This window comes from Myodes glareolus, chromosome 12 (genome assembly GCF_982192425.1).
Source record: "Myodes glareolus chromosome 12, mMyoGla1.1, whole genome shotgun sequence".
Lineage (NCBI taxonomy): Eukaryota > Metazoa > Chordata > Mammalia > Rodentia > Cricetidae > Myodes > Myodes glareolus.
Genome location: NC_142037.1, coordinates 40,720,616 through 40,860,218, shown reverse-complemented (window position 1 = coordinate 40,860,218; position 139,603 = coordinate 40,720,616). Strand labels below are relative to the sequence as shown.

Sequence of the window (139,603 nt, the reverse complement as noted above, 5' to 3'; positions counted from 1 at the left end):
GTATCCCCTTGAACTCCTTTTATTGCATTATTGCTTAAGCTAGAACTTCAAGTACTATGTTGAACAGATATGGAGAGAGTGGACAGCCTTGTCTTGTTCCTGATTTCAATGGGATCTCTTTGAGTTTCTTTCCATTTAGTTTGATGTTGGTTGTTGGCTTGCTGTACATTGCCTTTATTATGTTTAGGTATGTTCCTTGTATCCCTGCTCTTTTCAAGACCTCTATAATGAAGAGGTATTGGATTTTGTTGAAAAATACGCTTTCTTCTCAGCACTTCATGGATCCTTCTCTAAAATTGACCACATACTCAGTAACAAAGCAAATTTCAACAGATACAGAAAAAATTGGAATAACTCCATGTCTTATCAAATCATCATGACTTGAAATTAGAATTCAACAGCAGCACTAATTACAGAAAATCCACAAACTCATGGAAACTGAACAATGCTCAACTGAATCATCACTAGGTCGAGGAAGAAAGAGATTAAAGACTTCCTAAAATTCAATGAAAATGACTGCACAACATACCCAAACCTATGGGACACAATGAAAACATTGCTAAGTGGAAAGTTCATAGCACTAAATGCCTCCATAAAGAAGCTGGAAAAATCCTACACTAGCAAGTTAACAGAATACCTTCGTCCCCCATATAGGCACTTGAGACTGGTAGACAGGCTGCTGCAGAGATGACTGGGCTGTCAGATCTCCAGTGTGACAAGACCTGGGACCAGGGCTTCATGTATCTATGACGCTATAAGTCCCTTTTTGAAAAGCCCTGATGAGGGCTCAGTTTGCTTCTCCACACTGCGAAGGCAAGAAGACTCCTGTGTGGTTGCAGAAAGGCTCCTTACAAATGTATTAGTGTCCCAGGGCCACTGTAACTGATTATCACAGACTCAGTGACTTAAATCAATAGCACTTTATTCTCACAGCTCTGGGGCCAGAAGTCTGAAATTAAGCTGCCCACAAAGCTGGCTCCCCCTCCAGACTCAATTTGTGTGTTGGAGGTGAGGAGGCTTCCTTACATTGTTTGGGCAGCTGCAAGCGTGCCTTGGCTTATAATTCCATCACCTCACTCTTCATCTTTCCGTAGTCTCTTGGGCTGCGTCTTCTCCTCAGTTTAAGGACCTTTGCCTTTTGGGTTAGGGCCCACCTGTTTAAATGAGGATGAACCCATCCTGAGAGCCCAAGTGAATTATAACCACAAAGACCTGTTTTCAAATAAGGTGGCTTCCACGGTCCCCAAGAGTTCGAACTTGGGCGCATCCTTATAGGAGCCACTGTTGTACCTGCTTTTGTGGCCATCTCATCCCCAGCTTTCTCTCTTGGCATGAAATTGTAATCAATTAGAAGCACATTGAAATCTATGTGCTGACTTTCTAGGGAGTCCCTGTGAAGGAGTACAGTATCTTCGAGAAAGTTCACTTGAACATCTAGTGCTCACTAGCATAAGACGGGGTGGAGAATCTTGGGGGAAAGGGGAGAAACAAGTCCAGTGTTAGTAATGCATCAAGATTCAGCTCTGGTCTGGGGTGGGGCATTAGGAGTAAACACTACAAAGTATTAAGTTGGAGACGGTGGACCTCCAGCCTCCTGAACCCACTAAAGGTGCCATGAACGAGAAATAGGAAAGTCCCAATCTAAGATTGATTTGCCCTAATTTTGCCTCATGAAAATGTGTGCTCACTCTCTTGAACACTGTTCAAGCTTGAGTCTGAAGTGTCTGCTGCTGGCTCCTGTTTCAAACCTCCTTCCAGCTGCTGGTGCTATCTGGAAGTTGGAGGCCTTTTCGGAGGTTGGAGTCCGGCGGGTGGAGGCAGGTCACAGGAAGTGGGTCATTTGGGATCTATCATCTTTGCCTCCTTCCTTGCACTCTGCTTCCGGTTTGTCTTTGTATCAGTTTCTTTTCTGTTGCCGTGAGAGAGCACCAGGACCAAGGCAACTTAAGGGTGGAGGACTTTTTTTGGGGCTTGTGGTTCTAGACGGATAAGAACCCATCCCAGGAGGGAGACATGGCAGCAGGCAGACATGGCTTCCAGAGCAGGAAGCTGAGCGCGCACATCTTCCAGGGCGAGCGCTCAGCAGAGAGTGAATGAACTAGAATGGGGTGAGGCTATGGGAGCTCACAGTTCTCATCCAGTGGCCAGTGATGCACTTCCTTTAGCAAGGCTGCACTTTCTAAAACTCTTTAAAGAACCCCAGCAACTGGGGACCAAGTACTCCAAACAGGAGTCCGTGGGGGACATTTCTCACATCAGTCACCACAGCAACGATGTGGCCAGTTGCCTCATACGTCTGCCACCATAAAGTGAGCTATTCCCACTGTCATGCCTTTTCCATATGTGATGCAATGAACCATCCTGAAGCCATGAGCCAAAACAATCCTCCCAAATTTGCTTCTGCCAGGTGTTCTGTCCCCAGGATGAGTTAAGGAGTGACGTCACACATTCTCACCCTTGAGCAGCTGTTTGTGAGTCTGCCCAGAGCAAGGGTGTGATAGCTTCAAAGTACAAACACTGTGCAGCCTTTTGGGCCAACAGGAAATGCCTCAGACACAAAGATCACATGATCACATGCTTAGTGAATAGTAGCAGCCTTCCACCATCACTGAGTCCCTCTAGAATATTCCCCCCACAGCCCTGATGATCTCTAAGGACCCCAGTGGACTTTAGGAATAGGTTCCATGTATACAGACCACTCTGTGAGGATTGGGACTTATTTTGACAACCAGTTGTCCCAAAGTCCCAAGTTCGCTGAGATCCAGATGGACAGAGCTGGCTCTCCAGGGGAAATGGATTTGATCTCTCCGTTGGATTCCAACTGCAGCGCACTTTAGAGTGAACCATTTGTGATGAAGAAATGAGTGACAGGAGGGATAAATAATTCAGATCAGTTTTCCTTTTAAGGACTTGAAGTGTTTGCCCGATGCTCAAGGTTAGTAATTATAGCTCCAAGGAATGGAGATCTCATTTTAAAAATCCTTTATTTCTATTAATAAAAGGCGCCTCATCTCTGCTAATAGAACCATCTACAGTGTTTGCCATGTGAGATTTCGTGCGGCCTGGTGGACAAGTGCTTTGTATTTGGGGACCAGTCAGAGCAGGTTCTGGCTCTGGTTATCTCACTTAATTAGTTAGGACTTTGGGGGTAAATATTTTATTTCTCTGGGTCTCAATTTTCTGGTCTGCAAAAACCAGACGAGCAATCGTAGTTATCTTAGAGGTACAGGAAATTTGGGGGCAAAGCATGCTTAGGGAACTTGAATTCTCAGCAAGTGTCTGCTGTTAGGACTGTTCTAATAGAATAAGCTACCCTTCCTAGACTTGGTCAGCACCAAATGGATTCAAAAAGAATGCACAGTATGAGGTCATTGAGTGTCTTCTGCACCAGTATAGGGCTGCACAGGGAACAGTTTAACACAGCTTGTTGATGAAGAATCCGGTTTTGCCAACTCAGTTATACCCTGGAGTGTCTGCTCCCCTGGAGTGTCTGCTCTCCTTGAACCAGAATCCTATGCACAAGGCCCTATGGTGAAATTCATCCTCCAGGATCCCCAAGCTCCCAGAGTGGCACAGTGGTAAATATGAGTGTTATATGAGGCATTATAAATCCATCTTACAGAAGTGAGGTGAGAGTGGAGACTGCCTGTGTGTCTAACGGCTTCCCATTGCAAATTGAACATCTTTCTTTTGATCCCATATTATGGCAGGAAACAAACACGACTCTTTGATCCCAGGCCAGTATCTAGAGAAATTACAGGGTCTCTAGGATGGGATAATAGAGTGTCATCAAGACTTCCAGTTTTAGGAAATTACTTAATCTCCATTCTCAGTGGCTGCTGCTTTGAGGCAGCTGTGACAGAAAGGTCCCAATGCTATTGAAAATAGCTCATCAGTTCAGAACAAGCTGATTATGTAAATTGGGCATTAAGATGCAGCTCCAATTTAATTTTACTCTGTAAATAAATATCCCATTAGCATCCATCTGTTGCCAGTCAGGTAAGGCCTTCTCTGAAAGGATATGGCCAAGACCCCAGTGACTTCTCTCGAAATACTGAGGGAGTGTGGGAGGGTGAGGGTTAATACACTCAGATTCTCTGTGTAGAACTTAATTTTGTTCTTTAAATGGCAAGTCAGCTATAAAATCAATTGAGGGCAACAAGAAGCTGTGATTGGCCAAAACCAACAGGACACCTCATCTAATTCTGGCCCTGCTCTTCAGGGACCTGCGAAAGCTTTCTCTGATTGTTGTCATGGAGATCAATAATAATTATAGCTAGCCGATTCCCTCCCAAAATAAAAACATTTCAGCTGACAAGAAGCGAACACTAAATTAGCGCCCGCTTTTTTGGCTCTGCAGGGCAGAGCCACCCATGAGCATTCTCTTTGCTGAACCTGAGGATACAGCTCCTCCTCAGAACAGTGAGTGTTGGACAATGGCACTGGCTGGCTGCCAGAACCAGCAGGGTGGCAGGGAGGAGAGAGCATGTTTTCTCCAGGACTGTGCTGTCTAGGTTTCAGGAGGCTGAGTTCTAGAAGTTTCTGATATTTCTGGGGTAGTCTATTAACATGAGAAACAGAAGCTTGGCCAGCGGAGGAGTAAAACCTGTTGTATGTTTGGAGTGTGCTCCTGATGGTGATGAGGGTAGAGGGAAAAGGAGAGGGATCAGCCAGGATCTGGGTACAGACCCTGGGGACCTGTTGTGGCCTGTGCACTCTAACCCTTGAGGCTTTCTCTTCCAGGCTATCAGTGACTGCTGCAGCTGGCTAAGGACATCCCAAGAGGGATACAAAACTGCTAGACACAATGCCACTGGTATAAATCAAATTTTTGAGCATATTAAAAGGAGGCAAAAATAATTCCTTCCTCCAAGCTAATGATGCCTAAACCAAGGCCCATGGATGTGGAGGAAGATCCATCCTTCCCTGCATTTTCTTTTCTCCATTGTAGGCCACATTTGCCCTGAAGCATCTGTTCCAGGATTCCTAAGGCAGGGAGGAGTCTGTTAGCTCCTCCCCCTTTTTTTTTCTTTTTTTTGGGGGGGGGTCTTGAAGTTGACTAGGGACGTAAAATCAGTATCTTAAGAGCCTGAGGCAACACCTCATCCTGCTGTGAAGATCAGAAGGAAGCCGGCCTCTGATCCTGCACTGGCCTGGAATTGGCTGCCTCTGAACTGCTCCATGAGAAAGCTAAATACCAATTTTAAACAACGGTCAAGAGTTCTATTGCTTTGAGCCAATATAGCCCAATCCAAACAGGCAGCATGTGTAATAGCACAGCCATGATAGGGGCAGGCAGAGGAACCTTGGCGCATTTACCTTCCCAGGCAGAGCTCATGCTTCTCCCTGAAATGTATGACCCCTTTCTCAGCATTCACTCTGCACTGTGACACTCTGTGTCCTTCCGCTGTGCACTGTGACACTCTGCGTCCTTCCACTGTGCACTGTGACACTCTGTGTCCTTCCTCTCTGCACTGTGACACTCTGTGTCCTTCCTCTCTGCACTGTGACACTCTGTGTCCTTCCTCTCTGCACTGTGACACTCTGTGTCCTTCCACTGTGCACTGTGACACTCTGCGTCCTTCCACTGTGCACTGTGACACTCTGCGTCCTTCCACTGTGCACTGTGACACTCTGCGTCCTTCCACTGTGCACTGTGACACTCTGCGTCCTTCCGCTGTGCACTGTGACACTCTGTGTCCTTCCTCTCTGCACTGTGACACTCTGCGTCCTTCCACTGTGCACTGTGACACTCTGCGTCCTTCCACTGTGCACTGTGACACTCTGCGTCCTTCCACTGTGCACTGTGACACTCTGTGTCCTTCACTCTGCACTGTGACACTCGGTGACACTCTGTGTCCTCCCGCTCTACACTGTGACACTCTGTGTCCTTCCGCTCTGCACTGTGACACTCTGTGTCCTTCCGCTGTGCACTGTGACACTCTGTGTCCTTCTGCTCTGCACTGTGACACTTTGTGTCCTTTCATAGAGTTCCCCTGGACTGTTTGTTCCAAGGATGGTTCCTTCTGTACTTTTATCCTGAGTCCTGAATGAATCAAAGATATAGACTGAATGAGGCATCGTGGGGACTGTCCGCCCTAAAGCAGAGGCTCAGAAATGGCTCCGTGTGCTGAAATGAGGTAAAACACATCAGTCTCTACAGAAGACGCACAGCCTTCTCAAAACCTGCTGGCTCCACGTGTCAGAAGATGCTTGCTCATGTGACATAGGTAGTCCAAAGTACTACTGGAAAAAAACAGAGCATTTTATGTTTGGGTCTCCCTTGATATAAAAACTGAAGTGTGTGTGTGTCTGTGTTGAAAGGCTCCCTAGTGGGCGTCTTCCCTCGGGAAGGACCCCGTGCCCAGAGATCAGTCGAAAACACGCAGCCGGATGCAAACAGCAGAAGGTTTATTGGTGGATACGCAGGTACCTGGGCGACAAGTCTCTCGAAGAGCTTGCGCGCCTGCAGGTTGGGGGTGAGGGGTTTTTATAGGGGAGCAAAAAGCAAGGTTTACAGAAGCGAGATGCAGGGTGGTAAATTTTTAACCTTAGATAACATTGAGGGGACTTCTCAGCGGTTTATTGTTCCTCTCATCCTGCCTTCCCCTTTCCTGGCTGGCGACCAGATGTCTGATAGCATAGCCCCTGATTTGTGACGAGCCCCGCTTTCTACGTGACTCAGGCCTCGCAATCTTCTCTTTCTTTGTTCCTATGACCTATCCATAAATCTCATGTCTCGCAGCCAGATGAGGCTGTCTTTGCTCAGGTGTCTTTGCTTAGCAATCTGGAGGCCCTGAGCCTGTTATTTGCTCAGCATTCCAGGAGGTCCTGAGCTAGTTATCTATGAACCTTTGCAAAACGGTATAACTGTGGTTAAATCGAGTTGGGGTCCTTCATTCCCCCATTTTCTCTTATAAGTTGAGTTAATTCTTTAACTCAAATTGATCATGGTATTTCTGTCTCCTATTGTCTCAGTTGCTGATATTGGTGGGTCAGGACCAGAGTTTGGATAACTAAAAGCCTGTCTTTCATAGGTTGCACCAGGTGATTTAAAATGCAGGGGCCGACTGTAATGATAAGAAGCAAAATAAGTAGGGGCCCAGCTATATATTGAAAACAAAATCAAAAGACTTGCTCAGACATTAACCATATGAAAACTAGCATTACTTCAGAATAGCTCTTAGCAAAATTATCTGATGAAGCTTGAAAGTAACTACATGGTAGACATTGTGAACCATTGCAGACCTGGGATTAGCACCCATCATTGTGGCAATAGTCTATTGACTACAAAGAGCTTATCTCAGTCCTAAGAAACATATGGATGCCTTATCATTGTAAAACAATGTTTCCCTTAAAAGGCAAGTTCAGTATTATGAAGACAAATCTCCTTTGCTGTAGACACTGGGAGTGTTGATCCTCAATTCCAGAGAATGCGCCTGAGAGGTTAGCTTTAGCCCAGCTGGCACCATATGACATTCACCGGCTTCCATTATGTTCTATAGCATCAGCTTTATCCAAATGTACAAGGGTTGTGCCTATTGTGAGAACTTCAACAAGCAATGAAAGAAAATGCAATACAGAATGACAAATGTTTAAAACAAAACAATGAGCCCTAAAGCCAGAGGACAGTCAATGTGGAAGCAGAAATCAAGAATTAGGTTCAGTTCGTAAGAGGCACAGAAAAATAAATATAATTAACCCAGTAAGTCCTAAAAGCTCAACATGTCATTAAAACATTAGGCCAGCTTGGACCTAGGGACAACATTCAGAAATAAAATCCATGGGGGTGTAAAAGGGAGATGGTGTATTAGGATTTATGTTCAGAACTAAAACAGAAAAGGATCAGCAGCATCTTGAGAACCCAGACAGTGGTTCTCCAGCCTTAGCACTAAGAGGGACTGGAATGGTGATCGTGAATAAAACCGTATTTGTTTATCTTTTGAAAATTAGGCCATTATATAATCTAAAGCAAAATTTTCCTGTAGAAAAGCAAAACCAATCAAGAGGTGAGAAAGATTCAAGTGTGCTTGCTTTTCTCTGCCAATATGGTCTAATCTGGAAAAATCTTAGACCGTATGAAATAATTTCTGTCAATAGGTCCCAGACACATAGGGGAGGAGCGGAACAGAATTACTCTTCGCTTCTGTTATCTGTTACCGTGTTTAAAAGACATTAACTCTTAAAAAAATGAGCAGAGCCCTGTGAGCTTCTGACTTCAGGGAAGAAGAGCCTTAAAGGCGATGCAAACCCATCTTACAGCAGATGTGCCTGTCCTGTGCAGGCCCTGAGCTCAGGATATCCATCATCAGGGTCAGCCTTAGTCAGCAGATGCATGAGTAGCAGCTAACTAGCCAGGTAGCAGAACTAGTGGCAGCGATTGCTGTAGCGTTTTAAACCCAGAACAGGACAGAGGGAGGTCTGGCCAGTCATTTTGCTGGTCTCTAGGGCCAATTTTGTCAGTTTATATCCTATCTATCTGACCTGAGCTTTGGGGTTGGTAAGCATAATGTAATTTCCAATAGATCCCCAATTGGGCGGCCAGTCCCTGACTTACCTGGGCAACAAATGCAGGTCCATTATCAGATCCAATTACCTTGGGTATCCCAAACCTTGGGAAGATTTCTTCTTTGATCTTCTTAGCCACCGCATTGGCTGTCTCAGTCCTGGTAGGAAAAGCTTCTACCCAGCCTGAAAAGGTATCTATAAAAACTAATAAGTACTTGTTGCCATGTCTGGCTGGCTTAATTTCTGCAAAATATACTTTCCAGTAGGCTCCAGGCCAATCGCCCCTGAGCCTCTTCCCAGGAGCATATATGGAGTGTCCTGCATTAATCATAGCACAGGCCTTGCAGTTTTTTGACTACTTCTTCTGCCAAGACAGAGAGCCTGCCATCTGATTTCCTTCAGCCACAGCATCTCAAGCTTTTTGGTGTCTTGGACAAGTATATGTCTTTTTCTGCAGATGTTAACAGCCCTTTTCGTCTGTATATTGCTCCATGAATATGAGCCGTGGCAAAAGCATACCTGCTGTCAGTGTAGATGCTGAGACTTCTCCCTCTGCCACTCGTATCCAAGCTGCAAGTCCGGCTTCTTGTGCCAACGTCCTTCAGGGAGGTTATGCCCAGGCCATTTGCTTCCCATCCACCATTGCTGTCCCCGCCTTCCGCTTACCTTCAGTCTTGTATACCTGCTTGGCTCCGACTCCCAGCCTTGTGCCCCAGGCAAGCTTCGCCATTATTTCCGGCTCTGCCTGGCGCTGCTCAGCCTGCCATTCTGCCAGCCGCCTGTCCTCTTTGCAGATGCTGGTATGATCCATAGTCCATCGACGTGAGCAGGGCATAGGAGCAGCAGCCCGGTACAGGAGGGCACCTGTGGTAGCATTGTGAGTGCTCTATTGCAGTCTGACACGGGTGAGGGGAGCAGACTGCAGGGTGAGCAGCCAGGGCTCCTGCAGGCTTTAAGACAAGTGTGGCACCAGGACGGTTGCTAGGAGGCAAGGATTTCTCCGGTGGTGATGGCATGGGGAGGTGGTCATCCTGGTGAGGAAGGTGTGGTGAAGGCAGAGGCAGGCAAGCAGCCTGCGTCTTCTGCAGAACTGAAAACAGCAGGAAAAGTAAAAGTCCCTCGTTTGGTCAGCAAAAGCCTTTGGTCATACCTTCAGGGATGGCCAGGGAGGAATGAGTCATTTATGTGTCCTTAAAAAAAAATCTATAGAGGTATTTAATGTCCTTTTTCTTGCAATAAGCACATTAGCCTTTGTCCAAGGGGTGTCTCTGTTTATCTTTATTTGTCTTTGGTCCTCTTCTGTTGCCCAGGCTCCCTATCTGTCTGAGTCCAAATTTTCCTGTCTATGATCCCTCCGGTTTTCTCTTTTCTCTCGTTTAACATTTTCTCTGTCTCCCCAAATTCTGCAAGGTATAATCTTGCAACCTATAACTTCTTCCTTATATCTGATGTTGACTGCCCTATGAAGGCCATGGCTATCGCTGCCTGTTGACTTTTAGAGGTTGGGTAAGATGCCTGTAAATCTTTATTAAACATTTAAGGAACATAGATTCTAACTGGCCCCTGGAGAACCTCTCTTTCCTTGGCCGAATTAGTGGGGTGCCTTGTAGCCCCCTGAGAATTGCCATGAGCCCAGCATTCTGACTGTCAGTTTCTCCCTTTAAGAATTAATTGGACATCATCATGTAGAAGAATGAAAGTGGATCCATATTTCTCTATGCATAAAACTAAAATCCAAACAAATCAAAGAGCTTAACATAAAACCAACAATATTGAACCGCATAGAAGGAAAAGGGTTTTAAATACATTTTTAAACATAGCCTCAGTGGCATAGACATTGAGAGAAACAATCAATCAATAAATGAGATCTCCAGAACTAAGAAGCTTTCTGTATAGCAAAGGATATAATCAACAGAACATAATATCAGCCTGTAGAATGGGAAGATATTTTTATAAGAAAATTAAGAACTTAGTCCCCATAAGAACAGATAATCCAGTAAAAAAATTATGTTACAGACCTAAACTGTAAACTCTCAACAGATGAACTTAAAATGACTGAAAGATATTTAAAAGATTTTTAAATATAACATCTTTAATCAATGGAGAAATGTGAATCAAAATAACTTTTGAGACTCTATCTTATCCCTATAACATGATCAAGATCAAACATTGCTCATAACTTTTACTTAAGAGAAACTCCTCCACCACTGGTGGAAATGCAAACTAGCACAGTTTGGATTTACAGAAAATTAGGCAACAACCCATCCCAAGATTTAGCTAACCTCTTTTGGGTCTGTAAAACCTTTGAATCTATCATTCTCTATTTAAAACTGTTGAAGCTGCTCTGCACAGCAGGGGGCGGGACATAGACCCATTCCCTCCGGCTGCAAACTGTCACCTGAGATTTGGCGGGCGGATTTTAACTATTCTTTGTACCATTAAGGCCTGCTATAGTCGCTTTTCCCGGCCGCCTAGCACTCTCTTTATTATCTGTTTGCTCAGGCGCCGCCACAACCGGCACAGCCCTGCCCCAGGAACCTGCAGCCCGCCGTACATTGGCTGCCTTGAGCGAGGGAGCCCTGTCTGGTGAGCGCGGATGTGCCTCCCGAACGAGTTTACACCCGCGGCTGAGTGTATCAGCACACCGCTGCGTTTACCCTTCTTGGCCTGTCTGAAATGGCCCCGCCACTCATAGGCTGGGCCTGGCGGTTGCCTGCACTTCTCCCTGCGCAATACAGCTGCCTGTTTCTCTGTTTTAAGTGCACCTTGAATGAGCCCGCCCATGTTGCTATGGAAACGCGGCTTTCCGCAGAGCCCGTGCTCAGGTGCAGAAAAGGTCCTCCGAAGACCATAGCCCTGCCAGAAGGCCAGGACATATAGCCTCTGATGTCAGTCGGACTTAGCCCGCCCAAGTCGCCATAGCGACCTGGCTTTTCGTAGATGCCTCTGCGGACTTCAGAAAACTCGCGCCAGCATCTGGTTAGCATGGCCACGCCTCCCGGACGATCTAGCACTCTCCAGTGCTGTTCTGCACCTCCCTCCCGAGCAGCCGGGACCTTAGGCGTGCGCCACCGCGCCTGGCCCATCTCCGTGTCAGTTAGCCGCTGCATCGGTTGCCCAGTATTTCAAACATACATATGAGAGCCAGGCATAGAGCTCTCCCATCAAAATTAGGCGAGAATCACCTCAAAAACTCTGTGGCTCTTTAAGAACAGGGAAGGCAGTAGTCAGACACGATCAAACCCGCCTCCCTACGAGACTGCTGCCCCAAGTCTTTATCAGCGGGTACGCAGGTGGACGGAGAGGGGGCGGAAGCCGCGGTTTCCCGTACCCCATCGTCCTCATAGTCCTGCCTTCAGTTACCTCATTTTTTTTTGCTGTTGTTTTTTTTAAATTCCTCCTGCACTGAACTTAAGGGATTTTTCTTCCCCGTTGCTTTTTGTACCTTCTTTCAGATACCTTAACTTTGATTCTTTCTATTTTCTTTTTCCTCCCCCACTGGAGTCCTGCCAGCAACGGCTTGCAGGCCGAGGGCGGGAAGTCGTGGGCGGGGACTCTGCCATTTGCCTTGGGCTCAGGGCTTGCCGGCCGGCTGCGGGCACAGCGGGAGGCCAGGCAGGCCGCTGGTCCTCAGCGGCCCCCTGCTGGTGTTTCAATAAACAAACAGACAAACCATAAGGATGCACAATAGAACAGACCGATAATCAGACGCGCTGCACAGACGGAGGTTACTACAGAGGGGCTCCCGGGCACCCCACCTCCCAGACGAACCCCAAACCCTCAGACAAAGTCCGATTCTGGTCGTGGGTTCAAACAGACGAGTCCCGTACCCTCGGACAAAGTCCGATTCTGGTCGTGGGCTCAAACAGACGAGTCCCGTACCCTCGGACAAAGTCCGATTCTGGTCGTGGGCTCAAACAGACTCCCCCCGGGACGTCTCCCGGGGTGCGGGGGGGGGAAGTTCCCAGGCCCGTCAGCCCCTCTCCAAGACCCGCTACAGACCGACCCAGCTGTGTCGACCCAGCTGTGTCGAACAGATTCAGATTCGCAGCGCAACAATCAGACGCAAAAGACGTAAGACAAGTGCAGGACATAGACATAGAACATAGAACATAGAACATAGAATTCTGGCCAGCTCACCTCACCTCCCGGCAGTGATTCGGCGGTCTCTGGGATAGGGGCCTCAACTTCCCGGCCAATGCACCAAATGAAAGACTCCCTAGTGGGCGTCTTCCCTCGGGAAGGACTCCGTGCCCAGAGGTCAGTCGAAAACACGCAGCCGGATGCAAACAGCAGAAGGTTTATTGGTGGATACGCAGGTACCTGGGCGACAAGTCTCTCGAAGAGCTTGCGCGCCTGCAGGTTGGGGGTGAGGGGTTTTTATAGGGGAGCAAAAAGCAAGGTTTACAGAAGCGAGATGCAGGGTGGTAAATTTTTAACCTTAGATAACATTGAGGGGACTTCTCAGCAGTTTATTGTTCCTCTCATCCTGCCTTCCCCTTTCCTGGCTGGCGACCAGATGTCTGATAGCATAGCCCCTGATTCGTGACGAGCCCCGCTTTCTACGTGACTCAGGCCTCGCAATCTTCTCTTTCTTTGTTCCTATGACCTATCCATAAATCTCATGTCTCGCAGCCAGATGAGGCTGTCTTTGTTCAGGTGTCTTTGCTTAGCAATCTGGAGGCCCTGAGCCTGTTATTTGCTCAGCATTCCAGGAGGTCCTGAGCTAGTTATCTATGAACCTTTGCAAAACGGTATAACTGTGGTTAAATCGAGTTGGGGTCCTTCATTGTGTGTATGTGCATGCACACACACACGTGTGCACAAGCTTGTGTGTGCACACGCTGTGTCCAGGAACGACCATAAGAAAAATCATGATGTAGCTGAGATCTATTACCCTGAGTTCCCTTTTGCTGCTAAGCATCTCGCCCTGCTTCCATTTAGACAGGCTCCTGGAGTTTGACTTGTACCAGTTAAAAGAGACAAGTAGTGAGTAAGCTCAGTGATGTTGATGAATGGGAGATTCGCCTCTTGCTTGTGCTGTATGTCTGGTGAAGGGAGCTGGGGGAAGGGTGGTCTGTTGTTATTATTAGCTCTACCCAACACTCACCTCTGACACATTTCTTCAGCTCTATAGTAGAGAAGACAAACCTCCTAGAGCAGTTGTGTACAATAGAAATAGAATGTGAGCCACAAACTCAAATCACAGGTACAAGTGCCTGTTTTTAGTCACCCAACAAAGGCAAAATTAGCCAGATGGCAATGATGCCTTTAATCCCAGCACTTGGGAAGTAGAGGCAGGCACATCTCTGAGTTCGAGGTCATCCTGGTTTAGAAAGAAATCCAGTCTTCAAAACAAAACAAAAAAGAAACAAACAAAAAGCAAAAAGAAAGAAAAATAAATTAAAATGAAAATTATGAGTACAAATTTAATAGTGTATTTTGCTTTGCCTAATATAATTTCACATACTGTTAATTTTAAACCATTAATGAGTTATGGTCACATTTTTCAGCACTTAATCTTCATAGTTCAGTGTACTTTAGTGTCTCAATTTGGACTATCCTCATATCAGGCTCTCCCAGTCTCATGTGGCTAGTGGGTATTGTAATGATCTGCTCTGTTCCTTCAAGAGACAAGCCACGCCCACTCCCTCTCATTGAGGCAAGCTGATCTTCAGCTTCCAGCCTGAGTCTCTTCCTTTTCCATCTCCTTCTTGAAGAGAGAGCATCTGTCTCTTCCCACTTCTGCCCTTCCCCTCTTCTGTTTCTCTCTCTCTCTCTCTGCCCCTCTCTCTGCCCTTCTCTCCTTCTCCCCTTTCCCTTTCATAACCCACTAAATAAATATCCAACCTTAATCCATTACAGGTACCACCCTACATTCTGCAGCTCTGCAGCACTCTGTCCAAATACACGCTGAACCTGCAAGCGGCATACACAAGCCTCTGCTGCCAGGCCTTACTGAATAGAACATTCTTGTTGGGTTCATCCAGCTACAAGGATCCATGAGGCATATTTCTCCTTTATGACCCAGCCATGACAAGCTCAATAGAGGCCTGAGTCTCAGTAGTTTACCCTGAGGCAATACCTGGTTCTCATTAAGATCACAAACTAAGACTACCCAGGCACCATCCAGTAACGAACCATCCAAAGGAAATTCCTAACGTCCCAACTGTGGTAGATAGGATCACCTGCTAATATAACTTGTCTGGTTTTTACCTTTACGCAATGCCCTCTAGAAGGGAGAGGCACCTCCTCTTGCTGCTGCTGTGCCAGTTGCTGTGACAAGGTCCCTGCTGGTTTATACTGTGCACCCAATAAACTTTGCTTTTGCATTTCGGTGAGTTGGTCTCCCTGGTGGTTTTTTGGGGTCCTCACATACTGGGTATAACACTCCCTTCTGTTTTTTAACACAGGTTCGGAAGATCTGGGTAAAAGCAAACATGGCCAGCAGGCTTTCCTTGCTTTGTAGCATGATTAATAAAAACCCAGAGACAGATATTGGGGCTCAACCTGAAGGTCAGAAAAGCAACACAGTCAGCCACCGACTCTTATCTTTACCTCAGTCCAAAACGGTGATCCTGCATCTAGGAATCTCAGAATGAGACTGTGTCTGAGACCTGTTTCCTCCCATCCTCCATTCCTCTCTAGTGCTGGCATTAAAGATGTGCACCACCACCACCTGGTTTCTATGGCAAACTAGTGTGGCTGCTGGGTTTAAAGGTGTGTGTCACCATTGCCTGGTCTGTACGGCTGACAAGTGTGGCTGTTTTACTCTCTGATCTTCAGGCAAGCTTTATTTATTGAAATACAAATGAAATACCACTGTGTTGCTCAATGTGTCCTTTACGGGAACATCCCACCAGGCAATCTCTTCTCTGACATGAAAGTCTTCCAGCCCAGCAATGTTGCTTGAGTCCATCCTTGCTGGGTCAGGAACATCCTGTATCTCATGACCCAGAAGTGGCCAGTGCTTGATCTCAAAAAAGAAAAAAAAATCAGGCTGAATAAAGAAAATGCTAACAAATGGAGATGACTGAGTAGGGGAAGGAGCGGGAGACAAAGGGAGAAATTCGTGGAGAGGAAGGCATTTTCCTCCGTCTTTACGCTTGTCAATGTGGCGGTTTGAATGCAATTGGCCCAATTTCATAGGCAATGCCTTGTTGGAGTGGGTGTGGCCATATTGGAGGAAGTATGTCACTGTGGGGGTGGGTTTTGAGGTTTCCTAGACTCAGAATACCGCCCACTGTCCTGGTCAACTTCCTGTCTCCTGTAAGATGTAGGACTCTCAGTTATTACTCCAGCACCATGTCTGCCTGCATGCTACCATGCTCCCCACCATCAGGATGATAATGACCTGAACCTCTGAAACTGCAAGCAAGCCACCCCAGTTAAGTGTTTTCCTTTGTAAGAGTTGCCATGGTCATGGTGTCGTTTCACAGTATAGTAACCCTAACTAAGACAGCTAATGTCATTTGTTTTCTTTCTGGCTGCGTGTTGCTGGAGTCCTCTGAGCTCCCCTCCCCCACCATTCATGACCCCATAACCTACTCAATGACGATCATTTCACTTCAGGAATCACAGTGGGGGGGGTGTTACTGTCTCTCAGTACTGGAAGCTCTTGGTGATCTCAGTCAGTGTCCGATTGCCGTGAACCTGATCCACACCAGTTACCCAGTATAGTTCTGCATGAATTCACTTATATTAACATTCACAAAATGATTTCTAAGCTGTTCGTGTTTTCAATAATGCCATGATTGAGAGCCAGAATTGGTCTATCTGCTAGCCACATGGCTATTATCAAAGACCACTGAGACAGCCATTAAAGCCCCCCGCCAAGATGTCATTTGGACTTGTGCTTTATAAAATGCTTACGCCATGTAAATGTCTACTGTTTGAAAATGTGGGTATGGCAAAGTCAACAGGTGGAAGATGGCTACCACTTCCCAAGAAGAAGGACCATGCCCTGCCATATACAGCTTCCTGGGGAGGGACAGGGTCAGTCAGGAGGTAGAGAGAGTGAGGGGAGAGCATGGGCCTGGGTCTTGACTGTGGTTTCCACAGAATAGGCAGGGCACAGGGTATGGTAAGTGAGCTGAGGAGTGGCTAACTTCACTGATTTGGGGGCCTATCTCTTGTTCTCTGATACTGGTCTGAGGTATTGAGGGATGTCAGATGGTGACTCACTCACAGTGTGGCCCTCTGCTGGGACCAGGGCATTGTAGTGTCTCCAGACACTGCAAGAATCAGCAAATCCCCAGAAATCAAAGCCCCAGAATTCCAGAAAATAAAAAGTAGGGCTAATCTGTGTGTAAGCAATTCTAAGCAATTCTGCTAAGGTATAAAGGGACATCTTGGTCTCTTGGGATCTATAGAAAACTGAGGCTCCCAAGGCCTTTGTTTCTAAGTGTTCACAGTGACTTTATCACATGTCTTGGTGGAGGGGGTTGAGAACACAGCCTGAGCTCTATTTGGAACCCTACGCAGTTTCTGTGACATCTCCTGAAGACCCCACAAGGAGTTTCTGAGTCATTAGATACGAACAACACAGCCCTGGTGATCCGAAACTGTGTATTCCGGCAAATGATTAGAGAGCTGCATGTCTACAAAGGATACGTTATCATATGTCGTTAGATTTTTTAAAATAAGTAACACAGATCCATCAACACAGATGAAACGGGGGCAACTGTGTTTCTTCTGCTCTCACTGCCACCCATAAAGTAGCTCACAGAGGAGGGAGAGAGCGACTCTGGGGAGCTGGGCGAGAGGAGGATGTGGGGTGATCGACTGCCACACGTCCCTGTGTAGGATGGACCCCGGTGCTCTGCATACTCAGGGCCGTGAAATGGTCCCTAGCGTGTTGGATGGGAGCTGGTGGATCAGCACGGGGAGCTCGGTGCCCTTGAAGCCAGTGGTGAGCACACTGAGCTTTGTCGTGGTAGATGCAATGGTGACAGATCTGCTAAAAGTCAAGTCCAGAGGGACCTAGGGCTACCTGAGAAATAGAGGAGCATCCGCTGGTGTCCTCTGAACTCTTTCTAGAACTCTTCAGCCCGTGTGTCTCTTAAAGAAACTGAGTTCTGAGCTCAATCAGAAGGCAAAAATGAAGCCTGTCTCAATATGTCCCACAGAATGGAGGAGCTGTAAGACATAAGACGATCTCCTAAAATGCTGATGTCCCGAAGGCCCTTGAATAAATTTTTCCAAGTTCATTTTTTGTTTAGTATGAAATATCATATAGATCCTCATTTCCCCTCTCCAACCCCCCATATTTTTCCTAACACATCTCCCTCCCAACTTTATGCCTTTTTTTTTAAATAACCCACTAAGTCCAGTTAGTGATACTCAAATGTATGTGGATATGTAGCCATGCACCAGGTCAATTTTGTTCAGACTATAAATCTTCAAAAAATTCCAATGAACTTTAGATTAAATAATTATAATAAAACCATACAAAATCAATCACTTTATTGTTTAGGAACAGGTACATACATGATAATAAATAATAATAGTAATCATCATAATAATAAAAGCAAAGGAAAGATTTAGAAAATTCTGGAGGTTGGTTATTTCTTGGAAGTACAAGAAGCTTTCAGATGTGTTAGCAAATTCTGCTACACGCATGACCTGAGTGTATGTATGAAAGAACAGCCCTTTGGGTCCTTCTGATCAAGCTCTACATGTGTGCCAGCTGGTAGAACCACAGTGCTTTGCAGTCAGGACTGACTTAATAGCTAACTTTGGGACTGGAAAAATAATACTCGGAATCTATTTCTGCTTCAAATTGTTTTGATCATAAAAACTCCTTATGTACATACTCAGACTTACCAGTCTTACGAGGATGCTTAGCCAATGATGGGAATAAGCATAGCTGGTTGTGATACTGTTAAGGCCAGGCCGTCCCAAGGCTTTCTCATAGGCCCTGGTGAGGACAAAGGGCCTATGCTGTTGATTCTTGCCCAGGGGCAGACTGGGCAGGGTCCAGTCTGGAGTGCGGGCCATGACCTCAAGGAGTTAAGGTTTCAGTTCCTGGGAAGGGACTTGGAGTTACACACCCCTTTGTGTAACTTTGTGTCTGCTTTGTGCTGAGTCTCTAATATCCTGTGTTCCCTGTGTGCAGCAGTGTTTGATTTGCTTCTTGCTGTCTTCCTTTCATGGTATGATAGCTGTCTACTGCCTGTTCCATCCCCCACCCCACAAACAGGACACACGATGCTGGACTTCTTTTTTCTTTCTTTCTTTTTATTTTTTTTTCAAGACAGGGTTTCTCTGTGTCACAGTACTAGCTGTCCTGGAACTAGCTCTTGTAGACCAGGCTGGCCTTTAATTCACAGAGATCCTCCTGCCTCTGACGCCAGAGTGCTGGGATGAAAGGCGGCATGAGCCACCACGGCCTGGCTGATACTGGACTTCTTAATAAGTTTGCTTGACATAGACATAACTTGTACAAGACCTTCCGACCCTGGATTTCCATCTTCTTTGTCTTCTCATATATTAGCCCTTTCACTTAGGAATTGTCGCTGAAGATTGATCTGGTCCAGATCAACCAACAATAAGTTAATATGAATAATTGCTATTTATATGATGTTCAACATGAAAAAAGCATTGGTACAAGTTCTTTTCTCATTTTGATTTGTTTGTTCCTCTCTCTCTCTCTCTCTCTCTTTCTCTTTTTCTCTCTGCATGTATCTGTGTGTATGCACATGTATCTGTGTGTATGCACGTGTATCTGTGTGTATGCACGTGTATCTGTGTGTATGCACATGTATCTGTGTGTATGCGCATGTATCTGTGTGTATGCACATGAATCTGTGTGTATGCACATGTATCTGTGTGTATGCACAAATATCTGTGTGTATGACATGTATCTGTGTGTATGCACATGAATCACATGAAATTGTGTGTATGCACATGTATCTGTGTGTATGCACATATATCTGTGTGTATGCACATGAATCTGTGTGCATGCACATGTATCTGTGTGTATGCATATGTATGTGTAACTACAAAGGCATGTGAAAGCCATGCACGTCAGGAGTCTCTCCTCCAGAACTATATACCTTCTTTTGTGAGACAGCCTCTCTCATTGGACCTAGTGAAAACAGGTTAAGCTAGGCTGTCTGGCCAGCAAACTTCAGCACTTGGATTAGAAGCATGGTCCACCACGCCTGGCTTTTTACATGGGTTCTGAGGACCAAAGTCAGGTCCTCGGGCTATGTAGCAAGTGCCTTTATAACTGAGCCTCCTCCCCACTCCCTGCCTTGCTTGTTCTTGACTACTCTCCTACAGAGGTAGGCGATAGTTTTGCTTCTTCAGAGCTGAAAACAACTGACATTAAGCAATTTGCCCGCGTGTTTTTATGGAGCTAGTAAGTGATGGAGTTGGATTGTCACTTGTCAGTGTGGTTCCTGAACGCACACTTATAATCTCATGCTGGTGGAAGGAGGGACGCGGTGGAAGGGCGGGGCTGTTCTTACATGTTCTAGTTACTTCTCAGTCGGCAATGATGTCGACTGATTGTCTCAGTAGGGAACGGTGGCACATCAGGTGTGGAAAGTCACGGTCCCCAGAGTCATAGGCAGCCCTTGAACTCAAGTAGGTTTGAGCAGAGCTTCCGGGTCTTCATGTGGCAGTTCTCTGGAGCTGGGTGTTCTCACGGACACCAGGAATCTCGGGTATCTATACTTCTACGAGTCAGAGACCACACTGGGGGAGGTGACCTGTAGTCTAGAAACTGCCAATTTCCTTGCCTCTTCCACTCAGGATTAAAAACATGGCTACTAAGTAAGCGTGAGGATGTTGCAGTAAGAAAACCCCACAAGAGCCAGTGAGATGGTTATGGGTGCTTGCCACCAAGTCTGAGGATCCGAGTTCAAACACTGGGACCTACATGATGGAAGGAAAGAACCACTTCCAATAAGCTGTTCTCTGACCTCTATAGCACACACATGCCCAAACACAGATACTCCCAGGCACACTGCATAAATAAAAGTAAAAAACAAACAATTCATGAGCTCAAACCAGCTGCATGTTCCACGGGGGACCAGAAATAACTGGCAAACAGCAGTGGTGACCTCTCATTTCTCAGTTTGAACAAGGATGGGGAAAAGATGGAAAAGGGGGAAGGCCAATATACTAATCGTTTTGGAATAAAAATTGGTTTGTTTCTCTAATATTCAAGGAGGCACCAGGTGACGGAGAAGGTGGAGAACCCAGGCCTGCGCCTTGACTGTGGTTTCAGGTACAGCTGAGGAGAGCAAGGCAGCCGCCGGCCCTGAGGTCTTCCAGAAAGTGAACAAGAATGGGTACCAGCCAGCCTTTATTGTGTCTGACTGACATGCATTAAATTAAGAAGCACTCAATGTAGCTGGTTGTTTTCCTGCTTTCAATGACTCCTCCATTTTTTTTTTTTTTTTTTTTTTTTTGCTGTATCTCTCCTTCTCTCCTCCCCCATCTCCCGAGGTCCCGGGACTGTTACCAGTGAGGCTGTTATGTTGGCAGGAGACCAATGGGGAAGCACTTATTTCCTCTGACTTCAAGGTTGAGCGTGCCTATGATGACAAAGGATGCGGAGCAAAGATGTGTTTGCAAACATTTTGTGCACATTTGCCGAGGATGCTTTTGTTAAAGGGGGTTTCCTTTCCTACCTCTCTGCCATAGTGTGTTTAACCTTTGTACAGTTTCTGGTGTGTGGGGGATGGAGCTCTTCCCGGGAGACTTTCTGTCAAATGTAATTCTAAAGTGACCAAGAGCAGCAGTGGAGATAAAGAGAACTGCCACTTCTCTTTAGTGTGACTGATTGTGGGGAAAAGCTTGCAACGGCATGATGGCCTCTAGGATAAACCGAGGGGCGTGTCTGAGAGAGTTTGTAGACCGCTTGTGATCAGCACCATCCCAGGGGTCAGGATCAAGGACGGACCACAGACGGCGCTGCAATGGGGCCTCAAGCTTCTGCCCCTGTGAGACTCTGTGTCTGTCTGTCTATCTATCTATCTATCTATCTATCTATCTATCTATCTATCTATCTATCTATCTATCTATCTATCTATCTATCTATCTGTCCTATCTATCTATCTATCTATCTATCTATCTATCTATCTATCTATCTATCTATCTATCTATCTATCTGTCATATCTATCTGTCTATCTATCCATCTATCTATCTATCATCTATTATCTATCTATCTATCTATCTATCTATCTATCTATCTGTCATATCTATCTGTCTATCTATCCATCTATCTATCTATCTATCATCTATTATCTATCTATCTATCTATCATCTATCTATTTATCTATCTATCTGTCATATCTATCTATCTATCTATCTATCTATCTATCTATCTATCTATCTATCTATCTGTCTATCTATCCATCTATCTATCTATTATCTATCTATCTATCTGTCATATCTATCTGTCTATCTGTCCATCTATCTATCTATTATCTATCTATCTATCTATCTATCTATCTATCTGTCATATCTATCTGTCTATCTATCTATTATCTATCTATCTATCTATCTATCTATCTATCTATCTATCTATCTATTATCTATCTATCTATCTATCTATCTGTCATATCTATCTGTCTATCTATCCATCTATCTTTCTATTATCTATCTATCTATCTATCTATCTATCTATCTATCTATCTATCTATCTATCTGTCTATCTGTCATATCTATCTGTCTATCTATCCATCTATCTATTATCTATCTATCTATCTATCTATCTATCTATCTATCTATCTATCTATCTATCTGTCATATCTATCTATCTATCTATCTATCTATCTATCTATCTATCTATCTATCGTTGTATTGTAATGACTCACATGGCTAGATCCTAGGATTTCCTGACTGAAAAATCACCCAGTGAATCAAAGTCCCTAGAGATATCACCCAGGGGCCTAAGTTTGTACAAGTTCCAAAAGATCCTAATGTTTGAAAACCAGCAACTTAGTATTTGAAATGGTTTCTGAAGGTCATTGCCATCAGAGAGAAGCCTTACACCCTCCAAGACTTCTGAATCAAGGGTAGGTTCGTAGAACTTCTGGGAACCTAAGTAGGTGTTCAGTTCCCTCAGTTTCTCAGTTTCCCAATACATCTCACAAACAAGAACACTTGCAAGGAATCTCCTACTTTTATTTTTCTTGTACTTTCTATGGGTTAACTTTAAAATCTTACAGATATCTTTCCTCTAACTAATGGTAACTCTTGACTGTGTCTGCCCTTACTGCGTTTCAGTTATTAGGGAGTAGAGTGTGTGTCTACTCCACTGGGCTCACACAGACCCTTGGAGGAGATAACCTTAGTCAGAGTCTGCTGATCCTTGTCTCGTGGGTCTTCTGCCAAAGGAGAGGGGTCCTGCATCGCAAGCTGAGAGTTAGAAGTCCTTTTACTTAATTTCCTTGGTTAAAGGCTTTCCATCTTTGAGGGGAGCTGCTTGGGATGCCAAACCCCTGTAAGCTCCCAGCATTCCTCCAGGAGGGCTAGCCCTAGGCTACCTCCTTAGGAGGCAGTGTTCACGCCATTTAACTGCCCAGTAGACATATGGTTTTGGACAATGAGCGGCTAGTTCTAACTTAACGTGTCCCAACAGAACTCTTCGTCTTCTTCCAGAGCAGTCCAAAACTTTGGGGTACCCCTTAATGCCATTCCTCTCAAGCACTCCATATCTAATCGATAAGTTCTCACAGCCTATCTTTGAGGCCTATCTTGAGACTGCCCACATTTCTACATCTGTGAGAATGATTCCCTGTCCTAGCCACCGTTTTCTCTCTCCTATTCCTCTGCAATGACCTTGTAAGTAGACTTCTTCATTTGACCCTTCCCTCCACTCTAAGCTGTCCCCAAGAAAGCAGACAAGGCAATTTTCTGAGGATCTGTTGGATTATGCAGTTGAATTGACTTAAAAAAAAAGCAATAACTTCATCTGCCCCTCATTTTCCCCAGAACAAACATAAAAGCACAGACCCTTTATGTGCTCCTTTCCATCTGCCCCAAAACACTAGTGTCCGTGTTATTCACCCAGAAAGCCAGGGACCCGCCCCAGGATGCAGCACACATTTTTCCATCAGTGGCTCTGTGGAAAACTCTGTTCCTTTACCTCTTCATTCATCTTTTCCATCAAATTTGATCCTTTAATATTTAATTCAAAAATTTTACCATCGCACTGGTGTTTGGAATCTTCTTGCCAGCCCCAATTTTCCCACAGCCTTTCCACATTTTACTATTGAACACCACTTTCTATATTTTTTCCTGCTACTTGGAAGAATCAAACTGTCTGTTTTGTTCACTAGTGTTTCCCTAGTTTCCCTTGTGCCCCTTGGGCTGCGTTCATCCCAGGATAGCTAGGAATATGTCTCAACACATTTGGATATGACAATTACATCACAATGTCAAAAGTTGGGATACCTGTCATTCGAGTAAATATTGGAGAGAAAGGAAAGGAAGGGAGGGAGGAGGGGAGTGAAGTAGAGAGGAGAGGGAGGGGTGGTAAAAGTCTTAAATATTAAAATCAATGATGCTGGAGCTGGAGAGATGACTCAGCAGTTAACAGCACAGAGTTCAGTTTATAGTACCACATGACAGCTCATAATTGCCTTTAACTCCAGTCCTAGGGATTCTGACACCATATTCTAGCCTCCTTAGGGACCAGGCATGCACGTGGTGCACAGACATACATGCAAGCAAAACATTCAAGCATAAAAACAAATAAAAAAACTTAAAAAATCGAAGCTGCTAGACTTAAATCAACACAAAGCCACATTGCGGAAAGGGGAGAAGACAAATGTTTAAGGACCAATATGAGAAGCATCTCAGCACACTGCTGGCTGCTGAGTGAGCTCGTGAGTGGCCTGCAGAGCCAGGTTGCATTGATTGATGGTTCCCTGCCTAATTGGTCCTCCATCAGTTCTGTCTGTGTTCTCACCTGTAGGCCGCACTGACTGGTGAATAGCTTCCTTGCTTTCGTCAGACTTGCAAAGTTACAGGGTTTGGCCACAGTATCCTGTAAAGAGTAGGAGACAGTCACCTAAATACAGGTCAAGGCAGCACCTGGAAGATGCTAGACCCCAAGTCCAGTGTCCCCAGTGAAGGCGTGCCCTGGAAACCAAGACCTTCTCCTGGGTACTGGGGGTTACATGAGCCTGACATGGAGTCTTGCATTCATTCATTCATTCCTGATCTAGGGAAGCTACTGTCTATGGTATGGAGTTAGGTACGAGAAATGCGTTGGTGGGAGCTGGCGGTATATAGCCTAGGGACAGAGCATGTACTCATGGGCTTAGAATGTGTAAAACCCTGAATTCCATCCCCACGATTGCAAACCCTAAAAGAGAAAAGATGCAGACTAGTTAAAACCAATTTCTGCTTATTATCAATAGCCCTGCGAGAGCATCCCATAGTGGTCTGGGTATTACTGGGAACGAGAGTGACTGTACTCGGTCGTCCTACAGGGAGGGGGAGAGGTGGCCTCCTCTGTGGGTATCTTCCAGTCTCCCAGGTGAAAGGCAGTGTCGAGTCTACCACGTACGTCCAGAAGCACCCTTTTCTTCCTTCCTGCTATACGCTGCCCTTCAGTGCATGTCCCCCTCGAGTTCCCAGGCTTGCAAGCACATTGCTGGTAGCTCCTGAGTTTCAGGACCTGCATTTCTCAGCTCAGGTGTCATTCTGAGAAAAGGGAAGGCAGTCACATCCTTGGTGTCCTGTGCTGAGCCACAGAACCACAGGCATCTCCTTTGGTCACCTGTAAGGCACCTGTAAATTCTTCCTGCACTAGGAACTGATTAAGAAAAAAGTACATTCCCTTTTGTACAGCCTTACACAGATTTGGCTGTTAGCACTCTGCCGCGTTCGTGCAAAAATAGCCATCTTTGTCTACTTGTAGGCTGATTTTCTTAGTTATACATGTGCTATGTATGTATGCTAACTAAGTTCTAACAATGTGGGCATCACCGTGGTTTCTGGTTATTTGGACAGGTTTTGTCATGAAGAGAATCATCAATTTGAAATGACTGCAGCCTGGATGCTTTTTAAAATTTCATAATGCCTTTCCTGAGTGTATTAAATGTGATGCTTTAAAAACATCGTTCTACTACATTTACACCAATGATGTCAGCTATTAATACCCTGGAATATTTTAATATCTCTCAAGTTAAGGAAAGAGAAAGTAATAAGGAATGAGTGAACTAAGAAACAACCTAACACAGTATCGGGCCCACTCCTGCCCTGTTCCCACCCTTCACTAGCTCTACAGAAATGGGTCAAAGCAGGAGAGACTCATAGGAGGTTCTGGGGATACCAGTTAGGCAATCAGTAGATGCTGGGTTAGCAGACTTTGGGTGCAAGTGCTGTCATTTGATTGGTAAAGGGGACCAAGGACTGGGAATCTGTGACATGGGTTTTCCTTGTTTGGTCCTATAGGCCACTGGGACTTGGAAACAGGATGACTGGCCAACTGATCCCTAGACCTTGGGGCCTGTTTGAACATCAGGGAGGCAGTACCTGGGGTGGTAACAGAGCCAGGCTCCACCTGTGTGTTCTGCACAGAGGCACTTCAAGCTTTACTTCTCCTGTGGACCCTACATGGCCTCTACCACCACACATAGCTATAGCATCTCGAGACTCTGCAAACATCGGGTGTTAAATAGCACGGAACACGAGGAACGAAGACATACAGTCTCACCCATGCTCTAACTGCCTCCTCCAGCTGCTGTAGCTTAGTTCCATCCTGGGCAAATAAATGAGATGCCTTTATGTTCCCAAAGAGAGTCATTTAAACTTGTAAAGCCTCTGTTCCCTCTCTTGGGAGGCCAAAGGATTTCTGGACGAAAGATCTTTCTCAACAAAGACCATTACGATTTTAACATAATGAAAAACATTTGATGACATTAAGGCCATGGAGTAGGCCGTATCGTCCATCCTTTGCAGTCACACAAGTGTGTTCAATAAAGGAATAGAGGAGCGAGGGAATATGGGACAGGCTGCTTCATTATTGGAGTTCTTACAGAGCCGGCAATATTTACCTTCTTCTACAGTTTCCAATTAGTGGGAGAGAAAGGGCAGTCGGCTACCCTAGGGTCTCCAGGGAGATGCAGAAAAATTTACATGCAACTTAGAGAGATAGAAGGAGTTACTGGGACTGAAACCCTAGCTAATCTTCCCCTTGTCAAAGGGATTAGGCAGAGAGCTGTGGATCTGGGGTGTTAAACAAAGGAACCCTGGAATTTACATCACACCCTCTAAATTATACCCGTTCACACAAGGCATGACTGTCAGAGACTTTTGGAATTGCTGTGCGGTCAGCACCCAGTGCTTCACGTTTAGCTGAAAGAACATATCCTTTGTTCCTGAGCTCCCCTCCCCTCCCCTGGGCTCCTTTGTCTTCCCCTGAGCTTCTCTGCCCTCCCCTGGACTCCCCTCCCCTCCCCTGGCTCCTCTGCCCTCCCCTGGGCTCCCCTCCCCTCCCCTGGCTCCTCTGCCCTCCCCTGGGCTCCTCTGTCTTCCTTGTGGCTCCAGCCCACCAGAAAGCTTCCTGTATGTCATAGGACCTTAATATTGTCTGGGTATCGGGAACGATGTCATATAACTTCAGCAGCCTGATAAGATTAAGAAAGAAAAAGATTTCAAGGTTTTCTCAAAAACATCACTATGTGAAGTAAATACGTTTCACTCCCACTCATTTAGTCATTTTTAAGAAATCTTTCCCTCCTGGAATATAAAATTACTGATAACAGGGATCCTGCCCACTTTGGCCAAGGCTGTTCCTTCCACTCTTTGGGAACGAGGTTTGACATGTCGTAGACAGTCCTTGTGATTTGAAGACCAACCTCGTCAGACTTCTCCTTTCAATTCAGCAAACAACCATCGATTTCCTGTTGCAGGCCCATCCCTCTGCTGGGTCCTGGCCAGAGCATGGTGGGCAGACACAGATCTGGGATGACAGGCCCCAAACAAGTTACCACAGGAGCTTCCTGCATCGTGGGCACATCAGGTCCTGTGAAGATGACAAACACAGAGGGGGCCCTGGTTTTCCTCACGCCCTGCCCCGTGCAGATTGCATCTGATGGTTGTTGAGTTCTGCACAAAAGAAACTCGTGCTAAGCTTGTCATTGGCGCCACTGTTTCAATTATATTTAACTAGGGATTCTTTTCAACCATTGATTTCTTTCCAGGGATTGATTTCTATCCAAATAACTTTTCTCGTTTTATACTATGCATGAAAAGCTTATATATGTTTAAGGCCAAGACTATTAAAATGATTTTTGAAGTTGCTGGAGGACTGGGGAAGATGCTTTGGTCTATCAAAAGCTTGACGTGCAAGAATTAGGACCCAAGTTGATTTCTCAGCACCCAGGTACAAAACCCAAGTGTGGTAGGATCCACTTGTAATCCCAGCTCTGGGGAGGAGGAGACAGCAGATCCTTGGGTCTTACTGGCCAGCTAGTCTAACTAATTCCCAGTAGTCAAGCCCCAGACCTCAGGGAGAGAAATGAAATGAAATTTCAAAAAAAAAAAAAAAAGAAAGAAAGAAAAGAAAAGAGATGCATGGCCACCCTAAGGAATGCCAGCTGAGATTGACCTCAATCTAGCTTCCACAGGCAAATATGCACATATATACCCTTGTACACACAATTATGAACATGCACCATACATACACAGCTGTTGGAGATAGAAGTAATTAATAGGGAATTTTCACTGAGATCTGTAGTGTGAATTCTAATTGGTTTTAATAGTAAAAACCAAGAGTCAGATATTACAGTTAAAAGACCAGAGAAGCAGAGCAACAGCTGCTAGAGTTCTTACCTCTACCGCATCCTCAGACCAAAGAGGTGATCCTGTCCCTATGAATCCGCACACTAAGTGCCCCGAGCTCCTGTCTCCCGCCACCTTATATTTCCACCCAGCCATATCCCTTCCTGTCTCTACCTTTCTAGTGCTGGGATTAAACGCGTGTGACTCCCAAATACTGGGATTAAAGGTGTGAGCTGCCACCATCTGGCTCCGTTTCTCTTTTAGACTAATTCACTCTTGTGTAGCCCAGGGTGGCTTTGAACTCACAGAGATCCATCGGCCTCTGTCTCCTGAGTGCTGGGATTAAAGGTGTGTGCTACCACTGCTTGGCCTCTCTGTCCAACTAGTGTGACTAGTTCCACACTCTGGTCTTCAGGAAAGCTTTATTTGTTAAAGCACAAACAAAATATCACTACAGAGCTCATTGGATTTTTCCAGGCCAGTGAAAGTGATTATACAAAAACTAACCGATAAATATATTTTTATGGTTATTTTTTCCCATTTCATTTTTATTTGGATGTCAACTAAAGGCAATTTAAATGTTATCAATCTTTTGGAGTTCACTGCAGTAGCAGTTTATATTGGAAACACAGTGCTAAATATAAAGTAAACTTTCTGGCTTTTTGTTGTAAATAAGATGGAGGTTAATAAAATCAAATGTGGTTTGAATGAGAGAATTAAATGAGAATGCCCCACTGGCTCATATATTTGTATGCCTAGTCCTAAATCGATGAACTATTAGGGACAGAATAGGAGGTGTGACCTTGCTGGAGGAGGTATGGCCTTGTTGGAAAAAGTGTGTCGCTGGGAGTGGGCTTAAAATTTCAAAAGCCCATGTCAAACTGCGGTCATTTGAAAGAAAATGCCCTCCCCCAAAGGGAGTGACACTATTAGGAAGTGTGACTTTGGCAGAGGGTGTGTGGCCTTTTTGAGGAAATGTGTCACTGCAGGGATGGATTTTGAGGTCTCATATATGTTCAAGTCACACCCAATGTCTCAGTTCACTTCCTGTTGCCTTTTGATCAAGATGCAGAATTCTCCAGCTCCATGTCTGCCTGAATTCCTGTATACTTCCAGCCGCCATGCTTCCAGCCATGATGACAATAGACTAAACCTCTGAAACTGTAAGCCACCATGTCAATGAAATGTTTTCTTTTATAAGAGTTGCCATGGCCGTGGTGTCTCTTCATGCAATAGAAATGCTAACTAAGACACAGACCCAGTATGTCTCTCCACCTGCAGTCTCTGGATCAGGATGTAAAAAGCTTTTGGCTACTGCTCCAGCTCTATGCCTGTTTACTTCCCACCATGCTGATCATTGAAGATAGAAGTTCCTGTCCTGCCCAGTCCTGCATTCATTCAGTCCCAAAGAAAGGCACAGAGGCTTATATTAATTATAAACTGTTTGATCTATTAGCTCAGGCTTATTATTAACTAACTCCTACAACTTAAATTAACAGATAATTCTTGTCTATGTTAACCACATGGCTTGGTACCTTTTCTCAGTGAGACATTCTTGTATTGCCTTCTCTGATTCTGGTCGGTGACGGTGTCTCTCTGCCTTTCCTCTTCCCAGAATTCTCCTAGTCTGATCGTCCCACCTATACTTCCCGCCTGCCTACTGGCCAATCAGTGTTTTATTAAACTAATATGAGTGACAAATCTCTACAGTGTACAAGACCATTGTCCCACAGCAGACCATGGACCAACCCGCTGAAACTGTGAGCAAGCCTCCCCAGTTAAACGCTCTCCTCAGTATAAAAGTTGCCTTGGTTATGGTGTCTCTTCACAGCAATAGAATGGTAACTAAGACATCAAGCCACATAATGCAACTGGCAAAAACGTGTTCAACATCTTACATTACAATTTTTTTTTAAAATAAAAGCAAGACACAGAGTAGAGCTGTGAATAAGAACTGACTGATTCAAACTTCTGTGCTGTGGACAGATTGGAATGCTACAAGACCTTATCTTGGACCAGTGTTAGACTCAGACAACCATTCCTTGCCCTCCCCTGTGTTAGAACTAATACCCTGTAACTATTAGGAAGAAAACACTCCAACAAACCTTTGGAGTCTTTAGCTTAGCAGGTCCACTGGTTTCCACTGACCCAAAAGCGAAGAAGAAAGTCATCAGATAGCATCTTGGACCTATGGAAAAGTCTCCCCCATCTTGCTGTACTTGCCTCTCTGAAATATCCATCAATGTACTTTATACTTGCCTTGATTTAGGAATTTCTCTGTTCTATAAAACTATAAACTTCATGAAAGTGCTACCACGACAGGATGGAATTTGGAGTAACCTAAATCTGTGTTCCTGGGCCATAGTCACTCAAAATGTCTCTAGGATAAACGATATTTTATTCTATTTATGATGAGAGCCAGGGTTTTGTGTTGGCAGAACTCATTTGTGTGTTCATCATAATATAGAAATCCACAATCTGCACCCTAGAGATTGCAATTGCATAGACTGATCTTTAAAATACTGGCTTTTAATTCATTTGGTGTTACCACAATTGTAAAATGCTTTCAGAAAGGAAACAAGTTTGGGGCCAGAGAAATGGCTATGTTGGCAAAGTGTTTATTGATCAAACACAAGGACCTGAGTTCGAACCCTGGAATCCACATTTTAAAAAGCCAGACAATGTGGAGTGTGCCTGCACTCCCAGCTGCCAAGAGAAGCCAGAAGTATCCCGACAGCTTGCTGGCCAGCCAGTGTACCTGAACTGACAAACTCCAGAGCTGTGTCAGATAAAAAAAGGTGGAGAGAGATCAAGAAGGACAGCTGAAGTCAGCCTCTGACGTCCACACATACAAGCTTACACATGTGCAAGCTCACACACGTGAATACACACAACAAATAAGCAAATAAACCAAGAGCCTTTACAAAATGCGTAGTTCTGATACTTGCAGGCTCCTAGCAATACAGTGCTGGTGTCCTGGCAGTGCTGCAAACAGGGGGAAGAAGAAAAAGAAATAAGAAAGAGGAGCAGCCATAGCCAGAAAAGTTCAACCAAATGGGAGGGACTTAATTTATACCAACCGGGTACTATGGAAACTAATTCATTCAGAGAGCCCGGTGGTACTCCTTACGATGGTGACCGTGGCCAAACAGATCCCACCCCTTAAAGGTTCAATCACAGCATCAGATAAATCTCCAAGGATGTTCTGGTATGGTCAAGGAGGCCAAAACTAAACACAAAGACCCAAGCTTTTATGTGTATGACCAGTGTCCAGAGTGACAGAACACAGAGAGCTCACAGAGGAGGAGCTGAATTCAAGTCCAGATGAATTAAAGACCTCAACATAAATCAGACCACACTGAACCTGATAGGGCTGTGTTGTTTTTTTTTCTCCCTTGACAGCCTCCTCCAAAGTAACATAAACACACACACACACACACACACACACCTATGAACTGAAGCTTCCTGAAACAACCAACCACACACATGCTGTTATTGTGGAAAGTTGAAATGTCTCTGGTCCAGAACCAAAATTACCTTGGGCTTTCCTTAGCTCTCCCTTCAGAGTCATTTATCACCAATCTCTACTTCTGACAAGACAACTTTTCAGTTATCAGGTAAAAATCTAGAGGATATATTACCTAATCTACTAGTAGACCATTAACTTCCACTTACTCCAAAGCTCAGACGTGGTCAGATATGTCCGGCTCCTATGACAGAGATTGCCAGCTGTGTCCTGACCTCCTACCTGACGCTCTAAAGCTAACACGTCATCAGACAGTGTCCGGCTCCTATGACAGAGATTGCCTGCTGTGTCCTGACCTCTTACCTGACACTCTAAAGCTAACACGTCATCAGATAGTGTCCGGCTCCTATGACAGAGATTGCCTGCTGTGTCCTGATGCTCTCACTAGTGATTTAGTATATGAATTGACTGATGATTCTTCTTTGCTCTGTGACTGGAGCAGTTCCCATAGCCACTCCCACAATGCAACATGCCATTTGGGACATCCGGAATCTGTGTATTCTAAGGCCATGTTCACACATACTTGGTTCAGAATAAACTGTCTCTGTTTCCTTCAGAATGAGAGCTGTGTTTTGTATCTACTCTTCCAACTTCAGAAGTCAGAGTGCAGTAAGCAGTGCACTTATGATAATGTAAATGGAAATCATTTACATTAGAACATGTCAATTCTATATAGACCGGTCATGTATTCCCACCCACACCCATGCCATGAGAAAGGTGATAATTACAGCATGGCATGTCCAGTGTTTCGTATGGTTAATGTGATGACCTTGAGTTATGGCACCATTTGTGATGTCAATTTTCTGACAGTTACTACACATCTTGGAGAGCTTGAAATGTAGAAGAAGAATCAAGTAGTCCGAGGTACCATGAAAAGGTGGGAAAGTGAAAGGTCCAAGATGTCCGTGGAATCTGGGCCTAATGGTACAAACCTATAAGCATAGCATGCTGGGAACTGGAGCAGAACAATTACAAGGTCAAGGTCAGCTGAGCTACAGAGTGATTCCAAAGCCATCTTGTACAACTTAGTGAAACACTATCTCAAAATAAAAAAATGAAGAAATGGACAGAGAATGTAGCTCAAGCATAAGGATATTTGCCTAATATATGTGAGGCTTCAACTGTGGGGGAAAATGGCTGCACAGTTTCCATCTCTAAGAAGCAAGGACTACTATGCCAGAAGCCGGAAGTCAAGAGTGAGAGGTTCTGGGATGCTCCAGTGCAGCAAAGAATGCAGGAAGGTCAGAGGAGCTGGAGACAGTGGGCCTCCTGTAGAAACCCATGACCGTCCACAGCACGTGACACGGAGTTCAGAGTTCAGATGAAGATACAAGGACCCATGGCATTGAAAGGGCAGAAATAGCAGAGTTGGGAGAGACAGGAAGAGAAGGTCTCCGTGGGTAAAGAAGCAGATGCCACAGGGATTTCGAGTCTGGACCTCAAGGTAAATAAATGTCTCTTTGATCTGTCTTTGTCAGGTTCTTTCTAGACTCTACTCACTGGGGCTTTGGCTTGAGCTTTGGTGTCCTCTTTGTTCGGTCTATGTGACCAAGCCTTAGCCAGAATCCTGTTAAGTCCATATAGAGAGAGTCCCAGCCCATGGTGTCTCATCTTTCTCCATATCTAGCCAGCCTCCTTATCCACCATGCCATAAAGCCAGCCTGCTTTCAGAAAACCCCTGTTACAACAATGAGTTTCCCTGCCCTAATGTCACCTCTTCATAATTCCCCAGCTTCAACTTCTTCTCCAACCTGTTCCTTGGCCAGAAACTACTAATTTCCCCTGTATTCTGGATTAAGCTTAGTTCTGACCTGGGAGCTTATTTGTAGCCATTTCTGAGTGGAACATGGTTTTAGCCTTTTCAGCTACTATTAGGTTTTGGTTCTTTATCAGTTGTGAAGGGAAGGGGGTGGAAAATGAGGGTGGTCACAGTGTGAGGTGTGTGTGTGTGTGTGTGTGTGTGTGTGTTTGTACACCTATACCTGTGTGTGAAGACATACAACGTAGAAGTGAGGTAGATTCATTTGGCCTAAGTCTCATAAGCAAAGTCCAAACACTAAAAGAGAGCTGACAGCAGCGATTCCATGTTGCGACCAGAACACCCTCCTGTTCTGTCGTGACGGCTCTGGCAGCTTCTTCATTAGGCCAAGAGAAAGGTATTTGCCGAGAAGGAAGGGTTGTGCAATTGAACCCTGTTAGATCAATGATTTGGATGGCTGGGCTAGGCTCTGCCAGTGAGTGGTAGAGATAAAATTGCCCCGTCACTCTGCAGCCCTAGATGGACTGAAATGACTGTGTAGACCAGGCTGGCCTTGAACTCCCAGAGCCCCACCTGCCTTTGTACCCTGAGTTCTGTGACTAAAGGCTTGCACCACCATGTCTGGCATCTAGTCATTATTCTTGACACAGAGGTGAGTTCACCCGCTGTAGCCTTCTTCTTGTGGCCTTAAGAAAGGACCCCTAGATTGTTCCCTAAAGGGGCATAGTGTGGTTTCTGCTGGAATCTATGATCTGTGCGCTTACAATCCTAAGATCCCAAACAGAAAGCTTTATTAAAAAATTACATCATCTCAATTTCTTTCAATGACATAAAAAAATCTGTTTCCTAAGAAATGTAAAAGGCACTTAGCCTAGGATCTCTGGAGCTTTATCGCTGTCTCTCAAATCGAGACATTCGCTGGCCTTCCAGGGAGCTGGGAAGTTTCTTAGAGAAGGATGTAAGTGTGGCTGCATAGCCCAGGAACCAGGCCAGAGGACGACCTGCAGTGGCCAGAGCCTTCTCTCAGGCCACTTTGGGGAGGCCGAGGACAAATGCCAGGTTGTCATTCCTCTCCTGGCTATGGACAAAAACAATGTGGGCTTTGCTTTCAAAGTCCCCTATGTAGCAACAGGATATAAACCCTCCAGGCTGAACTGGGAGATCAGAATGTAGACCTTCCAGGCTAGCGTCAGAACTCCCTGCAAGGTGGCCCAGCCCACAGCCACCTGCTGTCTCAGCCTGCCAGTTCAGTTTGCTGTGAAAAAAATCCAGCTGATGCCTCTCAGCCTCCCCGACCTGCTGTGCTTGTTGGTGTCCCCTCTCCCACCACCCACTTGTTCAGGACAACTGAATCAAGCTGACATTTCAATAATAAACTGCAGGCTCAGCCGAGTTTTTGAATTTGGTCTCTTTTTCCGTAATGCTGTTTTCATTGATTCTGAGAGTCCCTGGGACACTGTGGCTCTTTTACAAGCCCTGGGCAAGAATGCAGACTGCACCGGGGTGTGTGTGTGCAATATTAGCTGTCTCTGTACAGAGAAGCCTTGGCCGTCTCCTGTTTTCTCTCCCTGGTCCACTCAGGAAGCAGAAAGAGTGCTGGGGCCGTGTCAAATGGAAATGTTTGGTAATTTCAAAGCTACCAAACCAAAACCTATTTTCTGTGACCACGTAGTCCTCGGTGTAATCTTTCCCCTTTTTCCTGAGCTTGCGCCTTTTACATTACTTCGACACTAGCAGAAAATAGAATTTCTCACCTGCAGATGGAGAAGAGAAAAGAGGCCCACCTAAACATTAGGTAGAAATTGCTTGTCAAGTCTGATCAATTCAGAGAAAATCCAAAGCCCCTTTGAAGAAGAGACACAGTTGACGCTGGGAGATTAGATGGGCTGTCCTTATGCAGTCTTTGTGTGGCTAAATTGTCTGCATATGCAACCTGTTTGCTAAATGTACGATACATTTGCATCTAAATGGCCCATAAATTATTTGATTCTGCTCCAGAAAGTGCGACGCAGACGCCCCCTCGTCCTCTTGGGCGTGGAGACACATCGGTTGGCCTCTCCTCTGTTATTGCTTCTGCAGCGCTATTATCTGACAAGGCTCTGGGGAAAGAGTACAGGAATCTATTAGTGAGAACCCATCTCCATTATGAGCTGAGATTTGAGTGAGCAGGCAGAGGAATCTTTCATTACGTATAGCGTTTGGTCTCCAGGTCTCGGGGCCACACTGATAAAAGTAATAAGAAAAAAGCTGAAGCTGGTACGGGGAGCCCATTGCTCCACCTCCAGTCCATTGCCCCCCCCCCCCGCCCCCCGCCATGCAGCCATCACTATCTCAGCAATGTGGCATTGCATGAGGCAGAGCAGCGTCAGGTGTCAATTACTGCATCCTGGCTGCCTTCTGTGAGGACGCTGGCTCCCCTTCCAACACTGGGATGGGTAGTTATAGCGCACACACTCCTGGATACACCAAGGGCCTTTAACTGCTCACTGAGCCCAAGGGGGTGTTAGGATCACACAGTTCACTCCCTTTACAGCCATACTGCTATGTTTTAGTTGTTTGAAAGTAAATTTCTAGCAAAAAAAAAAAAAAAAAAAGACACATCGGCGTTAAATGCTCTGCAAGGCTGACTGAAACTTCAATCAGGGCCTGGAGAGATGATTTAGTGGTTAAGAGAGCCTCCTGCTTTTCCAGGGGACCTGAGCTCAGTTCTCAACACCCACATCAGGTGGCCTGTAGCTCTAGCTTCAGAAGTTCCAATGCCTTCTTCTGGCATCTGTGGGCACACACACATAGACAGACAGACAGACACACACACACACACACACACACACACACACGCATATCTATGTAAAAAAAACCGACTTTACTGATGGTAGAAAGCTAGGCTGTTGTAGGCTAGGAGCTGTAGTGATATTTTGTGTTATAATAAATAAAGCTTTCTTGAAGATCAGAGTGCAGAGCTAAGCCACTAGAGGCCAGGGTGTGGTGGCACACACCTTTATTCTAGGACTCAAGGTCACACTGGGCTATGCGAGATTGAATCTGCCTAAAAAGAGAAATGGAACTCACACTAAAGTGCTCCCAGCAGTCAGGAGTCACACGCTTTAATCCCAGCACTAGGGACTTGGAGACAAGAGTGATATGGCTGGGCAGAGAGAGGTATATAAGGCAGGAAGAGGTAAGAGCTTATTACAGTCTGAGGTTGGTGAAGAACATTGTAGCTCACAGTCACGCTGAGGACAGAATCACCTCTTTGTTTGTCTGAGCCCTGGGAGAGGTAAGAACTCTCTAGTGGCTGGGATGCTTTGCTTTTCTGATCTTCAGCCTGAACCCCAACATCTGTCTCTGGATTTTTATTATTCGTACTACAGGTAACCAAATCATCTTGAGCTCTTTAGCCCTCAAAATAGCCATTACTGGTGTACTTCTGTGTGTGACCTGACGTCCTTGAGACTATTAGGTAAATCTTGTTGGTATGTATAAACAGGTCACTAGCTTCCTCCAATCCAAAGTAAGAACACAGCAATGGCATTGTGGTGATGATGTTGCTAGCAGCGATGGCATTGCTAGCTGCTGACGTTGCTAGTGTTTTGACGTGCTGGTGATGGCATTGCTAGCAGCAATGACCTTGCTAGGGGCTTCTTTCCAGCTGCGCTTTCCTTGTGTCCAGTACTGCAAAGCTGGGCCTTTTTATGGCCTCCTTTCATGAAATCTGCGATGCTCCATTCTTTTAAAGGGTTCCAGGTGGGTGGCGTGTCTTGATTTAAGAAAGTTCAATATATTAAATCCAGTTCCACAGAGAAGAAATATGGGAGAGCGGTTATTCACTTTGTGAAAGGATTCACGGCGGGATGCTAGGGTGATAAATATTATATGTGGTACTTAGTGTGTGATTTAGTTCACTGTTTCCAGAATATGTCTGTGGGCAGAATGTTGTGTAGTTACTTATAGGGTCTTGGCGCTTAGGTCCTTGGATTACTCAGCCTTTGCTCCCCAGCTCACAGGGACACAGGGACAGGGGAGCACAGGGCACAAGGGTGTCTGTCTCCATGACAGTTACTTCTAAACTTTTGGGGGGGGGTCTGGAACTCTGGGGTCTCATTCTTTACTGTGGTCCCCTATTGGCTGCTTTTGTTCTCATTGTAAGCAACACACCCAACAGAAGGACTGAAGAGAGGAAAGATTGGTTGGGGCTGTTTCAGGGGATGTAGGTATCATGGTGGTGAGAAGGTATGGCCTCTGGGACAGTTGACATCCATAGGAGAGGGAGGGTGAGGAGGGGGCTCTCACATCTGGCACATCAGGAAGCAGAGAGCTCAGGTAGCAGAAGGAACGGCTCTAACTAGCTTCCTGCTCACTAGGACACACATCCTAAAGGTTCTATAACCCCCATAACAGCGCACCAGTCAGAGACCAAGGGTCCCAAACATGGTCGCCCATGGGGGACATTTCATTCTCCACACAGCACAGTGTGAGCTGGCCCACAGTGTGAACTGGCCCACAGTGTGAACTGGCCAATCCAAATTCAGTCCCCTCTTGGCTTCCATTCTCTAATTTTCCTGGTATTTAGGACTTTTTTTTTTAATCATCAAGCATGATGGCAGAGATAGTAGCCTCTTTTGAGGTGTCTGGAACGGAGCAACTGGTCCACTCTACTGTCAACAGGAGTGCACAGTTCGACTCTGTCGCCTGCAGGGGCCAGAAGAGTTTCATGAATCATTTAGGATGTACCTCAACTCAGAAAAAAACAGGTCCTTGGCTTCACTGCAGAAAAGGATTTCAGGACAAGGCAATGGGAAGCGGAACTGGACTCTACTAAAAGTCAACAAGAGCTGCTTAGAGAAATAGGGAACCGCGGACCCGTAGGTGTGGCCTTCCAAGAAAAGTCCCAGATGATTTAAAGACCTTCTAAACATGTATGTTAGCACGGGGGTTAAAGAAAGAATGATGCTCATGGTGAAAATGAGTCAGAGCCAAGTGTCGTCGGTGTCGGGCGAGAGCCACATCGTTTCCGCTCAACTGTGTGTGTGCTTGCTGTGGCCTCCAGATGTGTCTCAGCATGCTGCTCAGACACACTTGCTTTGTTTCATTCTTTTTGATGAATGAGATTGTAGGGTGACTGCCAAGGTGCCTTGGAAGGAAGTATCTGATCAAACCAGGAGCCACCATGGCTGGGCAAGGGGTGGACGATGTGGTTGGTTGTTGTTTTGTTTTTCTGCAAATGGGGTTTCTGGTGAGAGTCCTGGAAAATCGTAGGTTTACAGTTGGGAAGGGAGGAACAGCTTACGCAAATGTTCTTATTTGAAAATACCTTCACACAGAAGGGTGCCACCTCTGTGTAGACAGACAGGACAATCGGTACAGCAAACGCTTTCCTGGGGTTCTTGCTTCTCAGCAGGTGAAAGACTTCAACCAGAAGCTAGTTCTTTTTCCCTCCTATGCCCCCATAATTTCCACCATCTTTCTGTCTATCCTGCCTCACCAACCACCATGGCATCTAGCACAGAAGGCGACAGCCATCGTATTTTTGTTAGAAGAGTTATACATTGTAGCACAGTGGTATTTTTTTTTATTTTGTTTTGTTTTTAATCTATTTAGTCCCTGGAAGTAACTCTCTAGTCCTGCAATACCCTGTAAATATTTTCTGTGCCACCTCTTCTTCTTCTTCATCCTCCTCTGCTTTCTCCTCCTCCTTCTTCTGCTTTGAGACAGGGCCTCCCTATGTAGTCCAGGCTGGCCTTGAACTTGAAACCTTCCCCTCTCAGCCTCTTCTGTGCTAAAATTACAGGCATACACTAATGTCCCTAGTCTTAATATTGTGTTTTGATTCAACTAGCTGAAATGGGTTTTGTTGTTTGTAACCAGGGACTTTAGCCAGCATACCTTCCTTTTCTTGCCTGCCCTGGGGAACACCCTCAGAATGGCTGTCATCTTAGGAATCACTTTGGTCACGACAGGCTGCCACCCCTCTCTAAGCTCTCCTGTTCTTTACTGCCCCAGTTTGGGCCTCACCCCACTTGGCTAGCCAACTGTGAAGGGAGAATTTTCCACAAAGATTACAATTCCTTTCACCCTCAGGACCTTTCTACAAGAGATGAAAGCTTTTAGATTATAGTTTCATTTGTCCAGAAAATTGGGATTTTACAGGGAAGGGGTTGATCCAGTCATGTTTTATCCTTTTCTATACTTTTCGATGTGTTGACACCTGGGTCTTACAGGCCTGGGGGATGCTCTGTTCTTCCAGGATTAGCTAATGACTCATCCAGAGCCCCTGTCCAGTCCTTTTATCAAGACTACTGTCTGCACTAAATCACCACAAACTCTATAGCCCAGGATTCACTTCCCTCCCATCTTATTTAAACAGCCAACAGAGTGCTTGCTAGACACTAACTCTGCCTCCCCTGTTCCTCCAGCGGAAGCAACACGAAGGCTTTGCTCAGGTTTCCCTTCCTCTTTCTGCCTCCTGATTGACCCTGATCTTTTCTGGGTGCCCTGGGGACAGGGGTCCTCCCCCCCCAAACTGAAAGAATATGCTTTTCCTGTAAAAGTTATTGTGTCTGTCTTGTATCTTATCATTCCCGATGAAGACAAACCCTGGCTGCATCATATGACATAGAGAACGAAGCTGTTTGAGCATGCAGTATCATCCAAAGATTTTAATCTTTTGCCATAAACTGAATTTCCCATCACAGAGCCCTGGTGGTCTGTCTTCTGCCTCGGAGAATTCGATCACAGGCCTTCCCATCAATTGATGCCCCTCACTGTTGAGAAGACTTGCAGTGTTAGGGACACAGGTCACCCGTCATCACATTCAAGGTTCTCTTCATCAACTTCGAGCTCTTCTTTAGTGGTGGAACATTCAACCAGCAAGCTCCTCTTCAAGCCCTACCAGTTTAATGGGCCATCCTCTCCTCTTTCTTCATTGTGCGATGCTGCGTGATGTTGTTGGTTGTCAGCGGTCCACAAATCTTTCATGTTTCTATGTGTTTGAGTAGGAATGGCTAATTGTTCCTGAGCTACCTTTAATTTTTGAAAGGCGTTTGCTTGTTTATTGTTATGTATGTTCTGTATACATGTGTGTGGTGCATTCATGTGTGTGCACATGTATGTGCAGATCCATGCATGTGTGGAAACCAGAAGTAGGCATAATGTATCTTTCTCTGTTGCTCTTGACCTTATGTTTCTGAGATGGGGTCTTTCACTGGAGTTCAGGCTTTTGGCTGGCCTGCCAGGTTAGCAAGCACCCAGGATTCACCTGTCTCTGTACCCCCAGATCTGGGGTCATAGGGCATGCTGCCACACCTGGTCTTTATGTGGATACTGGGAACTCAAACTCAGGCCTTTGTACTTTACCCACTGAGTCGTCTCCCCAGCTCCTTTGCAGCTATGTTTTCAGCCATGTGTATCTAAGCCCAGTGACAGTGACTCTGTCTGGACCAGATTCATTTGCAAAGACAGCTGGCTCCTCAGAGGGATTTGCTGACATCCCGGGGTACTCACATTTCTCCCCCGCCCCCCATCTCTTCCTTCAGAAGAGGGAATGGGCATGTTTGCTTGTAACTGATACATAAAGAAGAGTTCTCCCAATCTCTGGGTGCTTTTTCACTGACGCACGTCTATTGTATGTGTGCAAAGCAGCACCCAGATCCTGGCGCATTATCTTACTGAATTGGTCGCTCAAAGACCCTGCATCAAAATGTTCCCATTACTGTAAATAGTGAACTGTTACATTCAGGTGCATTTTCTGCTTATTTGCCAGTCTACAGAGGCATGCCAACCAGCCCAGCTGCAGCAACTGTGAATTGGGAACCTCTGACGGGCTTGTATGTTTGAGCTATGTGCTATGATCAACCTTGAGGTTGCTTGATTAGATGAAGGGCATTTGGTTGCCTCAAGTACACTAAGAAATTCCTGAGGGCAGGGACCACATCTTCTCTTCCCTTCTGGTCATCCTCTTTGCTACAATAGACACTCAGCAATGTTTTATTGTTCAAGCATTCCCCCTACCCCCAAATACCCTTCTTAATGGATCAAGAACTTTGGGGACCACTTTCTACATTGATTATTCCCCTCTGCTTGAATGCTTCTTTGCCCACATCCATGTCCACAAACATGCACATTCACTTATTTTATGTGTATGTGTGTGTGTGCGTGCGCGCATGCGCACACCCCAAACAAACAAACAAGGACACATTGGTCTTATTAAGATGCAGAGACAAGTAGCACCCAACAGTATTTAACTTTCTAGTTGACAGAGGTCACAGCCTTATAGTCTTGTGGCCAGAGAAAAGGAGTCACACACTGGGCTGCCCGGATAAGGAGTGGAGTTAGCAAGAATATAGATAGATAGCAATCTACTCTCGTAATAAAATGACGTCCCTTCAGTATTGAGAACCAAACCCAGGGCTTTGTTGTGCTTGTTAAACAACTGCTCTATTACTGAGCCGTATCCCTAGCTTAAAAAAGGGTTTATTAGACTACCTTTTGTGTCTTCTCCTACATTGGCCAGAGTCAACCAATAAAAAATGTAAGAGGCCCAATTAAACTGGGATTTCAGATAAATGCTGTAGTGTAACGACATCCTAAATGTTGCGTGAGATATACTCAAGTTGTTGCTGTTTATCGGAAATCCAGATTTAACCAGTTTTCTATGTATTGCTGAGCAAACCAAGTCCCTGCCTTCTCAGAAAGTGCTTTCCCCAACTCAGCAACACCCTCAGACCAGCGTTACACCCCCAGCGGGTGATGCTTTGTTGATTCTTTTCTATAGATTTGGGGCAGGCTCAAAGCTGCTGCTGAGGGAATCCGGACAGCCTTCCTGAGACCTTTATTGTGTTTTCAGTTAGATTTTGTCACCGTTCAAAGGAGACCAGATGAAGCGGGTAGTGGTTTAGCCTTCCACTGGGAAGCCTTTTGAGATCTTTGGTGTCCGATTTGACTGTGTATCATGTTGAAAATCTGTTATTCTTTAGTTATCTGGTGTGAAAGGGAATGAAGTAACTGAGACAAAAGTCTTTCTAAAGTGGACCTGGGAAGTCCACTTCCCAATTCACGGCTGCTCCCTCAGAATGAGGCAGCTGTAGAAAGACAATGGCAACTATCGGGAAGACACCAAAAGATTCAGCTCAGCCTTCTTGGCCACAATTGCCACTTCCTCCCCGGAAGCTGCCAGCCACCCAAGTCCCTGCCTAAGTACTCACCTTTTGACGGTACCGGGGCACAGACACAGCTTGTGGTGGGCATCTCTTCACCCCTCACCTACTGTCTCTATAAAACTTTCCTGCCCTGGCCTGGGAGAAAGACTTTTCTGGACCTTGATCTCTGGGATTGGAGAACCTACCCAGGAGTGGCTTTGCTCAATATATCCGTTATTATACTTTTTCAATGAGGTTTGGTCAGGCTTCCTGTGTCGGCAGAGAAACTTATTATTGGGGGAGGGGAGGACCTATTAATGGGAACCTGAAAATAGAAAGGAATCCCTAGCCCTAGAGTCTGCTTAAAGCCTCTGGGAGCCGAGAAACAAGAATTCTAGGAATGTTAGCAGCACTTGCTGTTTTGTTAGCTACATAGAGGCAAATCTCTTTTATTTTCAGTTTGAGAAAATGGTTGGCAATGCTCTTTTATATAGAGATATTTCAAACAATGTTACAATAGCAGTGGGCTGTGCTCCAGACTTCAGAGCAAATGGTCTTCTAATGTGGCCTTGCCGTAAATGTTTCTTTCTATAGTGAGTAGAGGACAAGGAATGCCTCAAAGTCACTCCGTGCCACATGCCTCCTGGGAGAGGTTTATTGGGGGTGGGATCTACAAAAGGCTGTCTCTGAGTGAGCAGACCGTGAAGGCGCAGGCTCTGTTAAGGGTACAGTGCTCGCACCCAGGGGAAATACACGACGGTGGAAATGTGTAGCGTTTGGTGGCTGGTGATGACATGCTCACGGGCACTGAGTCGCTGAAGGTGGCTGGACGAGCACTTGGTTCTGGAATGTGGCGGTTCTTGGTTTTTCAACACTTACTCCCAATGAGAACACGAGAAAGACACCAGCCAGTTTAGGTGCAGAGATTTGAAAACGAGCAGATCCGTTTCTTATCCATGCCAACCAATTCTGTCCTGTCTAGAAGCTAGAAATGGTCTTGGTTCTATCGGCGGGGCTGTCCCAACCAAAGTCTAGAAATGCCAAAATGCTAATGCAGGGTGCCGGTTCAACTTCTGTTCTAGCTTTTTTTTTTTTTCTGTTCTAGCTTTTGTCTTTCAACTTTAATGAGCAAGGACACCTAGAAGCTATGGGAGACCAGATGTCCTGGAACCTGTTCAAACCTCCAGTCTAGATACCCATCATGGGATGGGATAACTGGACCAACCAACTCACATCCCCATACCTCCGCCAAATAGAGCCTAATTAACTCAGAGCAAGCCCCTCGGTCGCAGCCCTTTCTAGGAGCTTTCCTCTTCTAAAGCTGCACTGTGTGCTCCCTTTCTCTTGAGCTCTCGCCTGTAATAAAATTCCTTTCTGAGACTTACCCTTCCTTTGTTCGTTTCTGGGTCTGCAAGACAGAGGATCCAAAAGTCTCTTGCCTGGTGTGGTTTTGGTGGCCATTGTACTCAGGGACCTCTGATCACTCACCTCTCATGGCTCCTTTTCCAGAGGTAAGCCTGATATTCTTCGGAAATCTTCCAAATAAAGCTATAAGCGTTCATAGCACTGAGAGCATGTGGTTGTTTATGCTCTGGTTGTTTATGATTTTATCTTTTTGACTATGAGCCTCTCATGCATCAGGCGGCCCCTCTAGGATCACATTTAACCTCCTTTCCAACTCTTTAAAGACAATAACTTCAAACCCCATCAGCCTCCTTTACATGGATGTTACAAAGATATAAAGCCCAGACTTGAGTACGTCTTGGTCTCTCACAGAATGTGTCTCTTTCCATTAATTCCTATGCTTGAATCTCTGTGAACATTTTCTTTCAATAAAGTCCTAGTCTGGTGGCTGGGGAGATGGCTCAGTAAATAACTTGCTATGCCAGCATGACAACTCTGCTTTGGGTCCCTAGTACCTATGTCAAAAACTGAGCAATGGTAAGTGTCCATAATCCCAGCCTTGGGCAGCAGGGAGGGGACAGTAAGGGTAGAGACAAGAGGATCTCTTGAGTTCATCTGACAACCAGCCTGAAGTTCCTTTCTGCAGTGAAGGGTCTTCCTTCACCTAGGTGGGAGGCTTCTGAGGACACCTTGGGTTACTGTAAGTAAGGCAGGGTCTATATGTGTTAATCTTGGGAATTCCACAACCTTGAGCAAATTTGAAGCAAGCTTTAAGGAAATACTGGCCAGGAAGATGGATTCTGACCAGGTCCATTCCTGAGTTCCCAGGAAATGGCTGCAAGTCATGTCTTGAAAAGGGTTTTAAAAAGGCAAAAACATCAGGCTACTGTATTTCCCAATAGTCCAATCAGAGGCAAGGATACATCCTGACGTATTTCCTGTCTACATACCTACCCCTGGCCTACATTCAATCAGGGGCCAGCCTACATCCTAAAGTATTTCCTGACCATGGATCTCCTGGCTGCTGGATCAAACACTTCCAGTGCAGTTGGGTCAAAGTTGAGAGTGAAATCGTAAACAATAGCCTCCAGCATTTAACTTCGGTTCTCACACATGTTACTATGAATCATTTCCTGTGGCTGATAAAAACTACAGAAAGAGAATTAGATAAAATTCATCCTCATGCATGGGCCTTCCAAGCCTCTCATCAAGTGTACTTAATAACTAACCACTCAGAATGGATTTGTGATTTAGGAAGTCTGACCAATCAGTCAACTGTCTCCCAAAACAACATTGGTGAAAATCTATCAGAATGAGAACTCCTCCTCTGAGTTTATTTTCTGGAACATTCTCTGTGGTACTCTGATATAGTATGCTAGAATTACAATCCCTGTTTTTCCAACTGAATGTCATTTCCTTTGACCTCAGTGTTGGATCTAAAAATTGAGAACTGTCCACCTCCTGTATGTTAATGGACATTGAATTGGTACCTGGGAACAGGCAGAGAGAGTGGAATAGTCAATTACCTTCTAGCTGGGTGGTAGTCAAAGCCCCCAACTTAGATATTTAATGGATGCTTTTCCCACTGCCCCCCCCACCTTGCAGAGCAAATGCCAGTGTCCCGGGATCTACCTCTATGCCAACGGGAAGTAGTATAGTGATTTCTTTCTCTGCTGCCTCTAGGCAATGCTTACGTGGGGTTTAGTTCTGAGCTGTTGGAGGACGGAGCACGATAATTCACATCACCCAGGGAAGGCCCCAATGGCAACCCTGTTCAGGCAGTCTGGGATTTTCAGGGTAAATAACTGCATCCCAGGGGATTTGCTGGGAGCCTTCTGGTGTGGATAGGACAGAGATTTAAATATAAATTCCCATCTCCGTGTCCCCCAGGCAGGATTTGAAAGATAAACCCCTTCTGCTCAGAGGAAGATTTACACAGTTGCAGTCACTTCGCTGGGGACTTTGTCTGTGTGACACTTGGCACCGCGGACTGCTCTACCCTGGTTCATCCATCCATCCTGCCTGATAAGCTGTCGCACCCCTACCGGTCTGTGCAGGCCTTTCCACTCCTCTGTCTGCCCCACCTTCAGCTGTCACCACTCCCCCCCGCCCCAGTGGCAAGAACAAAGACCTTTATAACCCTGGATGACTCCACTTGGGCTGGAGCCCTGGTTCTGTCTTGATTCGCCATCGGAATGCAGCCTGGGCCCTATCCAATCACCTCTTCTCTGACTTCCCCTCCTCTTACAGAGTCACCAGCAGATCTCTCCAGGGGACTTTGCCTGCTTTCTGTGTTTCCCATGCCCCATTTTTCACTGAACCCTGGCTTTGGGTTTCAGAACTCCTAGGGGAGAGCATTAACAATCAGAGCCCTGGGGTTCACTCTAGCCCTCTGGAATCAGAACTACAGGTTCTGGGGGCCTGGAAATTGAGGTCTCCAGGTAATTAATAGTTCAGTAACTCCTCGATTCTAGGGTACAGTTGAGATGAGCCTTCCTCCAATGCTGGGTTTTGGAAAGGCTCCCTTTCCACCTTCGTTTAGGGGACACTCTGTCCCCACAATTGAGCAACACTAGTGTATGTCTTTGAGGATATGTAGGGAAACAAAACAAGTACCTGGGCTCCTGTGAGGTGCAAGTAGTCAATAGTCAATGGCATGGTGAAAGGTACCCCAGCTCATGAATATTCATGTTAGCCTTCTGGTCACTTTTGATCATTCAGATCAATATTCTCTCTCTCTCTCTCTCTCTCTCTCTCTCTCTCTCTCTCTCTCTCTAAGCTTTTATGAGAGTAGAAAACAGGTTCTGGGCGTAAGATGGCAGGAAGATTGAGGTTTAAATGAATTGACAGGCAATAGGATTAGAACCATGCTCAATTCTGATCTTGGGAGTAACTAACAGTGGCCTGGAATTAAAGAATTAAACCATGAAGGCTTTTTTGACAAGTGATCTGATAGACCCAGGAGAAAATTTCAGAGACTGTGCTGTCAGGCAGAGGCAGGGGACAGCTGAGATAAGGGGTTTTGGGAGGCCAGGGCCAGGGGTGAAGCTCTTCTCTTTCTTTAGGATGCAGGGAGAGAGGCTTCTCAGAGCAGCAGGAGGCGCTGAGATAGGACCGGAGACAAGGGAGCTGTCACAGTTCCAATTCGCCACCGCTAGCGTTTTCTTCCTTCCATTCAATTACGGCTTTAACTGGAGTCACACATGAAAGGGGTGGGAGATAATGAAACAGAAGGCAAGCATGACAGTCCGTGAATCTCTGGGTATTGCCCCTGCCTGAGAGCTTTCCATTGCTGTTCCCTTATGTTGCATGGAACAAACCATCAGTAAGAATGAGCAGATTCCAAAGGGCTCAAACAAAAAAAAAAGTATCAAATACAGTTTAGTGGCTTTTCCATGGAGGAAGGGATGAAGAGACAGTAACATTCTGGTTTGCTATTGCTTCTTGTCTGTGACATCATAGGAAAAGCTAGAAGATTCTTTATATGTCAATCGGAGTGAAATGCCTTTGGATATCCATTCCCTTTCTTATCTCCATTCTCCAAACAAGGTTTTAAAAGGGCAGGGGATGTTTCTGGTGCACTCAAAATGAAATATTTCCACATACCGTGGGAAAGGCAGTCTATAGCCTACCTAGGTAACTGCTGTGCTCTGCTGATCGAATATCCTGTCTCCTGGAGCTTTTCAGGGGGATTTCTTCAGTTGCCCATTGAAGGAAATCTTCAAAACAAATAATCAGAAATTTGACAATCTGACTAGGAAATACCATTTTTAATATTAGAGTTGGATTTAAATCAGAGCCTGTGACTCTCCACCCCCTTCTTCTAGATGTTGGGTCCAATTTGTAGCCTTGGAAAGCCTCACAATTTCTGTCACATCCCTTACACAGAAACCAATGGACTCAGAGGCACTGGCTAAAGTGTGTGTGTGTGTGTGTGTGTGTGTGTGTGTGTGTGTACATGTTTGTGTGCATGCATGTGTGTGGTGGAAGTGGGGGTGTGAGTGTGTGTGATCATGTATGTGTGTATGTATGTAGAGAATGAAGGATGATGGCAGTATGTGTCTCTGCCTTACTTTTCGGTTCACAGTCTCTCATCGAACTTGGTTCTCACTCCTTCAGGTAGACTCTCCGGCTAGCAAGCCCCAGGGGTCCTCCTCTTTCTGTCTCCCCATTGCCAGGATCACAGGCACGCACTGTATCACCTGAGCTTTATGTGAGCGCTGGGGATCCGAATCCTAGTCTTCACGCATGCTCAGCAAGCACTGACCAAGCCATCTCCCCAGCCCCCTGAGTCACTCTTCACCTCAGAGTCTCTGCCTGCTTCCAGACCAGGACTTCCAAGGTCTATCATGACTTCGGGGGCAGTGGGAACCATGTCCTCTCTGGCAGACTCCTTGTTGGGCTGCATACAGTAAAGCAGCCAGAGCAGGGAGGAAGGTGCTGGGCTCCGTCTTTTCCATGAAAGCCCCTTCCCTGTTGCCTTCTCTGTCTCTTGACTCACAACAAATCAGAGTCTCACTTTCCTTCCTTGGCAATACATTTTATGTGATATTTGAAATCACTGCTTATTATGCCCTTCTCAAATGTTGGATGTTTCCAATCTCTAGTTCCAACGTAAAGCATTTCTTTAGAGACCATTTTGGTCTATAGGTCAGGAAGAAGGAGGGAGGGGAACCTATGAGAGAAAATGATGGAGGTGATTCCAGTTTTATAGAACTCGGTTTGGCTTTTAGGTTAGTGTTGCCGATAGACCATGGTTTGTGGACCATGGTTCTCCATGAGAACCATCAGACATAATTCTGCACAGTAGTATAGGTCAGGGTAGGGTGGAGGGCAGTTTTGAAGGGTGTCCTGGGCAAGAAGTACTCTTGGAACCCTCAGGGTCTCTTCCCCAGAAGCGTTGCATTCCTGAACAATTGGCTGGCTGACCACCATCTGTTTACTCACCAAAATCTCCTCCTTCCAAAGTCCTTCCTCCCCACCCTGTGTGCATCAGCAATATTTAGACTGTGGAGTGATGGGAAAGGCTTATAATATTTGCCAATGGCTTAGTGTAAATCCTTCCATCCTGGCTAATTGTGAGCTATCACCATAGACAGTGGTGAGCTATATCACCATAGACAGTGATGAGCTATCACAATAAACAGTGGTGAGCTATCACCATAGACAGCGGTGAGCTATCACCATAGACAGCGGTGAGCTATCACCATAGACAGTGGTGAGCTATCACCACTGCATGCTGAGCTGGAAGGCAGGTGGTGGTGCATCGTTGTGAGCTTGATCCTTGCAGATGTGAGGCAAATGGCATCGGGGCACACAAAATAACACGTGGTGAAAGAATCAGGAAGCCTGACTATTATGCTCATTTTAAATAGAATTTATTTAATTGTAAGAGTATATAATAAGTTAATTTTCCAGTGATGGTTGTAATAACTGACCTACAAAATTCTAAAAATGTAACCGTGTGAAATACAAGTCAGCTGTTGAGCTGGACTAGAAGGAGACGGAAAGAAGAGAAAGGATACATTTAGTGCTGAAATACGAAAGCAGGGTTCCCATGCCCTTCGGACTTTATGACTGGGTCCTTCTGAGACTCTGGAACACGAGTTGCGAGAAATGACAAGGGTGCAGCTGGTTAGAAGCCTGGCCATGGAGCCAGCTTTCCTACTTGCTAGCTGCAGTTTCTCATCTATCCCAGCACACAGCAGCGGCTTCACGGGGCTGTTTTGAAGATTACGTGGATAATATATTCCAAGTACTTATCCCCTTGGGTCTTCATATAGGGAATTTTCAGTCGGCAGCCGCAAGGCCTACGGGGACAACTATCCTGTTCCATTTCTAAATGTCCCCCGCACTGCAGAAATGTTAGATCTGTTCCAGGCACAGGCTCCTATGCGTACTCACTGTTAGGAATGATATTCATTGTATTGCTAAGCCTCCGCCAGTCATTCATTTGGGCTCAGACTCAAGGAGAGGCGTGCTTCTCTTTAAACACCTGCTAAACAAACGGCTCACAGCTGCCAATTCAAATACAGACAGCTCGTGTCTCTTAAGTGCTCCTGTCTGTCTGCCTATGCCCTCTATTAAAGCACAAACACTCTTCAGAGAGTAAGTATCACTAAACTGAGTGTCTTGGCATGAATGAGGCAACCAGGTTCCAGAATCTATGAACAAGAGGCCTGAGGATGGGTGAAGGAGGCCAAAGGACACCGGGCCACTGAGACCTCCATGTGCCTCGTCCTTCCCACCTCCCCAGGACCAGCTGACTTCCACAATGCTAAGACACCACTAAAAGCGGATCTCCCTCCGCCTTTCCCTGTGAATTCTCCTTCTCACCCATTCAGTTTTCAAGTCTCCAATCCACTGCTGAACAAGACCCTCCTGAACACTGTGGGGTGGGGGGTGAGGGCAGGGTGTCATCTTCCTATGGAGATGAACTGGTAGAGTGGAGTTTTACTTGTGGTCTGACATGTGACCTTGAGAAGGTCATGGCCCGTCTCTGAATACACATGCCCCTGCGTATTGAGGAGAGGGGTGGGCTTTATTCAAGGCTAAAGGAGGGAGCCTTTGGGTGATAAAAACACTCAAACACAGTTTGTTTTTATTCCTCTCTTCTGTTTCCAATGCACCATTGTTAGCTTGTTAGTTTGTGCCTTTGTCTTCTGTTCTTCACGCATGAGTGTGAAGAGAAAGGCCGTCTTGGGAGCACCATAGGTGAATGAAAAGAACCCATCTCCTAACCTTTCTTCTGGAGATTTCTAGGAACCAGCATTCAAGTCACTTACTTGAATACATTGTGCAGTTACAACGGCCTGCAGTCCTTCCTAGGTTGGCTCAGTAGCAAGGCCCAGGCAATGTTGTGAGAGCTCCGAGGCCTGTAAGCATTACACGTCATGTATTCTTCTTGAGGTGCTGTGTGTCTGTTTAACTGGGACACTTAAGATGTTACAAATGACCCTCAGAAGTTAGAGGAGGAACTGTGGCTTCTGATGCCTTTAGATAGTTAGGGAGGACCTGGGTAGCAGGGATGGGGCCCTACCAGTGGTCTCTCCAAGGACTGACACACCAGCCTTGGGTCTAGGTGTGGTTGGAGGCTAACAGCCTGGAGTCCACAGGACACAAGCTTCCTGATACCTCTCAGCTTCATCTTCGTGATACTCTGTGAGCAAAGTTAATTTGCTCAGGCCCTGGATAGATGAAGCCTCAGTTCAGAGTCCCAGCAAGAACTGGGTGACTGGGAAGAGCTGTGTTTTCATAGTTCTATAAATGCATGCTTCGAGCATGGCTCGGCAGCAAAAGCGGCTGGGAAAATCAACCCGTTTGGGAGGATGGGTAGTGTATTTTAAGATGAATTAATTTGGTGGAGAAAAGATTGCTGATGGGCAGCCAGGACAACCTGCCTGAAACTCAGTATTCGCTGGGAGGCCAGCCAGGCCCAGAAGGTATGCCTGAGGTCAGGGAGTGAGTCGGAGAAAGGCCCATACAGCCCGCTAGAGAGCTGTGCTGGTTTGGGGTGCCATGCTTCCCCTAGCACCTGACAGTAACAGAAAGGACGTTGTGGACATGTGACCCCACTGGGAAGGCTTTAAGGTGTACAACTAAGAACAGAAAGAAAGCAGAGCAAAGACCCCCCCACTTCCTTCCAGTGCAGGAAGGCCTTTCCCCAAAAGTTGATGCTTTGTTCTAATGGCAAAACAAGAGAGAGTAACCTCTGGGGGGTGAGAAGGTGGGGGGTGAGGAGGGGTGAGGGCGAAGGTGGGTGAGGGATGGAGTGAGGGTAGGAGTGGGTGGGTGGGGTGTGGGGGTAGGGAGCGGAGGGTGAGGTGAGGTGGGTTCCTGAGGTTTCCTTCTGTATATGCCGAACTTACTCCTAAGCAGCCATGTTTATGTGCTGGACAGGGCTACAGCGTGTGTTAATAAGTAAGGAGAGAAAAGGGGAGGCCCAGAGTGTGTCAGGCGATCTCTTCATGCTGGAGGTCCTAGTTGCTTCTTTCTGGGGTCCCCGTGTTTGATGATGGGTCTTACGCACATACCATCAAAGACAGATGTGTCCTTGATACAAAAAGATGTGTGTGTGTGTGTGTGTGTGTGTGTGTGTGTGTGTGTGTTTGGGGGGGGGGTGATGGATTTATAGTTTATGTGTTTAAAGAGTCTTGATGAGGCAGGCGCGCCCTCCCAGAGGTCAGAGGGTGATTTGGTGCCATCTTTTTCCTTGCAATTCTTCTTCTGCATCATACCTATCCCGCTCTCCCCAGAGGCGAGGCAATTTTCAGAGGAGCACCAAAACATTTGGGCTTTAATTGCAAAGCAAAGGGAAATGGCATGGCCAGGGAATAAGGCCAGAATCTGAAAAACAGAGGGGTTTGTATCCGATTGCTGACCCCAGCCCGGGGTCAGGTGACCACTTCTGACCCAGAGTGCGCCTCTAGGGGACCCCACTGTTTGTGGAGGAGACCCTGTCTCTCATGCTCATGCAGCTTAGCTTTGACCCCAAGGCTCCTGGAAAGGTGGCAGTCACGGCTGGCTGCCTCAGCCATGACAAGTCAGGCTCTGCCTGAAACCGCACGAAAAGAGAAGGAAGGAGTTGGGAAGCCAAGTCTCCCGTTAGCCCCAGTGCCCTGCTTCTTGGCATTCGCTCCCTGTGGAAGCAGTAGCGAAAGAGACCAGTGGTGGCCGGAAGTAACTACTCTGGTAGAATCTTCCAAATGTTCTACCAAACTGTACCAACAACACACAGGACAGATTTCACACCAAGACCTTGACTCACAGATGTTTACATAACAGAATGCCTGTGGCCAATGAATACTAATACCACAAATTACCTGAGACGTAAAAGAAAGAAAAGAAGGAAGGAAGGAAGGGGGAATAAAAATGTCCCGACATCCGGAGGTCCAAGGTACACAGGCAGCGTGAGTATCCAGCAGCTCCTGGCCTCACATCTCGGCATCCGTGGCGCCGACCTCGGTTGCGGTGATGGCGATTCCAATGGCGAGGCTGCCGTTGTCGGAGAAGAGCTGGGCCAGTGAGGTGTTGAGAACCAGGCAGTCCCCATCAGTGATGACCGAATCCACACACTCCAGGACAGACCTCGGGGTGGCCTCCCATTTGAGACGCCTGTGGTTTCTGTTGAGCTCCAGGCGATAGGTGAAGCAGTCGGCTTGGGTGGGGGTACCGATCAGCATCATGGTAGCAAAGAACTGAGGGTGCCCTTCGTGCCGTTCCTGTTTCCTGAGCACCAGGAGGAAGTGGTGGCCGAGGCAGGAGTGCATGATGATCCAGTCGGCTGGCGCGGGGAGGTGCATGTCCGTGGCCAGGAAGACTATCTCGGCCCCTTGCAGGATGTCGATCCTGTGGATCTGGCGCAGGTGAGGCACCACCACCTCCAGGTGGCCTTCCCACTGGCAGGAGAAGAGTGGGCATAGGCAGGGTGTCACCTGAGCACTGTGCATCCCTGCCTCCTGGTGGTTGAGGTGGCGGGGGCGGGCATGGTGGCACAGGCGGTTATGGTGACAGTGGTGACGATGGTGGTGGGGAAGAAGATGTGGGTGGAAGGTACTTTGCTCTGTGGAGTTCTGAGTGACGGCCCGTCTACTGGACACATACTAGAAGGAAAGAGAAGGGCATTAGTGGGGTGACAGACTTGTCTCTGGTGCCAAGTGTGGCTCTCCCGATATTCGAAGTGACAGTGAAGGCATGGAATGTTTCTCTCTCTCTCTCTCTCTCTCTCTCTCTCTCTCACACACACACACACACACACACATTCTCTCTCTCATTGGCTTTGCCTGATAAAATTTAATTCTCACTTTTCCTTGAAGACGGAGACCATTACAGAAAACCACATCTGCTCAAAATACAGAGGACAAGAGGTGCTCAGCCCCAACGGATCCATCTACAACACAGCAGTACCCAAGACTCAGGTGACATTGTGGAAGGGGACTGAAAACATTGTGAGAGCCAGAGGAACAGGACATCTGTGAGATCGTGTCCCCTAGAAATAACACAATGTTGCAACAACATGGCTACATTAAACAAGACCTGGAAAAGTACTCCACCAATAGTCATGCTAACATGGAATGGGAAATCTCATGGGGGGGGGCTGTCCCTAGACAAAGAAATACAGGCAGCTAAGGAATGCTGGGTAGGTGAGAAACAGTTTCCTCTAGGGATGAGCCTACTAATTAGTTATATATACAATATCAAATGACTAGTCCTGAAACTGTGTGCATAACAAACAATGCTAAGCAGATTTAGCAGGTTGGAGTTATCTATTTATAGATAGATAGATAGATAGGTAGGTAGGTAGATAGATAGATAGATGATAGGTAGGCAGGTAGGTAGGTAGATAGATAGATAGATAGATGATAGGTAGGCAAGTAGGTAGGTAGATAGATAGATGATAGATAGATAGATAGACAGACAGACAGATAGATAGATAGACAGATAGATGATAGGTAGGTAGGTTGGTAGATAGATGATAGGTAGGTAGATAGATAGGTAGGTAGATAGATGCAGCAATAACAATTAGAGAAAAAGAGGCCATGAATTTGAGAGGGGGCAAGGGGAGATAGGGAAGTTTAGAAGGAAGAAAGGGAAGGGGAGAAATGAAAAACTGTTAGAGAAATAATATCAACGAGAGGAGTGGCATGAGAGGGCTCGGTGGGTAAAGGCATGTGTCACCAAGCCTGATAACCTGAGTCCTATCTACAGAACCCACCTGGCAGAAGGAGGGAACACATTTCCTCAAGGTGTCTTTTGACCTTCCCACTCACACTGTTGCTCAGTACATGTATACACACACACACACACACACACACACACACACACACACAATTTTTTTTTAAAAACAAGATGGAGAGATAGCTCAGCAGATAAAGTGTTGGACCTGGGTTTGATCCCCAGAACCCACATTTAAAAAGCAGACAAACAGACTGGGGATGGTGGGACACACTTGTGGTCCGGAAACTGAGAAGGTGGGGACAGGTAGAGAGAGCCCTGGGACTCCCTGGCTGGTGACTCTCCCACTTAACTTGGTGAGTTCTGGGCCAATGACAGAACCTGTCTTAAGAAAAAGAGAAAAGCTAAGAAATGGTGAACTGTGTCGGAGGAATGACAGACATTAAGTATTATCCTTTGGCTCTCACAGGTGTGTATACACCTATACAGAACATACATCTATACACACGTGAACACTCACCCACACATACACACATACTAAGAAATGAGGGACACCGTGGATGCCTGGGGAAGGAGGGACTGGGATTCTGAAGCCTCAACTAAGAAAATTCAACATTTATGTCTTTCTGATTCTTTAGAGCGATACCCAAGCAGCTAGCCAGTGTCCCCTCTCAAACAGCATGCGCTAGGTCATAACTCATTCCCTTTTGACTTTCTTGATGTTTTCTGCTTTTAAGTGGGCAACGGTGATATGTAGATGTTTTTCCTTTTGGATCATGGTCACTGTAGAATAAAAAAACCCCTTCTCTTATAGCCATTTGTCTTTCCACTGTCCCCAGGGGTCACACTGTTCCAGTCACTCTTCTGAGTCTCAGTCACCATGTGGGATGTAAAGGTGACTGTGTGCAGCCACAAGTCCCCAGGGAGAGGACACAAGCTAGGACCCCCACTTGCCCTGCCGGACACATTTCTACCCTGTTCCTAGCTCTCCACTCTGCAGCCTTCTCATCTCTAGGCCGCTTCCACCATGACGATCTCCTACTTTCTCTTCCTCATGACGATGTGTCCATAACTACTCTCAACCCATGACAGCATGATCTGATCAGACATCCATAGACATTTGTCGAGCACTGATGTGGGCAGACACTATTAGCTTCAGGCCTGTAGCTGTGAGGAAAACAGATGTGGCGTCCCTCAGTGTGTGTGACACAGACTTCGATTCAGTTCTAATTCATCACGGTTTTGACAAGGATCCTACTTGTGACTTACGGACTGTGGTTCATAGTTTTCACTGGAAGGAATGGGCTTTGCTAATACTATGCTGGAGGGTACAGAACTGTTAAACCTATGGTTCAGTTTTGTGTCTCCTGACTCTGGACACAAGAGAACGTACCCCTGCCCAGCTAGGCTCCCTCTCTCCTCTATGCTCAATTTCTTATCTAGTTTGTAGGATCTGACCCATGGTGCCTAGGGCCTTCATGGGGACCAGTTTCCCAGACAACCCTCAAGAGAGAGAAGTCCCTTCAAGTCACTTTGCACATCTGTCCCCTCAGCCTGCTCCACTTCTCTCAGGACAGGGGACAGGGTGAGTCTGTCTGTCTCCACACTTGCACTCTGACTTTCAGAGGAACTTCCTCCCTGTTCCCTTCCAGGCTTCCCTTTCTTTAGGGCATACATGAATATACACATGCATACAGGCACGCATGTATATGTCTATGCAAGCACTTCTGTATGATGCACACACTGTACACATATGAACACATGTACACAATATACTGAGATGGCCTCCTGGCAGCGGCTGTCACCAACAGGCATGTGTGTGTGTCAGAGGTGCACACACTGTTTTCAACTTGTAGATTCCAGCAGCTGCCGTCTGTACCCTCCTTATAGGACTGTGACCTCTAAGGGGCACATCCTGCGGCTCTCACACAGTAAGTTATTGATGCTCTTCTTCTGTGCTCATGGAAAACCCTAGAAGCTGTCCCGTCTCCGACATGCCTATTCTCCCACCTGGTTTTTGCAACCACCGTACCAGAATACAGTGGCTGTGTGTATGAGAGAATGAGCCACTTGCCCAACGTCACAGAGCTCATGGGACTGAGGTTGGAGTGGAGCTGAAGAAACTGGGCACATGCTCATCACGGGCTGAGGATTCGTGGGCTCTTATTGACTTTCATATATATTGGTCCGATAGCATCGATTAAGTCGATTTTCTTTTTGAGAAAATATTAGCCTCAAAGTATTGCCAGGAGATCACATGAAGATGACATTAAAAACTGTAAAATGGTATTAAAAACTAAGTCAAATTAAAACAAACAAACAAACGAACAGGGTGATTCACGACTGTACTTCCAGCACTTGGTAGGTGGAAACAGTGAATCGGGAGTTCAAGGCCATCCTCCACTAAATACTAGACAGAAGTTCCAGGCCATCTTGAACTATTTGAGATCTTATCTCAAAACAAACAAACAAAGGAAAAACAACACACACACCCTACCCTGTCTGCCCAGGAAAAACTCTACACCTATTAGACCATTCACTTCGAGTGAAGACATTGGCAACCTTGAACCTCGGCCCTCACTAGCTGCTCCATCTTGGTGGACTGACTTTCATACTGGGCAGCAATCTGGCTGAACACAGACCACGAAATCCCATAGTTCTCAGTCTTGCTGTTGGCCTAGGCCTTCTGTCCCAGGACAGCAGAGTGACCCGAGTGGCCCACCTCTGAGTGTGTCATCTTCCTTTCTCCAGTCCACTCCCATCTTTCCCGTTCTCAGCTGTGCAGCAAGGCTCAAGCATGAATGTATAGTGTTTGTGTTCTATTAGCTATTGTAATGTGGAGGTGTTCTAGCACGGTGGTTCTCAACCTTCCTAATGCTGTGATCCTTTAACACAGTTATTCATGCTCTGGTGACCCCCAACCATAACATTATCTTCGTTGCCACTCTGTAACTGTAATTTTGCAACTGTTATGAGTCATAATGTAAATGTCTGTATTCTCTGATGGTCTTGGGTGACCCCTGTAAAGGAATTGTGACCCAGAGGTTGACAACCACTGCTTTAACATATTTGGGGGGGAGGATCATGGGCTACATGAAAATACTAGGTTATTTTATAGAAGGGATTTGAGCATCTGGAGGGGGAGGGGCTTCTGGAACCAAGCCCAGTGAGTACTAACAGACGACCATATACAATGGAGCCCTGGAAGTTACTGGAGGGGGTAACTATTCTAGCTGGGGTGGGGTGACCTTACTCTGAGTGAAGACAAAGGTGGCTTCTCTAGCAAGAACAGAAGGTTTACCAGCAAGGAGAACAGAAGGTCAGAGAAGCCAGAAAGAGCACAGGGTACATTAGAACTGTTGAGAACTTCCCTAGAAGCTGCATGGTCCAGTGCGGACCGAGAGTAGTGGAGTCATATTGCGAAGGTCTTCTAAGGCAAACCATGGCTGAAATGCCCTCTGTGCCCAGCAGTGGGCAGCAGGAGGCTCAGGAGACTCTCTTGATAGCTTTAAGGAACCCCTGTGGGTAGCATGGCAATTTTAAGCCAAGCAGTAAAACCTGCTCCAAACTGGCATTCGGAATGGGGCCAGCAGATGGTCCCTACCCTGTCCCACTATGGAACCCAAGCGATGGCCCTTCCACATAGTTTTTCTGGTTGCTCGCTCTTGGTTTCATCTTCCACCATGACCAGCCATTTTCATTTTTTAATTGTTGTGGCGCCACATGGTAGATGAGGGTAATCAGAAGGGAAGCAAACGACTATGTAAATCGAGTCTGGCATCACAAACTCACAGAGACCTGTGCGTGCACTCTCTGCACTCTGAGAAAGAACTAAAAATAAATGCAGCCTTAATTCTTCGTTTCTCCCCGTTCCGTCTTTTGATGCAAAATATGTTTCATTTAAATGATCCAGGGTGAGGGAGGTCACGGGTTCTGCTGGCAGGGAGAAGGGATTTGTTTAATTGGCAAAATGCTAATCATTTTTGGAAGATGAATCCTAATCTTCCTATCTAATACAGTGGATGTGTGAGTAATTACTTTCCTTCACTAAACTGTTAATGCAACATTAGTGATTACACTAATTAAAACTAATGAACTCTTACCACTGATAAACCCTCCGTCAAGCAATGGATGGCGTCCCTCCATTGGCCGCGTTTAACTTCCTATTTGGAAGAGAGGTTTTGAATTAACCTTTAGAGTAGTGCACAAAATTGGGTTTAGAAATGTTAGGCTTTATAGACTGGGTATAATTCTATCCCTAACCATTAGTGAGCCTATTTCCACCGAGGGTGTAATTGAATTTTAAAACGCATTTCTTAATTTGATCAGTCACACTCCAAGGCTTGGTAATGGCTGCCCTTCCGAATCCTGATTTCAGGACGGGAAACCTGTCCTTGGAATTATCTGGGACCCTTTCTCCAGCTTCTGCTCCCTGTGGGTAGAAGGCTCACCCAGAGGGTTGCTTTTCCTTTCCACTCACCTCAAGGAACTGGGGCATGCTACTTGAACAGGAAGAGGATTCTGTGCCCAGGTTTAAATGATGCTCAGATGTTTGTTTGTGCTAGTTAGCGGAGGATTGAGTCCTGGGAGAAGGGACAGGTTTGAGGTTGCCAAGGACTTTTATCCAGAGGGTGGAAGAACAAACAGGATGGGTGGTGGAACATTTGGGGCAAGTTTTAGAGAATGGGGCTAATGTCAAGGCCTGATCCCCAGTAAACAGTCAGGTCGGCCCAGAAGTAAGGGTAAATGTGACATAGGGCTTTAGTGTTTAATCATTGTCTGTTTCTGAGAAAGACAGGCAGAGAGAAATGCTGAATGTTTTCTTATTTGGTTTTCCCGCCTCTCCGCATCTTTCCCTCAAAACCTGTAATGACTGTGAACACCAAAAGCCTGGGAAGACATGGAAACACTCCACCTATGGTAAAGAAGTGAGCTGAGGCCAGGTGTGGTGGGGGGCGCAGAGGCAGGCAGATCTCTGAGTTCAAAGTTAGCCTGGGCACAGGCAAATTCCAAACAGACAGGGCTCTACCAGAGAAATCCTGTCTTGAAAAACTAAAACCAACCAACCAAACAAAACAACAAAACAATCCTTAGGGGTGAGAGTTAGGGTTAGGGCTAGAGATAAGAAGTCACAGTGAAGCTTCAGCACGGAGACAGGACATCCTAATGTAGCACCTGCTCTCCTCGCTCCCTGGGATTCAGTTCTCAGCTGACTGTCGGCGCATAGTTGGGTGATATGTTTCTGTGGGCCTTACGGTCATGTCTGCATTCTTCTTTAAAATACTTCTGTATAGCAAGTGGGATCTAAATGCATACATTTTAACGCCATACTCCGGTGGGGCTGTCAATGCCTGTTTCGGGAACTCACACCTCAGCATGATCACCTAAGGTTTTATTGGGAAAGACCCTCGCCAGAGATAATGAGTGCAATTGCCTCAATCGCTATCTGTGGCTCTGATTCACACCAGATGCCGCTAATTAACACTTAAAACGCATGGGTTCTCGTTGGGGAAATTAGTGGCTTGTCAATCAGCAGAACAGATGCTCAGAATGGACTCTCTATGATGTGTGAGAGCCAACTAAAGAGAAGTCAGGCAAACTCCCCATTTGGCTAATGGGTCCTGAAAGTTCCTTCTCTAAGCACTTGGTATCCGGCCTCTGAGACAGGACTATACGGTAGCTGGATACCCTCCCCTAAGAGTTCAGGTGTTACTTCACTGCATACTGTAATTCTGGCCTTTGGGAGGCCGAGGCAGGAGGATTGTCATGAGTTTGACATCAGCCTGGGCTGTAGTATAACACCCTGGCTCGAAAAAAAATTGTCAAGCTGCTTTGTAAATACTCATATTAATGTGTGCTCAGACGTGCTCCTTAGAGCAGGGAGGGGCAGTTAACGCAGAGACTCAGAGCTGGTCAAAAGGGAAAGGGTAAATAAAAGATGGTGGAAAGCTTGGCCCTAAATGGCGCAGCTCTATCTCTCCCTCCTAGGCTCAGGCAATATTTCTGAAGATGGGGTGGAAAGAATGTAAGAGTCAGAGGCTGGGGGATGGGCAGAAATACATCTTTTGGACACAACACGGCCAATGCATTTATTAACTCACCAAAGCCATGGTTATTTGCACAAGACCTGTACAAGACTGGTCCAGCCAACACTTCATCATGGGGGGTGGGCTACGAGGCCCTATTCCTAACAGTGTGTAGTGTGTAGGGGTGGGGGTACCGGCAGATAATGGTTTCCGGGGGAGAAGGTGTCACTTTCCTCAATGCTGTAGACTCTGAGCAGTGGCCTTTGGGCCAGAAAAACAAAAGCAAAAACCTACCTGTGCCGGTGGAGGCAGCTGTAATGGGATGGGCGGAGCCATCCAAAGGAAAAAGGCATGGAGGTGAAAGGGAGCTTGAGCTTATAGGGAAGAAGGTTTCAGAGGGAGGTGAGTGGCAGACGGCAATGAAATGACCGAAAGTCATTATATACATGCGTGGAACTGCCAAAGAGTGAGTGAGTGAGTGAGTGAGTGAGTGAAAGAGAGAGAGCCTAGTCTCACCCCTCCCCCCCCAAAAAAAAACAGACATAAAGGACTATTTCTGCAAGCAGTTTCTTTCCTGGTAACTAAAATCCCTGAAGTTGGGTGTGGCGATCGTGTATTCAGGATCTATCGACGCCATCGAGTCACTCAGGAAGTGGGAAGTGGGATGCTACTGCATTGAGAAGAAACAACTTTGGTGGGTAAATCTGTTTTAAACCAAGACCCATGAGTGACAAATAACTTAAGGAACCCATAGAGATGACCACATAGATCTCTGTGGTCTCAAAGCCTCCCAACTGGTCCTCTTTGAAATGAGATCTCTGGTTATGTGAGGGATAGGAAAGAAAACGGGGATGACGCTCTGAGAACAACAGAACCCTGCACCCTTGAGTCCCTAGATGTGAGATCGTGGGGCTTTTAACTTCTAGTTCCACTCCCTTGCCTGAGCAGCGTTAGTTGGTTCGTCTGTGTTACCTTCTCACTAGAATCACTGTTGATGAGAGTACAGTGCCCGGCACACACGGGCGCTTGGCACACGTTCGCAGCACAGATGCACCGGTAATGGCCTCCTCTAGAACACACTGGCTCAGCCCTTTATCTCACTCAGTTTCGTCAGCCACGGGCCCTGGCTGATGCCAGTTTGAGCAATCATCTCTTCCAGATACTGCCTTGACCCCTGTCCTGGGATGTGGTCAGAGAGCAATTGAGCGTCAGACAACTTGCTTCTTTATTCAACCTGCATTGAGAGGTGACTCTCTCTTCTTGATTGGACTGGAGTTACTGATGACGGGGTTATATTCATTTTCCCAGTGCTATGTCCTGCGGTGGGCAAGACCAGCACTTTTCTCCTCCAGGGGGGCTCACAGATTTTCAAGGAGTACACACTATTGAAATGAAAGACTGAGCACATGGCTCATCAACTGAACCCCTTTCTTGCCCATATGCACTGGTGGCTCTCTCCTCTATCCCAGCTCCCCAGTTGCTGGAGAAACATCTGTGTGTGTGTGTGTGTGTGTGTGTGTGTGTGTGTGTGTGTGTGTGTGTGTGGTTCCGTGAATTCACAGCTGTGAGCTCCTCGGGATGGAGTCCTATAAGAGTCACATCCTAAAATGACAGGAATGGGACACAGAGGCTACACTCAAGCTTGACAAGAAACGTCACATGCCAGAGAGGCATTTATTTTGCTTTTACTTTTTAGGGTTTACTGGAAAGTGTCAATCATTTGTTTCTCAAATTGTAAGCGGCAAATTTACACTGGAAAGCACAGTCTGCTGGATTAATAGAGGAAATCTCTCTGTCTCCTCGACAGATCTAGATGGATTTTCTTTCATGTGCCTCGGCAGGATTATTGACCTCACAAACGACGGAAGAGCCCCATGCTCACCTATTATCCACACAATGGTAGCCTCGGCTCAAGCAAAGATTATTGTTGATCTCTAGGTCCATTCTCTCACAAGATGAGTCGCTGGGGTGGCCTGAACAAGGATGGCCCGGTAGGCTCACATATTTGAAAGCTGAGTCGCTAGGGAGTGGCATGATTTGAAAGGATTAGAAGGATTTAGAGATTGGCTTTGTTGGAGAGAGAGTGTTGCTAGGGGTGGGCTTTGAAGTTTCCAAAGTCCAGGCCAAGACCAGAGTCTCTCTGCCTGTGGATCAGGAGTCTCGCTTTCTCTGCTACAGATCAGAATGTAGCTCTCAATACTCCTCCAACTATGTTTCTTGCTATGATGCTAATGGACTAAAAACCTCCAAAACTGTAAACAAGTCCCCAGTTAAATGTTTTCTCTTATAAGGGTTGCTTTGGCCATAATATCTCTTCCCAGCAAAAGAGCAGTGGCCAAGACAGTAACTAGTGGATTAAGTCCACCGAGAGCCCTACGATCTACCACATTCTTTCCGTATTTCCATATTCCATCCAGATAACTAGGATGCTGGAATTCCATCCTAATGACCGAGACAGTTCCCTGTAGTCTAGGCTATTCAGGGATCCATCAGCCAGAAGGCAAACCCTTGGGCTCAAAGAGTAGCCAATGGGTGGGTATCTGGGGGAATATGAGAAGAATTTGACTGTTGAGCTGGAGTGTCCACTCGGCTTTATGGGAGGCCTCTCACAGTGTGGAACAAGCCAGTTTTGGAAGGAAGGGACCCAGACTGCTGACTGGAACTGTGCTCGTAGTTTATTATGAAGGAATTAATAATTAAGTTAGATGCATGAAACATATTTGTAGAGTCTCATACCTGGAATTTTTACTTAGAAATATGTTAGGTATGTGTGCATGTGTATGTACATGTGTGTGCGTGCGTGCGTGCGTGTGTGTATGTGTGTATGTGTGTGTGTGTGAGAGAGAGAGAGAGAGAGAGAGAGAGAGAGAGAGACAGCGAGCGCAGCGCTTTCACTTGTAATTTTGCCTTGAACCCTGCAGGCATTCAGGGCAGGCCTGCAGTCTAAACACAAGGCTGGAGAAAAGCTGCTGTCTTTCCATTTATCTTTGGTTCTGATTTTTTCTGTGGGAGACTTGGAGCATGCTAATGAGTCTTGTAGATGAAAAGATCTTCCTTAGAAGGAACTTTTTGCAGAGTTTGACTTTTATACTGCAGGCATAAGTGGAATCTGGGCTTACGTGAGCAGTTTAAAGGTGAAAATGTAATTACCTAGAACTCCATTAATAAGAAACATCCATGGAGCATGGGTTCAGGACCACGGGATGACTGAGGGGAGTGTGTTGAGCTTCACTGGGAGAGCACGCTCAGCAGATCTGGACAACTCCAGATCGTGGGCAGTAGTGTTGATCTATTAACAGAGGCCGCTGCAGCTGACTGAGTGCCCGTCTGGAAACTGTCACGTAGGTAAGTCTAAACATGGAAAGCATGCGTACTTGCAAATTTTAAGGGTGTGGAAGTGTGTCCTGGATGGCATGAGACAGTCCGATGGCCTGATTACCCCAGGTGTGCTTGTGTCTCAGTTCTTCAAAGAAATCATGACTAAGACCTCTACAAATTCAAGTTGTCCCACCATAACTCCCTACCTTCCCATCCTCCGCAGAGCATCCTTGGCTTGGCTCCATTGTATCTGCCCACTAGGATCCCCTTCTTCTCAGCAAGGTCTAGTCTATCTGCTGCATGCTCATTCTAACACACAACACAACTGTCCAGAGACTTTCTTTCTTTTTCTTTCTTTTTCTGAGACCGGGTTTCTCTGTAGCTTTGGAGCCTGTCCCGGAACTAGCTCTTGTAGATCAGGCTGACCTCGAACTCACAAAGATCTGCCTGCCTCTGCCTCCCAAGTGCTGGGATTAAAGGCATGCGCCACCACCACCCAGCTCCAGAGTCTTGACAGTGACTTGAGATCCAGAAAAATGAGTCATGTGTCTGTCTACAAGTGTGTCTTCAACAGCGTTACTCAGAAGTGGTGACTTCCAGGTATACATGCGTGAAGGAGAAATAATTTCTCTCCGTGACCCCCTGCCATGATCCAATCACTTTTTACTCTCTGAGGCCACCACCCAGATGCAGATTATCTGTGTCAGCTCTCAGGACTACTATAGTAGCTTCTTCACTAGATAGGATGTGCTAGAAGGGGATCCTTAAAATTATGTGCCCACATGCTAGACCCCTAGAACACGTAACTGTGATGGCTCCATTTGGGAAAATTGGTCTTTGCAGGTATGATTTAATTGAGTCTTGGGATGCGGTCATTCTGGTTATACTAATGGTTCCCAGATCCAATGACAATTCCTCTTAGAAGGACAAGAGTGGGAGACATGGGTGATGGCGGGGTCTCTATAGGTATCATGGCCTGCAGGGAAATGCACCACGAAACTTGGTACAGCAGGACTTGGTCAATCAGACTGAATCAAAACCTCTAGTGGGTATGATTCTGTGGTTTGATTTTCTTACACATTTAAACATAGTCAAACTTGGGGGGAAAGTCTCTACAGGACAATTTTCATAACAAAGCTTCCAGGATGGCTCCATAGAAATTCCCTTGCAAAATATGACCTTGACAATAAGGATGAGTTCTATTGGCTAATAAACAGTGCTCAGGGCTAGGGCCTAAGAAAAAGGATTTGTAGCAAGCACGAGATTGGGTTCTGTTGATGGAAGATGAAGGATGGAGGATGGAGTGGTGTGGGAGAATTGTCTGTATTCTGTCAATCATGTATTTTAATAAAACACTGATTGGCCAGACAGGAAGTATAGGTGGGTCAATCAGACAGGAAGTGGAGGCAGGGCAATGAGAATAGGAGAAGGCTAGGGAGGAGGAGACTTCCTCAGCCACTCCTGTGCAGACCACCGAAGAGGCAGCATGTAACTTGTCCAGCTGAGAAAGGTACGGAGCCATGTGCTAACATAGATAATGATAATGGATCAATATAAGTTATAAGAACTAATAAGTAGCCTGACCTAATGGGCCAATCAGTTTATAACCTTATGGAGTTCTCTGTGTGATTGAGTTTCTCTTTGGGACTTGCCGGTTTGGGGTACCGGGCGGGACAGATATCCCAACAAGCCGGCCCTCATGCTACAATGGAGTCCAGCCTCTTGGAGACAAAACTCAGGATTAGGACTTCAACAATTCTCAGGATTTGGGGGAAATTCAGGTGGACGTTGGCTCCTAACAGAATAGAAAAGGATCACGGGTTGTTTGACCAAGTCACTCCAGTGTTCAGGATGATCAGGCATCATTTATTTTCCATCAGTTGAAGAAAAGAGATCTCTACCTGGTTCCTCCAATGTTTTCCTTAAGCTGAGCCTCCTATAACATTGGCACAGGGGAGAGTGCCATTGAAGAAAGAGGTAGAGTCGGAGAGATGCAGTCACAACCCCTAGAATGCTTGGAGTCATCAGAATTGGAAGAAGCAGGTGGATTCTCCCAGGACTGTTCAGAAGGAGAACCGACTCAATGACATTTTGAATTCAGACTTTTGTTCTCTGGACTGTGTGAGCATATATTTTATTGTTATAGGTCACCAAATTGTGGTAATTTATCATGGGATCCAAAATAAAAAACTAAGCCCTGAGTCTTTCTGTGTCTGTCTTTGTCCTCGGAGATAGGCTGGCGAATTTCTCACTAAATAGTCTAAAGGTTTTCCACCATTTACAATGAAACCCAAACTTCCTTTCATGGTCATCGGGGACCAACATGCTGTGGTCTGTGCAGCCAGGAACGAACAAATGGCTTCCTACAACAATCCACACTCTGCCCTAAAGTAACTTTTGCTCTGGGACTGTCAGCCCTTAAAAGAAATTCTTAAAGTCTCACCCTATGTCATTCCACTTTATAATGCTTAACAATACTATAAAACCATAATGCACATTCAAGTATATATAGAAAATATAGGCCATAGAATTATTGCATCTATCTTCCATGTCTCAATATGTCTCTAGGTGTCAGCAACTTCATTATGGACTTCTGTGTCTTTCTACCACATTATTTGGTATATAAAAGGGGTCAGTAATTCAGGACCAGTCTTTCCTTGGGGTATCTGGCCGAGATTAAGTACTGTCAAGTATTGGTCAGAGTGTTAACTTCATGTTAGATCTTTATGATTACATTTTGATGCTTCAAGTGAGCAAATATGATCAACAGTGGCCCAGGTAGCTGCTTGGTTTGTGCTGACAGGCACCCATGTGTGCATGACTGGAGTGGGGAGTTGTCAGCGAAGAGTCCTTTTCTTGGTCTTGCTGCTTCAGATTCTCCACAGTCGCTTGGAGACTCGTCTCCAACTGCAAGGACCACCGTCGCCATGGCCCACGCTGAGATCATGATGCCTGCCTCAGGAAGCCTTGCTCCAGTAGACAACCACCTCAGGCAACTTTCACTGTTTTAGAAGATTCCATCCCAGGCAAAACCAGTTCTGCGCTAACTTTAGAAGACCCTACGCTAGCGAAAGCTGTTCTCACTCCAGCTGAGAGAGGGGGCCTCCTGAGCCATTCAGCAAGAAGCCCAGAGATTGGTGTAACATGAGGTTTGTGATTTGTGGGACTAAGGAAGAATACCTGCAAGGCTGTGGCTGGTAGAATTGTGCACGCCATACCTCTTTTCTAGCTATACAAGCAGGTGGATTCTCAGTCTTGTTGAGTCAGCCTGAGAAGCTGATCACCTGTGCCTTGTATCCAGACTGTAACATTGGGCCATGATAAAGGCTTGGTGAATTATCTTTTGTCTACTTGTGGTCTTTACCATTGATACAATAGGGTGAGCTGGTTACCCACAGGGCAAACCATTCTAGTGTTTCTATCCTTGGCAGTAACAGCAGTGACAGCCACAACAAAGAAGTGGCAGGGGAATTGCAGAGTCACTAAGACAGGAGAGCCCTGATAGTTAAAGCTGAAACACTATGGGATGTGGCTATCATCAGTTCCAGAGGGCTGCTGAGGACTGAGGGTTTTGAAAACCAAAGCTCAGCGTCTTAACGCTAGGAAGAGACTAGTGAGTTTTCAAAGCATCGGAGGACAGAATCTACAGGAGCTACAACCAGGAAGGGCAACATGAGAATTGAGAAAGGTAGAGCTGGCAGAGACACTGAAACCACCAAAGAGGAGTGGCTGTGAGGAGCCAGAGGAGTCACAGTCACTAGAGAGTCCAGGAGAGCTACTGAGCATTAAAGAGCCAAGGGTTCTCATGCCTAAATCTTGGAACCTGTACCTAATCAATGGGTGTTGATTCTCTGAGCCCTGAGCAGCAAACCTCTGCCATGAGCACCCAGAACCAGAAGCCTCTAACTTAAGCCTGACTCTCAAGGCTTAAAGCTGTAAGCCTCTGGACATGGAACTTCAGCTTGAGAGGCCCTGATAGGCACTGGGGCAGTCTCCCCTTTGACTGTCTCTGAATTCTTTCTCTGCTGAATAAATGAACCCAAAGCGACTGTTTGTAATGGCTTGAACCTGCTCTCTTTGTCTCTTTCCCCCAAAGACAAAACCAAAGCTCTGTCTACCTCTGACCCTGTAGCTTTCTCCTAGGTGACAGCTGTAGAGATTCTGGGGCTTTGTATATGTAAAGATCTGGGGGGGGGGGGCACTGGGACCCAGTTCGTTTATTTAGCCACTCTGTTCTTGTTCTTGGACGTGTCTTCAAACTGCTGTCTGTAGGATCAGAGTAAAGTGAGGCTGAGGCTGTCCTGAGTCACACAGCCTTCAAAGCTGGGCCAGTGCTTCAGGTGACAGGCAATTCACTAAAATAAAATATTGGACCTGACCCACCCTGACTCCTTGCTTGCCTTCTTCCATCCTGGATGAGTCCATGCTTACAGATGCAATTCCTCAATATCTTCTAGGCTCCAATAGCAAAACGGAGGGAAAATGAGGGTTCCTTCTCCTGCCTGCCTGGGATCTCCGCTCAGAATCTGGATTTCTTGCCTTAGCATTTGACTCTGGCCTGAATAGTGAAACTGGAAATGATGTCACTTCAAAAGACATGGTGTCTACACCCAGGCACAGATGTAGCTAATAGGACCCTTCCCAGGATACTCGTCACTCCATGCTAGCAACCAGAATCACACATATCTGACATATCTGGAGCAAACGGCCATGTTATTTCTCTCTCTCTCTCTCTCTCTCTCTCTCTCTCTCTCTCTCTCTCTCTCTCATACACACACACACACACACACACACACACACACCATGTCTCCCAATACATGCAGGCTTAAGTTCAAATAACTACTTTTGGAAAATTAGGCTTTCATAAGCGTCTGTTCTTAAAATGGGATATATATCATTTTATTGAGTAGATTGGAAATCAATGATGCAGAGTAGAAAGAAAACTGATTTTTGAAGTCACGCCAACACGAGTATGAATCCTGGGCTCTTTAATTAACCTCTTCATGCTTCAGTTTTCCAATTTATAAAGTAGGAATTATAAGATCTCCCAGAGTGTGGGTAAGGACTGAATGAGACGCAGAAAACATTTGTAACGTAGAGACCAAAGTAGAAAAGGCATTGGGGGTAGATATAACTATCACCATCATCAGCAAACAGCTAGTTGGCTGGGGCTAAGGACCCACACTTTACATAATATCTAGATTTATACCTAAAGAAGATGAGATTATAAATCATGAATGTCCTTTTAGATATTGAAAGGGTTTTACAGCAGAAGAGTTCTTGGCAATCGGGGCCAAGGGATGTCACAAAAATCACACCAGGAAATAGATCTCATACAAGAGATTTATGGTAGGTGAGTGGGGCACAGACTGGCTGACTCTGAGCAGGGAATGGAAATCAGACATTAGTAGACCATGTCGGGATGGTGGAGGCTTATAGGGGGTATGGAGCATGCACATAGTGAAAATATGATACGGTGGAAACATGTCATTCTGGGATGTGGGTGGTTCTTAGTTGACTAACAAATATCCTTTAAAGACTCCTGATGATTTCAGTTGGATTAATATTTTCATCATCAAAAGTCTTTCACTGAGTATTTCCACCCGGCCACTAGACAGTGGGTACTGGTTACAACGCACAGAGCAAGCCAGCTGAGTACCTGGAATGTAATTGGCAATCCATAAATGATTACTGCAGCCACCACCACGGTCACTGCCACCACTACCATTATCATCATCATCATCACCATCATCCTTATCACCACTACCACCATCATCATAATCATCATCATCATCACCATCATCCTTATCACCATCACAACCATCATTATCATCATCATTATCATCATCATCATCATCACCACCATCATCATCACCATCTTTCTTATCACCACCACCATCATCATCATCATCATCATCACCATCATCCTTATTACCACCATCATCATTATCATCATCATTATCATCATCATCATCATCATCATCACCATTATCGTTGTTATTATCGCTATTGTCAAGCATTTGGTTAAGGCAATGATGCTTTGTGAGTTTAGACAATCCTATGAACAAATCGAGTTGTATCCCATGGTCCTCCTCAGCAACTTCCTTGAGTATCTTTCCTTTGGGGCTTTTGAGCAGAAGGAAAGGGGGAGGGTGCGAGGGTGTCTTTGGCTCTTGTGTCTAGGTCACTGATAAATGGGACTGTCTCACAACAGGAGTAAGAATTTAGGAGGTCTTGCCTTCCACCTCTCCATCTGTTGGGCTCATGGGTTGGAGGGTGTCTCTGTTGCCTGTGATGCTAACAGCCAGCTTATCCAGCTAGGAGATGGGAAGAAGGCATCAGAGCCACACTTGGGTCAGAACAATGGAGAACAAGAGCCCTGTGGGTGAGTTCTACAGAGCCACAGAGAAACCAGGACTGGCGCTGAAGAAGTCCACAGTCTGTCTGCAGGAGTCTCTGATCCTAAAGCCAGAAAGTTCCTTTCTGAGACTAGACAAAAGGGCTCAGCTTTGAAACAAGGATGCACTTGGCTGCATACTTGGCTCTCCTCACCCCAACCCAAGGAACAGTGCAACCTCAAACAGCTCCTGATAACACTGAGTATCCTCTCAAGTGAGGTGGGGCAGGTGTTTTATTAAGTCTAGGTCTCTGCCAGATGCTAGGTGCATATTTAATAAAAATCAGGCTTGGGGGCGGCATGAAGGAAGAAAGGAAAATTGCTGCCCTCTGGGCTTGGGAGTTTAGCTATCCATCCAGTCCCAAATAATTCATTCATCTACAATTCATCTTTGAGTTATTAAAGCTTGATATGTCTCTAAGGAACAAGTTTATTAGTGTTCCAAGATAATTAGTTGATGCTACTTCAAGGCAATTTAAATTGTCCCCATGTCGGTATTCCTTCCCAGAATTCACTATGGCTCCATTTCTACCTTGGTCTATTTTGTTCACATTTCTCGCTATTGGAGAGCAATCACTTTCTATGAAGCTTCTAGACTCTCCAAAAGGCCCGATCTCTTAATGACTAAGTCCCCTGTCTCTAGTCCAGCCTTTTCTGGATTAAAGTTCTTCATCTTGGGTCATGCCCACAGCTAGGTTCCCCATGACCGCCCAGGAGAGTGGGTTTACCTCTTTTCTCTTCTCTCCATGCCTTGGGGATCTGTGGAGAAGAGGACACGCCTGGAACTCCCCCATCCCACATGTGTATAAATCACATACAACATTCCTAGCAGCTGCACAAGCACCAGAATCCCCTTTTACTACTCTGCCTAGTGGGCTAGACTGCAGTCCTCAACCCCTGGGCAGTGTGCACGCAAATCACCTGTGCAGCTTGTTAAAATGCAAGCTTGGTTGCAGAGGGTCTGGACCAGCTCCCAGGGAAGCTGGAGCTTTGGCCACTGTACCCTGAAGAGTGAGAGGTGCACCTCCTCTCTCTTGACCACTGCATCAGACCTGGGGGCACCCGCAGGCACCTGATATCCCTGTAGGAACCAAGGAGAAGCTCCTAAAAGACCTCAGCCATCACCCTCCGTGTCTTTGATTCTTTAACAACTCTAAGTCCCACCAGGATCCATTGTCACCTTCACAATAGATGTAATGGGACTGTACTCTGAGCTGGATGGCTGCCTGATTTAGCAGTCAGGCAGAGCCCTGCAGACCGTGGGCAAAGCGGGAACTCAAAGGGGAACTGGGGAAGCAGAGGCCTTGAAGGACTTCTTATCCACAGAATGGAAGTTCCTTAATCTTCTTTCTTCTCACAGTATTTACATTTGTACGTTAGTAAAGAACTTAGCTTTTATTAATAAATTATCCATTTTTATAGCTTCTCATAATTTTCTACTGTTTAGCTTAATGGGATTTTCATGTGCAGGGTTCCAAAGCAGCTTTTCTCTCTCTCTCTCTTAGTTTTAAGCAATAAGACATAAACAAATGTGCTTTTCTCCAGGATCTACTGGTTTCCATACTTCTCTATATAATAAATCCATCCATCCATTCATCCATCTACCCATCCATCTATCCATCCATCCATCCATCCATCACTGTTCATTTTATGTTACAGTTTGTGAGGTGCTGGGGATAAGGTAGTGAACAAATCAAGTGTGACCCCTTTCCTCTGAGAGGTCACTTCTCTCAAAGGGAAGGAAACTCTTTCGCCTGTAGGAGAAAGGACAGAGGGTATCTTCAACAGGTTCTGGCAGAGGTTGCTTGAATACTTTAGTAGGAGGATGTGGTAAAGGTCAATTTGCCACAAATTAGAATGACCTGAGCAGGGAACCCCAGCTGAACACCTGACCTGACTGCCTTAATTGATGTGGGAAGGACCCACCCCAAATGTGGGCGGCATCTTTTGGTAGCAGCCTAGGTACAAAAGGGCCTGCTGCAGGAAGATGAAATGTCTTTGGTTGGCTCAGCTTTCTCTCTGGCTGTTGGGTTGATCTACCCCATCGCTGCTGTTTCCTTCACTGAAGTTAGAGCCATGGCTTCCAGGTTTCCGCTGTCTTACTGAGACTGGCAGCTCTCCAGAAACCCACCATGGGTTTGACATCAGATTGGGGCTGCTGAGGTGGGTCCAGCCTTGTGTTCTGAGCAACTACAGATTGTCAGCCTCTCCAGTGAGAGCGATTATCAGACGACTCCCGCTGCTGAAGTACCAACCTCAGGGGCAGAGCCCCTACTGGGTTCTCAGCTTCTCAGGTGCAAGACAGCTGTTGCTGTTATTTCATTATAAATTGATTTAATCAATCCCTAAATATATTTTTATTCTATTAGCTCTGTTCTAGAGAACCCTAATACAAAGGACTGTTAGTCAAAGTGGTTCTAATACACTGGATTCCTAGACTATCCAGACAAAACTCAAGTTCAGTCAACCTCACACAGCCAACTGGACATTGATTACATTGTCTTAGCCTCCTTACCCAGAAGGTCCAAAGAAGGCAATGGCTCATATTTTAACCAATCAAATAATTCATTTGTTTTGTTTCCACATCCCTCTTACAACAATTTCCCAGCAACTGCTTCTACCCACTTTGATTTGGAGGTTCCTTTTTCTTTGTCTATCTACTCAAATAAGCCCTTTCAAGACTTTAATATGTCAAAGACTATGCTTTACCCTGTCTCGAGCACAAATTGTCCCAACCTTTTTGCCTTCTCATCTCTTAATTCTCAATCTAGTGGGAGAGGAAGTTCAGAAGGGGAGAAGACAGAACCTTGCTCAGTGGGTAAGAAAGGGTCTAGTATTCCTTTAAGGAGTCTTGAAAACAATTTGTGTTTGCAAAAGAGGATGATTTGGAAGGACTTTGTCTTTCTCCAAATCACTGCCCCACTTCCATGACTGCCTCCCAAATTCCTCCATGATGCTAATATTAGAGACTATTTATAACAAAAGATAAGTCAATAATGGTACCAAAGCCTTCCCCAGAGAACAAAGAAATGGCAAGTCTTTTGGCCAGCTCTGTCAATGTCCCAGCCTTGTGGCAAGCAGCCAGAATGAACCCCAAGCCTCCTCAGTTTCTCGTCGTTGCTAGAACTCTTCATGTCTGAGATCCTTGGTCTCCCCAACCCACAGCACGTTAATCCCTATCTAAATGTCACAAGTCCTGATGGATGAGTCTAGAATGAAGCTTATATTTTCCCGGGTGGGATAAGTAAGGGAGCTAGGCACCACAAGCAGACTCAGTGATGACTGATGAGGTAGGGGACCGGAACTCTGAGAAAGACAGAATAGTCATGGGGATCAAGTTCCTCCTCCACTTTAATGGGCAAGGGGGAGTCCCCTTTTCTTTCCAACCTCAGTTTCTATGACTACAAGGTGGATATGATACTTACTTCTCTCCTGGACAGTATGAGAAATGATGTTTTGAAGGTAAAAGGCACTTGCGAGGGAAGTCTTCGGTGAACGGAGGCATGGGCTATGTCTGTGTCTGAATCATAGAGTGTCCATCCTGTGAATGTCACGTGTATCATCTCAACCTTCCAGCTGGAGGTGGAGACTGTTTCTACCAGTAGCCGATATCCAGAGACAGAGAATAGAGAAGGTAGGATCTATCTGCACGAGGGCACTTCCTGTCCCTCCCTATCCAGCTGCCACAGTCAATCATCCCCATTGATAGTATGCAGATCATATTTCATTCCATCCCAAGCTGAGCTTTCCTTCCTAACCTGCTTAGCTCATTAGTTGGCAGAGGAGCCAGGGACCTGGATCTAATCCTAATGTTAAGTAAAGAGCAAACATAATGAGGAAGATAAATCTTCTGCAGAGGAACGACGTGTGTAACATTCCAGAGTCAAGCCTGGGTGATTCCTGTCTCCTCTAGATGGGTCATATCAACAACCCCCTTTCCCACCTCAGATATCAGCGGGCTGGTGGGGAATTGCTTTTAAACTTACTGTTTTCCAATTAGGAGATAATGCGTTCCCATCTCAAACATTTGAGAAGATCTTACATTGTACAAAGACAAGAATAGCACACTCTCACACTGCCTCATCCTAACAGGAGTATTACTAATGCTTTGATAGGGCACTCCTCCTGCCATGTTCTTTAACATAGACGTCTAAATATTGCATGCCTATTCTTGGAAATTATTTTTCCAGTCTGAGGGTCATGAAATAATATGTGTCAAGCATGTAAAAGAGAAATGCCATCGTAGGGGCTCCGTGGCCTTGGAGAACCCAGGGAGAACTCCCACGGATGCCACACAAATGGCTTTAATGGACCATGCTGAAAGAGACTGCTCCATATAGTCCACCATTTATATGCTCTTTCGTCTGGCAGCTCCCCACACACTTAGGATAAAAAGGAAACTGGATTTTCATTCAGAACCTCAACGAGGACAAGGTCCAGTCCCAGAGTCACCGTGTGACTTCTTATCTGTCTCTCTCTCATCCACCTCTCTCGCTCTGGCCTCCCTTGTCCACGTGGCCTCTGAAGTTGCTGGCTTTGTTGTCGGAAGCAGTCAGGCTTTCCGTGTTGACCCTCCCCCACTTTCAATCCTCTCTAATTCGCCTCTGGGTTTAGCAGTGGCATAAAACTAATTTATAGCTCTGACCAGTAAGAGCACAAATTTTCATCTTAGCCTGTCAGGCGGAAGGAAGCTCTGGTTCAAATGAGTAATTGTTGACCCGTGATCCTTATTAGAGATGGGACTGGGGTCACGCTGTTTGTTGTTTTAACACAAGAAATTAAGGGTCCGGGCAAGGGCTTCTATTGGAACTGAATTGGTAATGAGACAGAATATCTTTGTCTTTGTGGGTGACCTCTCCCGGTGCGGCGTTCACAGCAGGCAGTGGGACAAAACCTCACTTCCTCAACCGGGAAGACACACTGCCAGGGTTCACTTCTGATCTTTATGTTCCCCCAGGACCCCGAGGAAAAATGACTATGAACCTAAAGGCAGACATAATTCCTCTACACCTATGGAGCATCGAGAATATACTAGAAGCATTGAGGGGGATATGGTCACAGACACTGCTGCTTTAGCCTCCAGCACCTAGCATATGAGCGGCCATAGACTGCTGTACTGTGGTGGTGTGAAGCAGGGGGTGTTCCTTTCAGAACCCAAATGGCTTGATGTTCAGGGGAGGCTTGTGTAAGAGGTGGCAATAAAGTGAGCCAGGAATAATAGCTGAGTCTGGGTCGTGGTGGGTGGGGAGCAACCTTCACAGGATGAAGTCTTAGTTAGGTTTTCTATTGCTGTGACCACAGCACCTCTTATAATGGAAAACATTTAATTAGGGCTGACTTATGGTTATCATCATGATAGAAAGAATGGCAGGCAGACAAGGTGCTGGAAAAGGAGCTGAGAGTTCTACATATAGATCAGAAGGCAGCGGGAGGGGAGAGAGAGAGAGAGAAAGAGAGAGAGAGAGAGAGAGAGAGAGAGAGAGAGAGAGAGAGAGAGAGAGAGAGACATTGGGCCTGGCTTGAGTATTTAAAGTGTCAAAGCTCACCCCAATGACAAACCTCCTCCAACCAGACCATACCTAATCTAACAAGGTCGCATGTCCCAATCCTTTCTAATAATGCCACTCCCTATGAGCCTATGAGTTCTATTTTTATTCAAGCCCCCACAGTTTGGGAACAGGGAGGACTTGGTCTTCTTGGGAACTGATTTTAGCAGCACAAGGAGAAACGAGGTTGTGCTGAAAGGTGTAAGCAGATTTAAAGACGCGCCTCAATTTACCATGTAATTACGTCCTAAGAGTCCTATCACCAGGCAGAAATTTCCCGAATCTAGAGTACGTCATCACGATACGCCCAGCCCAGTGAGCATTCTAGCATAGACCGTCATCTGATGTGGCGTGTCGTTTCCCTGTAGGACCAGGGCTGACTGGGAACCACAGCTGCTGCTGCCCAAGAGTGTGGTACCATGGAGCCAACCCCAGAAGACCATAGTTAAAGCTCATAGCAGGAGTTCTGCCCAAGGTGTTGCTCTTGATGCATTAGTGAAGTTGAAAGACTGCAAGTTTGGGGCCATCTGTGCAGAGCATTTCGAAAGCCAGAGGAGGCTGGGGAGGATGGAGGATGGAGGATGGAGGAAGAAGTCTCTACACATTTTTAGTTTTTTAAAATTTTATCTTATGTATACGGGTATTTTGCCTGCACATATATACATGTACACCACGTGTGTGCCTGGTGCCATAGATCCCATAGTCTGAACTGGAGTTACAGACAATTGTGAGCTGCCATGTGGGTACTGGAAATTGAACCCAGGTCCTCTAGAAGAACAGCCAGTGCTATTAACCACTGAGCCATTTCTTCAGCCCCGGCATAAGCCCTTCCAATGTCGGTGACTGAAAATGACAATGGAATCGTATGAATACGGCCTTTCATGGAGCTATGTAGCCCTCTGGCCATCTCTCTAGTAAAGAACAGTTACCTTGAGACATCATTTCAGCATTATAGAGTGTTTCTTATACCTGGTAGCTCCTGTAATCTCTTAAGCAAGGTCAAGGGCATTAGTTACTGTGACGTCATGTCAAGTTGACAGGCTTTAGAGTCACTGTGGAAGACCACCTCTAGATGTTGTCTATGCTTTTATTCCCAAAAAGCAAAGCAAAAGGGACAAATCCTACTCTGACTGTGAGCGGCACCATCCCTGGACTAGGGTCTCTGAATGAGAAGGAGAAAACAAGTAGCAATACCACCATTCATCTCTTTCTGCGTCCTGAGTGTGGATAAAATGTGGCCGACTGCTTCATTTCTGTCGCCATGATTTCCTCCCCATGATGGACTGAACTCTCAGACTGTGAATCAAAATAAATCCTTCCTCGCTTCTTGACATCGTTCTTGTTGAGTGTTTTGTGACAGCAGCAAGAACAATTACTTGTTTAATAATAATAATACGGTTGCTCAGGTGACAGCCACGGCTAACTGGTCGACTCTCCCAGGCACTAGTCTAGGCCAGCTGGGAAAGACACAAACAGGCAGTGAGGTGAGACTTTGTGGAATGCTGTCTGTTCATAATGGTTCGTGACACGGGTAATGGGAGAAAAAAAAAAGTCTTCCTTAGAAATTGTGACATTTCTCAGGAGAATTATTACAATGTAACAAATTCAACAAAGTGGTGAGAATTCATCTCCCCTAGTCACTGAATCCTAATGATGAGGGTTGAGATATTATTATGAAGTGAGGCAAAGAGCAAATACCACCGAGATGGTCTTTCTTCTCGACTTGGGGGTATAGCCCCTGGGCAGAAAAAAAAAAAAAGAGTAGGCAAAACGTCAGGGTTGTCAGGATAATTCTCAGTAGAAACAGTTATACAGTAAACAGAAGCGCGCCAGTTGCTGTCAGCAAGAGTTACAGCTCATCCCTTGGGACAGGCGGTGGCTGGTGATGCTGCATTCTGAACCACAGATCAGAAGCCCTGGTGTGGTTTACAAGAGTCCCCAGCTGACTCCAGATCAGCATTGTATATGTTGCTATCTCAGTATGCGCAGGAACTTCAAGAGAGCAGAAGAATCTGTCTGTATGGAAACAGCCACGGACGAAAGGGCTTGCTTGGCTGTTGGTTATTCTGCAATGTAAGGCCCTATTGCTGGAGAGAAACATACTCAACTCAAAAAACATGGAGAAGTTGATCTGGTGCCTGCCTAGAGCTTTCACCCTTATGGACCGGTGTCCATGGTACTGAAAGGTACTCTGCCTACTGCCAAAGAGAAAGGTAAACACCAGTTCAGTTATAAACTGCTTAATCTACAAAGACGACCTGCCTGCAAGATGCGCTAAAGCAATATGGCATAAAGCCTTTGGGAGGAACCAACAAAAATCTAATTGGATTGAAGGCCCATTTCATGAGATGGAACCCATCTCTGACCTGGATCCTGGAACCAGATAGACCAGGAACCCAGGGGAAAACCAAATACTAACATTCTGCTAAAGGAACATAACCATAAGATTATGTCTATGATATTCTGCTGTATTTAAGATTATCAGGGAAGCTTCCTCCTGCAGCAGATGGGAACAAATACAAGCCCACAGCTGGACAAGGTGCATGCAGGAAGAGACCTTAGAAGACTGAGTCCTACGTGGGATGTCTCCAGCAAATCTCTGCCCATATCAGGACTCAGGAAACTCTAGTGAAAGATGGTAGAGAGAGAGTAAGAGCCGGAGAGAATGGAGGACACTGAAGAAAAAAGGCCTGCTAAACACAGCAGGACCAAAGCTCATACAAACTCAGAGACCGGCAGCACAAACAGGGCCTGCACAGACCAGTCCCAGATGCTGGCCCAGTACTAAGAGGAGATGTGGACACAAGCCCCATCCCTAACCAAGAGGTCATCTCCAGTTGATAACCACTCACAAATGAAAAATTAGTTTTCCTCGATGGAGTCTTACTGGGTATATACACACCACTCTTAAGGGCAGGCCCCAAGGCCAGCAGCAGATGATCAATACACTACAAATTTATTGGCATCTTTGGCGGTTCTTTGTTTTATAATGTTTTGTCAGGGATTTTTTTCAGCTTACAGTTCTTTGCATATATGTTACGGCTTCCCATTTTGTGTTTTTATGGGATTCCTGTGTGTGTGATCCTGTGTGTATCTGTGTCTGTAAAGGTTTTTCATGATTTTTCTTGGGTATTTTTCTTCTGTTGGTTTGTTTGTTTTGTCCTATGCTAGTCTATTTTTGCTGATCTTATCATTATTCTCAGAAATTTATTTGTTTTCTAGCAATAGAAAGGAGTGTGGATTCAATGGGAGGGAAAATGGTGGGAGGAGTTGGGGCAGGGAAAGCTATAACCAGAATGTATTGTATGAAAAATACCTTTTCTCAATAAAAGAATAGATAAATAAATTTCTTCTCAAAGACACAAAAAGAAAAAAGGAGAAAGAAAGGGTATAGCACAGGTGGGGGCAATCTGGGAGGAGCTGGGAGGGGGGAATTGTGATCAGAATATATTGGATGAAAAAATTCTTTTAATAAAAAAATGTTACATTATTTTATACTTTGGAGAATGTGTACATAAGACTTCTTGTGTTTCTAGCAGCCATATACATTTTAATAAATATTTGGCATAAAGTTAATTTAGCATTGTTTGAAGAATGTAAAATTTTCATAACCTTAAAAAAAGACATCTCTTGGTAGATGTAGATAGGACTGACTTAATCTTTGAAGGCCTCTTGAAAGAAGGCCTCTATTTTGAATATTCTGCCTTTCTCCAGTCACTGGTGGATATGCAGCAAGTAGCTGAGTATTTCTTGATATGCCTGAGGCTGAAATGAATGGATTTAGTTTCATTTATAAATTCATTTATTCAGTTAGCCGCCAAACTTTATTGATCACCGTTCATGTGTCAGAAGTGGTGACAGAACCCGGTGATAGAATGATTAATAAGACCCAGTGTCTATTCCCTGAAGACAGCATATTATAACAGCTGAAAAATAGACCAACACATGACACACATGATCAGAGTTATGATGGGCATAAGCCGTCCCTGCCGTGTGTGTACAGAGGAGACACAGCGAGAGTTAGACCCAAGCATGTCTCTTAGGAGAGCCTATCCAGGCCTTGGAGAATGAGTGGGGACCATGTCTGCACAGAACAGATTTGCAACAGGAGGAATGGTCATTTAGGTAGACAAAAAACCAGGACGTCCCCAGCTCAGCAGGTTATGGTTAACCCAGCCAGTCTAGTAGGTCAGAGTGTTCAAGGTCAAGGTTGGCAATGAAGAAGCCCAGCTAAGGAGCTGAGAACTTGTGCTTTAAGGAGGGTGGAGAAGAACGAGTCATAAACAAGTGGCTCTGAAAACATTGCCAGATGGGTGGGGTGGAATGAGAAGGATTAAGGTAATAGTGACAAGATGTTTGTTTTCATCCAGTTGTTAACGTGTATAGCCCCTTTACAGAGACATGGATAGCTGTACCCAAAGAAGAAAACCGCGCTTAGAACCTTGACAAATAGAATGTTTCTGTATGTTGTATTTTAAACATAGAATCACTTTGCATTTTATGTGAGTTCATTACTATTAGTAAGTTAATGTTTATATATCAATATCACCATCATTAGTACCTGTTACAACATGACTAGACTCTGCAACTCTCATACTGAGTGAAAGAAGCCAGTTACAAAGTCTATGTATTGCACAGTTCCCAATTGGATAAAAGACAAGAACAGGAAAGAACGTCTATCAAATCCATCCACATCTGTTCAACAATGCATCAGCCTACGTGCACTAATAATTAACATTTCAGGAGCTTTGTGAGATGATCATTACACATAGCCATTATTAGAATGGAATCATGTAAACTTATAATTACCCCAAGTGAATTAAAAATATAGGGACAAAGTAATCAGATTTACAAATTTTAATTGTCTTACACATGTGTATCACACCTCTGTCCTGCGGAAGTCATCCCGCATAGTGTGAAGCATGCTTCCTGACGTCATGCCCCATGACGGGACACTGGCAGGTTGAAGAGAGCCATGGTGGGGACTCTTAAAAATACGCTGTGTTCAGGTGAAGCTTCGTGCTGACCGGCACCAACACTGGAGGAGATGGTCTTTCCAGAGCTAAAACTGTCGGCTGATTTAGTCCAGAAGTTCTTGTCATTCGGAAGGGAGTGATCTTTTCTGGTTCATTTTTATCTCGTTAACACAGAGGAAAATGTCAGCCAGCATTTCCCCCTCACCCAAAGGTACACACAGTGACACGGGTGACTTCCTTCCTGCCCTGGAGAATCATGATAGTCCGAGTCTGTCACATGACAGGTGGTAACAGCTGTGCATTGGTGATGAACACAAGACTCCGATAAAGCCACTGAAGGTACTGGTGTGGTTTTTTATGGAAGTTAAAATAAAAGAGGGGCAGAGGGGTTGGTTCAGGTGATAAGATGCTTGCCATACAAGCATGGGGACCTGGGTTCAGATCCCCAGCACCCACATAGAAAACCAGGTACAGTGGCATGCGCCTATGATCTCAGCTCTGAGGCGTGGGATTCAGGAGGCTCCCTGGTGCTTACTGGACAGCAGTTTAGCCAAACTGGGGAGCTCGAGGTTCAGTGAGAGGCCCTGTCTAGAAACTAAAGTGGAGCAGGATTGAGGAAGACATGAATTATTAACCTCTGACCTCTACATGCTTACATACACACAAACATGTAAATACATCACATACATAAAATAAAGTAAAACAAAAATTATGTATTTCATTATTTGCATATATCATTATAGCCTCTAATTTTATACACAGAGAAACACACACAGAGAAACACACATTCACAAGGCTCGCGCGCATGCGTGCACACACACACACACACACACACACACACACACACTTTTCTCCAGAAGAGCCAATTATTAAACACCTGCCAAAGTGTCACTTCACAGGTCTCCAAAACTTGGTCCCTGTCCTGAGCAAAAGCGGGGAGCTCCAACTTGTCTAAGTTTCTACCCCTCATGAGATGGCATCCCACCTGCAAATTAAACTCAGCTCTGACAGAAAGAATGTCACCTCTACTTCAGAGCTCCAAGTATGAGTGTGCGCAGGCTTGTTTTCCATTTTGCACCTGAAGGCTGAGCCAAGCAAGGCTGCTGTGAGGCTGATCCCACTGGCGGTGTGCCCCTGTAGGAGGGAACGGGCTCCCAACCCTGTTGTAGCACTATTGATGATCCCTGCCTGGTCCCGACTCATAAAAGAAGCTGATGGGGGTCAATGCCTCCTGAAGTGGACATAAATCCTGAGGCTGTCCCATCTGACCTCTGACCTTTCAGCAGCTGCTGCCTTCAGGTAATTGGTTGAGGTGCCGAAGGGAGATGGGGACATTGGGGAACGCCACAGAACTGAGACCTTTAAAAATAGACTTCATAATTTTTGTTCCACGCTTCAGGTTACACTGGGAATTGGTGGATTGTGAGTTGAAATTCATTACAAGCATGTGTTGTTACGTTGACAGACCCATGGACTCAGAATCTCTGGATATCGGAACAGAGGCCTCAGATAAATCAGGCGTACCTACTAGAGATTGTGTCTCATGGGGAAATTGTCAAGCATGCCCGCTGCTCTTGCCTGCAGTCTTTTGTTTTGCTTCTTTGAACCAGAGAATCAATGACTTAGGTCATCTACGCCTAGATTGGACAGGACTCAAATCAAGGAACACTGAGTTGCAAAGTCCCCAAGCTACTTACCAAACAAGGCTCTGTCCTCGTGCTACAAAGATGCTTACACCAATTCCCTTTAAAAAAAAAAAAAAAGCGAGACAGGGAGCTAGCTCAGCCAGTCCAGTGCTTGCTGCGTAAGCGTGAAGACTTGAATTTCAATCCCCAGATTCCCTTGGACAAAAGCCAAGGGCACCAGGAATTCCAGTGAGGCAAGACAGGTAGATTCTGGGGGCTCCCTGGCCAGCCAGCATCACCTACTTGTTGAGCCCTAAGCCAGTGATAAGAGATTTGTCTCCAAAGATAAGGTGAAGGCGTTCTGAGGAAAGGACACCCGAAGTTGACCTCTGGCCTCTCCTTGCACATGTGCAGTTGTGTATGAACACACACACACACACACACACACACACACACACACACGCTCTTGCGCGCGCGCGCGCGCACACACACACACACACACACCATAAACACATTACATTTGAAAGCAGCAACCCCAGGTAATAGTGGTGTTCTCTGGATGGGATTATAGGGAGTGTGCTTCTTTTTCTTTTCTTTTCTTTCCTTCTTTTTTTTTTTTTTTTTGATTTTTCGAGACAGGGTTTCTCTGTAGTTTTTGGTGCCTGTCCTGGAACTAGCTCTTGTAGACCAGGCTGGCCTCGAACTCACAGGGATTTGCCTGCCTCTGCCTCCCGAGTGCTGGGATTAAAGGCGTGCGCCACCACCGCCTGGCGGGAATGTGCTTCTTAATATGTCTATACAGAGCGTGCATAGTACTTTTATGATTTAAAAAAAATCATAGCCAGTCAATGGTGATACACACCTCTAATCCTAGCACTTTAAAGGCAGAGGCAGGTAGAGTTCTGTGAGTTTGAGGCAAGCCTGGTCTGTAGAGCGAGTTCCAGGACAGCCAGGACTGTTACACAGAGAAATCCAGTCTCAGAAAATAAAACAACTTAAATATAATGCGGCTGAGGGAGGATGAAACAAAACAGGAAACCCTCAGAGAAATTCAGAGTAGGGATGAGGAGGCCTGTCATTCAGCCTTGACTGAATCAGCCTTGACCCACGGTCCTGCCTCCTGCAGCCGCCAGCTGAAGGGACAGGTCACCAAGGTGAGAGGAGCTGAGCCGACAACCTCGGCCAGCATTCTAGATCTAGAGCTCTCTACCTTCCCACAAGAGACACCAGGATCCCTGGATGCTCGACTCACCTCCAAAGGCTGCCAAAGGGTGTGAGAGATGCGGCTCGGCGCCATCCCTCATTCGCCATACCTGGCTGGTGGGTGACGGGACTGATGAACTGCTAGCTAGCACAGGTACCTGAGTGAGGAACTGCCCACTCCGGGCGCTCACATATATCACGTATGGCTCTCACGTGTGCTGGGGGCTGATAGAGTACCACTGTAAACCGTTCTGGATGCTTAAAACCTGAGAGATATTTTTCAAACTCTGTCACCAGCAGCAGTGGCTCAGAAAGGGGGCTAGTGGTATATCCTGGAATAAAAGCAGATTGTCCTCGGGAAATAGAAAAAATCTGGTACGGGGCTAATGGAGAAATGAAAATTTAGGCCAATGCATTTACCTTGGGCTGGCTGGTTTCTCCATGCTGGGTTTAGCCTTGGGAACTGAGCTTTAGAGAAAGAACATACTGCTGCATGGGTGGGGCTGCCAATAGTCTAACAAAATGATTAATGTGGATAAATTTGACTGCTAAAGGTTGGCTCTATACTGTTGTCACTAATTAGTTAGATGTCTCTGTAGCTGAAAAAGGCAAATTTCTCTTAGTTGGTGAACACCACGAACCTTTCTGCTACAGTAAACATTGACAAGCACACTGCCTACAAGGGCCTAGGATGGACATTCTGAAACTCAAACACAGAGTCTGAGCAGAACCACGTACGTGAGGCTTGCACACCCATGTCTGATGGCTGGCTTCTGAGCATATATGGCTGAGAGTTGTTCTGATGCTCTCAAGAGAGGCAAAACAAGTTAGAAGTGTACAGAATGGGTGTGGAAACCCGAGTCCCGGTGCAGTCATTCATGTGCTGTGTGGTCCTGGGGTACTTATTTAACCTCTCTGAGTTTTATCTGTGACGTATAAACAAAAGCCAGAACTTCCGTCATGGGTTAGTTTCAGTAACTGAAAGAATTCCATGTGAAAACAAGCACACATCTGGGGAAGTCAGGGTTGTTGCTGGTGATGGTGATGGTGATGATGATGGTGGTGATGATGGTGGTGGTGATGGTGGTGATGAAGATGATGGTGGTGATGAAGATGATGGTGGTGATGGTGAAGACGGTGGTGATGGTGATGGTGGTGGTGATAATGGTGATGGTGGTGATGATGATGATGGTGATGTTGGTGATGATGGTGGTAATGATGGTGTTGAAGATGATGATGATGGTGGTGATGATGGTGGTGGTGATGATGGTGGTGGTGATAATGGTGATGGTGGTGATGATAATGATGGTGATGATGATGGTGATGATGATGGTGATGGTGATGATGATGATGATGATGGTGATGATGATGGTGATGATGATGATGATGATGATGATGGTGGTGGTGATGATGATGGTGGTGGTGATGGTGATGATGATGATGATGATGATGGTGGTGATGTTGGTGATGGTGGTGGTGATGATGGTGTTGATGATTATGATGGTGATGATGATGATGATGGTGGTGATGATGGTGTTGATGATAATGATGGTGGTGGTGATGGTCACTGTCATGGTTTCTCCGAGAGTTCAGAGAGTCAGAATAGGTGGGAAGAGAAGAGATGAGATGCAGTGAACGTGCTCTGGCCATGGCGGGAGCACACTGAGCAATTCTCAAGGGAAATGGAGGTTTTTAGCCAAACTAGTTTTACAACTCTAGAAATGGGCTTTGTTGATAAGAAGTGTGGTGGTCTGCACTTTCAAAGACCTCTAAAAGAACTCACTGGGTGACACCTTGCAGCCCAGGAAGCCATTTCCTTATGCCAGCGCCCTGAGGTCGCAGTGTAGGAAGGTGTGACTACTTGCCTCGAGTTCTTTCTGAACATCTCGGCCAGTCTGCTGGAGTCTGTGGCTCTGGGCTTTTGTTTCCTCTCCTGAGCACTCTCCTCTGCTGATCCAGGGATCCAAGGTCATTTGGAACTGGGTTCTTGGGGGGTGGGGAAGGCAGCCCCATCTTTGGCAAGTCAGAGAACTTCTGCTCTGGTCCCGTGATCAGAGGGTTCAAGTCTGAGTATGTGACTCATACAAGGAATAGCTGAAGATAAACGGTCAGCTTGCCCCTGCCCCGCGCTCGGCCTCGCCTGCAAGAACCACGCGGGACACAGGATTCTTCTGCAGAAAGGCTTTAATCCTCTTGGGAGCTAGAGCATAAGCCATATGGCGGAGACCCTACCTTGGGAGTAGTGGAAAGTTACCAACATGTGTGAGCTTTCTAGCTCACCTGGCGGTGCAGCGCCATCTATGGTGGAGAGTGTGGTTGCGGCCTTCTACATGCCCCAAGTTGTGTGACCCAGGATGGCCTAGGGATGAACAGGGCAGGACCAGGCGTGGTGCTATATCCCAGGCTTTGTAGTCTTCCCGGGACATTCACTCACAGCCTCTCAGCCTCTCGTCCTTCCCAAGCCCCAGGAGTGAGGACGGACAAATCCTTGAGCTGACTTTACAGATGAGAAATCACTAAGAGAAATTCCACAGCTGGCTTAAGGTTCCACACTGAGGACGTGACAGGCAATGGACAGATGTGACCCAGTGCAGTTTTAGACATTTTTTAAAAAAAATAAAAAGTAATGCTTCCTTAAGAACTTTCTCCATACTTCTGGAGCAGTATGTAAGACCTTTCGTTAACCTTCACGTGTGTAGGAGAAGCACGTGACTAATATTACAAAGGTCATAATGATCACTGTCGCCACCCAGTCGCTAAGCCTGGGATACAGCTTCCTTAATGCCACATTTTTCTGTGGTAAACAGATGCATGTGTGCCCACGAGGAGACCCGTGTGTGTGTGTGTGTGTGTGTGTGTGTGTGTGTGTGTGCAATGCAGATGTGTATATGCAGATATATGTATGCAGCTGTGTGTAGTACAGATGCGTGAATGCAGATGTGTATATGTAGTGCACATGTGTGTAGTGCAGATGTGTGTATGTACAGATGTGTGTGTTACACATTTTTATTTCAAGATAACTTTAACAACCATGAGGGTATGGTCTTTGGTCCCAGGATAGAAATTCTCTAATATTTTTCTGGTGTGCCAGGGACATGAAAGCCTTTGGAGGTGATCTATACAGGGATGGGGGTGGGGAGGCAGCACATTCAGGGAAAGTTGGGGGGTGTCTTCACAAGCTCATGTGCAGATAGCACGTGCAGGTGCTGAGTACATCCTGGGCTGGAAATGAGATGCCACATGTCTCCCTGGAAATGGGAAGGAAGCCAGTAGTACTGAAGCCTACAAGACCTTCTAGGTTTCCAGCAGGATGCAGGGCAGCAAGGGGGTGTCTGCACTGTCCCACAGGGAAGGAGACTAAGGCAAGCCCAGTGAGCCCACCTCGGGGCTGAGTCCCAGCAGCCGCTGTCCCCATCCCTCTCACTTTGATTCTTAGAGAGCAGAAGTGGGGAAAGGAGAGGACAAAACCGGCTGCCTGGTGGCTTCAGTAGGGCAGAAAACAAGAGCAGAAGCCTATGGCTTGGTGTCACGGAACCTAGGAAATGTTGTTTCTAGGGTCCTGCGTGTTGCCCCCACTCCATTGTGACCACAGCCTTCCCACCTAACCCCGTACAACTATTCATTCTTTTGTCCCCTGTCTCAGTCAGTCCAGGCTGCTCCAACAGAGCATCACAGTCTAGGTGACTCAAATAACAGCAGCGATTCTGCTCCGTTCTGGTGGCAAACCAGATCAAGATGCGGGCAAATAGGGGTCCAGGGACAACCCACTTCCTGGTTTGCAGCTGCTACATTCCCAGTCTTCTGCTTCATATGGGAAGAAAGGAGGGAGAAGGAGGAAGAGATGAGGATGCAGAGAGAAGCGGAGAGAGCCGGGGTTGAGAAGAGAGATATAGAAGGAGGCAGAAAGTTCTCTACACTCTTCTTACAGGGAAATCAAGAGGGCATCATCTTCATATCCTTCCCAAAACCAAATTATTTATGCCTGAAAAGCTAGGATGTCAGCAGGCAACTTTGAAGGAATGCAGGTATTCAGTCCACAACATGCATGCAACTGTTCAAGGACGTTTTAGGCAGTTCAGTGCCTACAGTTCAGTGTCCTGGCCAGTATGTAGAAGTGCACGAGATAGGTCCTAGGGACCAGGGGATGCTGAGCCAGAGAAACAGCATCATCCTAGGACATCAAGAAGCTAGCTGGGAGGATGAGTAGGAGCCACACAGGGAAAGCTGAACAAGGAGGGCAGCTTGCAGACCCCGACACAGCCCATGCCGTGAAGAGCTAGCTTCCTTCTTAGGTTTGGTTCTCGCTATCCCTGATTCTCACCCCTTTCTCACAGCATGACACCGCTCAGATCTTTCTAGAATACTTGGAAAGTCATGAGTTTACTGCCTTCAGAGATCCAGTATAAACAAACAAAAATCATGGTGTTTTCTTGTGGTGAGGATTGCTTTGTATTTCTGGGAACAGTAATGAGTAACTTTAATGTGTCCACTTGGAGGTCACAGCAGCAGATGTTTTGGTAAAACCCAAGTCTAACTGGTTCTGTGAAGGTAGCGTTTAGGTGACGAGGACACCTGAGCCAGGGGACTTAGAGTCAAGCAGATAGAGATGGGTCTCCATCCAACCAGCTGAGGGCTTCAAAAGGAAACAGACTGAGATTCTGCAAAGAGAGGAACTTTTGCCTCTAGATTACCTCTCGACTCAATCTCTGACATCATCTGTAGCTGCCTACCCTGAGGATTTGACCTTGTCAGTCCTCATAAGTGCATGAACTAATTAATGCCTTCAAGTCAATCTGTCTCTACTTGTATATGTCTGTAGTGTATACGCATACAGCCATGGGAGTTAGTCCATTCCATTTGCTACACCGAAATAACTGAAACTAATCTGTGACAGGTTAGTGTCCTTCAGTGTTTTTATGTAGTCTTTGAAATCGTCTGATATTTATGCAATGCTGTTTTATTTATCCATCTACCATACCCCCTTCCGTCACCCCTAGAGCCTCCCCCATCTCATTCTCAATTTCACGTCATAAGCTTCTGATTAACAACCCCTTAATCCAATGAATACTACTCACAAATGCATGGGTGTAGAGCCTTCCCCTGGGGCGCCCACTTCATAATACTACCACGGTGTGCAGCAGGTCTCAATCTATGAATCAGGAGGTGGCGCCCATACCAAGACCAGAACTGCACATGTGTGTACCAGCAATATATCTGTATGTCTATACAGCGGTTCTGTATCCTCAAATTTAATTGCTTATAGGTTGGCTTGTGTGGACCTGTGATGGGGGGTCTGTAATGAACACGGGCACGTGGTTTTCCCACCATTATTCAATACCACAGTAACAACCATTTAAAAAGGTTTTGACATTGTTTGTTACAAATAATTCAGAGACCACAAACATTGAGGAGAATGTGTATTATATATGCACACACACACACACACACACACACACACACACACACATACACGACAGACTTGAGTACCCATGGACTTGGGAATGCACAGAATCTGGAGCCAATGTCCTATACTGAGGGAAGACTGTCTGTCTATTCTTGCTCACTGTCTGTTCCTTAGGGGAAACCTGACTATTTCCATGGCAGCCCAAGCCCTTGAGGCTTTTAATATTTGAAATTATTACATCTCAACTCCGAGGAAAATCAGGTTCCTTGGCACTTTCTGAGGATCCCAGGCACCCGCAGCACGATCTGAAAACTCATGGGAGGATACCCCTGAGTCCCACTCTGGTCCCAGCCGGTCTAGACTACAGCATCCAGACAAGTTGATGGACTTCCTGAACTTGTTTTCTTTACATGTGACGCGGTTGACCAAGGTGATACGGCAGTGGGAGGGGTCATACAGTCTGATGATAACACTTACAACATGTGTCATGCTTTCCTACATCCAAGCCTCACCTGAAACACATGATACGCATCTTCTCATTTGTTCTCACAGCAGAGGCGGGACTTGGGAATCGTCATCAGTCCCATTATAGAGACAGAGAAACTGAGGGCCAGAGAAACTCAGTGGCTTACCCTGGCTTCCTACAGGTTGCTAGCTGGATGGAGGACTGAAGCCTCAGGGTCCGGCTGGTCCCCTGTGCTTCACAGATCTGATGGCCTTCGATGGACACCAGAAAGAGCTCACATCACCTTCTAATTGATGTTTCTACTCTGTGCCACCATGTCACCCAGCCTCAAGGGATGCCCCTCTCTTCTCTTCCAACAGAGTACCGTGCTCCTGCCTTGAGCAACCAGGAGGCCCTGTTTCTGCTAGGCTTTCCACCTCAGATGCCAAAGGCTGCCCCACCGTCGAGACATCGATGGGAGTTTTACCTAGTTAAATATGGTAACAGTCCAGCTCAAGAAGGACAGACGTGACAGCCACTTATTTCCCTAACATTCGCACCGGGAAATAATGTGCGTCTCTTTTAAAGTCCTCTTATAAATTAAGGCAGTTGTGCTATAAAATGCTCAGGAAGGGCATTCACGTGGATGTAAATGTCATCATGACCCTGGCAACAACAACCTGTCCGGGACTCTGTAATTACACATCCTTCAGTAGGGCGTCTCTGCCTCGCTCTGCTCGCTTTGACCTGCTTCCCTCACTGACTGGGGAATGTTCACCGAGACTGCTCAGGCTTCTCTCGGCAGTTGTGGAGTTAGTAACCGCTTCCTCGGGTTGCTCTGGGACAGACGGGCCAGCGTGATGGCATGACAACCACCAGGAGGAAGAATGCTGTGACGAACATCACCGACACGTAGCAGCAATTAGCAGGGACAGTGACAGCTCACAGCGATGTATGGAGTCTCTCTTAACATCCAGGTAATTAGTTCATTGAAAAGAGGCAGAACTCTGCAGCGGATCAGAATTTGCGCTAAGCTACCAGATCCGCTAGCACCTTGGTTTCTAAATGCTGACTTCCAGGACGTTAAGACCCTAAGGTTTTGCTGTTCACGTGGCCTAAGTTGTGGTCACTTGAAGTGTAAAGTGGCAACTCTAGTCACCCCATCCCCACGTATTCAACAGTGGTCCTGCAAAACCGTGGTATCTCTGAGAAGTCGATATGATAGTGCCGCCGTAGCTGTGCTGAGACCATGGTGTGACATCTTACTCACAGGTTTGTGGTGATGCTGCTGTAAACACACCTACCATGCTACCAGTCGTATGAAAATATAGAACGTGAAATTTGTGGGTAGCATGTATTGTTTGGCAATAGTAACAAATGACTATAGAACTGTTTAGGCATTTACTAAATCTTATCACTATTTTGAATTCCCCCTTTCCATGCAGAAACAGTTTTGTTGTTGTTTTTGAAAAAAAAAGCATTGGTTTCCATAGACAACATCCTCATATACACCACTTACAGAGTCTCCTGAATGCATCAAGGGGCCACGGAGCGTGGCTGTCTTAGTCTAGAGTCTAGTCTGAGCTGACACATGCTATTGTGCCAGGGACGGAGTGCCGGAAGATGCATTTATCAGACTGTATCTCTGATGCTAAGCTCGTTTGGATGCCCGAATAGCCCAATCACAATATGTAGTTGATGCCTTGTTTGAATGAGACTCCTGTAGGCTCATATATCTGGAATGTTTGGTCTCTAGTTAGCGGACCTGTTTGGGAAGAACTAGGAGGTGTGGCCTTGTGGGAGGAAGTGTGCTCCTAGGAGCTGAGTTGTGAGGTTTCAAAAGCCCCTGCCAGACCCATCTCATTCTCTCTGCTTACAACTTGGAGATAAGGTGTGAACTTTCGATTCTGACTCCAGCGCCATGTTTTTCTGCTTACCGCCACAATGGACATGGCCTCACCCTCTGAACCTGTGAACAAGGCCCCATTAAATGCTTTCTGCAGTGAATTGCCTTGATCAGGGAGTCTCCTCACAGCAATAGAGCAGTCATTAAGACACCTTGCTTCCACTACCCCATCAGCCTCTTATGGGTCATATTGCCTTCAGACCCAATGCGGTGCCTGTCACATAGTATGCCATCAGTAAGTGCTGGTACTGGGGGAATAACCAACTTCACAGTGGACAATCTGGGCTAGGGAGAGAGCGTAGCCAGTAAAGTGTTTGTCTTGCTAGCACAAGGAACGGAGTTAGATTCCTAGGATCCACGTAAAAAGCTGAGCTAATGTACTGGGGAGGCAGAGACAGATGACTCTCTGGGGCTCACAGGACAGCGCACCTAGCTGACTTGGCCAGTTCCAGGTCCAGGCTACTAAGAAACCCTTACCCAAAAAGAAAAGAAAAAGGAAAAGGAAGAAAAAGGAATGTGATCAAGGAACGAGAGTGGGCCTCTGCACACACATGTACACCTCTACCACAGAAAATCATAACCATTGTCCTAATTAACTTTAACAAAGATTCTAATTGTGAGAGAGTGTTATGCAAATGATGCCGTGGCCCTCTAATTATAGCACCAGCGAGATGTGCCCTACCCTCAGGAAATAACTGTTCTCAATCATTGGGTTGCTGGTCAATGAGGCTGGGCTAGAACAACGCTCATGAGTCGTGTTCAGGGGTTGAGCAGGGAGAGAATTGAGGCTATCGAACAGACTTCTCCATGTGCCAGACTGATTGCTGGAGACCTGACTCCCAGCATCACGCTTCACAGTCCAGGGATGCGGGACTGGGTGCCAGGAGTGACTTGACAGGGCCAGCTGTGGGATGTGCACACACACCTGTGTGCTCCTAGCCTACATCACTGTCTATGCTCCCATGGCAGGTGTCCCTGCTGTTAAGTGACAAATGTATCCCCGGGTGTCTCAGAGGAAGATGGCCCATGCTCCCCCATGACCTGCTCAGAAACGATGCTTTCTTGAGACACTAGGGTCTTGACTCAGACCTGTACAGCATCCTGCTGCCTTATCTCAGAAGAGAGGGAGACTTCCTGAGTATGATCTGGGGGCGTGATTCTCAGTTCCAATACAGACCTCCTAAAGCATCTTTCCTACGATCAGTCAGCAGCTTTATCCCGTGGTGCAGGCAGCACATTGCCGTTTGAGAAAAGGCTAAGATAAGAGGACCGGAATTGTGGTTGAACAAACTGCATTTGAATACGAGTACTCTCTAATGGAAGTGGCGTTCTGAATCACCACTCGAGAGTCCTCAATACTTGGAAAAGCGAGCAGAATTTTATCAAATACAATAGGGGAAGATTAGGGGGGAAATCAACAAAAAATAGTATTAATAATGATTGCCTCCAGAATATAGGATTGTGCGTGATTTTAATTTTTCATATTTTTATTTGTAATTTTTAAATGAAAACACACACACGCACATATAAAAGATCAGGAAAAATGTCACTTTTTCAAGATGTATTCCTTTAGTGTGGGTGGCAGGTGTTTGAAGCTGCCAACTTCTTGTACCCATTTTCTGCTCCCATGAGCTGAAGCCCCAGCTTTAATGTCACTCCTGTAAGGGCCTCTTGATTTCTTTTATTAAGGAGCAAGTGAGGTTCAGAGGACATGAAAATGCCCACTGAGGCCTATCCTAGTGGGTCACCCTAGAGCAGTCGTCCTCAACCTTCCTAATGCTGCAACTCTTTAATGCAGTCCCTCGTGTTGTGGTGACCCCCAACCATAAAATAATTTCCATCACTACTTCCTACCTGTAATTTTGCTACCGTTATGAATCGCAAAGTATCTGATACACAGGCTATCTCATATTTAACCCCTGTGGGGTCGCGCCTCACAGGTTGAGAATCACTGCCCCAGAGAAAGGCAAACAGAGATTCCTTAACCTTACTTCAACACAAATCTCCTCCTTCAATTAAGCCCATCCCTGCCATGATAGAGTAAAGCCGCTATGTGTTCTGTGAGCCTCAGGGGTGCAAAGGGGGTGTCCTATTCTAAAGCAGTCTGGGCTTGCTTGAAGGAGGAAATAATTACAATTCACATTTGCATACTGCTCGAGAGTGGCGGAGCCTCAACTCCAACTGTACAAATGCCTGAGGGCTTGTACCAAGCGCTTGCCTGACCCATGCCCCCACACCGACTTCATTAATTTGGGCTGGGTTTCCTGCCTCAGCAGCTTCAGAACGCAGCCAGTATAGACAGCTGGCTTGTCCACCATCTCCGTTGATCCGTAGACCCCGCACAGGGAAGGGGAGTCTGCCCTATTTTCCCAGGCAGGCAGGTCTTTTTATAGCGACTACTTTAAAACCTTAAACCTCATTCTGCCGCTGGAGTTCCTCCAATTTTCCTTCTCTTTCATGAAGTCTACAATGGATAGACCTCCCGACTTGAGAACTCTGAAGAGAAACTCGGAGCCCTCAGAGCCTCATCGCCTCTCATTCCCTGTTTGGACATTTTGGTCTCAGCATTTTTTCTTTTTCAGAAACACCAGAAGAGCCATCTTGCCTCTCTGGTACTGGTACTGTCTTGTCCTCTCTTTAATGCAGTTGGGGTTGGGAAAACGTTTTTCTGGGCCTGTGGTGTGGGGACTGGGGCTGACGCAGCCTTGGTCTGAGGGCTGTGACCTTGGGCAGCTGGCTCAGCAGCTTTTGCCTCTCCAGCAGTACTAGGAATGTATCTTTAATAGTCTCCACAGTGGGCCCCTACAGAGCTCAAGTATACGCAACCCTCTGTTTCATGGTCACGAGACTGTACCTTAGGGCCAATTTTTACATCTCATTACATGTACTAGGCAATTCCGACTTCCAGGGGTTTCAATAAATATCAGTGTGAGCTTGAAACTCGTGGAGTAGAACTGGGCACAACTCGCTTTTGAAGTTATTTTCTCTTACGTCCTTTATTTCTATAAGCTTCTGTTTCATCAGTGTGCCATAGCCAGGTCTTGTAAGGGGCCAGTTGTGTTCACGGGTCGCAAAGTTGATGGTTGGATGGAGTGTGTTGAGGTCAGTCACTCAGCAGCCCGCTGTTGCTGTCCATACAGCATTGCTAACCAGTAAAAGGGAGAGCAGAGGGGGACCAAAATGGTGCAGGGCAAGGTCCTCTCACCTGTCACTAGTCCCCCCTTGCTCTCCCATTCTCTAGACCCTTGATGGCTCTGAAGCCAGATTCATCGGATGGAAGCAGAATTCCTAGGGGGTGGGGCCCCATTTCCAGAGCTTTGCCTGTGTTTGCAGCTTTCTACAAGAAAGCTTTTTACAGAAGGTAACATTCTGGCAGATTGAAAACCACTGTTTGAAAGGACACCGTGTGCTAAACGTCTTTGGATCCCCAGATGCTCGCCACCTAGCACAGGAAGCCCTGGAGTATACTCAGAAAACAGAATACCAGAATTGGAAAACCTAGCTTAAAATCTGATTCTGTATTTAGTCGAGAAAGGAACCTATTCTCTTTGGGCCCTAGAGTCTTCATTTAGTAAAACATAAAATAAATAACAACCAGTCCCATCTTCTCCTCCCTCCAGGGCTGTGCCGAGGAGGTGGAGAGCAATGTGCGCTAATGCACACACACTAGAGAATGCTGACTCTATGCAGGGGGAGGTGACTTGACAGCATTATGGGGCTTGATACATATTTATTGATCCTCACGAGGTCTTATCTACCCATCTTTTCTTCACCCTTAAATATAAAATCAGGGGAAATAAATAAGAAGTATAATTGCTCCTCACACCTCAGGACTCCCTAGGCAGCTCACATTAATAGGTCTCTTCAGCTTCCCTCTAAGTGCTAATAATTCCTGGGTGTGGTGATGGTACCACTTTCTCCCCGAGATGAATTGGCCCCGGCGAAGAGCCAGGCTCCTTCCCAAATCTCATTACAATCAGCCTTGATGGCAGCCAGGCTTCGGAATGTAACACAATTAGAGCTTTTAAATCATTATCTCAACTCTGGGAGCATGATGCTAATAAAAGGGAATGCGGAGAGTGGAGGCAGGGATGGATGTGTGACCCTGACGCCAGTGCCTGGCCCCACAGCCCTCCCAGTAGGGAGAGAATATTGATTGACCTCACACCACATGAGCGGAGCTCGGGCCCAGCCTGCCAGTGTGCTCAGCTACAGTGCAGGGTCCAACATTGAGCTGTCTCACTTCTGACAGTCATCCTCTGGGAACTGCCCTCTCCCGGTTCCCTCCCTGCTAACGGAACACAACATTGATGCCTTTACAAGGCATCTCTGTGAGCGAGGAGTTACCTAGGAGACAGCATGTCACATTCAGCAGTTCTTTCTCAGCTTCTGAATGGGCTCCTCGTCCGTCCACCCACTGAGCGGCGTGTGGGTACCTGTGTAATAGGTAAGGTACCAGGAGGACAGCATCTAAAGATAGCAGTCGTCACGCTCCTGCTTCCTGCTTCGCGACTGTACTGGTAGTGCCTGCCACCCTTTTCATGATGTGGGACCTTGCCATTCCCTCTGGGTATTGTGGGAGTCTACAGCTATTTCACCTCCAGACCTTCCTCACTGCTCACACAGTGATTCTGCCATGGGCGTTCCCAAGGCACAGGGCAGAGTCTCTTCTCAAAGACTTCTGTGTCTTTGCCCACAGGATGGCTCTCCCTACTGCCCACTAGCCTGCTGTACTATGAATGGACGGGGTGGCGGATAGATGGATGGGTGGGTAGATGAATAGATGACTGAGCAGATGGATAAGTGGGTGGATGGGTATATAGATCAGTTGATAGATGGATGCTGGGAACTCATGCTTACAGAATAAATCTCAACCATCTCCTCAGCCTCCACCCACCCCGATTCAGTTTTACATAAAAATAGTTCTTTGGGGGGTTAATATACTATTGCCTGCCCTGTTATTTGCAAATTCTCTTATTTCTAAGTGATGCAGCACTATGCAGACATTTCCAGTCTAGAGCTAGAGGTGGTCCTACAGTTTACAGTTCTTTGGGGGATTTAGAGACTTCTGGACAGAAGGGATGGACCTAGCCACCTTCAGTCCCAGTGGCTTCCGGCAGGGTAGATTCATGAGCCTCATAGGCTTCAGAGACCCTTACACCTTGTTCTGATTAATTCAGGAAAAAATAAAAAGGTCATCAGAGAGGCATCGTGTCAGCCTGGAAACCTCCTCCATTTCCACTGCTGCTCCCATCAATGCAGTCTTCTGCTTTACCAATATTCCCGGTCAGCATTGCTCTCCCTTCCTTTATGCTTCCACAGGTCCTTCCAGCCCCCGGACAGTGGTCAGGCTCCGCGGACATCCAGCTCATGCCATCCACAAGGCCCCGGGGTTATAACTGTCCTCCCTGACTTAATATATTGGTGCCACTTTGTGAGGGTGTTAATTTTAACCAGGAAGCCCCTGCTTTGCCTCCACACTGCATCCCACCAATGGCACAGCTTCCACTCGGAAACTTTGCAACTTCTTAGCTTGATGCCCGGTGGCCTCACACGTAAAAGGAGAACTATTACTTGGTTGAGCTGTCAGGGGAACCAGAGGAGGCACCATCAACATGGCCTGGCACAGACTCTACACCATTCCCTCCTCTTTCTCGTCCTTTGCTCCCTGCCAAACTCACACAAGTGGTTAGGTTAGGCACATGCCCGTCTCCATGGTTGAAGTTAACGATCAAAGCCTCTTCTAGAGAAATGCCACTCAAACTCTTTGAGAGCTGAGGCTATCTCCTTTTCTCCAGGTAAAGTCTGAGATGGACCCTTAGCCTTAGAAGGCATGAGACAGAGGTTCTGTGAGTTTAGAAATGCTATTCTGAATGCTTCTAGGAGTCTGTACCAAAGCCAACTTCTCCTTTCAAAGTTGCGTCTAAGGGGACAGCAGAATTTTGCAACAGTATAATAAAGAAGCCATCATAAGGACTTTGTGAGACTGAGGAGCCAACGCCATTGCAGCTGGCTTAACAGAACAAAGACATCTCCTTCCTCTGAGAATAGATTAGAGTCGAGGCATCGAGACATCGCTGTAAGGAATCAGATCCCAGCACCAGCAAGAAAATCCTTCCAGTGGCCCAGGTGAGGTCCAGGACAAGAGCAGGAAAAGGCCGTTTCAATCAGCCATTGTTGGCAGCTGCTGGTGCTTCCTTGGGGTTGAAGTCACACTGAGATGCTGATGGTGACCAGGCAAAAGGCAGCATCTACACCTAGTGGCTTAAACTGAATCGGTCAGAGAGAAGATAGTGGCATTGGTGTAACAGAGCGGAGGTGACTCTGGGGACAGAAAAAAAAACTGATTTTTTTTTAAATTTAGTAAAATTGCACCTTAAAAAACAACCTACCGGTTTCCACTCAGAGTGTGTTAATAAGTGAGGACCGACACATCGAATCCAGTGACAGCAAACCTGGAGCCGCTACCACTCCAGCACCAGCTCCTGTAATCTCTGCAGCGCCACGCGGGGGACAAGCTGGCATAACCCACTTTGTAATCAGGTAAATGGAGGCTTCCGAGGACCAGCCACTTGCTCAAGGGCAGCTCGCTGGCAAGCCCAAGCTGAGCGACTCCAAAAACTACCTGCGCATGAAGCATATGAATCTCAAGTGTGTAGCTTGGAGAATTGCAGCATCTGCATGCTCCAGAAACTGCTACTCGGGCCCTGAGGTTGAACACACACACACACACACACACGCACACACACACACGCACGCACGCACACACACACACACACGCGCACACACACACACACACACACGCACGCACGCACACACACACGCACACACACACACGCACGCACGCACACACACGCACGCACACACACGCACGCACGCACGCACGCACACACACACACACACGCACGCACACACGCACACACGCACGCACGCACACACACACACGCACGCGCACGCGCGCGCACGCACGCACGCACGCACGCACGCACACACGCACACACTTCTATCCCCAGCAATGAGTTTCGGGTAAACCTGGCTTCCTTGTTGCTTTGTCTGCACTGTTGACCTTCACAGAAGACTAATAGAAGCTTCCTCTGAAGCTGGCTAACACCTCTCAGAGGCAAATGAGGACACGAGAGCTGTATGCAGTAGCGGACCCAGGCTGTGGCTCTGTCACTTTGGCTACCTCTAACATCTGGAAAAATCACACATTTATCTAGATGTTTTGGTGTTAACTAGCTAGGCCAGCAGACTGTTAAATTAAACTTGTCTTTTTCCTCCACTCTGGGAGGGCCATCGTAACACGTGAGAGAACCCAGTTTGCATGGAGAATGCTCAGTTTCCATACACAGAGTTCTAGAATGCAGAGAGGGAGAGTTAGCGCCACACTGACAACTGTCCCCACTCCTGGCTCTTTTCCACAGGTGATGTGCGCATCACCTCAGTCTGTTCGTCGGTGTTCTGGCCAGTCTCTATGAAAGCAAGTCTTACCCATCGGACTGAGGACCAGGCTTGATGCTGGCATAGTTCCTGCTTACAGGGTAGTGGGTAGAGAGGTGCAGACAGTGAGTTCTGAGGACCCAGAAAGAGGGGGTGAGAGGTGAAAGAGCCAGGCAGGAACAGTCACTGTGGCTATAGATTCCGCACCCCCAAGGTGGAGCGAGCACCCACAAAGCTGAGATTCAGAGAAGCCTCTTAGGAGCCTCATGCAAGGATGACTCTCCAGACTCAGGCTCTTCTCAGTTAGGAGGGAGTTCTCCTCATTAATTCTACCACTACTGCCAATAACAACAATAATAGTAATAAGAGTAGTTGTTATTATTAGTGATAACAACAACAATAATTTGCTTCACTGAGAGCTTGCCATACACCCATCAGGCGATTGGCCATGTCTGGAGAAGAACCCATTGGGTTCTCAAAAAGCCTCCAGTTTGGTGTGGAGGGGGCAGAGGCTTAGCAGCCTTGGACCACAATAGACACATACACAAGATGGTTAGGAAGAGATCCTGGCATGAGGTGATAGCCAAGCAGTCCTGGAGGCTTAGAACTCACTAAAGGAGCAGGGAAGGGTGCTTTGTGGGGGAGAACAGAATGCATCATGCAGGCTGTACATAGTGAGCGCGGAGCTCTGTGTCAGTGAGTGAATGTGGACCGTGAGGCGCGGTACAGAAAAGGCTAGCATGTACCAGGGACATAGATCTCCTTTTCAGGGAGATGCTGAGGCTTACGGCAGAACAGGCATGTAGGAAATGACATTTGTAGACATGTGGTGTGGGACCAGTACAGAACAGCAAGATTGAGAGAAGAGAATTGAGGTAGATACAGTAGCATACCTGTAAACCCTGTAGTTGGATGGGTAGAGAAATGAGGGTAGGCATTCAAAGCCAGCCTCAGCTACAAGGTTCGCCTGGGTATATGAAACTCTGTCTAGAAAGCTCTCTCTCTCTCTCTCTCTCTCTCTCTCTCTCTCTCTCTCTCTCTGTGTGTGTGTGTGTGTGTGTGTATGTGTATGTATGTATATACATATATATATATATATATATGAAAGAATTAATAAAGATCTGATTACTCACTGACTAAACAAATGTCTACGGCGCCCCAGCAATGTGCCAGGCACTGTTCCATACCAGAGACACTGTTGTGCGAAAGGCAGAAAAAGGTCCCTGCAGTCCCTGGGCTTCTGTTCTAATCACTGGCATAACTAACTCAAACCAAAGGAGACAGAGATGAGCATTATGGATGATGGGCGGTGGGAGAACAGATGGAGAGATACAGTCAAGACAACGGAGACGCTCATTGATTCATGTGTTTCTGCTGACGGTGTGTATTTACCGAGGGCCTGCCTTGGTCCTATCACGGAGAGATGGAACAGACTTTATGACACTTATGTCTCACAGCAGACTCTTTTAGACTCTTTCAAAATACACCACATTGGAACATTTCCATCAATAATAGGTGTTTAAGGCACTGATCTTAGATTATAATGGAGCTGAAAAATGTCTATGGCCTAGGATTCTTACTGTACCTTTTCTGGGGATAGATGGCTCTAAACATGCAAGTACTTACCAGTGTGGTCTAGGCCTAGAACATTCAATACAACAGCATGCTGTATAGATTTGTATCCTAAGAGCTTTAAACTGTACCAAGTATGCAAACCTAGGCTAGCCTATGTAAGTTTGTTAAATATACTCTATGATATTCACATGACTAGGGGATTGCCTATGCATACACTTCTCAGACTGTATCCCCCATGATGCCTCAGGCCTCTCACCCACCACTAAGATGCGTCCTGCAAAGAACAGTCTTTGATAGAGGACAGTCAAGGAGACTGCCCTAGACACCTAGACTGGTGTCCTACAAAAACTGCCTTGTGGGGGGGTGTAAAGAGAATTCCCCAGGCCCATAGTAGGAGAAGGCAGAAAGAACTGACCATCCCAAGTGGCTGGAGAAAAGGGGCAGTGAGCTGTTGACTGGAGTCACACATCAGGCAAGGCTACCACGGTGCCCAGCTTTGTCCAGAGACCATGCTTTTGTTGTTTCTTTTCTTTTCCCATTCATTCTGCATGCTCTCCCTCAATCCCCATGTGTGTGATGTGCCCTGTGTATGTGTGCATGCTTTGCATGTGTGTGGGCACATGTGCATGTGTGTACAAACACATAGGAAAGTCAGAGGTTGATGGCTGGAATCGTCCTCGGTTGCTCAGTACATTCTTAGATGAGGTAGGGTCCCTTAAGCCTAGAGCTTGTCAAGATGACTAATCTCCAGCCAGCTTGCTCTGGGGGTCCCCTGCCACCACACCCATCTGGTACCACATGAGTTCTGGGAATCTGAACTCCCATCCTCACACTGTATGGCAAGCACATTAATCACTGAGTCATCTCTCTGGCCATTCAGTGTTGTCATCTCTTAATTAGAATGCCTGTTTTCTTTTTTTATTGTGATAACTCTATCTGTCATAACACTTAGCATCTTAAGTTTTCAAGTGTATAGTTCAGTGAAGTTAAGTGTGTCCACCATATCCAGCTGTCATCACTGTTCCCAGAGGATGCTCATTACTCTAGACAGGAGCCCATGGCCACCCAGCAGTAATACCCACAACTTCCTCCCTTTACCCTGGTTACTTATTACCTACCTTATGTCTCCACGGGCTTGCTTATTTTATATAATTCACACAAATGAAAATAGGCATTGTTTGAAAATAGGTATTGTTACTTTGTTTCTAGAATATTTCACAAAGCATAGGTTTTTTAATCTTTCAGATATAGGTTCATTAAATTCCACTTTTATGGCTAAATCATGTTCCACTGTATGTATCACTACATTTTATATTGATTGATTAATCTATTGGTGGGCATGTAGGTTGTTTCCATCTCTTAGTCATTGCGGGTAATGTGTTTAATATTCATGCATAACTATCTGTTTCCATTTCTATTTTTAATTCTTTGAGGTATATAGCTGGAAGCAAAATTCTGGGTCATATGGTAATTCTGTGTTAATGTTTTGGGGAAGAAACTCCATCTGACTTTTTATAGCATCTGGGCCATTTTCTATTCCTTCCAGCAATACACCACCGTTCCAAGTTCTCCAGGTTATTGGCAGCCCTTGTTGTGTTCTGTATCCTCAGAGCTCTGCATCCTCTCAGAACCTCTGGCCACCCAAGTGTGCAGTCTCTGCAGAGTCTGCTGTGTCCTTTGGACAGTGGAAAGAATTCAAGGGACTCCTGAATTCCTGTCACTAATGATGGAAGGCAGGACCAGAAACAGGAGGACACTGGGCAGGAAACTGGGTCAGCTTCTGTCCTTGTGACAGAAACATCTGAGATAAACAAGTTCAGGGAAAGGCAGCTTGTTTTGACTCACGAGTCCAGTGGCTTCAGCCCATGTTGCCTGGCTCTGTTACTTCTAGGCTGTGGTAAGGTGTGAGGTCACGACGGGGGCCACACAGGGGTGGAGAGCCATGTATCTCATGGTGGACAAGGAAAAGGGAGAGGTGATGGAGGGAGAAGGACCAAGGACCAAAGAGATTCTTCAAGAACACGCCCCCCCCTCAGTGACCTACATTCTCAGCTGGGCCCCCTTTTCCAAGAGATTAAGTCAGTGACAAAGCCAGAGTCCTGCTCAGTGACTCCACATCTGGACTTTGCTGCCCTGGGGATCAAGTATTCAAACATTGATCTTCCGAGGACATTTCACATCCAAAATGTTTGGAACTGGAAGACTGGTGAAGAACTTAGGATCTCTCCCATTAGGTGACCACTATGGGGGCCATCTTCCAAGGACTCTCCCAACCTCCCTGTCATAGCTCTACTCCTCATAACAGAGTAAATAAAAACACAACATGCTCAAGGCAACAATGGAACATGGAACAAATAAACTGCTCCATCATCTTCCCGCCACCTCTCCTCCATCATCTGTGATCTATAGTACATTTAGGTCCTGAAGCCTGGCAAGGCTCTGTCCTCCCAGGCTCCCTTGTAGTAGGCCAAGTCCCTCCCAGGCTCTCAGTGTTTGGTCCAACTGAACCTACCAAACCATCCCAGGTCTGTCTCAGTTTCTCTCTCTCTCTCTCTCTCTCTCTCTCTCTCTCTCTCTCTCTCTCTTTCTCTCTCTGCATATGTATTGATGTCAAGTATCTTCCTATACTACCCTTCACCTTCTTTCTGAGACAGAGTCTCTGGCTGAACTGCACTAAGGCTAACTGGCCAGCAAACCCTGCACCTGCTGCCCCTGCTTCCCAGTGCTGGAATTACAGCCACATGTTGCTGTGCTCAGGTCCTTGTGCAATCCCAGCAGGCACCTTATCCACTGGGCCACCTCCCAGCCCGCATTGCAGGTCCCTTTGATTTGGGATCTTTGTTTGCTACTCTATTCTGCATGGTGCTCAGAGTTCTGGAAGAAGCTACAAAAACGCATGCAGGTTGGCTGGGGTCTGTGTGGAGCAAAGCGGAGCAAACACACAAAAGGACTTGAAACGAGTGATTTATTTATATCACCCTCTCCACACTGCCTGTGCTCTGAAGACTGCTGAGCAATGTGCCAGGCATCGTCTCATTTCCTACCCACAACCCACCACTGGCGTTGGCAAGGTGAGTGCTGCCATCCGGTTGGATTTTGCAGGATGGGGGAGGTGGTTGCTAAAGGTCAATGCTTAGGAAAGCAGGGAGGGTCTGACTTCGGGGCCCTGAGTGGGTTCCTCGCCCAGCAAGTAGGTGACTCATTTTGGCCTTGTAGGCCCAGAGTTGCCCAAGACCTCCGGTAAGGACTCAGCCAGGCTTTTAAGAATCAATCAAGAGTTTTCCTGAGACAGCAGCATGAACTGTTCACCAATATTCCCAGGCTGTTCTTTCAAAACAAACAAACAAGAAAAGCTTTCTTATTTTTTTGATCAATCAATACTGAGGTCAACCACTCATTCCCCCACCTTCTTCAAAAACTCCTGTCCCACTCAGCCCATTTCCCTCCTGATATTCAAATTGGAAACCTCTTTCCGTTCCCATTAATTTGGATTGCAGCAGTCATTACAGCCGAAATAATTAATCCCCAAATGCCAATTTCTTACTAGAATTATCCTGGACTCAATAGCTTATTTTCTTAGCAGCGAGGCTGAAGCAATTATTCCGGGCTTTGGTAAGCAAACCTGCAGAGCTTGGCACTTTGCATGTGTTCATCATCACGGGCTTCTCATCTCTGCAGCGTGCAACCGTGGAAGCCCAGCATCACTGGCTGGAAGCAGCCTCCCTGCTCACCCACCCCTAGCCTTGAACCTGACTGCGTTCTAACACTGTTTCCACTTCATCGCACGCTCCAGGAGACACGCTCACCTTCAGTGGTTATCGCGATGACATGCTTAAGTATGAAATTTTACTCCTTTCTTTTCTTTTTCTGGGGGCAGGTACTGTGGGGGTGGGTCAGCTGAGGATGATCTTGAGCTTGGGATTCTCCTGCCTCCACCTCCAAAGTGCTGGGATGACAGGTCTATAGAGGGCTATACCTCGTTTTATGTGGTGCTGGGAATTGAACCCGGAAATCACATGTACTAGGCAAGCACTCTACTGGCTGAACCATGTCCCCAAACCCTCCATAATCTGCTAATGTCTGCATCTCTTGCCTTCTTCTCAGAGTCATTAGCTTATTTGTAAGTTAGACCTCCGTTTGCACTGGCGGTTTTATTTGCCCCACAGCCTTGGGGTATGGACCCTTGGGGAACTCATCATCTGGATGCACAAGGGAATGAAAGCAGAGTAAAGTCTTAGCACTGCTTCAGCGTGCTCCAGGGACTGGGGGGAGTAACCGTGTGGGTCTCCCTGGGGAAGGGGTAACCAGCAGAGTCTTTGCTGGAGAGGAGTCAGGAACTGGGCCTTGGAAAGTCCAGTGTCTGTGGCCAGTCTTTGGCTATGTCTCTGCCTTCTGCTGCTGGATGTCCTCAGTTGCTTGGGATTCTTGCCAGTGTCCACCCTGCAGACACCACATCTATTTGGAGGCAGCTGCAAGACCTTGGGGAGTAAGGTGCCACGTCTGCCATCTTGAGTCTGTGTTGGGTTAGTGGTAACTATGCAGACACCTGCTGCCTGTTGCAAACACAGGGAAGAGCAGGTTCTAGATCCCCCTGGGCATGCTAACTTGCTCGCTTGTGCTCAGCTTTCTCCACTCTCATACAATTCAGGAACCCTGCCTAGGGAATGGGGCCGCCTTTGGTGGCCTGGTCTTCTCACGTTAGTTATTATAATTAAGACAATGCCCACAGCATGCCCATAGGCCAAATCAATCTAGACAATTCCTCACTGAGACTCTCTTCCCTGGTATTCCAGATTGTGTCAAGTTGGTAATTTAAGCTAACCATCACAGTATTTGATCTTTCCAATATATCTGCAGATTTTTAATTTTCTACTAACGCCCTGCCGCCTCCGGTAAGATGGGTTAAACTACACAATCAAGCCCTTCCCGTTTACTCTCATGTCTGACCACTCCAGCATTTGATGGAAATTATCTCGAGTTTTTGAGACATGCTCTCGTGTGGCACTCAGGCTGGTTGCTAACCTACTGTGTAACCAAAACTGGCATTGAGTTTCTGATCTTCCTGTCTCTGCCTCACGAGTGGGATTAGAGGTGTGTACCACCGCGTCTAGCTTTCAAATTTCTTTTAAACAGAGGCAGTATCTCAAGTCAACTGTAAACCCCTAGCGCTGTCCATCAAGGTGACCTTGGAGGAGGCAATGAGCAAGTATCACCCCTGTCATTTGACAGATGGGGACACCAAGGTTGAGTGCTCAGGCCCCTCCGGGAAACAAGGAGGAGGCTGGCAACGCTTCGCCTCTGTGCTCTAAGCAGGCCCCTTCGTTAGGTGTGCTCACCAGCTGGGGATAGGGCCTGCGCACTAACCTTTCCGGTTCTCATTTCTTCTGGGTTATTGGAGAGCAGCAAGCTGCTGGCCTGTGTGTCAGTGAGAAGGCTGAGCAGGGTCCAAGATGCATCTATTCCGTTGTCAGAAGCAGGTGGATCCATTTGGCTTCAGCGAGGCCACCCTTTGATGTGCTCATTAGCTCTCCTGGTGAAGAGGAGACTTGGGCAGGGTGTGGGCCAGGGACGGCAGCCTGGTGTTTACCAGGCCAGTGCCAGTCTGCTTGCCTCCATATCACCACCCTGAGGGGGGCCGTGACAAGCAGGCTACTCTAAGGGGGCGGGGCAGGTATTCAGCCCTGCACAGGGGACTTCACTGTGTGCTACCTGCCTTCTACAGCTGTTGGTGACTTCTTCCATGTCCTGCCTTGCTGGGCTGATTTCCCCAAAGCTGCTGAATGAAACTTGTTCTTCTATGGGGTCAGGGTCCTTGAGGATGGTGACCTACTTGGCTTATTCTGTGCATCTCCCCCAGGCTCCCTTCACTCTGGGGCCCTTTCCACCCAACCCTCCCCACAACTGTCTTAGAAAGGAATAAACCAAAAAAGTGTAGACCCTTAGGGAAGGAAGTTTGCCTGATGCCTAGGGAAAACTGAGCTGAATCAGGTAGGAGGTGATCATTAAGACTTCCTTCCTCTTTGATGTTAGGAAAATAAATTTAGCAATAACCGGTAGCCGCCGCCACTAATGAGAAAGATGTTTCAAAGGCCTGTCGTTCTCAGGGAACAGGTACCACATGAGAGCCAATTCTCTCAGAGGGCATGTTTATTTTTGTATAAAAAAACCTGTTCCCCCCTCTCGTGTGTGTGTGTGTGTGTGTGTGTGTGTGTGTAGATAGATAGATGCATACATACATACATATGTGATATTCACCCTAGAGGAAAAATAACCCAGAGAAAATTTACATTGCCCTACTGAGGTGGCTCCCACTGTCAAGGCAAAGCAAGTTGGATATTGACCAGACAGTCTCAGTCTGGGGGTCAGCCCATGTTTCAAACATTTTAAAGCAAGGTCTGGTGTACAGACTCCTTTTCTATGAGACAGTTGTTAGTTGGGTATGTCAGTGAAACTGTGGCAATGTTTCTCCCAAGAATTTCCCGGAACTTGGAATTTTTATACACCTTGACTAAAAGAGCTGTACTCTTTGTAGACGCTTCCAGACAACCTATTCTAAAAACAGAAAAGAGATACATACTGTTATTCTTTTGCGGTCACTTTAAGGACTAACCACGCCCACCCCAGTCACTTCTAACCTCCCTCGCCGCCATCTTCTCTCTCTCTTGTGTTTGTCTCGTGTCGTGTGTACATGTATCTTTGTTTCTCTCTATATTTTTCTTATGTTTCTCTGGTTTCCTCTTCTTTAAACAATAAATGTCTCCCTCTTCTTTAAATAACACTATGTCCTGTGAGCCTTTTATCTGCCGTAACCGCCCGCCTGACTCCCCCGGCTGCATGGCGCTGCAACCCTGGAGATCTTGCAGGGACCCACAGCCATCCTTGTTGGACTAGCAGCTGCTCTGCGAGCCGCCCGGGGCATCCCATCATCATATTATTTTTAAAGAACAATACATACCTTAAAACAAGATTAAAAGAACAAACTATACCCTTCCACTGTGACAAAGTGTCATGTCTCAATTTCCTCCTGTGCTGTGGGACAATGGTCTTTTGTCCTATCACTTGTATTATTTTTAATAAAGCGCTGATTGACCAGTAGCCAGGCAGGAAGTATAGGTGGGGCAACCAGGCAGGAAGTAGAGGCAGGGCAACAAGAATTCTGGGAAGAGGGAAGTTTCAGTCTGCAGTCGTGACCCAGACACAGAGCACACAAGATGTGACTGCCTCGCCGACAAAGGTACCAAGCCACATAACTAACACAGACAAGAATTATGGGCTAATATAAGTTATAAGAGTTAATAAGAAGCTTGAGATACTAGGCCAATCAGTTTTATAATTAATGTGAACCTCTGTGTGTTTATTTGGAACTAAACGGCTGCAGGTGTGGCTACCGTAGAGTGACCAGGTAGGATAGAAACGTCAGTCAACACTTTTATATAAACGGGGTATGATGGCTAGCTTTTGAAAGACCCCCGCCCACCTGCCTCGGGGAATTCCCATTGTAGCTATAGTCCAAACCAGGTCAAGCTGTTCCCAGGCCAGCATAATCACCCTGAGGTCAGAGGGGCCCTTACTGAGAAGAAAAACAGGATATCTGTCACCCTGAGACCAGATGGGTCCCTAATGATGAGAAAACAGGATATCTGTAGTCAGATACCTGGAGGTCAGCCTTCGGCCATAGGAAGACAAAAAGGGAGCAGGAAGCCCAGAGTGGGCTGCCTTAACTTATTCCCAAGTATTCAAGATGAATAGACAACCCGTCCCTGACCTGACCCCACCGCTTTATATGAAATAACCATTGAGAGTGTATCCGCTTCTGTAAGCTGGCTTCCCATCATCTTATCTGAAATAACCATTGAGAATGCATCCGCTTCTGTAAGCTAGCTTCTTGCTATATAATCAGCCCCGAATTTAGCCCTACACGCTCAGCCTCCCAAAAGCTGCAGCGTCCACGGGCGCCCGTGTAAACAAATAAAAAATACCTCTTGCTTTTGCATCCAGTGCGGACTGGTCTTGGTTCTTGGGCATCAGGGTCCCCGAGGGGAGGACACCTGAATCGGGAATCTTTCACTTTATGTCAACACAGCTACAGTTATTTTTGAAGAGGGAACCATAAAGGAGAAAATGCCCTAATTGGATTGGTCTAAGGACAAGGCTGTGGGGCATTTTCTCCAATCATGATTGAAGAAGGAGGGCCCAGTCCTGGTGGGTGGTGATACCCATGGGTTGATGGTCCTGGGTGGTATAAGAAAGCAGGGTAAGCAACCCAGCAAGCGGGATCCCTCCATGGCCACTGCATCAGTTTCTGCCTCCAGTTACCACCCTAACTTCCCTCAGTGACGGACTACAATCTACAAGATGAAGTAAAGCCTTTCCTCCCCGGGTTGCTTTTGGTCATGGTGTTTTATCATGGCAACAGAAACCTTACCTAAGACATGAGGCATAAAGTTGGGGCTTGATTATAGAAACGATGGATTTTTCTACAGGAAACTATTTTATAACAAATTTGAATTATTCCATAGATCCTTTTCCCTAAGAGCATTCCATCCTTAGACACCCTTATGAAAGAGTTCCCTCGTAGAAATACACAGAGAAGCAAATATTGCTTATAATTATGCAAATAATCACACTTCACGATAGGCCTATGTGATGCAGATTTTCAAGCATATTAATAATCACCCTAAGTTATTTTTTGTGTCTAAAAGGTAAAAATCCCAGTTTATAATTAATTAACTGGAAGTTACAATGGAGATTTTATATGTATATATATATATATATATATTAAACACACACACACACATACACACACACACACACACACACACACACACACATACACACACACACATAAAACACAGCCCAGTCAGAGGATCCAGTAGATAACTGCCAGTAGCCATAACCCTCATTTTTTTTTTTCTAACCGGGAAAACTTTTGTTAACGTGAAGAATATTCTCAAAAGTTTTCTCAAAGGAACCCACCTATCTGATAAACCTTTTCATTTGAAGGTTCAAAAGTTGTGAAGTTGTCAGTGTATAGGCTACTTAGCACAAGTTGACTTTGGAAAGCAGACATCACCAAGGGAAGGACCATCACATGAATGAACATCTCAGGAGAGGAATACAATTTGATCCACACTATTGTTTCAAAACTGCTGTCAATATGTTTCTTGCGGATATTAGGATGATTATACAGAAGTTAATATCTAGTCCTCCAAATTCTGATCCATTGGTTAAACTGCTGTGCTTACTGGGCTGGTGAGCTGGTTCAGCAGGTAAAGGCATTTGCCATGCAAGGTTGATGACCTGAGTTCAATCCTGAGAACCCTCAAAAAGCCGAATGCAGGGACGGGCATCTGTAACCTCAGCACTTCTGTGGTCACAAGGGAGGCAGAGACAGGAGAATAACCCAGAAGCTCACCTGCAAGATAGCTGGAGTACACAGAGTGGCAGAAACAATGGGAACGACTTTGCCTCAATACAATTCTATTCCTAAATGAACATACATCTTAGATAGTGGCGTTGACTTAATATTTGAATGTCTCTCACCATATGGAGTAAAATGGGGAGTGCTGTGGGTTTGGTACTAGCTATGATGACAAAAAGGTCCTCCCAGCCTTTATTTTATCTGTGATGGGTAGCTCTCAGTGTCAGCTTGACACAACCTAGGATGACCTGAGATGAGAGTCTCCACTAGGAAATGTCTGCATTTGGTTGGCATAGCTATGGGGGATTGTCTTAAATTCAAGGCTGTTGGTAGATGAAATCTGTTGTGGGCAACAGCATTCCCTAGACAGGGGTTCTTGGACTATAAAAAGAATGGAGAAATTGAGCTCACTACATGCAAGCAAGTGAGTAACCAAGAGGCTTGTATACACTTTTTCTCTCTCAATTCCTGGATGAGATATGATAAGCTCCCCTGAGTTCCTGCTTTAGCTTCCCCACAATAATGGACTGTAACCTGGAATCATAAGCCAAACAAACTCTTTCAGCCTTAATTTGCTCTTTGTCAAGGTGTCTTATCACAGCAACGTAAATGAAGCTGGAACCATAATCCAATTATAAAATGATTGCATTGATGCTTGTGACCTTCCTTAATGAGTGGGTATTTAAAAACCAAGGTAACTAACGTTTATACAAATACATAATTTATATAAATATATTTATATAAATACACAATGTATATTATTTGTCAATGATGTTTCAATAAATAATGTCAAGAACACTTTTGCTAATTTAAAACCTACTAAAAACCTAATATTAACTATTTAAAATGCCATATGCAGATTCATTGTTTGATTGTTTTGTTTTGGTTTATGTTTTTATTTGCCTTTTAAGCCAGATCTTGCTCTGAAGGTCAGTGTCTTAGTTAGGGTTTTTATTGCTATGAAGAGACTCCACTACCATGGCAACTCTTAAAAGAAAAACATTTAATTGAGGGGGCTCACTTATAGTTTCAGAGGTTCAGGCCATGATTATCAGGTAGGGAGCATGCAGGCAGATGTGATTCTGGCTACAATTTGGCTTGCAGGCCACAGGAAGTTGACTGAGACACTGGGCAGTACCCTGAGCATAGGAAACCCCAAAACCCACCCCCCCACAGTGAAGCACTTCCTCCAACAAGGCCATACCCACTCTAACAAAGTCATACCCCCTAATAGGGCCAATTACTTTCAAACTGAGACAGTCAATCCGTCCTGGAGACTCACTCTGTAGTCCACTTTGGCCTCAAACTCATGTTCATTCTCCTGTCTCAACTTCCTAAGTGTTGGGATTATAAGCATAAGCCATCATGCCTAGCAATTATCTGGTATTTGAGAAAATATGTATTTTTCTCTAAGCGGTCTTTTGGAAAAGGTGCACTGAATGTCACTTCTAGCCGTAGTTGTGTTCATAACTTGTGATTATTTTTAAATTGTCTTGTCAAGAGGGGCTTAAATCGCACTCAAACCAAAAGTCCAATAATTTGTTTCTCCTTCCTCCCACTTGTGCTGCTCATTCCTAACTACCATTTCTCCACAAAATTTCCACCGCGTCTCTCAGAATCAACGCCGTGTAAGTTTTCTAAAAGGCCCTGCAATTTCCTTGAATTTGAATGATTGCAGCTTTCTGCCGATCTGCGTCTGCCAAAGCGAGGGCCTCATCCAGCAGTCTGGGAAAAGGAGCTGTCGTCAGGGAAAGCAGAGGACGTCTCTGAGACCCTCGCAATTTTTCAATGACGTCTTCAACGTGGCTCACCCTATGAGAGATGCTATTTCTGGACAATCCTTTTTCCCCATTGGCTAACCAGATCTGTGTATAAGCGAGAAATTCCAAAGAGATGAGCGAAATAGAGGGGACAGGATTTTCTTTTCAACATCAATACTCATGCTTTAGAAACAACTTGTGGCGTGGCCCGATAGGGCTGGAATACAGGCATCTTAGACATCCATGCTGATTTTAACATCCACTTCCATCTATCAAAAATTCGGCGGAATTTTCCCTCTTTGGCTGAGTTCGGAAGCTGCAGACCTGCATCATCTTGAACCATCATTGGGAATTCATGTTCCCGAAATTTTACATATACACATCTACCTGTTCCTTCTGTTTGGTGGGAGGACAAGAATTTGGTGCCAACTTTGGAGCTTTCTTAAAAAGGCTGTCAACAAAATATTCACAACTTCAACTTCTTTGTGTGTGTGTGTGTGTGTGTGTGTGTGTGTGTGTGTGTGTGTGTTTAGAGGTTTGTAAGCCCCTACCTCCTTTTTCCTTTTCAAAGCAATTCAAGGAAGCTAACACAGTGCTTGCTTGGTACTTAGTATGTGCTCGGTAAATGCAAGACGATTGGGCAAACAAACAAAACCACAACTAAATACTCCAGGCACAGTCTTTCCTTGAGTTCCCTCACAACAGAGCCCGACGAAGGAGTCTGAGGCAAACTGTTGACTTGAGTGTGGTTCCAGCAAGCAGAGGAAAGGAACGACGTCAACGCAAGCTGCAGATGTCCAGCTCCACCAGCAGTCTTGAGAAACACAGAGAAAGCCTCCTGGGATTGCCCAGCAGGGGCTGGAGCATCATCCCCATGTTTATATGTGTGAAGATGAATGAAACATGCTCTTAGCTCAATATTCTATAGGGAGATAGAGTACGTGTAACATCAGTCCTCAGCAAGATGCCTGGGTTGTGGGTTGTGAAGAGTGAGGGTGAGGGGCCACTATATCAGTATCAGGAAGTGCCAGAAGTTACAGGATTTTCATCAAAGAAAGAGACCGCTTCACCCATCAAGAGCATCCACATTGGGCCAGGTCTTTAACCTTTTTCTGTTTTGATATTCTGTAGGGTGGAATGAGATAATATGCCTGTTCCCGGTGACAATTAAATGCTCAGTTCCACGCTAGACAGATCTTGGACATAGCAAGCCTGCCTTCAGTGTGACTGTTATCACTGTGACTTATTATCCAGCCTAGACAGTGAAAAACCACTGCGTGAGAGTTTCAGGACAAGTGGCCTGGTTCAGCCTGGGAAATGTCACTTGAATACCTAATTTATGACAAAGAAATCGGAACCTCTGAGTGTCTACTTGCCTCAGACTCTTCAGCACATCCTGGCCAAGTCCTGTGAGATACTTTGAGGAGCTACGATGTGTGGGTACAAAGTCAGGAGGCGGCTGGCTTAGCTGGTCTGTCTGTTGTAAAGCCTGTTATTGAACTGACTTGGATTCTGTCTCTGTGGGACCTTCTGTGTAGGTTAACCTTGACTTTCCTATAAAATCGTGACCTTTGATGATCCCATCCTCCCACATTGTACCCTCTCCTGTTCTTCAGGGGGGCCAGGCCTACCCCCCATACCCTGTCTTAGGTCACTGTCTTCTAGCTGTGATTCTGATGCCATGGGCTGGTGGAAATGACCCAGCAGCACGGAACACATTTCTCATCACGGACTCATGGTGTAAAAGTCCATCAAAAGATTCAGGAATTCTGAAGAGATACGATATCTTGAACGTACAACTGACATTCTCAGCCCACAATTCTAAATTATCCACAAAGAACCTGTTCTGCTGAAAACATGGGGTGGTGTCTGCCAGTGCTTTCATCCCGGGCTCACAGCCAAAGTGAAAACGAAGCCTTTGGTAACCAGGACTCGATCTCTCTGCGGTTTGACCATCTGCAGTGGTGGCTGCTTGACTTTGGTGACTTCCGGTAGACCCTCATAGGTGCCCGAATCTTTGTATCTGCACGAGAGTACTTTAGGTACAAGAAACTGTTGTTTCTTTGATGCCCCATGGTGGCCCAGCTGACAACATCCTGAGAGCAAAGCCCCTCCAAGACAATGCCCAATACTGCCAGTGGGCCATATTACCAGGGCAGTTTCCTGTTCCCTCATGGTATGGGCACAGGCGGAGCAACAGTCTGAATGCAGAGTGTGAGTATGAGACCAGTCCCTGCCGCAGCTCTATCAGCTGCGACTTGGGGCTGGCTGCTCACTTTGAGCCTTATGGGTCTAGCCTTTGAGCCTAGACTTTGAACTAGAATATTGTTCTCCCTCTTCTCCCTTGAAGAGCATGCTTTAAACCTTGTCCTTCAACAGGGGTCTTCCATTGCCTTAACTTTACCACTGTAACTTCCTGTCTTTTCTTTGCTGTACTAGAACACCATGACCAAAACAGTATAAAAGAAGAGGTTTCTTTAGGTCTTATGGTTCCAAAGGGTAGAGTCCATGATGGTGAAAACAGAAGTGGCAGGTAGCAGGTGGTAGAAGCAGAAGCTGAGAGCTCACATCTCGAGCCACAAACAGGAGTCCCAGAGAGCACCCTAAACGGCTCAAGTCTTTTGAAACCTCATAGCCCAGTGACACACCTCCTCCAGCAAGGTCACACCTCCTCCCATGAGGCCACACCCCCTCCCATGAGGCCACACTTCCTCCAGCGAGGCCATGCCTCCAGATCCTTCCCAAACAGCCACCAACTGAGGACCAAGAATTCAAATATCTGAGTATTTTGGGGGCATCTCTTCCAAACCACTATCCTTTGCAACATCTAGTTTGAGGAGTTTATTCTCCCATCAGGTTAGACACAAGAACTGGGCATTATTTACATTATGCCAAAGGTTTCAGAATGCGTACCCTTGCCAGCCTACGACAAACCCTTAATGTGTGGGAAAGGCATTTCTGATGAACTTCCCCATTTTATAGATGAAAAGACATGAAGCCCACAAAGCTCAAAGCTACCACTCGAGTCCAGAGGTTTCCAATCCCCAATAATCAATGCTGGAGGAGATGGAAATGCCAATTAGCACAGTTTGATCGTGGCACATTGTGTAACATGTTGAATGGTCATCCTGGACCCCAGAAATGGGTACAAACACTGCATCTCCATTAAAAACCAGGAAGAGACATGCTCAAGGACAACACCATCAGATTCCATCCTGTAGCTCCAAATCATCAACAGCTAAAACACCGCTTCCTTCCCAACGCTACTGTTTGTGGCTCACAGCAGCCTCAGGAGACCAGTGCAGACCAGCACAAGGAGTCCTCCCTTTGTAGTCTTAGTTCCCCTGGCTGCATATAAGCTTTAACTTCCCTGCTTTGGCATGCCCCCCATCATTCCCTGAGCTGCAGAACCCACGTGGAGTTGAGTCTCCCTTCCCCAGGTAGACCTCATGTCCATGACATTGCATGTCTGAACAGGTCACTAGACTGCTGGGGGCAAGATGACTTTTTAAGTCTAAAACACCATCTCAGACAGTTGCTCCCTCCGCCGCCTGCTTCTGTTGTTAACTGCTAGAAAAGTAGTCTGTCTAAACTGGGGGGCGGGGGAGATGTTCAAACATCTGTGACCTTTCTGGGAGTTTCGGAGGAAGTTAAGGCTATCAGTTCCCTCGTTTCCCCAGATTGGTAGAGAGAGCCTAGGTAAGGGAATTTCACCAAGGGCTCGAGGCTGCTGGGTAAATGCAAAGCGGAGGTAATCAGTTCACCTCTGCACAGCTTCCAGCTCCAACCTGTTCTGCAACTCAATCACTAGGGTACAGCTAACCAAATCACTGCCTGGGACCCGGGGTCTCCTGTGACTCACGGGCCTCATTTACAATCACTATTCACCAGAAAGGCTGCAGGGCTCTTTGGGGCCCATAGTGTCATAGAATATTTGCAGAAACCAACAGGCTGAAAGAGACTGTAGAGTCTTTAATATTAAAGTGGAAGTGGGTAGACCTTTGGCCTCCCCGCCACCATCCCATCAGGGCTCCCACCCCGCCCCCAACTTCTCAGGTGTTAACACGCAGTGAAGCCCCTCCAAACTGGGAGAGAACCTGATGAAAGTGTTGAAAAGACTGAGAACAGGGCCCTCGGATGTGGGTGCGAACTGGGTAACCCCACATACCCGCTCTTCAAGGATCTTGCTGCAAAGCTTTGAGCGGCTGTAAAGTGGTCTTTTGGACACGCTGAACGGTCCAAAGGCGGCCTCTCAGTCTCAGGCTTCCTTGCTCACATTCCAATCCCTGCTGCGCTGCGTCCACCAGAGTTAGCAAAGCCACAGGAAAGTTCAGGACTTCCCACATCACCTCACACAGCAGACGTAGAGCCATGCTTGACTTTGCCAGTCTCTCATCTCCCCTTCTCTAAGAATGAAAGGCGCATAGATGCTGCCGGGATTGCAACTGCAACACCCCCAGTGCCAGATTTTGCATCTGCCAGGCACTTAAAGTAAAACCACCACTCTCCTGTTTGTCACTTGTGTGTGTGTGTGTGTGTGTGTGTGTGTGTCTGTTCTTTTTGTAAATCCAAGATTAAACAAATTAGAAGAAAAATGGCAGGGAACTGGCCGAATGGAGGCACGGAAGTAGGGAACTAATGTTCCTGGGCCCAGTGCAGAGGAGGGCACTGGGTGGCAGCATCAGACAGCGCCTTTCAGAAGTTTGCCAGAAAGCATTTTGCTAGCATTTCTTTTTTAAAAACTCATTCATCAAAGATGTGGATAAAGAGAGGAAATCACCCAGCCACCCCAGCTCACTGTGCTCTTGGGAATGGCTGAGGACCCAGAGGAAAGGGGTCCCAGGAGTCTGCAGACCCTTCCCTGGAGAACCCTGGCTTCAGGAACCGGCGGTGCCACCCTGCAAAGGCTGTGTCTGCAGACAGGGCAGGGGGCAGGGCTGCATGGGTGCCTAGGCCAATGGGAGAGGAACCAGGAGAGAAAAGTCACAGAGCATGAGAGGGAAGCAGGTAGGAGTGTGGTCTAGAGGCAGGCTGAGGATGGGCAGCCCCTGGAGACCGCTAGCCTGAATGCTGGCTCCCTAAGGGAATACTTTCCATAGGGTGTAAAGGGAAACTGGGGGGCGCCCATTGGAATTCTGCTCTAGGCAAAGATTACAACTTCAGGCAGAGACAAACAGCCAAGGGGATGGGGAGTGAGTCTCTCTTACCTGTTTCTAGGTAGGCACTTAAAGCCCAGAGTTCCAGGTCAGCCATTCATTCTTAAGGACCCTTTTAATTAGAGTGGGCTTGTGGGCATAACAGCTTTACCCAGAGTATCTGCAGTCCCTGGTAGGCCCTGCTTTCCATTTAGAAGGAAAGGTACCAGCTTGAAGGAATCCCAGGTCAGTAAGACCGCTAATGAAGGTGACCTGTAGAACCATAGCAGATACACGATTTTCTCTGCTCAGCGAGTACATTATAACTCAACACTTGCTTTCAGTCGTTAGAGTCTCAGATAAGCCAAGAACTATTCCTCCAGTCTCCACAGCTCCCCCCACCCCCACCCCGGTAGCTCCAGGTAGCCCAGCAAAAGGAAATCAGTGGCCCCGGTTACCATTTCATATTCTGGTCAATCTTATAAAGTGCAGGGAAGCGCCACAGATCAATAGCTATTCTGGGTTAACATTGCCAGAGCTTTTTTCTTCCCTCCAAAACCAGGAAGCCCCTCCCCCGCCCATAGATCACAGCTTATTATAGCAAAGGCATATTTTATGTGGTCTATTTATGGACATGAGCATTTAGGAAGAGAACTCTTTTGAGTATGTTTGCACTTCTTAGTCTAGCTTTAGATAACCATTCTTATCATAGCATTAATTAATTAATTAATTAGCTAAGTAATGAATTAAAACGTTTAAAAAGCCTGAGCTGTCTGCTAGCCTCGGGTTGGGAGGTGGGTCTGACCTTCTGCCACCTGGGCCCTGGGTAAGCACAGGTTGGTGGAGACCCCACAGAGCAGTCTGCCTGCTGGGTGAGTCCCCCTGCCTGCAGCGGCCTCCTAGTTCTGTGTGCTGTGTGATGGGACACAACAAACCATGTTTACTTGCAGCAGGGCTCTAATGAGCAGACTCCCTAAGGGGATATTAGTGGAAATAAAAAGCCAAATGAGCGTTTCTATGAAAAACTGGGCCATGGAAAAGCACTCCTCAAAAGCGCAAGGCATCTATTTCTCTTCCAGATTAGAGGACCTTAAGCTACCTTAAAGCATTACGTGACACTCTTTGAAGAGCTTGCCAATCGAATTAAGAATGTGTGTGTGCCATGTGGGTGTGCACAGTGTGTGTGTGTGTTGAGAGAGGAGACGGTTACAAGCACATTCATCATTAACCACCGCCCCCCCCAAACGCTCGTGGACACCCTGTCTCTTAGCAGCTCCAGAGAGTTTTGGAGGAACCAGAACCCTTCCTATGACGATGAGAAGGGGGAGGCTCAGAAAGGTCGAGCGATTCAAAAACTCACACAACTGTCCAGAGCTGACTCAAAGCCCTGCACCCCGACTCTGGGCAACAAGAGCGTGGCAGTCAACAAGCAGTTCTCAGGGAAAAAGTCATTCAGAGATGATTCTCCTTGCCCCCCCAGCAAGGTCTAAGCACCTCTTTCTCCATCATCCATTGCAGGAAGTGAACCCCGTGAACTCAAACTTTAGAACAGCTACTATGTTGCAGGGTTTTAAAGGCATTAAAATGCAAAACAGGAATAAACAAGGTTTCCTGCCACCGGGAAGTAACTAATCTAAGTTGACAAAATAATGGGGTTGGAGTAAGGGCTCCAAGGTGGCCATGAAATGGAATGCAAGAGTATCTTTAATATGGATACGATGTACTTCCTCTGCCAAGGATGATTGGAAGAGAATTCTCATTTATAAAATCAGGCCATAAGGGGGGGGGGGCAAAAACAAAAACACTGAGCAGGAGGAAAGAGATGAATGAGTAGAATGAGGGAGGGCACACACATGAACGCTTCAAGGAGATTCACGGATTCGTCATAGCCTGGGTAGCATAGAAAGCCAGTTGCTCAGTATAGTCCAGGGCCCCTCCATCACATCGCCCCCAGGAGTGTGGCCTCAGAAGCTCCAGAGAGCTGTCAGCTTAAACACTTCCAGGAATGGAGGTGGGGGCCACTCATAATTACTGATCTGCAGCAAGAGGGCTGAGGACCATCCCATCATGAGTTTAGCATCACAAGCATCACCCAACACTGCCCAACCACAGTAGTCAGTTACAGATTTGGTCTCCTGGAGACAGTCCCAGACTCTGCTGCAGACACAACCCCTCCCCCTGTCCCCAGTCCCCCAGTACAGTGAAGACCGGTAAGCAACTCCCTCACGAGTCCTGCATCAGATTTTATTTTCTCACCATTTCACCTTTGGGGAGTTTAGCTGTGTCCTCCCAGCATGCCCCTTACCCCGTTCCCTATCTTCCCCACCACATCCGTAGGCAGCTGACTCTTCATTAATCTCCCCACCTAGGCTGTAACACGCCGAGGTCCTAGCCCCGCATCTCAGCTTTAGAACACTGATTTGAGGTGGATGAACACAGAGGATGCAGCACCAAGCAAGCGAGCAGTGAGGCAGCCACTGGCAACTCAGCAGCCAGTCGCCTGCCGGCTCCAGGCAGCCGGGGCAGCTCCTAGCAAGTTTCATTATTACACAATTGAAGCTAAGCCCTCCTCCCGCCGCTGTCCTCAGTGAAGATTCGCATCTAGCCCGCAGGAGGGAAAGAAGCTAAACTCCTCCCAGCAACGCGCGCGCCCACACACACACACACACACACACACACACACGCACGCACGCGCACACACACACACACACACACACACACACACACACACACACAGTTTGAAACAGTTTGAGGACAAGGGCAAACTCCTGCAGAAACGGCCCCTTGTCAACTTCTGTCTCAATACTCCCCAGTTCTGCATGAGCAAATCCTTGTACCGACAGGCAGGACAGACGGCAATTTGAATAACTTTTCTGATTTTTTTTCTCTTGGGCGCTGACCCACAAGTGCGTAGGAGGAAAGTAAGGACACCTCTACCTGAGTCTTCCCATCACCCTCCCTTCAGCCCCCACACCCGGTACGGGGGAGACACTACATGTTTTCTCCACTGTTGCTTGCCAGTCCAGGAAACACCACTCAGTCACTGTAAAAAACGCCACACCGCCCAGAGAGCGAGAATGAGCCTAGGAAAGCAAGTTAGCGGTCTTCAGAGCATTGGGATCCTAGCACCAGCAAACTATTTGCATGAGTTCCCTCATAGATGCCTCCCGAAAAAAGGCTAGAGCCCCCACGGAAAGCCGAAGAGGAAGTGACTCACCTTTAGGTTGTGCGTGGGGTTGACCACACAGACAAGCTGCCCGGCAGCAGAGAAAACCCGTTTAGCCTTGTAGTGCTGAAACCGGAGGTGAATGAGATCCAACACAGCCCCAAAGCACTGAGTAAAGAAAAGCATCCCAACTTTTGGGGGGCTGTTGGCTCAGGAAGGCGGCGGAGGATGCTGTAAGTCCTTGGGCTCTGAATGGAGACAGCCTCTGAGACACTCTGCTCCAGCCCGGCTTAGCGCGCCTTCATATTCATCATCAAAATAAGACGGTTAGAATCTTGCAGCAGCGAGGCAGCCAATCAAAAGGACAGAAATGTTATCCTTGAGGTGCAGAGACAGCCAATAACAAATACCTCCCCTACCGGAGCTCCCTGATGAATTGAGCCTGGCGGAGAATGTATTATTGAACATTACCATAGATCAGCACACTGCATTTATCTTGTGATTACAGCCAACCATACATAATGCTGGGGAGATAGGCTGACAAAATTGATTGCTTAATGTGTCTCCATTTATTAATTGACTTAATTTAACATGAGAGCCTTTCTTAGTGCCCTGAACAACAGCCCTCCCCCCAGAAGAAAAGAAAAAATGTAAAACGTTTAAACCTCCAAACAGGAGAGCGCTGTGCTCCAACAGGCAGATGGGTTAGGCAGCTTGTGGTTCTACTCACCAGAGCTGCTGGAAGAAAACCAAATACTACAAGACCCCGATGCTAGACACGGATTTGGCAGCTGCAGAAGGGTGTATCTTTCAATCTTGTTCTCTGACGCTCTGCAGTTTGGATTGTAGCCCCTTGATAATCTAACTCCCCACTCTTCGTGCAAAAAAAAAATTGACAAATGAATTTGGAATTGAGGAGGGAAATATATATATTCAAAATAGAGTAATCACTGAAATCTCTTTTATTAAAGCATAAAAATGCACAGAGCTCGCTTCTAAAAATAATAGAATCCCTGATGCATGAACACACGCACACACAGAGAAAGCTGCTCAGGGAAGGAAGTGGCTTGTACATCAGCCGAATAATTACAGATGCAGAGAACCTGTGCTTGTCACTCATTTGCATATTGGTGGGCAGCAAATTGCTAATTAACCAGGAGATTGTTGGCGACATTAAAACAGAGATTAGGGACACGCGCGGCACTTCATTTACTTGTTTGTGTGAATGCCAGCAGCATACTGTGTTGGAACGGGCAGAGACCAATCCTGTCCTTAGCTGCACCAGGGCACCGACCACCCCAGTGCCCAAGGTAGGCCACGGGGCTGCCAGCCGGCTCCTGAAGGAGGCCTCCGAAGCAGTACATGGGGGTGCTTTGGACTTTCGGGGAATAAATTCCATGGTTCATTTTAATCTCTGCCCAAGAATCGAACTGGAGGACTGAGTTTTAGCTCTTTGGCTTTTTTTTGCACAGAATGGTCAGATCAACTCTAGCGCTACTGCGACAGGAACCGCTTCTGGAATGGCAAAAGGCTAGATGTGTTGGGGTCCTAGGACCTAGCTTGCAGTAGATAGAGACTCTCTATGACCCCAGGACACCCGAGCGGACACTCAATGAGGCACTTAAGAACAGACGAAAACACAGCAGAAAAGAAGGAGTCTAGCTTTAGGAAACCAAAGCAGAGCCCAGCTTCATTATAACTCGATTTTTAAAGTCAATATTTAAAGCAGTGTTCTCAGCCTTTCCTAGTGCTGCGACCCTTTAAGACAGTTTCTCATGATGTGGTGACCCCCAACCACAAAATGATTTTAGTTGCTACTTCATAGCTGTCATTTTGATACTGCTAAGAATTGTAATTGTATCTGTGTTTTCTAATGGTCTAAGGCGACCTCTGAGAAAGAGTCTTTTGACCCCAGAGGGGTCACGACCCATCGGTTAAGAATCACTGATCTAAAGAAACATATTGAATAACAAATGAAATAGGATGTTAATGTTTGCACTTTAACAATAAATGCACCAGCAAAATATATGTGTCTGAACAATGTAAACCTGAATCAACACGCTCTAAAAATAGGATGTGCGTTCCTAGACCCACAGCCTGGGGCCTTGTTTCCTTTCTACTTTGCTGTGGTGCACACATGACCAACAGCAACTTGAGGAAGAAAGAGCTTGGTTTATACTTCCAGGTCACACTCCATCCCTGAGAGAAGTCAGGGCAGGAACACAGGGCAGGAACCTGGAGGCAGGAGCTGAAGCAGAGGCTGTGAAGACACTGCTTACCGGCTTGCTTTCTATGGCTTGCTCAGCCTGCTTTTCTATATAACCCAGGACAACCTGGCACTGCCCACATAATCATTAATCAAGAAAATGCCCCACAGACTTGCTTCCAGGAAAGCTAATAAAGGCAGTTTCTCAACTCAGATTCCCTCTGCCCAGATGACTTTAGTTTATGTCGAAATGACAAAAGACTAACTGGTACAGATTGCATGAAAATATATAGTTTATAGTCATATTTTATAAGCAAGTGTTCTTAATCTACAAAATTAGAAGCCACTTCCAAAAGTTGTATCATTTGTAATAAACTTCCTGCAATTAAGCAGGATAGCATTCAAAGTTTTCATTGTCTTTGGGGTGGGGGCTCTTTGGTTTTTGGGTTGTTTACATATATTTATTGTATGTGTGTGCACACTCGCACGCACACACACACACACACCTTGTCCTGTGTGTAGAAGTCAGAGGACAACTTGCAGGTGTCAATTATTTCCTTCAAGGTTGTGGCTTTCAGGAGGGGTTTGATCTCAGGTCACCAGGCTTGGGGACTGAGTCTCTTGATCAGCTCTCATTTTTGGTGTTTTGAGATGTGATCTCATATAGCTGAGGCTGGCCTCAAATCTTCTATGTGGCCTGAGATGACCTCTCTCTGCATCATGAGTGATGGAATTACAGGTGTGCACACCATTGTGCCCACTCTTTTTTTTTCTTCAATAAAAGTGAACATATAGACCCAGCGATGGTGGCACTTTAATCTCAGCACTCGGGAGGCAGAGGCAGGTGGATCTCTGTGAGTTCAAGGCCAGTCTGGTCTACAAAGTGAGTTCTAGGACAGCCAGGGATACACAGAGAAATCTGTCTTGAAAAAACAAAAACAAACAAGCAAAAAATGAGCATATATTCCCATGTACCCCTAAGAAGACTCAGAAGATCTAAACTTTTATTTTTACATTCTTGGTTAAATTGGAACTATTATTTTATTGATTTCTATCTTATTTGTTTCCTGGCCTTACTAGAAGTAAGTCCAGTGACAGTGGGGACAGTTTTCCATTATCTTTTAAAAGGTACATTTTAAATAAAATGGCTGCAGGCAAGATAAAGACGGCATCGAGTAGAATGGAGCCTGAGAACTTTGAGACATAGGAATGAATGCTCTTTTTAATCTGAGATCTGATTAAAGACTACTTTACAACAGTTTCTGGTGCACAACGAAGTTGAAGGGAAGGCACAGGGAATTCCCATGCCTGTGCCGTCACTCTTGGATGACTCCGGCCCCACCCACACCCCCACCAGAGTGCAAACCGCCTTTGTAACAAGTGGTAAATCCCACTCACACACACCTCTAACCCGGGGTGTGTAGCTGACCTCAGGCGTCAGAGTCTGCAGAGTAGATCAGGACTCTGCACAGATAACCACAGATCAGCCACTGTCATTCCAAGGAGTCACGCTGCTCTGAAAACCCAGACCCCTTTGCTCTCTTTCCTTCCTTCTTCCCAGACTCCTGGCACCACCGACCTTTTACCGGCACTGTTGCCTTTTCCAGAATGTCCTACCACTAGAACCATAGTTTGAGGCCTTCCCAGAATGACTTACCTCACTTAATAATGTACATCTCTGTGTCTTCTCGTGACTTGGCAACTCATTTATTCTCAGTGCTGAATAGTGTCCCTTTTCCTGAACATACCACAGTCGACCTGTTCACCCACTGGGAAGCATTTTTATAGCTTTCAAGATTCCAAGAAATTGTGAACTACGATTCCTTAAACATCTGTTTTAGTAGTTACCTTTCTGCTGCTACGATAAACCACGATTGCCAAAAGCAACGTCGGGAAGAAAAACAGATATTTTTATTGTCTTATATTTATTTCTTTGGGGGAGGGCCCACACACATGTTATAGCGCACATGTGTAGGTCAGAGGACAGCTTGCAGGAGTCAGCAGGAGTCAGTTCTTCCCTTCCACTATGTCAGCCCTAGGACTTGAACTCTGGTCATTAGGCTTGGGAGCAAACACCTGTACTCACTGAACCATCCTGCCAAGCCAAGGAGGAAAGGCTTTATTTTAGCCTACTCTTCCAGAGGGATGGAGTCCTCCTGGCAGGGAAGGAGAGAGAGAGAGAGAGAGAGAAAATGGGGGGGAGTGAGACAAAGCCTTAAACTCACATAGCCCCAGTGAAGGCCCCCACCCCTCCGCCAGACTCCACCATAATGCTGGCACTCCCTCAGTGCCATAGTGGTCAGGCTTGCCTGTATCTTGGACCAGTAAGGAGACAAACTAAGGCTCAAGTCCTACATGCTTAGTTAATATGACCTTGGTCAAATTGCTTGATCTCTCTGATGTCTTCTATAAATGAATCTAGTCATGTCATTCAGAAATTAAACACAATAGTAGCGGTGAAACAACCATGACCCACAGTAAGAACCCCTGCCCTGACACACACACACACACACACACACACACACACACACACACACACGCACACTGTCCTCTTCTCTCCAAAAAGACATTTGTGCAAATTAATTCACAGCACTGGAAAGGAGATGGAACACCAAAACTTGGCGGAAAACTGTTTGCTATTACCTACTAAAGCTAGCTAGATTGAAGAAAGAAGATAGATAGATAGATAGATAGATAGATAGATAGATAGATAGATAGATTATAGATGATGATAGAGAGATAGGTATATGATCAATGATATGTAGATTTAGATAGATTGTAGCTAGCTAGCTAGATGGTAGATAGGTGATAGATAGATAGATAATAGATAGATAGATAGATAGATAGATAGATAGATAGATAGGCAGATCTCATAGAACCCACAAATCTACTCCAGTGCCTCACAGAGATGATAACCTGGCCTCCTCAAAAGCTATGTACAAGGGCTTCCATAGCAGCAGGCTGAGATAGTTGAAAGCAGAAAGCATCCTATCTATCAACAATAAAAAGAATATTTTATGTGATTCCTCTCTAGTCAAATACTGCACAAAAAATTAAAATAGAGTAAATTATTATTGCTTCAGCTACTGTAATAACATGAAAGGATCTCACAGATGTGATTCTGGGGTAGAGAAGTCAGACAGAAAGGAATACACACTTCATGGCTCCTTTTATACAAACTTTAATGTTCTAGAGCAGATCTAGTGAGATGGTTAAGCAGGTGAAGGCACTTGACTTGAAGGCTTGGCACGCGGAGCATGGTCCCTAGAGCCCGTGTGGTGGAAGGAGAGAATGATTCCTTCGTGTCGAGCCTCTGATGACTTACTTCCTCTGTGCAGGCCTGATACCCTAAAGTTCGCAGTACTTCCCAAAACGGTACTACCAGCTGGGACTAAGTTGACAATGTACAGATCTATGGGAGAAATTCTGTATTCAAGCCATAGCATCTACCCTGGCAAAGTAGTGCAATAAATACGTCATTTCTCAGAAAGTTAGCAGACTCTGATCAGTGCGCATTACCGCATGGAAGATTTACAATCCCTATTATGTTAAAGTGGCACATATGAGTGCACTATTGAATTCTGGCAAGATGGTATAAGTCGTAAAGATGTTTAAAATCCACTGAAGCAATCACAAAGGGAAATACTTGATTATACGAAATACTAAATTCTGCATGTCCAGCGAACACAGTTGTGTCTAACACTTTGAATACAAAAGAAAAACCAAACATTGGAGATGCATTTGTAATAATTATGGGAAAATATTTACACTCCTAACAAAGAACTTAATATGCACTTGAAAGACTAAGGTAGGAACAAGAGACTACAGATAATTAAGGAAACAGAAAAAGAAACAAGCAAGTGACGAGTGGAAAGCCAAGTTTGTGGATGGCAGCTCATGAGGTGCCAGCCCTCACTGTATCCTCCCCTGGGAAAACCAATTTCACACACCCCACAGATGAAAATACTCCAGGGGAGGGCCACAATCCAAACGTCCATATTAAATTCACACAGTTTTAAAATTATTTTTACTTATGTTTGTGTGTATGTGTCTGTAAGAGAATATGCCATATGTGTGCAGATGCCCAGAGAGGCCAGTAGAGGGCAGCAGAGCCCCTGGAGCTGGAGTTACAGGTGGTTGTGCGCTGCCTGAAGAGGATCCTGGGATCTGAACTCATATCCTCTGGAAGAACAGCAAGCCCTCTCAACCATCATCTCTCTGGTCCTGTGTGTAGCTTTATATCTTAATTATCTGACAGTAAAGTGATTTCGAAAAAGAAAAAAAGATTAGCTAATTAAATTTAAAATATTCAGCAGAACTAAATTAAGGAAATGCAAATTAAACTAAGATAATGTCCTTTATCTATCAAACTGGTACTTTGTAAACAAGCCACACCATGGAATAGGTTATAGATGTATTATTACGTATCTGGAAAAAACGGATGGGGCTAGACACATAAAGCCGATCACTGTAACAGTGCTTATAACAGGGAAAGACTTAGACAAGTAGTAATAAATAAATGGTGAAAGAATAGAGATCCCAAGATTACCCTCACTTAGGGGAGTGATTGAATAAACCCTACCCAACACTGACCACTGGTAGACAGGACCGCAATCTGCAAACACTGCATGTCAAATGCTGCCATCAGTGCTAAAATTCTAAAATGAAGAAATAATTATGAAGAATAGTGTGCTTGACACACTAATGTTCATCATAGAACTCGGAGTACATGCACGCACACACGCACACACACTCATACACACACACACACACACACATACTTTTTTTTAAAGGAATTGTTTGTTTTCAGAAGGAATCATAAGTAGGAAGCTGGAGAGGAAGCTAACCTGGAGGAGACAGGGGACAGAAGTGAGCCAGACAGCCCCAGCACAGCTGGTTTAGTGTGACACCTTGAAATTTATTTCTCAAAAATTTTGAACACAGCAATTTGTCTATAAATCTTAATTAAGAAATACTCTAAAATTCAAAGTACAAATGCTCTAGCTACTTTTAGTAATTATACTGTTGGTGACAGTATGTGTATCAGTATAAAATTATATCCCTACCTTGAGGAGGTGAAACAGTTGTCCCTTCCCTGACTGTGTGTGAGCTGGCTTAGGTGGCTTGCTGCTAATTAAATGCATGCCACAAAGGTACTATGACACTTCCCTGATAGACTTCAAATTTGCTACGGATCAAGGCCCCTGTTCACATTCGTGTTCCCATTCTGACTAGTGGTGGGCTTCGATCATATGCAGAATAGCCTATGCTTCATGGGTTGAGTGTGTGGAGGGGAGAGTAAAACTATTTCTCCTTAAAACCATAGGTCTTCAAGTTATGAGGAATTGGGCTTGGGAAGCTGCTGCATGTAGGAGCAATGTAAGTTATTGTCACAAAGTAAAAGGAAATATCCTTCACATCCCCGTTCAATAGGTCAGCTCTTTCTTTAACTATTTGGAAGACTTAATGATCCGGATGACAGAAACAAGAGCGTGGGGGTTCTGAGCCTGTCTTTACCTCCCCTCCCCAGTGCCACCTTGGAGAAACCAGAACTCACATGTAAGGACCCTCCAGCAGCCTTGTGAAGACCACTGAAGTTTTCTGTCACACACTCTGAGCTTGCCAACCAGATGAAGAGGCCCTGTAGGATGCCACCTTGCTAGCTCCAGGCACCACTTCAGATGAGGAAACCCTGGACAGCATTTCCTCTGCCTGCTCATGGGAGACTCTGAGAAGAACAGGAGCTAAGCTGCTTAAGATGTGCTTACTGATCTACAGAAACTGTGATACAGTTAGTGGTTACCCTTGCCTCTAAGCCACTGTATGTTGAAGGTGTTTGATGTGTGTGTGTGTGTGTGTGTGTGTGTGTGTGTGTGTGTAAATAAGGGTAGTAAGTGATCATGTTGATGTCAATTGTTGGCACAATGAGCATGAGGCTGATGAGGTTATAATTCAATTGTAGTGATGGGTGCTGTGTTTTCTGTTAAGGGAGAGGAAGGCAGGGACATAAAAGAAGCAGATGGAAGAGAAAATAAAGGAGAAGGAGAGAGGGATGAGAAAAGGGAAGGGGGAAGGGAAGAAGGAAAGGAAGGAGTGATCATGGTGGAGAGGAGGAAAGAGAAGAAGACATGTATTCAGCTCTGCCCATTGAGAAGACTTCAGGAAAGAAATGCCACAGGGGCCAGAGGTTTGTTTCTCCACCATTGACCCACTAGAAGCAAGAAACCAATAGGTTAGAGCTCTCTGAAGCAATGGCTGGCCCTATTGTTCCAAGGGAAAGGCGGAAGATGAGCTTAGTTCATCTCAAAACCATAGAAAGTAAGGGAATAATCGAAAAAAACTGGAAACAATGCCACGGTCTTGTTAGAGACATGCAAGCCAATTCAAATATGACCCTGCTGAAAAGGGGTAACAGGTGCATTAATCAACATTGTAACTGCAGTGGGCATACTGTGTCATGCGTGTTTAAATCCCTGCACTCACAGTGAAGCTAGAAACTAATTAGCTCCCTCTAGGTCATGTGTGAGACTTAAGTTTATTATTTTAGTAACTGGCAAATAAAGAGAATAAACAAAGCATGTATCTTACCTTTCATGTGTTATTATAAGATAGTCATTTGCTTTAAAGGAAATAAGAGCCAAATATGAGCAACCATGATCTGGGAACATGGAACAAGTTTCTCTGAATGGTACTGTTGCCTGGATGAACCCACTGAGTAAGAAGTGACTTGAACTTTTATAGTCACAGAAAAAAAATCAAGTAGGTAGGCTCATTCAGCAGGCAGGCTACAGAAAAGCTAGGAAATTTCTTATATAGGATTAAAGTGTTATCTTTAAGGAGACTGTATTGTGGAATATCAGTTGAAGATGTGTTACATTTGTTTATGCTGTGGAGCATTTATTTCATGATGCAAAGATGTGTTGCCTTCTTTTGTGTTGTATTTGTTTAACTCTGTGAAACTCTATTACTTTGCCTGCCCAAAACACCTAATTGGTCTGATAGAGAGCTGAAGGGCCAGTAAATAGGCAGGAGAAAAGATAGGAGAAGCTGTCAGGTAGAGAGAATAAATAGGAGGAGAAATCTGGGACGAGAAGATGAAGGAACACAAGAAGAAGTAAAGGGGGTGTCAGGGGCCTGCTGCCCAGCCACCCAACTGCACAGCAAGTCACAGAGTTAAGAAGAAACGTATATAGAATAGAGAAAGATGAAAACCCAGAGGCAAAAGATAGATAAGAGATAATTTAAGAAAAGCTGGCCAGAAATAGGCCAAACTAAGGCCAGTCATTCATAAGTAAGAATAAGACTCCACGTATTTATTTGGGAGCTGAATGGCAGACCCCCTAAAGAACAAAGAGTAAAAATGACCAACTATACAGCAATGCGAACGCTATTCAGGATTCCCGTGTTACCTTTTTCATGTTTTGGAGAGTGGCGGTAGCTACAAGAATTTGCCTAGGATGTGAACTCAGACGCAGAAGCTGATAGCATACGGCTTTCATTGAAAGGGACTAAAAACAGCTCGATTTTGGTTTGCTTCTTTTTCTTCAGAAAGTGTCTTGTTCTGTTGCCCAGGTTGATCTGCAGCTCACTGTGGGGTACAGGCTGGTCTTGACCTCAGGAGTATCCTTCCTTCTCAGCCTTTTCCTAGTGCTGGAATTACAGGCGACAGGTGCGGGCCACAACTTAACAGACAGTGAAGAGCCCTGTAAATGTATAATTGGAGAGCACACAGAGAAGTAAATGCAAGAGGAGTGAGAAATGGAGAAATGTAAATCTTTATTGAAAGGATTCCAGTAAGAGGCTGGTGCGGGAGAATTGTCTGTATTCTGTCAATCATGTTTTAAATAAGCGCTGATTGGCCAGGCAGGAAGTATAGATGGGTCAACCAGATAGGAAGTAGAGGCAGGATGGTGAGAACAGGAGTATTCTGGGAAGCAGGAAGTTCCCTCTGCAGTTCTACCCAGATCACTGAAGAAGCAAGATGTGAGCTGCCCTGCTGAGAAAGGTACCAAGCCATGTGGCTAACATAGATAAAAAATAATGGGTGAATATAAGCTACAAGAGCTAATAAGTAGCCTGAGCTAATGGGGCCAATCAGTTTTATAACTTACGGCGATGTCTGTGTGATTTGGAGGGGGGCTTGCCGACTGTGGGGAACTGGGCAGGACATAAGTCCCAACAAGCAGGCCCCTTCATGTTACAAGAGGCTTGGTCCATTCCTGGTGGCTGCCTTCGTGGAACAGAAACAGCCGGTTGTAGTGTTGCCTAGGAGGAGACAACATTGCTAATGGCGGAGGCTTGGCATGGCAAATGGCATCTGTAGAAATCCTCTAGACTTAACCACCATGCTTTAGAAAAATAGAGGCCAGAGGATCGTGACCAGTGAAATTACAATTACCAGCAAATTCCAACGTTTAGGAAAGCAAAGAGTAGGAAAATGAGTTCTGGGATGAGTAAGGAGGAAACTGGGAAGAGAAGGGAGGAGTACCAATCCAGGGGTTAGGTGGGGGGACACATGCAAGGTGGGGCAGTATTCTTGCTTGAAATAATGTGAAAATGCCACACACATGCTAAATTAGGAAAATCAGGAGTGGGCATTGGATTTAGAAGACAAATTCATTTGATTTTAAAAGAAATTTATGATAAAAACAAACTAACAAAATCAGTGACAGCTCTGGGTAAAGGAATTGCCAGAACTCAACCATGCTGGTTTGTTTTGCTGGAGGGTATGTGGAGCCTGTGCTCACCATATGTGAGGCCCTACGTGTAATCCCTGACACTATTTAAAACAAACAAATGACATAACTAATATATTAGTAAATTAAATAGAATAATTTTATCTGGTTTCCAAATCTGCTTTCGGGATCAAGTGCTTACAATTACCACATCATATATCCCTCAGAACAGGAAAAATAGACAAATTCAGTCTTTAAAAGGGAAAACAAAATCCACGCCAATAGCTAGACTCTCTCTTTCCCTCCCCAGCCCCCTTTCTTTCTCTTTCAACACAATAGCCCTATGCTGATCAATTTTCTATAGGGGAACTGACCAATCCTCCTGGATTGCAGAGTGTCGATGGGTCTGTCTCCCTAATTACAGCAGTGTATTTTGAGAAGTGTGTTGTGGGAAGAATCTGCAGGCAAGGCGATGCATCAGAGCCCGCCTTGGGGCTGAACGACCCTAGCTTTACTCAGGCATCGGTGGCTCAGCCAGGAGGTTTGACGTAGGTAGATGACAAACAGGAAAAGGAAGCAGGCAGCCTCCCCGTAGCCCAGGTTGGGTACAGATGGTCCACAGGCAACAAGTTTATTCTGTAGTGTTGCCATGGCAACAGCAGCTGCTCCGAGCATCACAGTGGGTGAGGGGAGGAGAAGCCCTGGAGAGAAAGAGGCAGGACAACTCTGTAAATCTTTCCTAGGGAAAAACCGAGAAAGAAGATTGTAAAATAGGGACTCTTTCCAAGAGCGCCCACTTTCCCTGCGCTGGAAGCGTCAGTGATCAAAGGCAAATGGTGTTTTTCACATTATAACACGCCTAGAACCAAACGGGAGCCCAGTGCCTCTTGTCATACTGCTATTTTCCCTTCAGAGTCTCCAAACAGCGGTGGACGGGCTTTCTTAACAGCTTTATCCCCTTGAGTGTTAACCACAGTGATGGTTTTCTGTGGCAGTTTCTGTGGCATCTGTTCCTGTGAACGATGCTAATTTATGTTTTTATTGTGTCTGGACTTGAGTGGGAAGAGAGGAGAGGCATGGCTTTGACCCTTCCCCCTTTCCTCCTCTTCCCTCTCCCCTTTCCTCTTTTCTCTACTCCTCCTTTTTATTTCTCTCCCTTCCTCTTCTCTTCCTCCTCCCCCTGCTCCTCCCCTTCCTCCTCTCTCATCCTCCTCTCTCTCCTCTAGTTCTCTCCCTCCCCCTTTTCTTCCTCTCCCTCCTCCTCTCCCTGCTCCTCCCTCTTTTTCCTCCCCCTTCTCCTCCCCCTTTCTTCCTCCTCTCTCTTCCTCCCCCCTCTTCTTCCCTCTCCCCTCTCTTCCTCTCTTCCTCCTCTTCCTTTCATCTTCCACCTCTAAACCTTTTCCTCTGTAGAGGAAAAGGATGAGGGAGGAAGGCGAAGCAGCGTGGAAGGAAAGAGAACAGATTCAGGCAATGCTCTCAAGACACATCAGCACAGAGAAGGGCAGGAAAGCCAGCCCTCCTAAAGAAGAAAGGCCTGCATAGGGCTCCTGAGAGACCAGGAAGAGCTGAGCCAGGGCTCACCATGAGGCAAGAACCTACCCTGAAAGGGATAGGTCTTGGGGGAACTCTCAGAGCTGGAGATCAAGAGAGGCGAGGGGCAACCATCCATGTGGACAGGTTGATGCTCACTCTCACCCTCCAGCTGGAGAATGAGTCACGACACACAGGCTCAGGGAACTCTTCCTGTCGTGACCCCTATAATATAGAACTGTTCAGACCTATAATGTATATAGAGCCCAGCCCTGCTGTGTTCAGTAGAGACAGAATAATTGTCAGCAAGGCTTCTACATCAGGATGAGGCTGAGAGCAGGGCAGGTCAGAGGAACGCGGGTCTGAAGCCAGGTTTGCTGCTCCGTGTTGTCTCCTTTGAATCACACTTAGGAGGCCAGAGAGATGGAGGACAGCCTCTGAGACTTCAGCTCCCTGCTCCGTGAGCAGAGCTCCTGAGGCAGCTTTCCAGCGTTGGATGTGGATCTGGTCCAGCATCTGGGACATTCCTGTCATTTTCATCTGAGCATCTTTGAAAGCTAGAGGGAATGGGGCTCCCTTGTGTTTACTGCTGGGATTTAAAGGTAAAATAACAAAGGAGGAAGCAGGGCCAGAAAGCTATGTTCAAGATGATAATGGACCTGTGTGAGTCAGAGGGAGAGAGAAGAGAGGAGAGAGAAGAGAGGAGAGAGAGCTGCTATGGCCTCAGTGGAGCTGGGTCTTACTCTTTTAGGGCCTTCAGCTGGTTACACGAAATCCACCCACACTATGGATCAGAATGGTCTTTTAGATGATGATCCTATCAAGAAATATTTTCTTGCTGGGTGGTGGTGGCACACACCTTTAATCCCATCCCTCAGGAGTCAGAGGCAGCTGATCTCTGTGAGCTTGAGGCCACCCTGGTCTACAGAGCAAGTTCCAGGACAACCAAGGCTACACAGAGAAACCCTGTTTGGGGGCAAAAAAAGAAAAAGAAAAAGAAAAAGAAAAAAAGAAGAGAAATGCGTTCTTTTTAGCTTTTAATGTGTGTGTGCATGTATAGATTCATTTGTGTGCCTCTGCCTGTTTATGTGTACATGTGCATGCTCATGTGTGCCTGTGCATGTTCATGTGTGCCTGTGCATGTTCACGTGTGCCTGTGTATGTTCACGTGTGCCTGTGCATGCTCATGTGTGCCTGTGCATGTTCATGTGTGCCTGTGTATGTTCATGTGTGCCTGTGTATGTTCATGTGTGCCTGTAATGTTAATGTGTGACTGTGCATGTTCATGTGTGCCTGTGCATGTTCATGTATGCCTGTGTATGTTCATGTGTGCCTATGCATGTTCATGTGTGCCTATATATGTTCATGTGTACCTGTGCATGTTCACCTGGAGGCCAGAGGTCAATGCTGAGGATTTTCCTTGTCTGCTCTCTACCCTGTTTTTCTGCAGACAGTCTCTCTCTCTCTCTCTCTCTCTCTCTCTCTCTCTCTCTCTCTCTCTCTGAACCTTGAGTTCACTGATTGGTTAGGTGGCCAGCTGGTTGGTGAGCTCATCCTGTGTCCTCCTACCCCATGCCCCTGCTCTAGGGTCACAGATGTACCCAACCTCATCTGGCTTTTAAGTGTGTACTGGAGATCCAAACAGATCTCCAGGCATCTTCAGCAAGTACTTTACTGACTTAGCCTCCTCTCAAGTCCCCAAGGAATATTTTCACTGTGTGTGGGCAAATACCCTAGGTGTTACAGTTTACCCAAGCTAACATATAAAATTAACCATCAAAGAAACCGTTAGAGTACTGTCCCATTGTGGGTCGTTTTGATGCTGTGACCCTCCTGACAAGCTAAGAGCCATGACCCTGAGGAGTCATGAACAGTGAATGGGGTTCTCTCAAAGCAGGTCTAGCCTGGCTTCTATCCAGTAGCTACAGATTTGGGCTTTCATTGATTTGTGCTTCATTGGAAGTCATGGTTTGAAATATTAAATGAAATGTCCCTCACATGTTAACATTTTGGACTCTTGGGTCTCTGTCGGTGATGGCACTGTTATGGGAGGCTGTGGGTCTTTGGACATAGGGTCGATTTAGCCAACAAAGGCCGCACTAGGGTCAGTCTTCAGTGTTACAGCCCAGTCCTGCTCTGGTCTCTTTTCTGCTACTTCCTGATCTACCAAGATGTGAGGAGCCAACACCACATGCTCCCATTACCATGAACTTCCCCACCAGGCCGTCCCACCCTCCTTTCTCATTTCTCCACCCATCCCTTCCTCACTTTCCTTCCCATCTCGACTTCCCACAATGTTGGGCAGAAACTGTGCCCACAAATGAACCACTCTTCTTCGAAGTTGTTTCTGTCAGGTATTTTGACCCAACGTTGAGAAAAGTAATATAAGGAGAAAATGAAACAAGAAACCAGACGACTACACCACCATTATCAAAAGGCATTCCTACCACAGACCCAAGGTTAATACATACATATGAATGTATATATATATATATTGTCTATCTATCTATCTATTTATCTATCTATCTATTTATCTATCATCTATCTATCTATCATCTACCTATCTATGTATCTATCTATCATTATCATTATCTATCTATCATCTATCTATTTGTACACATATATGGATGTATGTAGATTATATGTGTCTGCATCTATATATAGATGTGCATATGTATATATAGGTTCAGACATATAATCTACATACATATACACATAGATTGTCCATATCTATCTGTCTATCTATCTATCCATCCATCCATCTATCTATCTATCTATCTATACATTTATATATAGATACAGACACATATAGTCTACATACATATACATAGACATATGCGATCTCCATGCATACATCTCTGTTTATACCTTATGTATTCTGTGAAAGAGAAAACATTTAAAGGGAGCCTGGATTGGGGCCATCTTGCCGCTACTGAAAAGGGAGCTAGCCTGCAATGGTCACTGGAGCAGTGTACCAGCGTCAGTTACACCTGAACCTGGAGAAGAGCTGAAAGACGAAACTTGGTTGGTAACCTCACTTTCTCAGAAGAGTGATTCAGTATAGATGCAAGCTCTTGCTGCTTTCAGCACAGAAAGGAAGATCTGAGGAAGATCTCGGAGGACGCCTGGCTCTTCTCTCTTTTTGTCTTGAGCTCACTCTCACTAGGTCTTGACAGCCCACCCCAGTTATTCCTTCAGGTTCTGGCCGCCTGTCCATCTTCCTTTGCACGATGCCCTCAAGCCGTGCTGAGATCTTTCTGTAATGAACTGTCAAAAAAAAAAAAAAAAAGGAGTGTGTCAAGGCTCAGAAGTCAAGGACAAAGGTAGCACACAGAGAGGATGGTGCCTATTCTGGGTGTAGGCAGGGGCACCCTGAGACTCTGTGGCTGCGTGTGTAGTTCAGAACATTCGCCGAGCACAGGCTGAAAAGGCTTAGGTAAGGCTTCTGGTTCCCCCCTCGGCAAAGAACAGGCAAGTGTGCAAAGTGAATCGCAGTCGTCTCGAGAATAGAACATTTAATCATCAGGAATAACAGCGGGAGGATGTACATGGCAGCCTAGGCCTACAGTGTCTAGTTGGGGTAGGAGTGCGTTTTCAAGGCAAGTCTGGCCCCTCAGCAAGACCCTGTTTTAACCAAGACAAGAAGATGCCGTGTGTGTGTGTGTGTGTGTGTGTGTGTGTGTGTGTGTGTGTTGAACACACATTTATCACATAATTAGGAATAAAGGGAAAAGCGCCTTTCTTAGATACTGATATTGGCTGCCCTCTGAGTTTCCCACCTCCAATGAGATGGGCTTTGCTTAGTGTGCTTGAAGCCTAGGCACCCAGAAGGGAAAGAGGTCTCCACGTAATCTGCTATCTTTCACCCTCCACTGTCCGTTTAGCATTGCTGTTGATGGTGGAAACCTTTCAGACACCCAAGCTGGATGCCTCTTCCCAAGGAGTCTTTATAGTACAATAAAACAACTGCTAATTCCATCAGAGGCCTGGGCACCCTTATTATCATAAAGACAGCATTTCTTCAAGGTCTGTTAACTTAATTTCATCAGGAAAATTCTAAGGCTAATCGCCAAAACCAGAACTCTGGAATGTAAACAAAGATTACATGGAGAAACCTCGAGGGTGCCTGTGTGTTGGGTGAGAAAGGCCTGTTTCCTTTCTCCCTCTTTGCTGCCCCTGAAGTCTGGGATTGCCAGCACAAGTCACAGCGGGGGCCCGAAATGATGTTGTTTCTTGACACTGCTGGCAGAGTTCACCTTGAGTGCTCAGAGTGCAGGAAACAGCCCGCGCTTTCTAGGCTGGACATGACAGAAATGTCCGTGGATAATCGTGTTACCTGGGTCTCTTGAACTGCTGACGAGCAACCAGAGACCGCGTCTTCTGACCCCACAAATGTGAAGAACCCTCAAAACGGTCTCAGACTTTTAGATCCTGAGACACAAAGCAAGAAAGGGACAAAGAAGAGCCAAAGTCACCGTGTTTCTTAAGCATCAGCAAACTGGGCATTCACATGGAGGGAAGGGGCTGGAGGCGGGAAGGCCAGCACACGGCCTCACACCTGCAGGGCCCAAAGGTGTCAAGGGTGTCACGATTCACAAGACAACTTTTGTCTTCTGGCTCTCTTGCAGCAATTGAAGGGGGAATCACATCTAATCACGTAGCACCCTAAGAAGTTACACACTCCATTCCAGCCTCCAGCTAGCATTCCCTCCTCACAGTCACCCATTGCTTCTTCTTCATTGGAGAATCCCACTTCTGCGCATCTCTCTGATTGAAATGGAGCCCCACACACTGTCCAAATCTCCGACCAGACCGGCCAGGCGTCATAAAGAGGAAAAAAAAGCTTCAAGCAACTCAGCGGCAATGAATCATGCACTCTGTGCAGTCTCTCATTCCTTTCCTTTCCATTATGCTAATTCTTCTAACTCAATAACCTAATTCCCTGCCCCCCTCACGCACATTTCTCTTTCTCCTGGTGAAGGAGCTGATTGATGCTAGAGTCGGAATCCATCCAATCTTGTGATGGTCTAAGCACTCCAGGCAATTGGTTGGCAGCTGCCAGTGGCTGTCCTAACCCCATGCTCAAACAACCCCCCACCTCTTCAGCGGACTCACTCAGGGATTTGAGGAGTCGGGTGGTGTGTGCTAGCTGTGCACTGAGGATTTTCTTTGCATGTGGCCACTTGTCCTGGACACATGCCAAGGTCAAAAAGGATCCATTGAGGGTGATCCTAGTATTTCCTCTCGTATTTGTCTCGACCTGCCTTTGCGCTGCCCTGGGGGAGATGCTGCCCTAGCTTGTTGGCACTGCTCTCTAATACACACCACCCAGGCACAATGCTTATTTATTACTCAGTTATTAAAGTTATTGGATGCGCTCCTGGCTTATTACCCTCTGGGTGAATTTAAAAACAGGACAGGAAAAACTCACCGTGGCTTGATTTTCCCTTTTTTCTTTAAATCAAGAAGTATGTGCCTACTGTGATACACCGTCATTGTTTAATAAAGCTTTCACGACATACTTGTCTTCTCAAAAGTCAATTTTCCTTCAGAGACTTCCTAAAAAGCACATGTGAACCCTCTATACAGAATGGGTTCAAAGCAGGCGTTGCTGGAGTTCAGGTGTCTGCAGTGACGGTGGGGGCTGCTGGAGGGGTCCGGCCTAACTCAGGAGGAGTCCTGTCTAACCCAGGCGTGGCGTGAGAGCAAGGACAAGAATGAGAAGCAAGACACAAGAGGAAAGGAGTGAAATTCTCCACTCCCCCATCCTTCCTAACCTGTAGGGAGTCGGCAGTCAGGATTATACAATTTAGATTCCCTGTTCCATTCCTCTCTCTCGGTAGAACTGGCCTGCCACACTGTGAGCCCACTGCCACTTCCCTGGGAAGAAGACCCATCCAACCGTAGTCAGCTGGTGTAGACACACAGCCCTCCTCCTGCATCTGCCTGCATAAGGAAGACAGAACTAGGGATGTCTATCATATTAAAGTGTCCCTGGTGGAGCAACCACTGAGATAACCTGACAATGCTTCTTTCATAGAGAAAGAGGATGTAGCGGTGTCTGTTTGCCTGCTTGCCTTCTGTCTCTGTGTGTATCTATGTATGTATGTATGTATGTATTGTGTGTGTGTGTGTGTGTGTGTGTGTATCCATGTGTGATGGGGAGGGGTTGCATGCAAACGCATGCATGTGTGCTCTGTCTCTGCATTTTCCCCTGAGTTGTGGACACACAAGAGCATCAGAAAACCCAGGAATGAAAGGAGACCCAGTTCAACACATGCTGACATAGTCAGGAGCCAGACAACCCTTTTAGCTCAAGGGTCTCTGCAGCTGGGGCTCGTGGTTGTCATCCCTGGCTCTTGCTCAGTAATGCCTTCTTCGAGCCCACACTATACCCAGGGCTCAGACTTTTTAGGACTCTACTGGCCAATCACGAGTTTGCCAGTGCCATGCTTTTTGTCCTACCTCCTGTGGCTCAAGGCTGGAACTGGGCAGCAGCTAAAATCAACCCCTCCGGAGGTAACACCTGCGTTTCGCCTCCAGGCCCTCTCTCAAAGCGTCAGTGGAGCATGACCCGAGCTACTAAGAAGCAATCACAATCACCACCTTCTGATCATTTTCTTGGAAAGAGAGCAGCCTAGAGCAGAGCTCCCTATGGCCACCCACATAGCACTTCGCTGGAGGGTTGGGGGCCTGGAAAAGGAACTCCAAAACACCTCTGACCTTTGTCTACATTCTGGTGAGAGGCAAGGCTTGCTGGAATTGAGAGTGAGTGTCTGCGATGATCAGAGGCCAGCCTGTCTTCACCCTGTGGACTCTGAAAGGCATGAGGGCTGTCCAAGCCGCTGCCCGCTCTTCTCCAGGCAAAAGTGTGTGTGTATCAGGTCAGGGGAGCTAACTTGTTCTGTCCTGAGTCACACTCAAAAGAGATGTTCAAACAGAAACACTAGAGTAATTAATTCAGCTCTGAGAAAGTGGTCATGAACCGCCTATTGACTTTTTCTGTTGTCTGGTCAGCAGGAGGCTCTTTCATCTACTAGGCACCCGCTCCGGGTACTCACCACTGCACCAGGATAGACCCCGTGGAC

The 139,603-nt window shown here is 46.2% G+C and overlaps 1 protein-coding gene across 1 annotated transcript; it reads right to left on the bottom strand.

The window, feature by feature from the left end:
- Nucleotides 1-49,449: 49,449 nt before the first annotated feature.
- On the bottom strand, nt 49,450-120,495 carry Siah3 (siah E3 ubiquitin protein ligase family member 3). Its single transcript, XM_048422217.3, has 2 exons — nt 120,156-120,495; nt 49,450-53,689 (listed from the first exon to the last, which is right to left on the bottom strand). Exons 1-2 carry the CDS (start codon nt 120,288-120,290, stop codon nt 53,021-53,023), a joined length of 804 nt encoding a protein of 267 aa, XP_048278174.2. The 5' UTR covers nt 120,291-120,495; the 3' UTR covers nt 49,450-53,020.
- Between the last annotated feature and the right edge of the window lie 19,108 nt (nt 120,496-139,603).

What these genes read in the sequence shown, in the direction of transcription:
- Siah3 (XM_048422217.3), bottom strand. Translation starts at nt 120,290, where the DNA reads ATGCTTTTCTTTACTCAGTGCTTTGGGGCTGTGTTGGATCTCATTCAC. An exon ending in ACCCCACGCACAACCTAAAG is followed by an intron (nt 53,690 to 120,155) that starts GTGAGTCACTTC and finishes CTTTCCTTCTAG; the next exon opens with TATGTGTCCAGTAGACGGGC.